General features: G+C 46.3%; 3 protein-coding genes and 2 non-coding genes across 7 annotated transcripts; 3 read left to right on the top strand and 2 right to left on the bottom strand.

The window, feature by feature from the left end:
• Positions 1-29229: 29229 nt before the first annotated feature.
• On the bottom strand, positions 29230-138462 carry LOC142579714 (putative peptidyl-tRNA hydrolase 2). 3 transcript variants are annotated; one of them, XM_075690205.1, is made up of 7 exons: positions 78313-78384; positions 77706-77859; positions 70854-70943; positions 63436-63638; positions 47879-47993; positions 43737-43837; positions 29230-36300 (listed from the first exon to the last, which is right to left on the bottom strand). In XM_075690205.1, the coding sequence occupies exons 2-6, from the start codon at positions 77835-77837 to the stop codon at positions 43766-43768; spliced, it is 612 nt and encodes a 203-aa protein (XP_075546320.1). In that variant the 5' UTR covers positions 77838-77859; positions 78313-78384; the 3' UTR covers positions 29230-36300; positions 43737-43765. The 3 variants fall into 3 exon arrangements, with proteins under 3 accessions (XP_075546320.1, XP_075546319.1, XP_075546317.1); XM_075690204.1 differs by lacking the exons at positions 43737-43837; positions 78313-78384 and adding an exon at positions 138441-138462; XM_075690202.1 differs by lacking the exon at positions 43737-43837.
• On the top strand, positions 86968-107878 carry LOC142577928 (glutamate receptor ionotropic, kainate glr-3-like). Its single transcript, XM_075687365.1, has 8 exons — positions 86968-87111; positions 88231-88331; positions 88449-88539; positions 90739-90900; positions 93876-94017; positions 98588-98811; positions 100854-101137; positions 107274-107878. Exons 1-8 carry the CDS (start codon positions 87067-87069, stop codon positions 107563-107565), a joined length of 1341 nt encoding a protein of 446 aa, XP_075543480.1. The 5' UTR covers positions 86968-87066; the 3' UTR covers positions 107566-107878.
• LOC142579713 (sperm-specific sodium:proton exchanger-like) lies at positions 108622-115234 on the bottom strand. The gene is made up of 2 exons (XM_075690201.1): positions 111971-115234; positions 108622-110537 (listed from the first exon to the last, which is right to left on the bottom strand). Exons 1-2 carry the CDS (start codon positions 115091-115093, stop codon positions 110184-110186), a joined length of 3477 nt encoding a protein of 1158 aa, XP_075546316.1. The 5' UTR covers positions 115094-115234; the 3' UTR covers positions 108622-110183.
• TRNAL-UAG (transfer RNA leucine (anticodon UAG)) lies at positions 120441-120522 on the top strand. The gene has a single exon. It is a non-coding gene; the product is annotated as a tRNA-Leu (tRNA).
• TRNAL-AAG (transfer RNA leucine (anticodon AAG)) lies at positions 124458-124539 on the top strand. The gene has a single exon. It is a non-coding gene; the product is annotated as a tRNA-Leu (tRNA).
• Positions 138463-144179: the final 5717 nt, after the last annotated feature.

Here is a 144179-nt window from a genome sequence, read left to right as displayed (position 1 = left end):
GATTAAAGAAGCACACAGGACACGACGCCAGAGGAAGGATGCACCAAAAGGAAGTCATTTTAGAGGTACGGGTCCCTCAAGGACCACCTTCCAAGCCCAGACGACAGCGCGGGACATTTTCGCAGCCACCAGACCTTCATTTCTTTTCTTTTTCTTTCATTCTTTATTTCACCCTCATTTATTCCATACAATTGCGGCCTTCTCTCTCGCCTTATATCTTCAAAGGGAAGTGTTTTCCTATGGGACCGCCTTAAAGGCCAGCAAAAAGCATTGACCAGGTTCTAGTCTCTACACGAGGCCGCTTAACGTGTCGAATGGCACGCAAATTTTCGCGCCCATATAAATGCTGTTTCTCGCTTTTCATTTCCAGGCTAATAAACATTCCTTTTACATATCGATTACCAGGTTTAAGATAGCTTGTTGGCTTTGTGGGTGGCGGCGCGAAGAGGTAGCCGCCGTGGCCACGGTTTATTTAAGCCGGCCAGCCATGGTGCAACGGGATCTCAAGAGTAACCAACACCGCGGCCGCTCAGATCGAGCGCGCTAGCATGTTCTATTCTCGCGCTACCTACGCGTGAGCCCATCTTCTTCCTCGCCAGCCTTGGAGGCGATAGTCGCGCCGCTACAGGGCCCCCCTCCTAGTGCGAAGCGCGATTGAAATGAAGTCCAATGGTAAAGTCCAGGTAAAGTGTGCATATGGTGTCGTCGTAGGGTAGTGTCGTGTTCACGCAATCCGAGAGAGATGTACCAGGCAGCGTCGGCAGCGTAGGTTCTAAGCGAGGCGCAGCCACAGTGATGCCGTAGTGCGAAATCGTGACCTGCTGCAGGTTCTCGTAGACGCCCGGGCGTGTAGAAGTCGGACCTCCGAAAGTAGGCCGTCTGGCAACTCTGGACTTGCGGGGAGCGTTGGTCACTCACGATGTCGACGTAGAAGTGATGCTCGAGCTGAAAAAACCAGAGAGCAGAACGGCTCCTGTAAAACTTCGGTAGGCCATGCATCCGCGGAAGGTGTGAGCACAGAGCATCGGAAGGCTCGCCTACTGCTGCTTGCGGTGAAGTCTCGAACGCCGATAGCATCAGCGTTTCGGTCGTCACTGCAGTCATCGCGAAGGTTGTCCTTGTGGCGTCGTCATGCCTGCGAGTGTGAAATTTGCGCCTAGCGGAGTCGGTGGGACAGCCTCTGAGTCGGTGATGAATGAAGTGCCCCCGAACGGAAGGCGGACAGCTTGCGGGAACGTCCCAGAAAGGGGAGCGGCAGGTCATAGAGTAGCTGAATGCGCTCGCGTTTGGCTCAGTGAATTCCTTAGAAAGAGTCGTCGCGCAGCTGCAAGTTGAGCTGGGGAGGATGCTCACTAACCGAGTAGAGGTCTGATGCTGGGACCGGCCCGTGCTGACGATGTGCACGGGTGGACGCAGTCGATGTGGGACGACAAGACGCGGAATGACGCGATGGTTCAAATGGCGATAGCTCTTGTGACGGAGCGCCAGCAGGAGCAGATTGAGCGCTCGAGTTCACGTAGTGAGCAAGGATGGCTGCCCGCAAGTCCGCGTAGTACTCGCGACCGCGGAATGACAGCCAAAGCCTGGAAAGCAGCCGGAGTCAGGAACCTTGTTCAGAAGGAAGTTGCTGTCCAGCTGGATGAACCAGATGTCCGGCATGCAGATGTAGAATTCCCCGAACACTCTACAACCGTGGGACTTCTGCCGGACCCCGTGAGGCAGCGTCAATCTCCTTGGTAGAGTCGGTGCGCTTTCGCTGGCATGGCTGGGCTCGGTCGTCCGGATCACCAGTTTGTGGGAGGCGGCGCGGAGAGGTAGCCGCCGTGGCGACGGTTTATTTAGGCTGGTCAGCCATGGTGCAGCGGGATCTCGAAGGTAACCAACACCGCGGCCGCTCAGATCGAGCACGCTAGCGCGTTCTATTCTCGCGCTACCTGCACGTGAGCCCATCTTCTTCGATAGCTTTGGAGGCGATGGTCGCGCCACTACAGCTTCATCACAGTCGCCAAGCCCGGTGTGTCACCCGTTGCCCAAACGAATTCGTAGAAACTGGAGAAGATACATCATACTACGCCAAATATTTAAAATAAACGAAGGTGAATTAGAGAGAAAGTTAAAGCTACTATTTTTCTTTTAAGCTGGAGATGTCTGCCAGGCTGACGGCCTGGCATGCTACACCAAGTGAAGGGGTGAAAGTTGTGACATACACAAGGATCAGACCAACAGCCTAGCGGCACATATACCCACAGATGTACACACACACACACACACACACACACACACACACACACACACACACACACACACACACACACACACACACACACACACACACACACACACACACACACACACACACACACACACACACACACACACACACACACACACACACACTCGATCAACCTGACCATGGGCGCTATAACGTAAAACTATTCCGAACTTTTCTATTACAATTCTACAATCAGCACACCGAGATTGGTCAAAAACTTTTTTGAACCACCCCCCCTTTACCTGTCTGTCAGGCGACGTCACGAAAACAGCGATATGACGTGTACACACTGATTATGCATAATTTGACCGAACAAAACAAAAATAGTTATTTCTGATTCGACGCCTTTTCGCCATAAGCCCTCGACTATTGGTCAAAAGATTTCGGGCTGCACCCACTTCACCTGCCTCTCACGCGACGTCACAAAACCGTAAGAACTTACCGCGTCAAAGTGATGTGTACGCGTTAAAGATGCATTAATATGCCGAACAAAAGTGAATTTTGTTCTGAATAGCCGCAGGCTGCTCCGTTCCGAAAGGAATAAAAGACGGCTGCCGCAGATCGCTCCGGCACTGGCTACTCGCCCCTGCCGGAGAGCATGGGTTTATATGCGTGTAATAAAACTTTTTGCGTGGCCGTGTAACGTTTTCAAGAACTTTCGGCACGTTTACGACCTCGTTCTGCCAACTCTTCTCTGCTGAGGATCCGTTTTAGCGTCACTCTTAAGCTTCCGTTGCATGCCGCCGCGATTGTCGACAAGCCACCGCAAGCTAAGTAAGAGAAAGCGGACCAATCGCAGACGCCGGGACCACCCTCTTCATCCGGTTATCGATATTCAGTGCTCGGCCCCATCGAATCCCTCTCCACTTGAGCAAGCTCCTCGCCTCTTGTGAGCCAATTAGATAAGACAAGCCGCTCAGTGCTGGCAATGTTATTCGTTTTTCAAGATAACAAAAGTGACCTCCTATGAACGAGGGGAGCACTTGATTGGTTTGCTCAGACAACCATGCGGGTGATCGCCCGATGCTTGCGTCGGCGGTTACGCAAATTTGACGTCAGGAGATTGGAATAAAAACATATTGGAATAGTTTTACGTTATACGGCCCCATAATGCCTCATTAGGCTTATAGTTATCAAAAAGTATTAGAAGCGCCTTCGTTGCACGCAATGCGCAATCTGTGATTCTCTACGCTCCAAGAATGTCTCGCAGTTTTAGGCTGAGAGTCGCGGTATAATTGTAACGCAGCCTTCAGAGATTTTCCGTCCGATTAATATCGACTGTATAGTCAAATAAAACACTGCTTCAAGTCTTCAGGTACATAAACTAAGCACATCGGCGAAGCAAACCATGGATCAAATCTTGCGGGTTTCTAAACTCCTAGAGCACCAAAACGACGATAATACGGTTTCGGCATACTTTAGTTGTCATCGCTTGTTTTCAAAAAGGGTGGAACTCCGAGTGCACTATATACATGCTTAAATACACGAAAACAGTCAAGAACGTACGTTCCACTGCATTGAATCTGATGGTAGCGTCAAAAGCACGAATAGTCAAGAGCGATTTCCGAAACACCCGTTGAAGGATGTGTGACGTCGGGCGCTGGAAACTATCGGCAACAACATTTTGTGGTGTGTTTTATTTCCCACAAATTTAGATTTTCAGTGTAGCTCCCATATTTCGGCCACTGACCAAATGCCTATTAACTTTTTCGTCCAGTACCGGGGGCTCGGGTCTGGGCAGAGTACGTCGATACATCGACCGTGCGACGAATATGTCCGTCTGACGTGTGTTAAATCATCCCGTCGGCCAGATGCGTCAACTTCCCCTGTGCCAATTCTCAAGCGCGCGAAATAACGTTCCCGTCGGTTCCAACCCCTCATTATAGCATTTGTTTATCTCAAATGCTTTAGAGTCTCGCATTTAGTAAGGGGCATTGCACTAACGCGAAGACATTTATACGGAAGAATATAGTCACTTTGCCGCGAGTAGCTCCTGCAGTTGAAACCAGGTGGCGTCATTAGTCTGCTTCGTTAGAGTTACTGTATATGCTACCACAGGTAAGCATATACAGTAACTCTAGCTTGCGCTAGCTTGCGCCTGCGTCCATTGGTGGTCTTGTGAGGGGCCGAAATGCGGCGCGAGCAGTGGTCGCACACAATATTTACGTAGCTTTTATTATCACTTCTCACAACATTTACATCATGGCAAATCTAAAGAAAAACAAATGGCCGGCGATTACGATGCTCCCTGATGCGAAATGTGTGCGCAGCCGTGTACGCGTTTTCATTTATATATTGAGGCATAGAATTTGAGACCGAAATTACCGCACCGACTGGCAGTGGGTCAGTGCCGTGAGCGCCTTCGCAGATGGGTCGAGATGCAGCATGGGAATGCTGGCATGATGAGCGGCATCGGAGCCAGCTGTGGAAAAAGACGACGACGAACACGCCAGCAGTGGCAAGAGAATCGTATACCGCGTCGCTTTTTCGCAACTTTCGACGCATTTTCAGTATACTTACGGACACCTATTTTTAATACATTTATCGACGAAGGGAACAACAAATGCTTATTACTGCAGACATGGCCACGGAAATGACAACGCTACAGTGGAGATATCGCATCACAGGCGAGGCTGTACATTTCACCGAGCTCTTTAACCTACCTGCCTTTCCTTCTTCCCTTCTCTCTCTCTCTCTCTCTCTCTTCACCAAGCTCGCCATGAGTAGTGCAACCACGCATATGCCGAGGGACTGGTACAACTGCCTACACCAGTAATCACTAAAGTCACTGCAACTTCACGAGTGACTTGCAGTCCCTCGAGCACGTCACTTCATGCTCGCCAATTTAAACCTTTTTCTATAGCGCTTTAGTGGTCAACGACTCACGTCCTAATTACATCCTGACAGCCGCTGTGCGCAAGTTTTGTTAATATATGACGTAGTACGAAAGCGGCCCTGGGCGTGAAAGTGTAGGGCACCATGATGTTCCGCAGCTTTCTTGATTAACCACAACGTCGATGATCAGCGCATAAGGCGCACTATTACACGGGGCCAGGTCAAGCAGAGTTAGGCAGAGAATGTACGCCAGCGGCTCGAGAGACCAGTGAACAGGAAAGCACACAGAATGTGTTACTGTGTAAATGTGACGTCGTGGAGAGTAAAACCATAACACTAGGCTTCTGCAATTAAGTTTGCTGAAGAACAAACTATAACGCGCCAGTTGCATCAGTTACCGCGCCTCTATGGACTAAACTACTTCGACGGAAAGCTTATAAACACGTATATAGTCGCGGCGACATAACGCAAACACTATCAGATGATGCGTCAGCACTTGCGCCAAGCGCAAGTGCCTCATTGAACTAAGTGAATTTTTCGAAGTAAGTTGCGTCAGAAAATTCGATAAGTACGACTTGCCCACAAGCTGCAGACATGGTAGCTTCATGTTGTAATTCGAATATATGGGAAAAACATATTTCTGTTACGCGGAAACTCAAAAACACAGCCCTTTTCCAGCTGCCGTTTGATGACTGTATGAGTGGCCGCGGCCGCTAGGTGGCATACTGCTTTTGGGCGAACACAGCAGGAGCCCACGAAAAATCCTGACCAATTGGCTAACGGAATCGCTGTAAAACATTTTTTAAAGGTCAGCTCTCTGCTTGCGCGCGCAAATAGTGTTTTCTAATTTTTGCAACTGTTTCTAACCGCAAAGAGGAAACGGATCATTGGAAAACTACTACAATAAACGGAATAAAAATAATATCTAGCAAATGTAACACGGCACGGTGCATTAGACAGCTTAAGTTTAGTGTTTTCAATCAAACGTAAACGCATTACGTACGTAAAGAAATAGTGTTGTCATTACTGCACATGCTCTGTACGTTATTGGGTTTCTGCGGTTTACGTGCGCTATGATAACGCACGTTATTTGGCGAGTTTAACGTTCAAATGTTTACGTACGCTAAGAAATAGCGTCGTCGAACATGGCGGCACCCATGGCTCCCGCTTCAGAGTGAATTCTCGTGATGGCTCCGCTCTGGCTCGCGCTGATCGCCAGTAACTATTGAAATGAGCTTTCGCTTTCTCTGATACACCTGAAACGTTAGTTATGAGCTCATAGCGAGTTAAATTTCTGAGATCGTTCGGCGATTCCGGCGCCCGTAGGCCTAACGAGACGCGTCGGCACAGCAACAACAGGATGGTTGGTAATTGATTGTCTTCGCTTGGATACGTTTGGCACGAGGCAACAGACGGCGCCCTGTTTTAGGTCTTCCTTACGTTTGCGTTCCCGTATGGTAAACTAAAGGTCTTGAAAGTCTTGGACGCTAACCGTAACGTCCCGCAAAGATGATTACGTTAACTGTACGTAAGGCGACAAACGATATTCCAAAACTATCCATTATTTGAGAAATTGGTGTCATGTTAACCACGTGACCATGTCAGCTGATTGACCGTTGTGCGCACTGTCAGACAAATATGTGATGACCGTGGTCGCCATAGCGTTCTTTAGAAGCATATACCATCCAATTACGATGACAAAAAATTACAGGTTCTCTTAAGGTCTCTCTTAAAAGGCGAACTTCGAAAGCCTACTCCTCCTCCTCTTATCATTCGCCGCTTTCCCCTTGCCTCTTCCCTTTCTCTTCTTTCTTTTAGTCATTAGTGCTCACTAATAAGCATTTTTATTTATTTGTAATCAACTGTGGTCATTACAAGCCGTCGTTAGACATGTTGGTCATATCATAGTCATTAGCAGTCATTACAAATAATTTGAATCATTATTAGTTATTACAGGTCATATCTAAGCATAGCTAGACATTTCTAATGAATTGTAGTCGGTACAAGTTGTCGTTAGGCACATTGGTGATTTTGTAGTCATTACTAGTCATTACAAGTCATTTCAGTGATTATTAGTCATTACTGCTCATTACAAGCATTTTAGTCATTTGTAGTTAATTGTGGTTATTACAAGCCATCGTTAGACATGGTGGTCATATCATAGTCATCAGTAGTCATTACAAGTCATTATTAGTCATTACTGGTCATTACTAAGCATTTTAGTCATTTCTAATCAATTGTAGTCGCTAAAATTCGTCGTTAGACATATTGGTCATTTCGTAGTCATTAGTAGTGGTTACGAGTCATTTCAGTCATTATTAGTAATTACTGCTCACTAACAAGGATTTTTAATCATTTGTAATAAATTGTGGTCATTACAAGCTGTCGTTACACATATTGGTCACGTCGTAGTCATTACAAGTCATTAGTAGTCATTTTAGTGATTGCTACTCATTACTAGACATTTCTAGTCATTTCTAATGAATTGTGGTCATCACACGCCGTCGTTAGACATATTGGTCATTTCGGAGTCATTAGTAGTTATTACAAGTCATTAGTATTCATTATTAGTCCTTACTAGACATTATTAACATCTAGCAATCTCTATTATAACGTTGTCATTCACTGTCACTATCAATAATTTTTCATTCTTTAATCTGTCTTCATATAGCGTGATGACGCTTCGGCGGACAGTCCGGAGGTCAGGTCTGCTGACACAAACTTCACCATGAGCCTAGAAAGGCTTTCGCTTTAAGAGGAAGCTTTAGCTCGGGTGCTCCTATCTAAATACATGTAAAAGGAGAAGAGGAAGCTTTAGCTCGGGCCCAACTCCGACGCGACCTATTCAAATACATGTAGAACGCAAAAACATTTTTCTGAGATAACCCCTGGACAGATTTCCATGAAATTTGTTGCATTTGAGAGAGAAAGTTAAATTCTAGTGACTGTTGGAAGCGAAATTTCGATTTAGGGCTTGAATTTTGTTAAAAATATTTTCAAATATTCGACAGTTTGAAAAAAATAGAAGCACCAAGTTTACAAATTAATATCTCTGCATCAAGAACAGATATCGTGGTTCTGTAAACGGCATCCATTACATCATTCAAAGCGGACAATTTCGATATGTCATTTTACATCTTAAGTGAATTTGCTACGTTGTTTACAAGGGTTCTGCAAAAGCTCTATTTACCCATTACCAAATTTCTTGATATTCATGTATATCAAGTTTGTCCGCTTTAGATGCACTATTAGATGCGATTAACAGAATTGTATTATCATTTTTACTTGTTGAGTTACAGAGTTGTAAACATTATAGATTCGTCTTTTGCAAATTTCCCATTTTTGACAATTTTTAATAAAAAATTCACGACCTAACTCAAAAATACGAAACTAAAAGTCACTAGATTTAAGTTTTTCTTTTAAATGCAATAAACCTCGTCAAATTTGATGCAGTGGTTGCCGAGAAAAACGAATTCTCCTTTTGCGTGTATTTAGATAGAAGCTCAATCTTAACATATATTAGCGAATGTGAAGCACTCAATAAACTCGAAACGCAGGGAATTTCCCACGCGAGCTTGGCTGGAGGAGTTCTCACCACATATAAAGCTGAGCAACTGCCACACGTTGTTGCAAACCCGAAATTATTTTTGACTACTTGGGTTTTTGAACTGCACACAGAAGCCCCAGCACAAGAGCTTTGTCGCACTCCGCCCTAATAACAGCACACATGGCAGGGAGTTGAATCCGCGTCCTTGTACTGGTCAGCAGAATTTCATAGGCATAGCAACCTTATAGCGTGTTACACAGTAATGGCATGGAAACAGGGAAAGAATTTTGATCGACGTACCGCGCGCCTATCCGGCAGCACTAAAAAGACACGGAAGATGCAGGACGACGTCAATATGTTAAATATATCCCGATGTCATTGACCCTAATTATAGCTACTCATCACTCAATGAGAATATATATATATATATATATATAGAGAGAGAGAGAGAGAGAGAGAAATGTTTAAATCACGCTCGCTATATATTGTACCTGTTTCCTTGGCTGCGCAGCGCGCTTTGGTGAATCACATCACCCCTTCTTTTTATTTCCATTCCGCTGCTGAAAACCACGACGAACCTTTCATTTCCCATAAACTCTCGGATTCCACTTTTCAATCACATACTTTTTATCTGCCCTACTTCTCACTATCCTTTTGTTTCCTTTTTTGCAATCGACGTATGCCACGGGACGGGTTGGCTTCACTCTTGACCCCGATATATCATCTGTCCCTTGAGGGTCCCTTAGCAAGACTAGGAACTGTAAATGTACAAGCGCGGTGAGCAGACCCCGCGCTAACGAACGTACCTAAATAGTATATTACACCAATTTACGCAGCGAAACCAGCTGAAAAAATTTAAACAAAGGCCACTGCGCGTTTCTTCTGGGAGGAGCCACTTCCAGTGTGTAAACCGAAATTCTAGAGAGGCATGGTGAGGGGCTCTTTAACTCATTATCTGCAAACAACAGTCACGAGTTCCCGTTTTGCCTATACCTTTAACGCGATCTTCCGAAGAATTGCGATCTTCAGAATGGCGATGATCACGCGCACCATGCCGACTCCTTGCCCAAGGGGGTTTTCTCGGGAGGCGCAAGTCTCGATATTCAGGACCCAAGGCGGGAACACGATTCCACTTCAAAAAAGACGCGAAGTCACCGTCAAAGGTGGTGACTTCACCATATCGATAACGAAGAGGAATAAGAACTACAGCCGGACGAGGCTTCGTCGCCATAGGCAGGAAGTGCCGACACATGTGCCCGTCCGATGGTCAGGCGTCCACTGTAGCACTGCCCCAGCCTCGCGACATTAAGGACCAAGAAGAAGGGACGATGCATTACCTCACTGGAGAGCGCTGCAATATGATAGCGCATGAGCGTAGTCACGTGTTTGTATTTCATATTTCGCGGGCTTTCTTTAAACACCGGAAAATATCGCCACGAAGCATGTACGCTGCCGCAAAGACTTGCATCGGTCGTTTCTGAACCGACTCTACACTGTAACGGAACGCACTTGGCCCTAAAGCGAATATTAAAAAATTATGAATAATTGATCTCAGTTAACTTATTAAGTGGAATATAAAAAAAATACATTTTGAGGAGCGCCACATGACGTGAAACCATACGTCATTGGTTTCACTTAGCTGCGGTTAACCACTTCTTTAAAATCCTTGGTTGAAGTTACGTGAAACACCCTGGGTATGCTCGCTTCGCGCTCACCAGACCGGTAAACTATTGTTCCAACTCGGAAAATTGAGTGTGAGGGCAGACCACACATTCTTGCTAGCTAAGGGTGAGTAAGGGTGGTAAGAAAAGTCACGCATTGAGGGTGAGGGAGGCTGTATAAAACCTATAAAGTGAGGATGAGGGCGAGGACGAAGCGCGTGTTGAGGGCGAGGAAGGAAGACAAAGAATGAGGGCGTTTGCCGACCTCTGGACAAGCGTAAGCTTATTCCCGTTCATCATCAGTTACTAAACAAACAAAAGAAATAAATGCATGTGTTTGATCGTTTCACGATCATCACCATCAACCCCCTCCCTTAATTTGGCTACTGAGTCATCCTTGTAATTAAAGCTTATTCTCTCTCTCACCTCCGACGTTTGGCGTCACCCAACGCAATTATTATCTGCTCGCCTGCGCAAAGCGGACGTGATGTCGTGGTTGAATGCTCGGCTTGAAATAGCGTGATCGATGACTCGATTCCGGGTATACGTGTCCGGATAACTTTCTTTCTTTTTTTTATTTCACGCTCCGCGCGCGAACCAAAGCGTAGCGAACGAACGAGCTCGGATCGGCCCATTTTCAATTGCTGTTCGCAGCAAAACAGAGTCGCCTCATGCGGTCTCCTTAATCTGGTATCGTCGTCAGTCAGGGTCTCCAGTATTCAATCACGCGACGAAAAAGTATCCGCTAATTTCGACCTCAGTCTACCACTGTTTTCTTTCGCTTGGTTGCGTCGATATGCTCTGTATTGTTTGGGATCGCACCGCTGGTACGATCTGTTGGGAACTCGGCGCTGACGCCCGTGGTTGTACCTGGGTCGCAAGCCCCAAGGGTAGCGTTGGCCTGGCGGCCTGGGGTACAACTGGAAGCATCCGAAGGTCCCGGCAAAGCATGAGTCGACTGGTAACAACGAAACAACTTGTTTATTTTAACATCGCAAAGAGTTGGTGGTCAGGTTTGACCGAAGTAGTGAGACGGGAGAGCACTTCACTCAACAGAAGAAATCGGAGCCCTCCTTTTGGCGTCCGGGGGCAGCTGTTTTTATACTCTCGCAGTTGAGGGCAAGAAGGAACCCCTCAAAAGACGAGCACGTGAATGTACAATGGGCTAATGGTGACGCACACTGTCGTAGCGCTGCCGTAGCACCATGTCGAGCACGATCTCGTAGCACCCTGTCGTAGCGACGCCGTAGCACCATGTCGAGCACGATCTCGTAGCACCCTGTTGTAGCGCTGCCGGTCGGGCACAATGACTGTAATGAGAGGATGATCCCTGCTTTGGCATCGCCTGTTTCGGGCACAATGACTGGAATGAGAGGATGATCCCTGCTTTGGCATCGCCTGTTTCGGGCACAATGACTGGAATGAGAGGGTGATCCTTTGCGGTCGCATCGCCGCAGTCGCGCCTGGAAACACCTGCCGATGAGTGTTGCGGCGACGACGATCGGGCCAAAATGTCTGCCGCCCCGCCGCAGTCGCGCCGGCAAAACCACGTGTCGCAGGCGAAACGCAACAGACCGCCCCGCCGGGGGAAGGAGACCCCGATGGACAGGGGACTGCATCCGCTGGCCGGAGGGATGTCGCTCGATGATGCTCATAACCGAAGTCGGGCGTCCCTCGACGTTTCTTGAGCGCAGCGCACAGAGAAGGCCTCGTTCTCTCGTTCAGGTTCGCACGGGACACTGCAAAGTGACTTCGGGAGAGTTCACATTTTTGTTCTCGTTCCCGGCAAGCGTTAGAACTACGCTGAAACTCAACCGCTCAGTCAGCAAGCACGGCACAACCCTCACTAAGCCCTGCCAGGCTCTTTCCCCTTTTTATACCACTGCCTAGTTCCTTACAGTAGTCTAGCATCACTCAGAACGCGTCCACAAATTGAAAAATTGCACTACAAAGCATATCATCACTTTGAAACACTAAACAAAAGCAATATGTTAAAAAAAATCCTGCCTCAGGAAGAAAAACATCAGTAACAAACAATTTTGAGGCTGATTCCTACGTTAGGGGCTTCGACTTAAGCCATCGGCGTTACCGTTGAGACTCCCCTTTTTGTAACGCACCTCAAAGGAATATTGTTGTAAAGCGAGGCTCCAGCGCAGGAGGCGGCCATTTTTGGGAGAGATGGTCTGCAGCCATTGGAGAGGGCAGTGATCCGTCTCAATGATAAACCTCGAGCCGGCTAGATAGCATGACAATTTCTGAACGGCCCACACGAGACACGCACACTCTTTCTCGGTGGCGCTATACGCCTGCTCACGACTGGTCAGCTTACGACTAGCATACAGGACGGGGTGTTCTACTTCTCCATTTTCCCGTTGGCACAGTACAACGCCCATGCCTCGCTCACTAGCATCGCACTGAACAATGAACCCTTTTGTATAGTCTGGCGATCGTAGCACAGGCTGGCTTGTTAGGGTACTCTTTAGGGCGCTAAAAGCTCTTTCCTTTGTCTCGTCCCAGACGACTGTTTGAGGCTCTGACTTTCTTAGAGCATCCGTCAGGGGAGCCGCGATATCAGAGTACCTGGGGATGTACCTCTGATAGTAGCCGGCGACACCCAAGAACGACCGAATATCGGTCTTGGTGCGCGGTTGCGGAAAGTCTCGCACAGCGGCCACTTTTATTTCAGAGGGGCGGCGACGACCCTGACCAATCACGTGACCGAGGTAGACAACCTCGGCCTGTGCTAACTGGCACTTAGGAGCCTTGACTGTCAAGCCCGCTTCGCGCAGGCGGGTTAGCACTGCCCGCAAGTGTGCCATATGCTCAGACCAGGATGCGGAGAATATCGCGACGTCGTCTAGATACGGTAAAGCGAATTCTTGCTGTCCCCGCAACACTTTATCCATGAGACTTGAAAAACAGTATGGCGCGTTCTTCAAACCAAAACTCAACACTTTAGGACGGAATGTTCCCATTGGTGAAATGAACGCCGCATACCTACTAGCCTCTTCTGTAAGTGGAACCTGCCAATAACCCCTGACAAGATCTAGGGTGGAAATAAACTGAGCGCTACTAACTTTCTCAAGGCGCTCCTCGATGTTAGGGATCGGATAAATTTGATCCTTAGTGATGGAATTAAGCCTGCGGTAGTCGACGCAAGGACGAGGTTCCTTGCCCGGTACCTCAACTAAAATCAAAGGGGAGGTATAATCACTCTCACCTGCCTCAATAACACCGAGCTGTAGCATTTTCTTTACCTCAGCCTCCATAATATCGCTCTGGCGGGGTGACACCCGATACGCCTTGGATCGTACTGGCTCTGTGGAGGTAAGTTCTATATCATGAGTAAGTACAGAAGTCCTACCAGGCCTCTCAGAGAACAGACCTTGAAACTCTTGTAATAGCTGGTGTAGTTCGGTTTTCTGCTCAGGCGACAGCGGTGCTTTACTGATAAGGTCACTAATGACTTGACCGGTGTCTTCCCTGTTCGTCACTGAGCCTAGTCCCGGAAGCTCGACCGGAAGCTCTTCAGGAACGTTTACCATCATGCACACCACTGCTTCCCTTTGTCTATAAGGTTTGAGCAGATTACAGTGGTAAACTTGCTGTGCTTTCCGCTTTCCTGGCAGACTTACCACGTAGTTAACGTCCGACAGTTTCTGAACAATTCGCGCTGGGCCCTCCCACTGCACGTCAAGTTTGTTGTTTAGCGATGTGCGCAATATCATGACCTCATCGCCCACCTCAAAACGACGGGCCCTGGCTGTCCGATCATAATAAACCTTGGCCCTCTGCTGGGCCTTTGTCATTGCTTCACCTGACAACTCCTGTGCCCTTCTTAAGCGTTCGAGGAGCTTAAGTACGTACTCCACCACGACTGGGTCGTCGCCCCTACCTTCCCACGATTCTCGAAGCATGCGAAGCGGAGATCGAAGCGAGCGACCGTACACCAGTTCAGCTGGCGAAAACCCCGTAGCTGCATGCGGCGCGGTCCGTAAAGCAAACATCACCCCAGGCAGACACAGCTCCCAGTCAGTTCGATGTTCAAAACACAACGCTCTCAACACGCGCTTCATGACGGAGTGGAGCTTCTCAACGGAATTCGACTGTGGGTGGTACACTGAGCTGTGTAACAGCTTTACCCCACACCTTTCGAGAAAAGTTGTCGTCAAAGCGCTAGTAAACACTGTGCCCTGATCTGATTGGATTTCCGCAGGAAAACCAACTCGCGCAAATATGGACAGTAGTGCATTAACTATCTCAACTGAGCTGAGTTCTTTAAGCGGCACTGCTTCAGGGAACTTTGTCGCTGGGCAGATCACAGTCAAAATGTGTCTGTACCCCGTGGCTGTTACCGGCAGAGGTCCCACAGTATCAATAACGAGCCGTCTAAAAGGCTCCGTAATGATAGGTACCAATTTCAACGGCGCCCTCGATTTGTCCCCTGGTTTGCCCACCCGCTGACAAGTGTCACATGTCCTCACGAAATGGTCTGCGTCCCGAAAACACCCTGGCCAATAGTACTCTTGCAAGAGACGGTCCTTAGTTTTCTTAACTCCTAGGTGTCCGGACCACGAACCCCCGTGTGACAAGCGCAACAGATCCTGACGATAGCATTGAGGCACGACCAGCTGATCGAACTCCACTCCTCTGCGGTCTAGATACTTCCGGTACAGGACTCCACCTCTTTCCACAAAACGCGCAGTTTTCCTGGCGATACCTTCTTTGACATTGCAGCGCACGTTTTCCAGGCTGCCATCCTTTTTTTTGCTCGGCTATCAAAGCCGACCGGCTGACTTTTAGCAACCTATCAAGTCCGTCTGACGTAGGCGCGATGAGCAAATCAGTAGATAGCTCTTCTAACTTTCCCGCGTCGGGCGTTTCCTCTCCAGTATCTGGCGCCTTTAACGTTACAGACTCAAGTTTATTCAGTTCGGGCGTGCTCGGAATATCAGCTTGCTGCGCCTCTGACCCTTTTTCGTTGTTTGATAACGTCGGCCCCGCAACTACCGCCTTTGCAGCGAGCTCCCGAACCTTCGATCTGGTTAAGGCCTGAACACTAGCTTCACCAAACAAAAGCCCCTTCTCGCGCAGGAGGTGATCGGACCTGTTTGAAAATAGGTACGGGTACTGGGGGGGCAGCATAGATGACACTGCCGCCTCCGTCTCAAGCGCTCCGAAAGGTCCTTCAATAAGCACTTTTGCTACCGGCAGACACACGCTATGAGCTTCCACGGCTTGCTTGATCCATGCGCACTCGCCCGTGAACATATAGGGTTCTACATAAGACGGGTGAACTACATCCATCGTAGCTGCGGAATCGCGAAGCACTCGGCACTCTTTCCCGTTCACGAGGAGGTCTCGCATGTAAGGCTCGAGAAGCTTCATGTTCTCGTCAGTGCTGCCTATTGAAAAAAACACAACTTTTGGTGTTGTTTCCGGACACTGCGCCGAAAAGTGACCCGGCTTCTGGCACGTATAACAAACGCGCGCTTGCCTCATCTCGAACCGCTTTCTGCGTTCGGCTTCGGCTGCCGCCGTCTCCTTAGGTTCGGTCGCACTGCTTCCACTCGCATCCGCACTACGCGTGTTCCCCTTTGCTCTCATGGGTGTGAACTTCGGCCTCTCAAACTTCGAGCCAAATTCACCCTTTTGACCGTCCTTAGCTCCGCGAGCCCGACGCGTCACAAACTCCTCGGCTAGCTCAGCGGCTTTAGCCACCGTACAAACGTCTGGCCTATCCAAGACCCAGTACCGCACGTTCTCCGGTAACCGACTATAAAACTGTTCTAGCCCGAAACACTGCAGAACTTTATCGTGGTCACCAAACGCTTTCTCTTCTTTGAGCCACTCCTGCATGTTCGACATAAGCCTATACGCAAACTCTGTATATGACTCACTTCTGCCTTTCTCATTTTCCCGAAACTTCCGACGGAACGCCTCCGCAGACAGCCGGTACTTTTTTAGCAGACTCGATTTTACTTTGTCGAAATCCTCTGCCTCCTCTCTATCCAAGCGAGCGACTACGTCGGCCGCCTCGCCGGGTAACAAAGTGAGCAAGCGCTGTGGCCACGTTTCCCGAGAGAACCCCTGCTTCTCGCACGTTCGCTCAAAGTTAACCAGGAACAAACCAATGTCCTCTCCAAGCTTAAACGGCCGCATCAGGTCAGTCATTTTGAACAATACGCGTTCTCCTGCACCGTGTGCCTGACTTCCATTACGAGCGCGTTCCATCTCTACCTCAAGACGCTTCATTTCCAAAGCGTGTTGACGGTCACGCTCTTCTTTTTCTTTCTGCTCTTTAAGTTCGCGCTCCTGTTTCTCTTTTTGCTCTTTAAGTTCGCGCTCCTGTTTCTCTTTTTGCTCTTTAAGTTCGCGCTCCTGTCTTTTTGACCTCTCCTCAATAGTCTCAAGGCATTCCGACAGCTCGTCATCCTCAGCCTCTAACTCAAGAATAGCCTTTAGCAGTTCTGGTTTTCTGAGTTTGTCCGAGACATCCAGACCCAACTCTCTTGCAAGCTCTAACAATTTCGGTTTGCGCAACGACTTCAAATCCATGGCTGCTCTGAATGCTGCTTTCTCTACTGCTTACTATTGTCTTGCCGCAAACTAACCCGGCAGCAACGACAACCACAATTACCAGCTCTGTTTCTAACACTAACAAAAGCCTGGCAAAGCTCAGAAGAAGAAAGTCCCGCACTCACCAAACCTCGCAGTCAAGAGTTCCGCGCAGTCGTTCCGCTGCAGGCAACCAGTCGTCACACAGGGCTCGTTGCACTGCTCCCGGATCGTCGTTGAGCTGCTCAGCATACAGTCAACTGCATCTCTTCGCTGCTGGCCTCCGTTGTCGCGATCTCACCGCTGGCAGACAGTTGTTTGAAGTCGTAGGCGATCCCACCGCTGCCACCAGATGTTTGGGATCGCACCGCTGGTACGATCTGTTGGGAACTCGGCGCTGACGCCCGTGGTTGTACCTGGGTCGCAAGCCCCAAGGGTAGCGTTGGCCTGGCGGCCTGGGGTACAACTGGAAGCATCCGAAGGTCCCGGCAAAGCATGAGTCGACTGGTAACAACGAAACAACTTGTTTATTTTAACATCGCAAAGAGTTGGTGGTCAGGTTTGACCGAAGTAGTGAGACGGGAGAGCACTTCACTCAACAGAAGAAATCGGAGCCCTCCTTTTGGCGTCCGGGGGCAGCTGTTTTTATACTCTCGCAGTTGAGGGCAAGAAGGAACCCCTCAAAAGACGAGCACGTGAATGTACAATGGGCTAATGGTGACGCACACTGTCGTAGCGCTGCCGTAGCACCATGTCGAGCACGATCTCGTAGCACCCTGTCGTAGCGACGCCGTAGCACCATGTCGAGCACGATCTCGTAGCACCCTGTTGTAGCGCTGCCGGTCGGGCACAATGACTGTAATGAGAGGATGATCCCTGCTTTGGCATCGCCTGTTTCGGGCACAATGACTGGAATGAGAGGATGATCCCTGCTTTGGCATCGCCTGTTTCGGGCACAATGACTGGAATGAGAGGGTGATCCTTTGCGGTCGCATCGCCGCAGTCGCGCCTGGAAACACCTGCCGATGAGTGTTGCGGCGACGACGATCGGGCCAAAATGTCTGCCGCCCCGCCGCAGTCGCGCCGGCAAAACCACGTGTCGCAGGCGAAACGCAACAGTATACTCCCCAGATATTGCTACAAAAGGACACATACTGCACAGCTGTATTTCTTTTATTGCTCGTAATTAAACCATACACTTTAATTTTTTGCCCGCATGCGGCGTATACCACGGCCCACAAATTTCTGCAAATTTAAACTCGACGCCACGTTTCCGTCTTCCATAACACCATAGGAAGCACATGCATAATGCTCGTATAAGAATTTCGAACAGTGCAATAAGTGGCTTACTGCAAAGGCCGCCGTCACTGACAATCGCATATTACATTTTGCGTGCACATCAGCCACAACGTGGCCTACTTTCCACCAAATATCCAACCCGTGCTACCAACCACCCTGCGCACACACAAGTCAACATTGGGCTTCCGCCACCGTCATGAAGAACAGACGTGCGTGCGTCACAGTGACGTCATAGATATAGAGATTTCTTCAAATTTTCAGTGATTCAGTGATAATTCTCCAAAATGTACTGATTGTCGACCCGTTTCAGAGAGGTGAGACAGAAGCTGTGCTACTTTTTAAACATACGTCTTCGTTTGGTCATATTGATAAATAGGCAATATCAGCAGGCAACGACCCTCCTAAAGGGTCCCTAAACCCCTCTGAGCTCGAAGGCGAGCGAACGCTTTCTTTTTCGCCTTCGCTAACCTACCCCCGGGCTCGACACGTGGGCACAACGTCAGTGCCAAACGTCACGTTCGCGTTCTTGTTTGAAAGCATGTCATCAACTCTAGCTTATCGGGACTCCGCGCATTTAGCCTACACACTGTTGCCACCGTACGCTCTGTGCAAAACACACTGCGGCAAGTGAAACCAGTTGATGGCGCTCTACAGTAAAGCGAGACGACAAGAAAGAGCGGCCGCGCAGCTGGACTCAGCGCGGCAAAGGCGTGCCAGCAAATTGAACGCAACGGATGTCCCTTGTGGGCCAATTTTACTCTGGTGACGTCATGTGCATGACACCGTTGGCATCACTGTGTGCGAAGAAGGCACTAGAGAAGCCAGAATAGGAGCACACGATTTTTTCGTTTGCTTGTTTTCTTTTTTGTGTGTGTGTGAATTACCAGAAGGAGTTTGTGGGTAGCAGACGGCGCACACCGCTGCCGCGGCACTGGCTGTAGCGAACATGTGACGTTAAAATACGCCCTTGCGCATAAATGTCAGACCTTCGAGATCCTCACAATGCAATAAACGCCATGCCGGCATTTAGGTAACAATTTCTTGGCGTTTTTAGGTTACGAAGTCTGAGCACGCTTTATTTTGTTTCAGCATGTCATCATGTTTCGTAGCATAAGCTGTTCTGCAGCACTATAGACGCAGATTTTCAGCCATACAGGGCAACTTCGTCAGCTTTGTATTGTGCCCTGTAAACCCCTTCACACCCTTATGGATGAAATGCTGTGCAAACTGGCCTTGAGACCTCATTTTTTACCCCTTTCTTTTTTAAAAAGGGCGTAACACTGATGAAAACACCCGCGCTACACGCGGGTGTTTAGCAAGCTTTAGCAAGCGACCAACTCCCGACTTTCCAATTCATGTAAAACACAGAACTGATCTTATTAGACAATCGCCGAACAAATCTGAATGAATCTTGTTGTATTTAAGAGCGAAGCTGAATTCTACTAACTGTAGAAAGCAGAGCTTCAGTTTAGGGTCTAAAAGTTCTTTTGCAGAGCTTGTATAAAATAGGTAAGCTAAAAAAAATGAAGCAACAGGTTTATAAATCTATCTCTGCACCAAGAACTGATAGTGCAGTTAAACGGACACTTTTGTTACCTTTACGAAAGTTTAGCAAAGTATTTCTCACGAACTAACGGTACATATCAGAGCGGTATATATTACGCGAATCTTGACCGATTTACATGTCCAAATAGTTGCAGTTTACAGAATTGTGACATGGTTTTTTCATTGGTGAGTTCCGAAGTTGTAAACTTGATGCTTGAACCTCTTTTTTTAATATTGCGATTTTCAAGCATTTTTTCTAAAAATTATACTTTTTTTAAATCTGCCATTTGCAGTCGTTAAATTCTATTTAAAGTTTTGCTCTAAAGTTCTGCAAGCCTAATCAAAATCAGCCCAGTGAATGCCAGGAAAAAAATTTCACCGTTTCCGTGTACTTAGGAACTCTTGAAGCAATCTTCCTCTTAAGGCCTATCGGGTTAAAGCACTCGGCCTCCCACTGCCTTCTTCTTCTCTTTCTCAGTCGTCCTTTTGGTTTATTGATTGCGCTAAAACTTATGTGTATATACCGGGAGGGCGGGGGGGAGGGGAAAGGGGGCACTTGCCCCCCCCGCTCTCAGGACTAGGGGGGGGGAGCAAAGTAGGTCATTTGCCTGCCCCCCACTTTTGACACCCGGGAATATATGCGCCTGGAGTCCCAACCAAAGTCACTCGGGTGTATACAGAAAGCGGCTTGAAGCACTGATAATGGAGGTCTGGCCTCTCCACCAGCTGCACCTGGAGTCTCGGCCAGATTGGCTCATTAGCGCACTCATCACTGGTATTTATACAGCCCACATAGTATACTCGGTAACAGTTCGTAAATTTCCCCACCTCTGCAAGTCAGCAGTAGTCTTTCAAGTTTTGATCTAGGCATTGATTCGGGCGCTACTTGGTTTGTCAATAGCGCAATTGAATCTCAATAACGCAGTTGGGGTTCACGCAACCTTGAAGACTGCTTTCATTCATTTGGTCGTGAAAGGTATTTCTCGCGGTGAAACTGAGGCAGCACGAAGCGTTTGCTTCTCGCTTCCGGCGGCCTTCATCACGTCAGCGTCGCGACAGTGAGTGCTCGTGGTGATCGAGTGAGATGTGTTTATAATTGCCTGTACGTGCGTGACACCATGCTTGTCATAGGTGTACATACCGGTTCGGGGGTGTGTGTGCCCCTCCCCCCACGGTCAGAATTGAAAAGGAAAAGTAGGCAATTCATCCGCCGTCTACGCACACACACTTGCGAAAGTGGGCACTGTCGGCTGCACACTGCACAAATACAACAAAACAACAGCTGAGGCCAAGTTTTCTCTCGAAATTGGGCTCACATAGGTGCGATTTATTTATTACGTATCCCCTGCTTTCGTGCCTCGCATCCACGTGCTGTAGCAGATGCCTCCGCACTTTGAGGTGCGAGACGCCTGCGGGACGTGCCTTGCAAGCCTGCATTGCTGAGAAAGCCATCACTAGGCTATCCAAAACAAGTTTAACCTACCATCACTTGCATCATCTCGTGTTAGTTGGGGTCGTCTAACCTAACCATCTTTAAAAACACAGAACCAAATTTGCTTTTATAGTTTACCGGTATTTTTTCAGTGTTGCTATTTTAGCTAGGTTGCCCATTTTGGACACTAGATTCTGTTACTTTCTTGTCTGCTTACGGCAAAGTTTGGTATTTAGCAATCAGTGACTTTTTTAGAGACTTGAATGAAAAGTTGGCGATGTTTTAACGACTCATAAGTTAAAGAAATTGCTTGGGAAATGGCCTTCAAGAACGCGCTTTGATGTTCAAAAGCCACATACAAGTGGCCGAAACTTGCTGTACGACGCATAGGCTCCGCGACTATGAGGAATCAACGGTTGCCTTCACATTGGTAGCCTTCGCATGGTGATAGTGCTTCACAGCACAGTGGTCACCTTAGCCTTGACAGTGTGGTCACAAAATCGAAGTTTATTTTTATTGCGATAGCAAGTATATGGCCATTCCAAGCTCATTTCTGCCGTCGGCGTCGCCGTGAGGTTCCCTGTGAGAGAAAGCGTGTGAAGGTTAGCCGGAGAACGCGGATCAATCTCGCGTGCGCGAGCGAGGAACGCGGCCAGGAAGCGTGCCCTCTCCTTTGGCGCACGAGGCAAGGAGGTGAGGCGAGGGAGGAGGGGCGTTCTTCTCTGGAGGCTGCTACGGCGCCTCGTTGTCCTCCTCGCCGGCCACTCTGTACAGAGTGGACAAAACCGCGGCGTCTACTACGGCGTTGGCCACTCGAAAAGCGGACGCCGTAGTAGACGCATTGGCGGGCGCCGTAGGGACGCGTTGCCGGCGCTCGTGTGTCTTGAAAGAGATCCATGGGGATCTGCGACGTGGTTAAAGTGCGCGCCAGCGTGGGCCTAATCTTCAAAGCGATCTGCAATGTTTGCGGAGCGCGCGTAGTGCCGGTAGCTTCGTATGCGCTGTGCTTTCGACGTTTCGTTCGCGCTGAAGCGAGACACGCATGAAGGTCAATCCGCTTGCTGCTGCCGCGATTCCTCACTCCAGAATTTTCACAGCGAGTTTCCGCGCTCATAGAGAGAGATGTGTTCATGTTTACCTGTGCGCGTGACACTGTGCTGGTTAATTTAGTTAAAACGCGTTGACGCGATAGTTGGTTTGAATCCATGATAGAATATGCGAGCGCAACTGAACAAGGATGTAGCAAGAAGTAGGCACACAAAGACAGCGCTGTCTCTGTCTGTTTCTTTACGTCCTCGTTGAGTCACGCTTACATATTCTGTCATTGTTAATTTAGTTAGTAAGCGAATGTTTACAAGTTTATACGGCCGATAAAGCTACTATCTTTACTTCGTACAGCTATCTACTAATTTGCTATCGCTATCGGTGCTTCGCCTTTCGGGCGGGACTGCGAATTTTTTATTTACAAGACCTATTGATTGTGGATATAACTGAATGTTACAAAACCTATGTGAACCCGCAACGTTTAAACATTGCGGGTTCAGCGGTGTCACTAAATCCATTCGATTGGTAGACGCTTGACAACCGTGTCAGAGGACGAATTTACCAAAACCAAGTGGAATAAGTTTTCTGTTGAGATTTAGAACACAGCAGATGAATAAGACATATCGACTGCGTAAAAGCGTAAATATCGGAACGGCTTAGCTCGTTCACGCGCCACTGAACAAATCGCTTCCGTTTCTCACGCATTTCGGACCAACCAGTACTGCACGGCAGCTTTCAGCTAGATCAATGGCAAAAATATGGTATTTAACCTGTACAAAGCTCAGGTAATTGTCATTGCTATGTTAACAACATGAAGCCAAGCGCGTTCCACAGAATCTAGTTCTGCTACCAAGAATGTCGGCAAGCACAAAAAAATTTAGGGATAATATGCAGACTAAATGCATTTTCATGCTGAAAAATCTACGTTGCTTGTGTTCTTTTGAATTGTGCTGTATTTGTAACCTTCCAGTTTAAAGATAATGAAAAATATAAGCTGTCATAATCTAATGTAAATATTAGAGGTAGACGATCGAATATCGACGTTTTCAAATACGAATCGAATACGAATAGTAAGTATCGAATATCGAATAGACAAACGCAGACGCACACATTTACAGCAGGAATATTTGTTTCAGTATAATTAGGAACACGCTTGCATTGAATAGACAGTCAACTATCACGCACAATTAAGATCGTTTTAAAGACAACATCGCAACAGTCATGAAAAGAACTACACGAATAGCCGGTTGATACCTTTAAGACTGGTGGCAAACAATCTTTCCAAGAATGACAGGCGTTTGAAACTCACCAACCTTTTAAAAACGTATAATAAATAGTTGAAAAAAAATACCAGAAGTTATGGAAAAGGAAAGTAAAACGCTAACCGGGTATTTGTGTGCCTTGGAAAGACTACAGAGCCTTTTACAAGAAAAAAAAAAACATCACTGGTTGTAACGTAAGAGATAAAACCCTTACGTGTCTAGGCTGCAAGAAAGACTAATGGGTAGGCCAATACCCCTGATTGTCAAGTATTGGACGAAAAGAAGCGGAACCCAGGGGCCCGGTTTTGTAAGAACGCTCGCACGTATTTGTTAGTCAGAACCATATGGACACAACAGATGAAGAAACGGAAAGCATAGGATAAATTATTTGTAGCTTCTAAATGAAGTGCAAAAATGAGAAGCTAATGAGAAATGGAGGAAAAAAACTTGCTGACGGTGAGAGCCGAATCCACTATAACGGCATTACGTGCGCGTTGTAGTACAAATTGTGCTACGGCGACGACGGCAGTCTCCACGTCCAAGCAGTTTCGGGTATTTATGTATGCATACAAGATCTAAACCATGGAATGTTAACCAACGCAAAACCGAAAAGAAAAAAAATTAAATTATGGGGTTTTACGTGCCAAAACCACGATTTGATTATAAGGCACGCCGTAGTGTCCGGGGACTCTGGAAATTTGGACCACCTCGAGTTCTTTAACGTGCACCTTAATCTAAGTACACGGGTGTTTTCGCCCCCATCGAAATGCGGCCGTCGTGGCCGGGATTCGATCCCGCGACCGCGTGCTTAGCAGCCCAACACCATAGCCGCTAAGCAACTACGGCGGGTCTGTCAAAACCGAAAACAATGCTTGTATTACCCATTTGGTTTCTGCATTGCGTCAAAAACCTCGTCGCTGTTTTACTTCTGATAATTATAATTTGCGATAATTTGTTCAGCAGGTGGAGAACAGTAACCCGACTTGAACAGTCGGCTGTTGCCGAACATTTGGTTAGTTTTGATATTCGAAAATACCGAACAGTTCATTTTCGAATACGAATAAAATATTACACACCAACCGTTCATATTCGAAACTTAGATATTCGCCTATCCTATAGTAAATACATCACTAAGCCCTAAGTCTGTTGGTAAATTCACTGTTTTCCTTCAGCTGCACGAATATTAGACCAACATGACACGTCTAGGTAAATTATTTACTTCACGTTGGATTATATTAGAGTGTTACAAAATACATACATTCTTAAAATCCACTTCACAGTTATAGCTGGAGTTTTAGTGACTTTTTTATCTCATTTCAGTGACACGCTTCCTAAAACGTTGGCAACACCAGACTGCAATGGTTCATAATGTACGATTGAAAACTTGATCTGTCGATGACAAAGATAAATTTCACTGACGCATTTTTTTATTGCAATCGCAATCGGGTAATCAGCAAGGGAGGCGAACTTTACTGTATACGTGTCACCTGGGCCCGGTCTGAATATGCATTCTCCGCCCAGTCGCGAACGTGAACTTTTGTATAACCTCCAATGAATATTTCCAACTAATCGACATGTCATTAACACATCGAATAAAAGAACGTGTCGTCCTTTATTGGTCTGTAGTCGCTAAAGTGGAATCTACCTAACCTCCCTCCCAACCGCCTCCTTCCGGGTGGGAGGGAGGTTAGGTAGATGCCGCTAACCTAACCTCCGCTCTCCTTGGAAGGACCCCTTCGTGTCGGGCTTTGTGGTAAAGCATACGAAAAACGGCATGTACTGCAGAAGTCAAAGGGGAAATTGTGTGCAGGGTAGTGCAAATAGTTGGTACGCCACTGCGCTAAAATGCTTTGTGCCGATTATATATATTAACAAACTCGATTACCAGCAAGTTTATCTTAAAGTGTGTACGAAGGTCACTATTGGCAAGTAACGCTTTTAAATGTGTAAGGGTGTGCAGGCGCGTTTTATTTTGCCAATTCAGGAAATCGGTGATGACATTATAAAATTATTTTTGCAGATCTCTTGTCCACGTACCGTTCAATGAACAACTATGTGTTGCTCTCTAACACATACACACATGCGCAATATACAGTCTTCCGTATTTGGCCGGTGGACTTTAAAAAACTGCTGTCCCCAAACTACTCGTCTAATCGAGAGCAAACATCGCTAACAGGGTAGCATATTGTAGTCTAAGTTGTTTGAGATGTATTTAAACATCGGTACTTGCCTGCCTTTTGTAGAATGAAGCAGAAACTGCTTTCGGCTACGAGCACCGATTTTGCAGACGGGAGCCAAGCTGCTGATGCGACAGTTTGCGCCATCTGCTTTCATTTCGACGGGCCACGCGACTGGCAGACGAACTGCATCTTCGAAGCGAGCGCGCTTCTCTCCTATGCCCCGAGCCGAGAAGTTGTTTCCCTTGCCGTCCGCAAGATGGCGCAACCTGTTGGATCAGCAGCTTGGCTCCCGTCTGCAAAATCTGTGCTCGTAGACGAAAGCAGTTTCTTCTTCATTCTACAAAAGGCAGGCAAGTACCGATGTTTAAGTACATCTCAAACAACTTAGACTACAATATGCTACCATGTGAGCGATGTTTGCTCTCGATTAGACGAGTAGTTCGTGGACGGGAATTTCTTAAAGTCCACCGGACAAATACGGAAGACCCTTTATATATAGGCTCGTCAAGTGTCCGCAAATGGCTGTGCATTTATGCGAATCTTGGGGTTTTACGTGCCAAAAGCACGATATGATTATGAGGCATGCCGTAGTGGGGGACTCCCGATTAGTTATGGCCACCTGGGATTTTTTAAAGTTTGCGCCCAATACACGGTACACCGGCGTTTCAACGTGGGCGATACACGACACGCAGAGACAGGCATGACATGGAAAAGAAGCCCGCAGCAAGCAGCGAAGTCGCATACATCCGACCGCCACTGCAGCATAGCGCAAAGAACCACACGCGCGCAAGACAGAAACTGACGTGCGGACTGGCAAGTTCAGGAGGAATAAAACCCCTTGATAATTTGATTGTAGCGAGACTATCCTCCCCGCGGCGCTTTCCTCCTCGCCCACCGGCTGCGCACGGCACGCTTTTTCTCCTGGGCCCCCGACGACGGGCCTCAGCATTCTATGGAGGAGCGTTATTTTGGGCTAGTTGCGCGCCCCAGTGGTGCTGAAAATCTTTAGAAATGCTGATAACAGCATCGATAATGCTGAAGGCAACGTTTATGAGGAGGTTGTTATTTTTTTCTTAAAGCGGTATGAACGGGGTATACTGATGTAAAAGCAGCTTTGAGGCGAGTTCTATACTCCATAAATTTTTCTGCCATATCGTGAGATGCTTTACTTTGTGCGTCTGATGTAGTATTGCTTGTGGCACATCCCTCTGCATGTGGCTTATTAAGTGTAAGCCTTAGATCTGTTTCAAGGTGACGTTGTGAGGTATAGAATATAACGTGACCCAAGGAAGACTGGAAGCGAACCAAAGCATACCCAGCCGTGTACAAGAGGTGATTACTGATTAGCAATGTTTTTAATTATTCATTAGTGATTGTATTACGGTGTTCTAAGGAGGATTACGGTCGATGAAGGTAGATCAAGGTGTATTAAGGAGGGTTAAGGTCGATGGAGGAGGATGAAGGTGGATTAGGGTGAAATACATTGCAGTTATTGCCTGCAGAATATTCTCTACATTACTACATCATGACCACAATCATGATTGATTGCTCAACCTCCGCAATCAAAGCGCATTGATGCAATGATTTCGGCTCGTGTTAAATCAATGGAAAAAGTTTCCCCACAGAATAAAACCGCAGAAAGGTGGTTTTAAAACATTCGCTAAAGCGAGGATTTCCGACCCCGGCCTAAATGTCGATATCAACAGCAAGCTTGCGCGATCCTGTGAACAACCCCTGCACACTGCCTGTGTTCATGAGAAAACTAAATAGTAATCGTCACCCACTCATGCGTGTGTGGAAGTGCAGTTCAAAGCAAATTCCAAAAATTCAAGGCGTCCTTATCGCCTAAGAGACGCGAATGCGAAAGCCATGTAAATCCTACTGTAATTCACCTTAGTCCACCTCCATCAAACCTAATCCACTGTAATCGCTCTTAATCCTCCTTTAACCCTAATTCACCTTAATACACCCTATTTCAATTTTAAGTAAAACGGGCATGCCCGTGCGATCGAGAGGTTTTACCTTCCTACATAAATGTTCACAGCGTAAAGCAGAATTTATAGTGCTGCATTTCCGACTGAACAACAGTTGGCGACGTGCGGAGTCCCAGCAGAATATTAAGCATACTGAGGACAACCCCACTTTTATGCAACGTACAAATTGCCGCAGTAAAAACGGTGGTGAGCAGGCCCGAAGAAAGAAAAAAATGCAGCATTAGGGGATGCTTTCATACGAGCAATAAGACGCCTCACCTCGCAAACACTGTTCTTTGTCGGAACAAAGTTCTTTCGGCCAATGTTATGCAGCCACTGCTCCCTGCGCAAGCCGTCACGCTTTCCTTGCGGTGTCATAAAAACAACCAAACCATCTTCAGGCTTCTTGCTGCAGTTATATGCGCAACAGCACGGCATTGCGCTAGCATAGAGAGCAGCAAACAGCGTACAACGATCGCTACATCGAGCTAAAGCGCAAAGCCAGCAGAGCTTAGGAGAAAAATGGCGCGGACGAAAAGAAAAACACAAGCAAAACGCAAGATCCGCGCGTTTCCAAGGGCAACGGCAGGGAGGCCAATTGTCGTGCAGAAAAACGGGCGCAAGACCGTTTACCGCGAGGGGAGGGGGAAGCGAAAGGGGCGAGGAGGTAGCGCGGCAGCGGCAGAGTGCAAAGGGTGGCGGTTCTTTCAAATTATCAAAGGACTTTAGGCCAAACTTCATTGCAGATAGCTAGGCCTATAGGCCTAGCTCGCTGGCCGCCGCATCCGGAGCCGACAGCCTTTGAATTTCGGTCCGAGACCGAGCAAAGCACCCTCCCCCACCCCCTCTCGCAAACTTTCTTGGATTGTCTTTTACATTAAGGGGAGGGGGGATGCGTGCTCGGAATTTTACGGTAATGTTGCTAACATGCAGACAGCACATTGTTAAGTGTAATTTATTAATGCCGTTGCTGAAAACATTTTTGTAAAACGAACATTGATAAACTTGGGAAGGTACAGAATCTAGGTGTGCGGTACGTGTCAGGTCGATACAAAGCTAATTTCAGCGTTAAGAGTGCTAAGGAAGAGTTTAAATGGGATACCTTGGAGGTACGACGCAGAAGGCTGCCACTGAAGCCTCTCCATTCCATATACTACGGTACAATAGGTATAGAAAGGGACAAATATATAATGCCGCCTCATTACCGATCACAATGCATGGACCATGCGCTAAAGGTACAAGAAGTTCCGTGCAAGACAGAACTGCACAAGAATTAATTTTTTTTCCAAACGCTATACAAGAATGGAATAGGCTACTTGCTGGTGTTGTCGACGTCTTGTTAAATGATGTATTTTATTGTTCTGTTGAAGTGACTCAACTACCCTGTTTCTTTTGCCTTTGGTTGAATTGCCCTATATAGCTTACTGTTTTGAAACTTCTGTAACTTTTGTTGAACTTTTGTTGTTCTTTTTTCCTCACACACCTGGTAAAAAATCTTTTGTGAATGTTTCTGTTTTGTAAAACGTTCCCCCCCCCCCCCCCCCGCCACTGTTATGCCTTTCGGAACATGTGGGTACTGAATAAATGAATGAATGAATAAATAAATAAATAGTATGACGAATGCAATTCCAGAGCATTTATTTTTTCTCATGGCAATACAGCAGGAAATTGCACTATACAGAGTGAAAAAGGTTAGTGAAAAAAGTTATGGCTGTGCAAGTAACCACCAGACAAAATAAAAAGTGGCAAGGTGTTTCAACATTCAGCGTCAAAAGCAACGAATTCGTGGCCTAAATATTATGTTAAATACACTGTGCAAACATGTTATTAGAACACTGCATTTTGATGTTCCGCACACCACCACACTTCATAAAAAAAATCAAAGAATTCTGAAGTGCAGCCTGATATGCATAATGTACTGATCATGGCGAGAGGTCCTTGACATGGATAGCTGTGCAGTGTCTACAAAACTGGGGACATGGGAAGAGGCCAGAACAGGTCATTTCAAATGTATATCACTTTTGTGAGAACAACATTTCTTTGGTGGCCCCACAATAAACTGGAATGGAGAACACTAAACAAAATAGCGATAACCATCTAAGTGCAACGCTGATAACCTGACAAGGTCAAGAAATCGTGTAGTTATGTAGTGCAGCTCAAGGTTATACTGTTATGTTACTGTTATATGTTATACTGTTATATGTTATACTGTGATGGTGGACATGTATTGCTGTCCATAGAAGTTTTTTTAACAGGAAAACCCTAACAATAAATGAAACTTTCTTTGGTGTCTAAAGGCTAGACAATGAACTCAGATTCCCTGACACAGTGTACAAGAGCAGCACAGAATGCACTGTTACTATTAAATTTCCAGATACAAGCTTAGCAAGAAAGAAAAATCCAACTTTTTCTGTTGCTTCCCAGCTGCAAAACATTCCCATGAGCAGCTGTAGAGCCCAGTCCAGGGCATCTCAACTGAGACACAAGCTGTCCCAAGAAACTCGACAATTCATAAGTATTCTTTATTGCAATAGCAATTATATTGACATTCCAGGTGCACTTTTGCCGTCGTAGTCTCTGTGATGCTCCATATAAAGTCCAAGAGTGATAACACCGTCCCCGCGCACCGTATGCTGTATGTGCGAGAGAAAGCGTGCTAGGGTGAATCAACGATGGCGGCTCAATCGCGGCGCGCGAAGGAGGAAAGCAGGGAGGAAGCACGCCATGTTCTGTCGCACACAAGGCAACGGGGCGAGGGGAGGGGTTTCTACTCTGGCGGCTGCTACGTATGGTGCGGCTGCACGCGCCCTATCTTGAAAGCGATCTGCGATGCGGACAGGGTCTAGGCATACTGCGGGCCGATAGCTTCATTTCCGCTGTGTTTTCCCCATTTAGTTCGCGTTGAAGCAGGAGGCAGCATGAAGGTCAATTCACTTGCTCCTGCTGCCACACTTCCTCACTCCAACGTTTTGACAGTGAGTTTCCGCGGTCATCGAGTGAGATGTATTCATGTTTGCTTGTGCGTATGTGACACCATGCTCGTTAATTTAGTTAGTAAGCAAATGTTTACAAGTTTATACGGCCGATAAAGCTACTGTCCTTACTTTGTATAGCTGTCTGCTAATTTGCTATCGCAATCAATGTTTCGCCTACCAGGCAAAACTGAGACCTTTTTGTGAAATCAAAACAACTTAGAACAACAAAGATAGTTTTGTCATGAAGAGTGGAAAGGACAGACAGTTACACACCTGACAGAAGCACAATGATGCAGGTACTTTCATTTCTAAATTATATGTAAAAAGAACGTGACCAAATAATTGCCAGTGCTTTTTAAAAATGGCCAAAATACAGCAACACACAGCAAGACACCACGCAATTACAGAAGCTGTGAGCACAGAGATCACACTTTCAAGCAGCGTGATATGTGGTGGAAGTGCAGCATGTACATGCATGTCAGCACTATGATGTGATTACTGCAGGAAAAAAACAAAGATAACCAGCATATGATGGTCGATAACTAAGACGTGTGGTGATGAAAAATGAAATTATAGCCCTGAAAAAAAGTAACACATAATTATTTGCATGAACTTGCTAAAAGAAAATATCTCCCTTAATAAATATGGTGCAAGGACTGTGTGGAATCCTAGACATTTATAAAAATGCAATACATTTGATTAATGCAACTAGCACTTCTATATCTTTCAAGGCAACCTATGAAAGAGCTTGTGATGTTTAAAAAATAGTTGCTAATTATCGAAACACTCTTACTAACAGAAGCCCTTTCTTGCAAGAACCAACCAAACGACGACAGAAACATCAATAACAAGAATGCAGCCTTGTGCTCCTGTTTCCCATAATAACAAGGCTGCGTAAGCTACTATATTTACAGCGCTCTTGCATATATGCAAACAAGATTAGCTCCCCTGAATCACAAGCAAAAGGGTGTGCTAGGCCATCACCCAACAGTTTCACATATAAAAGAGCAAGCATTTTGCTCCCAGCGCATAATCCCATTGCAACGTGCTGTGCTTCAAAAGTTGGTTGGGCTATAGTAACTGATACAGCACAATACATAACCGTGCTTTGAAGAAAAAAAAAAAAGCCTTCTAATGCCCTGAAGTTTGTGGCAAAATTTAGCTAGTGCACACATCATCATTTGAACGTCGTACTAGCATATGAATCCTGAAAAATCAACAATTAATAAATAGATGACGGCACCGTCATCAGCTCCTAGGACTGAGCTTCTGATATAAATATTCATTGAAAAATTGCATCCTTAGTCTATGAAAATATTCTCTCACAGTGGCACTAAGTGCATTTTACCTGCAAACTTTCTATGAACCAGATTAAATGTGCAGCTAAACAAAATAGTCTTGTTCAGACTGCTACCACACTGATGATGTTAAAGTCAAAATGTACACACAAGCTAATGTGTGCTAACATTTCTTCTCTTGTAGAAGAGTAGTAGTGCTAGAAAGCCACAAACTTTGTGTCGCATCTTCTCTGAAAGTTGTGGCATGAAGAAGGCTAAAAGTGCTGCTCTGGTGTTAGCTACAGCCAATTGCTCAAACTGCAAATATATTTTTAACAATGGGCAACCCCAAGGATATGCTTCTCTATCACAACCTGGCAGAAATGACTCTATAAATTTTTGCAATTCTCAAAAGCTGTTTTTCTTTGCCACTGTAAATGCAGTTTCGATGAGTGCAGCTGAAGGACCAAACTATTCACTTGCAGAACTTGCACCGTAAATGTTCTCAGCTCAGAGAACCCCTGTGGCATCACACAAATACCTAAGTAGCACTAAACACAATTTTTTTGTCAGCTTCAGCTGCTCACAAAAAGCACCTATCAAAATACCAGCTTTTTGCAAGAATTTTTGTGCTGGCTCATGCATTACACATTTACAGCACTGATGCAAGGCAGAAAGTATTCTATAAACAGTTGTAAGCAGTACAATCTACTTTTGCGTTTTCTTTTTTCCAGAAAGCTGTTTGGCAAAGCTAGCAAAAGGGAGTCCGTTTTAGTAAAAGGAAAATGCAGGTAATGCGTGGCAGTCCCCTCTTGCTCGTACACATGCTATGACAGTTAGCTGTTAACAGGTTTCATCTTTTTTAAAGGAGTACTGACATGGCGTTTTCGACTTGTATGCCCCCCCCCCCCCCCCTCACATGGGCACCCGCAAACTCCTCAGTCAGCTCAAATGCATGGAGTATAGGTTGACCCAGCCCGACTCGTTTGGTGCGTGCATGTAAACGTGGACATGTCCAGCCCACCAGCGCCAACACTTGTGCAGGCACACTGGGACGTTGCAATTTATGCGCTGGCAGAGGGGATAGTATCAGGACAAGACCAATACAAGGCATTGTGCAGTGCAACCTCATCGTAGCGAAAAGACCCACTAAACAGAGCTGCTGCAGACAGCAGCGGGAACCGGAAGCCCAGTTCAAACCCTTTGATGTTTTGGCTCGATGCTATGTGCTGTCGTAGTTCAGACTCGTCAAAAGGGAGTTCGTGTAAACGTGCTCACGTCGAGCTCAGTGAGCACAATTTCTGACTTGACCCGCTCACGTTGGTTTCATGTAAACATGGCCTTTGTTATGCTAGTCGTGCAGTGGTCGGTGTGGTCACTTATCACTTACACCGGCGCAGTAAACAATATTAAAGGAAAGCTCAGAAGATCACTATGCACGAAATGTTGCATTTTAGTACAGCTTGCAGCTGTTCAGTGAGCAGAACGCAGAACCAATTCGTCATGCTGCAAAGGAAAATACAGGTAAGTACAGGGTGGCTAGCGTTGCTGTCAGCACTGCTATGTTTAGCGAGCGCACTTTGATTTTTAACGCCGTGTATGTTTTTCGTGTCAAGTACATTGAATAATATTTTTTATAAAAGGAGCATTAATTATAATAGCTATGAACGTAATTGGAAGTTACATTCTTGTAGTTGTACAAAAACCAAACACCGCTGAATGCGCCTCTGGCGGCTACATTTAAAAACTCCTTATTGGTTACCTGACACGACCACAACTTCCTTGAGGTCGAACTCTCTTAGAAGCCTTGCGCTCCCTTATCCTAAAGGAGTTCGCGGGTGCCTGTGTGACACGGGTATGACATTTTTTTTTTTGCAATAACTTATGATCTAAACCCTCCAACCTAACAAAATATACATAAAAGAATCAGAGTGCTCTAAACAACTTAATGAAGTACCTATTTCTACACTAAATAAATAAAATAAAGCATGTTTGGTTTCGGTAACCATGATGTGGATGCATCATGGCGTCATGATACACTGATTTGCTCTTTTCCTGCGCTCACTGCGGTTTCCACATGTGAGCTCAGCGAGAAGAAAAGCACACAGCATGTTTATTTTTTATAAGCAACATCATCATACCTAACCAGATTGTTACTCAGTATCACCTAATTTTTCTCGATGGCACAATAATGTCGAAGTCATGTCTAGCATGTGGAGGCCAATTTTAATATTAACGATGATTTTCCCCCCCAAACTTCAAACTTGCCAAGTGTCATCCTTTCACATGCATGAACCATCTAGAATTTCAAAATTGTGTGTCCATAGCCAAAGCGGGCACACAGTTTTCAAAACAACATTTAAACAAAACATGTCGCACACAGCGTAAATGGAATAGCATGTTGTCTTAGCAAAAAGAAAAAGGGTGTAGACTAGTCAGCATGATAAAAAAAGCTGAACATGTAAGAACCATGGTGTGCAAGCAACACCCATGCAAGTAACAGGGCGTTGTTGATTGCTACACTATCGTCTCAAGCTTTAAATTAGCTCAAAAGTAAGCCTACAGGAAGCCATTCCATAGCCAATCAATGACAAGTTTTCATTGACTATTATATGTAGAGCGTTGATTCTGCAACATCAAGCCATGGTAGGCACTGTGCATTTCAGCATATGAATGTCAGCCTTGCCAGCATCCTCTTTGGTCCGATTTGTTAAAGATAAATAAGGCCAACTAGATGAAACAATTAAGAAAAGTTATTGTAAGCCAAGCTTTTCTTCAATACAGTTTTAACAAATGTGAATCTTAGAGGGTGAAAGAGTACCATTCTATATTTTTTTAGCTTTCCCTGAGTACACACTTTCTATGGGAAATTGACTTTGTTAACAATGATTTAGCGTTACCCATTGCACACAACCAACAACAATTTGGAATGGCAAAGACTGCCAAGTCACACGTTGTTTTCAGATCACAGTGACCTTTTCTAGCAACTTTCCTTGTTTCACAAAACTTGTCTGAATAAGCTTGATCAAAGCAAATATCCCTCATCACCATCAAACAACATATCAAGGGTATGGTGGGATACATTTTTTCTGTGAACTGAAGTTTTCGTAATGCATGACAAAACATTTGTAAAATCGTAGGAAAAGCCCAACTTCGTAAACTCTACGTTAAATTCAGGAGAGTTTGCGGACACGCGTTAGGATGTTGCAAAGCTGTACGCCTACGAGACAAACTAAAATAAGAGCTTTGGCAACTACCACAGACAAATGCTTTTCTCCACCTTCAGTCATAAGAATGCATTCGTAAGAAAATACAGATGTCTTGCAGGTAATCTCTTTAATAAACCATGAAATGTTTAACTAGCACCAAACTACTAAGAGGAATACAAATGATTGCACCATGAATGCTCATGTCCTCCTGCTCATGTTGACAACAAATTAAAGACAATAAATACACTATAGTACTCTTTAGTGCATGTTATAAAACCACGCAGATTAGCACAATGTGTAATTAAACTTAGTTGTTCGCTTTTAAATGCTACGTAAAGCACTTTATCACAAGATTATTACAGATCATTCAGAAAAATTATTTACCTGCTGACAACATATTGTGCTCGTTATCCGCACTAATTAATTAAAGCACAATGTTCCCACCATGAAGTTTCCTCACAACGTTTAACGTGAAAAATTGCGTCAAATAATTATATACGAATTTGTGATAACTCACATCACTATAAAGCCCAAGTGACTGAAAAAATAAAAAACAAAGGAAGTGCCCCATTAAGCTTCTGCACTAAATGCCAGGATTACAAGTTCTAATGTCCTCGGCAATGCCAACCAAACCATGGGCAACATAACCAAATGTGACATTCACAATTCACTCAATTGGTAAGAAGCAGGGCAAGCATCCTTGAGCAATCACTTTCGCGAGATTTCACGCTGCTAAGCACCGGATGTGCGAAGTACACGACCCACAGTGTTCCTCGCACGGCGCGAAGACAGCGACCTTGACACAGTGCCTAATCGCTGTTGACCGGACACTTAACACGTCTGCTGCCGAATCACACAAATGTTTCTGAAAGTGATTGCCCCCCTAAAGCAATCGCTCAAAAGTACCACTTAACGGCTGCAAATTGTTGCCTAGATTGAAGCATATAAAAGGACTGCTCCCGCCAGCCACAAAGTGTCCCGAGAAAACTCGCATATAGATACAAACAAGAGGTGGGTGGGGAGTGTTTCAGTGGCTTCTTTGGCTTCAATGGAGGCGATTAGCAGGATGGAATGGGGACATTTGCTTATCACAAGGCTGCTGCTTAGCTTTGCATGCACTGTATAATCGCAACAGCGCAGCTTTTCACAGTAGCCGCAGACCTCCAGTGACCTGGTCGACGAGGTCATTCCGTCCCATTATCCCTACAACCGTTGTTGATCCTGCAGGAATCTGAAAAGAAGAATGATAAATGTTAACACACAGAAACCTCGTTCATAAAAAAAAAAAAAAATTTATGCGTATGGAATGTATCACTGAATGAATTAAACATGTAGCATATTCCTGCGACTATATTTCATATTCTTAAACACAGTGCATTTGATGAAGCAAGCTTTGCACAGAGTTTCAAGAAAAATTTCAAGGGTTTTCAATGCCCTGAAAAAGCATTCTAAATGATTAAAGCACCATGATGCCTCATGGCCTGAAAGCGAAAGCAAAACAGTATCTTAAAAAACGAGTAAACATTAATTTTATTGCAAAGAGATTCTCTCTAAGCCTTTTGAATATAAACCGTCACAACCCTTTGCAAACAAGATGGGTCCCTACCAAAAGAGATGCTAATCGGATTGGATGACTCTTAGCACCCATAAGCCTCAGTCAAATACACAAATAAAATTAACTAGGCCTAGCTGAAAGATAAACTAAAGAATTTTCAAGCACTTTGTGAAGCAGGCTTTCAAGGCTTTGGAAGTAGCAGTTTCACATTCAAGGAATTTTCAAGGGTTTCAAGGACCACTACAAACTCTGTTCATAGCAGTGGCAGACAATAAAAGTTGCACAATGACTGCTAATATTATTATATTAATATTATTATTAAAGATTATGCCTGTGTCGTGTGCCTCTTTCTGTGTCCCGTTATTTGCGCTGTTTGCAAAAGAATATGTTCGTACCACCAAGCCCGGCTAGCCACTACTCTGAAATTGCTAATATGATGACTAACAAACTTCCACAAAAGTAAGTTCCAGGTTACTGTTCGCCGCTGCAAGAAAACATTTGGCCGGGACTTTGTGCTCGTAGTTGTGTAGCATCCAATGTGCTAGCGAAGATGAAAAGAGGGAGAACTAAAGCCAGGTATCGGTGAGATAACTCCACTTACAGTAAACGATTTGAAGGAATGCGATTCGGGAGAGGATGTCCTTTAAGAGTGAGGCCTTTCTATAACTGGTTAGAAAAGTGTTTCAGGGCCCCTTTAACTAGGACAGCAATAACTGATTTTGAGTACTTATCTCTTGAAACTAGTGCAAGGCAAGAAGTTCTTTAGAACATACTATGCTTCGAGTACAAACCATTTTAATTCAGAAACTGCCGCATGTCTGTTAATGTAAATTTGTTAATTAGTGAAACTTGTTAATAATAACATTGGCAATCATCACACAAATCCTGATAGCCACAATTGCTACAAGTCTTGGAAAGTAATACTTGTGATTCTGTTATGAATCCCCCATTTTTTAACATTTCAAGACAGCCACTGCAGAGAGACAAGATACATAGAGATATACGTTGCAAGACAATCATTAGTTAAATAACAATTTGGTGTGCATCAGGTTATTTGACAGTGGATGCTATGCACTAAGCATAGCATGCATCACACATGCTATGCCTTGTGTTTTAGTGATAAGGAAAGTACACATAGTGTAAGGTTAGCTAAACTGTGACATTGCCAGGTCACCACATTGCCAACACAACCCGAAGGAATCCAATTAGAACTAGAACCCCCGATGCCCAGGCCACCATCAATGCCGAATCAGCTGAAACCTCATCTGTGAACAAATTACTTCATAAGAAAGGTAGACGCCCTTGAAATTCTTGCATAGCATTTGGTACAGTCACTGACTGATTTTTCGGACTCCAAAAATTCAGACATGCTCGATTATTCGGTCTGCTTTGCTGCACCGCCATTCTCCCCATAGACCATAATGTATAACAACTGCCGAAAGTTCGGACACCTTGCAACCTCTCGTCTGATTTTTCGGACACTCCTTGAGCCAACTCGATCAAAAGCACCATGCACCGACCCTGACCGGAGCATGGTTCGACTTGCTGAACGCCATTTTTGTTTTGAACAGAGCCTCCTTGCTGCCTCACGAAGTGGCGCTACTGCAAATCCCCGCTCATCATCACCGTTTCTGCCTGGTTCGATAGAGCGGCTCTAGAGCAGTTCCGGTTTCAGCTTAGTAAGCCATGTCAAGAAAGACAATCCAGCAGCTGATTTGTTTTTTGCGCACGACGCTGCGAGTAGGCCACGTTTTTCATTTGTGCGACTGGTGTCAGCATGGTGGTATTTGCTTTGTGTGCTGTGCCGAGGTTCTGGTGATCCAACGCGGCATACGGAAACATTGTGTCAAGTGTCTAATGGCGCTGACAGTGCCTGCGCAGACTGCGCTGGGGAATGCCGGCTAGCGGGTGCCGGGATTTGTCGCGTTCCGATGTGCTCCCTACTCACGTGGAAAATGTTCTGTCGAGACCTGCGCAGTGGCTGCATTGTGATTCTGGACACTGTCTCATTTGACAGTTTCACAAGTGCTGACACTGCTGTACTGACATGCGCAGAACTCGACGACGGCATGATCATTCGTCAGGTTTCTGCTGCACCACTGGACGATGACTCCGAGTGGGAAGGTGACGCACCATGTGCTACGCTGCCGTCGCATGTGGAGCATGCGCAATCAGTGACTGTGCTTTCAGCCGCTTATAGTGACCGTACGACCCTCTCCGAGATTCAGGCTTATCTGATTGCGCGTAAACGGAACAGCATGTAACGGCGCATTCACGGTTTCTTCCAGCCTACTGCCGAGCCCGAATAAGTGCGTGGAAATAAAGAATTCCATTTTTTTCTTCTTAATCTGCTTTTTCGAACACCTGTTTATTCGGACATTTCTGCAGTGCCCGTGAGGTTCGAATAAACGGTCGGCGACTGTAAATACTTCCTAGGCAACGGACCGTAAGCTGATTGGTCTATAATTTTTCAATTCTTTGGCGTCCCCTTTCTTATGGATTAGGATTATGTTAGCGTTCTTCCAAGATTCCGGTACGCTCGAAGTCATGAGGCATTGTGTATACAGGGTGGCCAGTTTTCTAGAACCATCTGCCCACCATCCTTCAACAAATCTGCTGTTACCTGATCCTCCCCAGCTGCCTTCCCCCTTTGCATAGCTCTGAAGGCTTTCTTTACTTCTTCCGGCGTTACTTGTGGGATTTCAAATTCCTCTAGACTATTCTCTCTTCCATTATCGTCGTGGGTGCCACTGGTACTGTATAAATCTCTATAGAACTCCTGAGCCACTTGAACGATCTCATCCATATTAGTAATGATATTGCCGACTTTGTCTCCTAACGTATACATCTGATTCTTGCCTATTCCTATAGCCGTGCGCTTTCTTTTCACCAGCAACGTCATGCATTGCCGATTATCAGTGGGCAAGTCAATCATCTTCCGTTTCGGCGGCGAGTCAAAAGAGGCTGAGAGACCACGTGGCCAGGAACGATTTCAACGAAACCAACAAAGACGAACATGGGCGATTACACTGTTTGCAGAACTGCGCTGAATGAGGAATTAGTGAGCAAGATGCGAGCAGCGCAGTTGGCACGGTCCATTTGTGTTTCGGAGGGTGACGCGGCATAGATATATAGACGCAGCCGATTCGTGTTCGGAGGGGTGGAAGCGTGATGGAAGAGAGGTGCGCGGAGAAGGCTGGAAAATGAGCGTGCGGCAGCCTTTTGAGCAGAGGGCCATTGTGCAGCGGCTTGAATTTCTCGTTTTCTTATTCTCTTTTCAAGGATTTCGCATTTCACTACCTTTCGGCTCAGATGCCGAGGAGCCAGACTTCAACATTATAACCGATAATGTGGCATCGGGGCATTGTAGTAAGTGGGTTACTTCACCATACAAAGCATACAAAAGTTGACGGTGCAGCAGCTTCTCATTGTTGTAATCGATATATTGTTAAAACCGGCATCATTATAAGTCAGTTCGACTGTATAAAAATTAGTTCATCATACCCACTCAAAAGAAGATTTTAGCTTAGTTAAATATGATTTTAAATGCATGGGCTTCTATAGAACTTCAAGGGGAATTAAAATTAATTCATCATATTAATTCGTCTTAATGAGGGTGTGGACTCGAGCCCAAACCAAGAACTGCATCCGAACCGGAATTATAGCTGTAACAGAACCTGAACCTGAACCCAACTCGAACAAAAAAAAAAAAAAAAAAAAAAAAAAAAAAAGAAAAGAAAAGAAAAGAAAAGAAAAAAAAAAAAGAAAAGAAAACTATAGTAACGGTCTGCACGAAACGGTTCAAGCATACAGAGTGCAAACGGGTGCTCAATACATAAGCATTCTTCAAAATGCTAACTTTTCAGTCGGCGCAAATCTCGAGAGCATTAGAGAGTTTTAGTTTAGGGGATGCAAGCGGCTTGCGTACGAAAGAACTAGGGGCGACGGTACTGCACATGCGCAGACCGCTACGACCACTTGCGCCCTTGGGGCGGCCGAAAACATTGTGCCCCTAATTGGTCATGTTACTGACATGACTCTTGCGGTGTACGAGAACTTACGAGTAGCTAGCGGGTAGATATTCTTACAAATATTTCGCCAAGTGTCAACAGAAATTGTTTTCATATATATTAGAGAGGCATAGCGTGTCCTGTATTCGGGTAAGCGCAGGCGGACGGGGTGTTGGGGCGGGGGAGTAAACAGGAGCAGCCTGCATGGTGCATCCACCTGGTGGCGCAAAGCTCACACGGACAAAAAGAGCTAATATTGGTGTAACCAAGTCTATTCTACTTCGCTGCTGGTGTAAATTTTCAGCACTGGAGTAACTGTGTTGCTGCCAAAAATTTACATCTGCAGCAAAGTAGACTAGACTTGGTTACAGCAATATTAGCTGTTTTTGTCTGCCGGCCTGTGTTTACCCAAATGCCGGACATGCTAAACCTCTCTATTAACTGCTTTTAATAAGAATAGTTTTATGTGCTTTACTTCATATGCATGATTTCATGTTTAAAAAAAAATGATAACGCAGCAAAGATCAGACGTTGATGGCGCTGCGAGCGCATCTGACCTCACTACGGCTTGTGTTTGGGGCCGCTAACATATAACGTGTTTGTGCTTGCGCACGCAAATGCAGATGCACCCAAGCGCTAGGGACCCAAACGCCTTGCGTCCCCTAAACTAAACTCTTTATTGTTTCGACTCATGAGACGAGTTTTGTGCGAGAATGGGGATAGATGATAAGCACAGGCTGAACTACACAGACACTTCAGCAGAGATGCTTCCACTTATTGACCGTGCCAGTTGTGTTCCGCCCCCGACACGTAGTTTCAGGGGTAACGCAGAGTCACTGTTTCTGCTGAAGCTCCCACTTTGGCCGTTTGGTCCAGGTCGCTACTCTTACTAGATAAACTGTAAAACGCATATGCCTGGACACATGGAGCGCAAAGAAGATGGTGTCCCTGAGAAGAAAAAATGGGAAGACCAACTAGTCCATCAGCACGGCTTCTTCTAACAACAATGCAGAATAAAACAGGGTCACTAATGAATGCTGTCACCTTCTCAATGTATGGTAACGACTGTTAACGGCACAGGAAATGTGCTTTCGTTGGATGCCATGGTTCAGTGTATGTCTGCCACCTCCAAGCAGAGTAAAACGCTCTTCAATTTCTGGAAATCATTTCCAGGGCACTGTAACCTTTATTTGGACTTTTTTATGAGCACTTAGTGAGCGCAACACTGCGCCCCACGCAGTTGTGTAATACGAGTGTCACGCAACACACTTTTGATGGCGGTCAAGCCTGATCCGGATTGAATTTCTCGGTCGTGATTGGCTTCCTTGCACAAAATGTGCGAGACAGCCAACTGCAGTCTAGAATTTCGATCCGAATCAATGGCGATTGCAATCAGAAGTGTATGTGTGACACCGGTATAAGAAATATTGTAGTAGTGCTTAGCACAAACTGTCTTTGTTTGTGGCTCAGAAGAATTAATGTCCTCAACTTCTCTTATTTAATAAAAGTTGTGGGGTCTCTCACACCCGTACTCTTGGGACAAAGGAACGACAACACAGTAGTGCAAACAATCACAAGGGCATTTATTGCACCTTTCATAGATCAGTGCCTGCTAGCCGAGTTGCTATCCACAAAACATGCCGATGGGCGCGCGACAAATCTAGAAGTCTGACTCACCGCGACTGGAAGCGAGCGAATATGTTCGCCCCATGCTGGATCCCAACGCCTGGTCCTTCGCGTGTATGGTCACGCGAATCGTGGCGCGTTCGAAGGCGGCCACGCGAGGCGGTCTCGCAGAAGCATCGGTCGCCGCGCGCGCGGAATGTCCGCCCGTTCGCCGACCCGCCGGGGAAGTGACAGCCCGTCCTCCCCTGCGCCCCCAAGTAACCCTGCCGTGAGGCGGCGTTAGCAACGCAACACTCGTGCCATCTCTCGCACTGCGGCCCAACCACATCGACCACCGTGGGCATCACGCAGGCCACGCAGCGAAGTCGAATTACAGGAGACGCGCCATGCGGGAAAAACATATCAGGGGACGCGCGAGAGTCGCGCATCCCCACAAAGTGCAGAAAACTGAACAAAATGTCACTTGCGAGCTTATTTCTTTGCTACAGACTGGAAGTTTCAAGCTGTGACTTATGTAATACAATGTGATTTTGTACTGTACCATATGCCACAGTTCGCTCACCACTAGTCTAGTAATTACTAGAAGCAGAAAAAAAAAAAGAATTAACTGTGATCCTGTCAAGACGTGCAAGTTAAGCTCATCCCATGCAGACGCAGGCGTTTTCACTAATGAACTCTGTCTTTGATACGTACATAAACATTTCAGCATATTTGCACAGTGCATTCATAAACTGCAAGTTGTTGAGAAAAATGTCGTTACTCCTCCTTATTAAGGTGCACTGCCTCTCTAGAGTGAGGGTGTTCCACTCTATATAAAGACACCCCCGCCAAGGGACTTCAGCCTTCAGCAGACTTGTGCAAGCTAGAGTGTGTGTGGCTCTCCGACAAGAAGCTTATAGAGCTGACCGCTCCGTAATGATGTAATTAAATGTTCGTTGTTATTCGTTACGTCGCCACTGTGTCTTTTGCCTGGCCCCCCTCAGGACTCGCGAGCTGCTGCAAAGTGGGGTCAGCAGCACGATCCTGAACAGCTGGGTGCACAGTTTGTAAATACAGGTGCCAGCGGTGCGATCCTACAACTACTGTTCCAAGCTCCAGATCACCAGGCCCACGCTACTTCCATGGTCCTGGGTACACGTCCTTAATACCTGATATGAAATGTAGAGCGGCACTGCGCACTAACGTTCCCGACAATCTTTTGAGCACTGAACTTTTTCTATTGTGTTCTGTTCTGACGCTTACGTCACATCAGTCAAATGTAATCTCAGTTGTGTCCATGGCACCGTATGTGCTGGGACATAGAAAAGCAAATTAATGCGTAGACTTGTATTAAAAACAAGCACGATATCGCACACACACCACACGAGCACCAGAGGAGTCACCACGACAGCTGTGCTTACAGAGCTTTTCTACGCGTACTGAGCACTTCAAACTGCGTTCTACCACAACCAGATTAGAGAAAATTGGCACACGCACACGCATAGTCTAGCATGCTGCGGCTCCTTTCAGCACATACTCCGTGCAATGGTGAGCGCATATTCCGCACAGGGGAACACACACTTCTTGATTTCTTGATGCTGCAGTAAACATTAAGAACGTAACTGCTGAAAAAGATGAAATAAATTGCAAGTACTCAACTCCAATTACCACTCTACAAGCACAATATTACTCGAGACAGTGTCTACTTTGCAGCAGTGTTGGTGGCACCACCGCGGAGACAGAGGTGCCAGTGAGTGAAAAACGAGCATGAAGGAGAGGGGGGGGGAGGGGCAGCGGAGTTGGCGCTGCTTTTAATCACTGAGGGGCTTTACATCCAGCAGCTGCTGCACTGCACGCGAAACGGTTCAATCGCATTGCGCTCTTCGCACTATGGATGCGGAAAATAGCAGCCCATGCTCTTTGTTGTGACAATTGATGCGAAGAAAAGTAAAGTTTTGCAATCATTGGCGGCTGTCTTTGAAGAGCCATCTGCTACGGCTTCGCTTTGTGGGTTAGGCCTAGTGGAACCTTCGACACTTTGGTGGCACTGAGCTGCTTGCATGGTTGACCAGAAAGACCTTTCGTCAGCCAGCAGGGCGTTGCACGTGCACACCGTTGCGGAAAGCCTGCCGCTAGTGCGTTCATTCTTTAAGAAAATGTGCATTTTCTCAGATTTAGATCGTGGCCAGAAATAGTGCATGCCGTACACTGCGGCATGCATGCGACGCTGCAGCAAAGTATGTTGTATTTACACAATCTAGGCAATTTGTCCATTGCAGTTGATACTCTGTTACAGCCAGGTCTGATAAAAATGAAATTTGTTGCATGAATGATACAGGCAGAAGATCTAAGTAAAAAGAATGGTCAGTTATATCCAAAAGTATGTTTTATGCAGATTCAATGGCACCGACAGTTTTAGGCATTTGAAAGTTGTATTGAATCATTTGAGTAAATGAATATCTAATTAAAGAGCTAATAGTATTTGCACACCCCTACTTTTTAATACGATCAGCATTCTTTGCCTACTTCAGGCACTATTGAGTCTATCTATCTAGCCTCTTATGCTGACCCAATAACCGAAGTTCTCTGCTAGCTTGATCTCCTAGGTATGTGTTTGTGGTCTTGGTGCCATCATGGTTTTTTCATCATTGTCATCAGACTCTCGTCATGCTATCAACACATTGTCATTGTTCCATTGTCATCATTTAAGAAATTGAGTTCAATTGTCGTGATGTGGTTGCCAAGCCTTTGGTGTTCCAACGACATCATTCCATCATAATCATGCCGCTGTTGTCATTGTGTTGTCGTCAACAGTTGTTGCCATGCATTCGTTGCCACACTGCCGTCAGGATGACCCCGCAGTTGTACCAACTTCATCATCCGATTCTTGTCAAACAGTTATTGTCATGCCGTCATTCTCATGTTGTCATTGTTATGCTGTCGTTATTATACCAACGACAACTGTTTCAGAAATGTCATACCATTGTCCTCATGTTGTCGTCATCATACCACCTTTGTCATTCCATTGACGACATTCCTGCTTTATCATTCTGTAGTTGTCCCTGCATTGTCTTCATACAGTCATTGCCATGCCATCATGGTAATTCCCAACTCTGGCAAGCGAATGGCATAGCAAAGTGGGTCAATCCAGGAGACAGTCCATGTCGCATGTAGCTTATTAGAGTTGTCGGACGATCTTGCTGCAGCCACCATTTGTAAGGGTTGAAGGTCGTAGAGAGGAACTTGGGAGGAACTAGGCGTACAGGGTTCATTTACAGTATCTACATTTTAAACAAGAGATACATCGACAGTCTAGCGTGGCTTCCAAATGGAGCACGCAAGACGAGAATACAGCACACAGCTTACGAGCACGATGACGAGCACATTGATGAGCACTAGCATTGACTAGCAGCCGACAACAGCTGCTTATAAACACTCCGTTCTCCCTAGATCCCTAGGTGAGGGAAGCGTTCGACCAGTCAGCGTAGAAGGTCCTCGTGGCCGGCCTGCCTTTGAGGGAAGGGGGTAGGGGGTCTACACACACACATTCCACACAGGCTTCACTGCCCCCTCCGAGGTGAGACGGGCTTCGCAGAACTCGGGGCTTATGTCTTAAATGGCGCGTTGGTTCCCCGAGCTGACCCCCACAGCGTGGCCGCCAGTTGTCCATTGTCTTGCGTCCTGCAGTCGCCACGAGTGTCAGCAGACTGTGAAGAATCCTGGGGCCCACATACCGCAAAGCACCCTTTTATTGATTGTTGTGTTCATATAGGAGGTTGTGGCCAAGTACTGCACCAGGGTGGCCAATCCTGCTCCGGTGAGGGAGTGCGTTACCGGTTCTGGTCACCGGGATCAGGCCACACTCCAGGCCTGTTTATGCAATTTTATCAACACGCAGATTTCTTTAAAATCTGGTGGAAAATTTCGCGGCACTGGGATTCGAACCACGGACCTCTGGCACGCGAGGCGGGTGTTCTACCTCTACACCACCGCTGTATATTATTTTATTATTATTATTTTATTAGGGAAGCCCTTCTCGCTGCAGGGAGACCATGTCGGCGGTGGCGGGTTCAGTAACAATAGTTGGTCCGCCGATCGCGTTTAGTCACAACGACACCGAGGGGGTGTTGAAGAGGCACCTCGAGGTCCCTACGAAATGAGTCACCACAGCAGCTGTGATAGGTGTCCATGGTTCTCTTCGGGGAAGCTCGCAATGCTTGCAGCTGCAGCTGGCTGAGAAAACTTGCATGTTGCCACCTCGGCAGGCCATTCCTAACAAGCTGTAGGAATGGAAATCTCAGAATGACCAGCACAAGTTCTAAATAAAGGTGTCTGCACCAATAAACTGAAATAAATATGGTGTGTATTGCCTTGTACAATGCTAGCTTGCTGTTCTTTATGTACACATTTTATATAAAAAAAAATCTTTGTAGTCATAATATTTTGTATTTTATATTGTTGTGAATTTGCGAGAATGCCTGGTGCATGAAAATGACAACTCCACACTGAAGAACTGCAGTATTTTTTCCTCCTAAATTATTCAGTTGCTAAAGAAACAAACTTTACTTTCGTGCTACGGAGTGATATACGCATTGAATATAAAATATTCAAAGGAAACTAAAGGATACATTTTCGAACCCATTCTGATCTCTCGTCGAATCACCCATTAATGATGTACAAACCAGAACTACTGTGCAAACACTCGCTCTCAAAACTTCACGCGAAAGTCGTAGCTGTTTCTTGTGCTCTCCCTCTCCATAGCTAAGCCGCGTGGGAGAACCGGCGCTACATGTGCTCAGCGAGACACAGAAAAAAAGCATTTGCATGGAAGCTAGATGAACACACTATGCCTGAGTGACTGCGATGCAATGCATTATCAAGATTGGCACAGCTATGCCTCTGCTTGCATTGCCCACAGGATTGTCTCGAATCACGAACCACATTAACACACTTGTGAGAACACACACTGTGCGCTTGTATAAGAATCAGCCCCCCAAGTCGTCACCTTTGATTGCAGATACAGGTTTCAATTACATTGTTTCCAGGATCAGTCCCTCTTACTCCACAACAAACCGATGAATTCCAAATGCGAGAGGGAAGAGGCAAAAAAATGTAGGTAGACGTCATGTGAATTAAATGTGAACGTGGGCCTTCGACTCTGACGCTGGAGGAGGCAGAAAAGGAATGTCACTAGCGGGCATTAGTCACGGAAACAAGAAAGAGCCTCTATGCAGGGTGCTTACCTTATCTACCTTACATCATGGCCTTCCAACATTTTGTTTGTTTCTATCTATTCTTTCTATCTCTAACAACAGAAACCTTTTTAAAAATTCCTGCAGTGAAAGGCTCCCAGGAAAAGCTAAAATTTTCATAGAAGGCCTGGTGGCATGCCTTTTAAGAGAAACTGCATGACTAAGACATGTCAATTTTTGTAAAATATTCCCTTCTCATCAGGGAGAAAAATCTGTTCTGTAAAGCTTCAGTCCAACATAGTAGTGGCACTTATGGCTCCTAGATGAACAATACGTGTGTCAAAAATTTTGCAGTAGCTCTGCACTCACACAACAAACATCTCTTTTGGAAGCCAAGCTCAATTTATGTGCGGCATCATGCATACACACCACAAGCAAAACCAATACCTGTGTCCTTCCGGCATCCTGGACAAGGTACGTGGGCAGGCCAAGCTCTGTCGCTTTTTTGTCCAAATCCAACAGATGCTGGGTAGAATTGGCACGCAGGGCTATTTTGGTCTCCCTGGAAATGAGAAAGATCACCAGGAGAGAGCTTATCAGAGGATGACACCAGAACTGCACTTCGACTTATTGTGACAGGACTACTGCAGTTGGATGAACAATATGCACAGCACTGTGTGCCTGCAAATGCAGAAATAACATTGAGGTGTTTGGTAGCTTTACTAGACATGTTGTTACAGGGCAGGAAATATATGTATTTACAGTATATACAGTTACGAGGTTGTAGCTGAGTAATCAGGGTAACACCATCTACCGATCGTCGAAACACTTCAACCTCCTCTTCACCTCAAAATGTCCCTTTGTCCACAGCGGCACAAACTCGTACGTGACATTAACCCCCAGCGGCAAAAGCATTGTCTTGATACTTCCTAGGGTGTCAAATCAGGGTGCGAGTTATAGGGCTTTAGTCACGAAACATGCACAATATCAGTTCTTGGTGGCGTAGAAGACATCGAAGTCACAGGTGATCTCTCATATGCGAGGCTCGTGACTTGGGGAAGAACTCGGTATGGCCCGACGTATCGCGGCAGCAGATTTTCGCAAAGGGCGACGCGACGGGAGGGTAACCAAAGCAGGACAAGTGACCTAGGGCTGAAATGAACGTCTCGACGATGACTGTCGTAACAGTGCTTTTGGCTAGTCTGAGACGCCAGAAGACGGTCACGGGCAATGCGATGTGCTGTGGCCGCGCGAACAATGATGTCGTGAGCATGGAATGTGGTAGTGTTGGCATCGGAAGGGAGCAGTGAGTCAAGAGGCAGGAGTGAGTCACGGCCATATAGTAGATAGAACGGAGAATAACCAGTAATATCGTGACGCGACGAATTGTACGCGAACGTCACGAAGGGTAAGGTGCAGTCCCAATCCTGGTGATCATCGGACACATACATGGAGGGCATGTCCGTGAATGTATGGTTGAGACGCTCATAAGTCCATTTGTCTGTGGGTGGTAAGCCGTCGTGAACTTGTAGGACATGGAGCAAGAGCGAAGAAGGTCGTCGACAACCTTGGAAAGAAAACAGTGGCCTCTATCAGTGAGTAGCTGACATGGGGCACCATGATGTAGGATCACTTCATGAAGGAGAAAATCAGTCACATCAGTTGCGCAGCTCGTAGTGAGGTCCCATGTTATGGTATAACGCATGGTACAGTCCGTCGCAACGGCCACCCACTTGCTGCTCGAGGATCCACCAAAATGTTACGGGGAAGAAAATATATGTATTTACAATATATACAGTTACAAGGTTGTAGCTCAGTAGTCAGAGTAACACCATCTACCGATCATCGAGACACTTCGACCACCTCTTCACCTCACAACGCCCTTTTGTCCATAGCGGCACAAACTCGTAAGACAATATGTAAAAGCGCAGGTAAGACCAACAATGAGGAAAAAGAGCCAGACAGTAGCTCATACATGTTATGCTGTTCAGCTAATTTAACTTGGACCAATAAATCCATAAATGCACATAATTTATTATATTGTAATGATGTTAATAAAACAACTATATTTATTAAGGGCGAACTTGTGCCCACAACTAAAGGTCACTGCGGTCGTGAAGAAATCCCCAGCAGTCGCGTTTTCAACATTGGCCTCAAACCGTCTTCCTCTTTCTTGTCACGTGACACCTCATGCGCGTGGGCATGCGAGCTGGGTCCAACCGGCTGCCCGTGCCACGAAGATTGCTGCCTGTTGTTGCTGAACAGCGCGGTACGACGCGCAGTGTCCAATACAAAGGGCGCGCAACTTGAATGTGACCAAGTTTGTCGCAGCAATATAAACGAGTCAAGTCATTTCGTGTAGCATGTAGTCAGCACAGAATGGCTTGACCAGAGTCCATGAACCCTATTACAACGGGGGCAACACAAATGCAACCAAGACAATTCATACGATGAATCCCAGTCTCAAATAGATCTACCTGACTTGTTTCATACACATGGATATTGCCCAAGTGCCCAGAAGTGTCTACTTTAGGGCTGCTTATTTGATTCTACCATTAACTGCATCACTGGCTTACACCCATATTACCACTACAGTGGATTTTCATTAATTCGACTCCTGTTGATTCGATTTTTCGGTTAATTTGATCCTAACCAAAAGTCCCAGCCAATGCCCATACATTTCTGTGGGCCAGAACTCACTATTTTGATCCTGGAACTTGCCCTCGTCAGATAACTTGAACTCAACTGGTCAGCATGCCTACGCCTGACCCCCAATGGTGTACCCAATCGCCACTTCAATGACTGCAGCGTCTGTCTTGGTGGTGCTAGAGAGCAGTGAATGTGCGGCCAAGACTTGTTATCCCCAGTTGAAAACGTGGATTTTCAGACTGCCTTCAGCAGATTTTGAAACAAGAACGGCAGCTCAGAAGAGTTATTACATATTACTAATTTTCTCAATTGTTTTTTTAAAAGAAAATTGGTCTGGAAATTGCCTGCGTTTACAAGTCAATATGAAACCTAAACCACCCCCTATGCATTTTCTATAGCCTACAGCTAAAGTTGCATCATGACAACTGTTTTCACAAGATGTCAGCAGAAGTGTAGGATGGAAATGACATGGCACTTAAAAGACAACTGCTACCAACGACTGGTAAATTTAGCTTCAGCAAAACAATTAAATTATGAAAGCTCATTCAAAAGACAAGTTATACCATGCGCTAAGTTAGTGGCGACAGTGTCTCATGTCACCCGTTTCTGGCACTAGAAATGGTTCAAGAAATGGTTCGAGAAATGCACAATACCAAGCACGATAGACTAGAAGGAGAGCAGCATGTTGCGGTCTGTCCATAGACAGCGATAAATAGCTGTCTGAGATAGCTGATGATGAAAGTGTAAATAAATTTCCATTCTGTGAAGATAAACTCTACAAGTTTCATCTTTCTTATTGCCAAAATCAAAGACCAGTTTTTTCTTTCTTGTTATCGTAACATTGTATCTTACCACGCACCTCTAAAAAATTGGGCATGCATTAGATTTAGGGAGCCTGCTCATATTAGGTAAATACTACTGCCAAATGAAGGGGCAGTATGTTTAGATGTTTTTTTCTGCCTCTTTTCTTATTCGACTTGCCAGATCAATTGATCAATTTCATCATTCCTGCCACCGTGAAACTAAGAGTCAACTGTTCTTATCAGTGTGCCCAATCTCATTCTTCCATGAACTGTAATAAGTAAAGAATGCGGGCAAAGCTCCTCCCACATGTATGCTACACGTCTCCATTTCTCCATACTCAGAAGAAAAAAAAAGGAACTAACAAATGAAAGAGGTTCCTTTGTGTCTTGCTAGGCATAAAACCTTTCTCCTCGTGAGAGATAATTACATACCCCCATGACGGCAACTGCCTTGCAGACAACCTCGTCGCGGCAATGGCATAACTTCTATGCCAGCCATTTGATGCAAGCCTACGACAGGACGATTGTTGCACTCTACATAGGTAGCGAATGAGAGTAAGCAAGAGCAACACGGATTGTGATATCATGAGCGACTACATGCTATACAATCGTACATACATATGGCTATTTTATGCGGTGTATGTTAAAACAACAATGGCATTTGTATTTAGATGAAGAGACATTAAAACTTCATTAATCTGGGCGACCATGAGGTCTGTACAAAGTTGTACAGTTTCTATGTAGCATAAGCTGCTACGAGAAAAGTACTGGGCAAAGTGGGCCGGTACCGGAGGTAGTGCAGTCTAACATGGTGCCTCAAATTGTGAGCTGTCACAAGGAAAGATGACAAAGTGGCATGGGGTGTACGCTCCTGAGTGTTTCAAAAACCTGGCTGCCTTTGGAATGAAGGAAGCATGTGCGGAATTGTGGCCTAATGGTTAGAGCACCTGGATGCTATGCTTGATGGCAGAGGTTCGATTCCAACATCGGTCACACATTATTTTGTTTTTCTTAAAGTGAGGTGAAACAGGAACTTACCTACCTGCCGCAAAGTGCAAGAATGAGGCATAAAATGTCTCACATTAAAACTGTGAACAACTGGTATAACATAGACACATGTAGAGAGCTTGCAGCAAGGAAAGCATCACCGGTTGTAGCACAATAGATAAAAATGTTACATGACTAGACTGCCAAAAACGCTAAATGTCAGACTGCAAGCAAAGATCACAGGTTGTCATATAGGGCTTTGCCGCGAAACTAAAAATACAGCTTGCATTACCCATGTTCTTTCTGCATTGCTTAAAAGCTTTTGTTGTTGTTGCACTTCTGATGATTTGCGACGCTTTGTCTAGCAGACAGAGAACAGTAACCAGACTGACATCTGGTTGTTGCAAAATATTTGGTTAGTTTCGAATACTATTCAAAAATATAGAATAGAGTTAAACCTCGATATAACCAACTTCAATATAACGAAATTCTCGATATGGTGAAGTATTTAACTTTTCATGACCTCTTGTCCATAGAACACCATGTAATTAGAACCTAAATATAAGGAAGTGCGTATGCAATTTCAACATAACGAAATCTCACTGCCGCTGCAAAGGAATGCCGAGACAATAAATGGAAACTTCCGCAGACGCAGATGGTGAAATGACTGAATTACAAGAGGCTGTTTGTAAACGCACCTCTCAAGTCACACCCGTCTTAGCTGCGACAAGTGACCGCCAAAGTGGAGCCGCATCACGTTCTGTACAAAGTCCAAGTGCGATAAGGTCCTACCGCGCCCCGCGCACTGTGTGCTTTAGGTACGAGTGAAAGTGTGCGAGGGTGAGGGAAGAAAGATGGTGGCTTCACGCCTTCCACCATGAGCAAAAGGAAGGAGGGGGAGGGGAGCGAGCTCTCAGTAATGCGATCAAGTGCGCGCGAGGGGGCGGGGGTGTGGCTTGGAAGAGGTATGCTGGTGCGCGTCTCGGCCGTGGCTGCGTTTGGCTGAACGCATGCGAAGCCGCGCACCCTGCTTTAGAGCTAATCTGCAGCGTATGCAAAGAGTGGGCGTGCCGAGATGGCGTGGCACCATGTAAGCAGTCCTACCATGCATGTAGTATTGGAGGTTGCGTAATCTCGAGTTTCGGTCACCCGTTGGAGCGATAGGCAAAACAAGCATTCGCTCCCCGCTGCTGGCGCTTTTCCTAATAGCATCGTCTCAGTGCGAGCGATGATATTAGCTTCAGGGGCGGAGTGGACGTGAAAGCGTGGCTGGCTTCGCTTAATTCACGCCACCAAGAAGATGTTGTCGAGGTACGTGGCATGAAACCGTATCGTTTGCTGCCAACTCCCATATTTATAAAAATAATTGTTTTCTCATTCAGATTTGCTTTTTTAGATTGCCCGATAATTAGAAAAATTCTGCGGCTCCATTAGTAGCAAGAAAATCGATCGACGGCTGTACTTATCCATATAAAAGGTCGAATTTCAATAGAACGAAATTTCGACATAACAAAGCAAACTGCTGATTTTACAGATTTCGTTATATCGAGTTTTAACTGTAGTTACTTTTTGTGTATGAATACGAATAGAAGTTTGCACCATTTGAATCGTTAGTGTTTATTATTCGATATGGAGCAGCATCCTTGCTGGCAGCAACAATTTAGCTGGTCAGTGCACCCAAGATGTGCTGCCAGACCTCAGAGGCTATAAGCTGGTGAATAAGGTGTCAAGTACAGGCACTTGGGGTGCACAAATATAGGTGCATCATATTGTTACGGAAGCATAAAAGAAGAGAGAGGAGGACGAAGATTGCAAGACGCTGGTTGCTGCATGTTGCTACTAGTCAGCCATCTTAGCCCCATTGAATCTGCTTGTATATACATTGTAAATAGTTTTATACTCCCAACATCCTCGTAACATATTAGTGGAGGTGCAGGGTACCACGGCTGGAAATGGAGCTCCGCAGTGGACGTCGCATCACCGTCCTCCCCATGAATGACAGTGAGCGCTTGGGATCAATGCCATTGCCGCCTCCAACGTCACCATCGCCCGCTATGTCGCTGTCCCCTTCGGTTGTGGTTGTGCAATCTAAGGATCTAGGAACTTTCTGCGGGAACGATGGCGCTGATGTTGAAGAGTGGGTGGCTATGTACGAATGTGTGAGCGGGATCAACAGACGGGACCCTATGCTTATGCTAGCAAACCTGTTCTACCTAAGAGGCACGGCAAAGGTGTGGTTCAAGAACCATGAAGAGGAGCTGACCAGCTAAAACCAATGCAAAGAGAAGTTAACAGAGTTGTTTGGCAAACCAGCCGGCCGTAAAATTGCCGCAAAGCAGGAACTGGCCTCGAGCCTAATTCCCCACGGAGTCCTATGTTTCGTACATCCAGGACGTGCTGGTGCTTTGTCGTAAAGCCGATCACGACATGACAGAAGCTGAGAAGGTAGGGCATGTGCTCAAGGGAATCACTGACGACGCCTTTAATCTGCTCATGTGCAAAAGCTGCTCTACAGATGATGCTATCATCAAAGAGTGCTGACAATTCGAGCAGGCCAAAAGCCAATGCGTCCTGCAACCATTCACTAGACTTCCCAATACTGCCGCAGTGTCGACGTGTGAAGATCAGCCCGCACAGCAGCATGCGTCGCCATCATAGGACGTGGTGCAAATTGTTCGACGTGAACTGGGTGCGATGGCGCCCGCAGCTTTCTGTTCGCGTACCCCTGATGCTACCCCTTTTTCAGTTCCCCTTGTGCAAGCCATCGTTCAACAGGAACTTGAAAACAATGGTCTACATTCTGTCTGTGCTGTCGCCAACCCTAGAGCCAATGAACGCTCTTCTACTATTTTCGCTCCACCCTAACGCTTCTCTCCACGTTATCGCAACCCGACTGAGCGGAGAACTGCAGACAACCAGCCGATATGTTTCACCTGTCACCACATTGGTCATGTCGCCAGATACTGTCACAACTCGTGGCCCTCAAGACCTCGCACGCCGACCAACCTGAGCCGTTTTAATGGAAATGCCCGCAACATTCTTACTTTCGCCGTTTCATAAAAAATTTGGCCGATGTTGCTCGGCCTTTGACAGATCCTCTTAAGAACACGCCATTCTCATGGGGCCCTGAGCAACCTCACGCGTTAGCCGCTCTCATCGGGTTTCTGACCACCCCTCCCATACTTGCCCACTTTGATCCATCTGCACCGGCCAAAGTCCACACTGATGCAAGCCGCCATGGCATAGGCACTGTTCTTGCCCAACAGCAGAATGGTACCGAGTGCGTGATAGCTTACACTAGCTGCCTGCTGTCACCTGCTGAAAAAAATCACTCCATCACCAAGCGGGAGTGCTTGGCTTCCGCTCTTGTTCCACTGAGCAGAAGCTGTCCACCGCCTAACACCCGCAAACGAATGGTCTTACGGAACATCTCAACCGAACACTCACAGAATACTGTCAATGTACATTTCCAACGATCATCGCAACTGGGACGCCACGCTGGCCTACGTGATATTCGCGTATAGCTCGTCCCGACATGACAATGCAGGATATTCACCATTTTATCTTTCGTATGGTCGCGACCCCACTTTGCCCTTTGACACCATCCTACCTTCTGTGCCCTACATTGCCACTGAGTACGCCCGTGAAGTCATCGATCGCGCTCACATGGCACGTCAAGTCGCCCGATCTCGTTTATTAGCCTCACAGCATCAGCAAAAAGAGTGTTACGACCGGTGCCATCGCGATGTTCAGTTCGCCCCAGGTGCTTGGGTGCTGCTTTGGTCACCGTGCTGTCGAGTCGGCCACTCCCAGAAGCTTCTCTCTCACTACACAGAGCCTTATCAAGTCCTACGTCAAGTTAACGACGTCAATTACGAGATCGCGCCGTCTCAGTTTCATCCATCCTCAAGTCTGCCGCCTGTTGACGTCATGCACATTTCTATGCTGAAGCCATACTTCGCTTGCAGTTCTTCGCCTATCATGCACCGAGACGGTGCTTCAGCACCAGGGGGTGCTGTTATGGAAGCATAAAAGAAGAGAGGAAGAAGATCGCGAGATGCTGGCTGTTGTGTGTTGTTACTAGTCAGCCACCTTAACCCCATTGACTCTGCTTGTATATACATTGTAAATACAGTCTTATACTCCCAACATCCCCAACACATATTGTCAACTACACAACACAGTAGGCATAGTTGCGTATTCTGAATGCCTTGTGACAACGTCCGATTACCATATTTATATGTATATAAGGCAATGTTATCCCTCCCCTAATCCATAGCCTCGAAGTCATCGCCCGCTTATATGTGAGTCTGAAAGATTCAGTTAGCTTAAATATGGTGGCAGCAGCGCCATATTTCTGGCGATCCAAATTTTAGATGGCAGCACAAACTATAGTAACTAATAAAGTTTGGCAGGCGAGGCAGTATTTGCCAGTGCACCAACACAAAGCGAATGCTGCTGATCGTCATAATCACCAACGAGCCACCGAGAGAACAAAGTGCCGCCATGAAATCTGGTTCATAGCACTTGTGGAACATGCCAGGAAGTGAAATTTACTAGGATGTTTATTTTTATGCAGTTTTTTTTCAATGTTAGAGTAGGAATGAACGCAACTTTCTGAGTCAGTTGCAGTCACCGAGTGCTTTTTCAGACATTGCGGTGCCGCCGCTGCTAGCTTCCGTTGTCCCCCATATACCGTCGCTGATACAGCCCCGTTACTTACAATTTCCCGGCGCCAATGTTTGCAATTGAGAACGTAAAAATATCACCCAATACAGTTATGCTTCTTTTTTATCGGTTAATAAGTTCCCAGTAAAAACAATTTTTTGTCACAAATGTTCAGTACAATACTAAACTGCAATCGTATAACACATGTACCAGGCACTAGACCCCATGTAACAAGAAAAGGCGCGAGGCATGCCCAATCAAGAGCAGTATGCACCTGCCACAGCAGCTTTCCTGCAATACTTGTGAAATGTCGGCACACACTCAGTTTCCCCTGTCACGGTACCAGCAAACCACCTCGTGGTTACATCGCATGTCACATTCACTGATAATCGCCATTAGCCATATTGCTATAATCATCTATCCTGCACCTATCCATTTCACAATGCATGTGGCATAGTGCCGGTAGGAAGCGTACTGGCCGCTTTTGATAAGGGACTGCAGCAGGCGGCTTGAAATGAGCGCCACTTTTCACTCTGGTAGCATCATATTCTGGTGTCGCCTACCAGCTCAATTTCATTTCGGTTTCCCGTTGCCATCCACCTCTCAACCCACCCAACCCACTTCCCAACCCACCTCTCAGCAGTTCAGCTTTACCTGCTCCGTGGGCGTTGGCGTCTCATGCTGCAACAATGGATACAGCAGCACATGCTATATCCACGGAATGTTTTTTACCCTAGTTCATGGGTAGTTCGGGGTCCCTTTAATTTTTTACGGGACGTTCTCGTAAAACAGACTAGGTGGACAACTGTACTTTGCTTAAACATACTGCAGCAAAATTTGCAAAATTTTGATATAATGAAGTAAATTGCAGATCTTATTGACTTTGTTAAGAGCATCAAAATTTAGCTGTAGGTTATGTTAACCCTTTCACGTTCGAGTTTTTCGCCATATGCGACTGGCCAGCATCAATTTCTTGTTATTGCAGATTTAAATTCTTCAGAGAGACCTATTTCGAAAAAAAAAAAAATTACCGTAATTTTTCTAGGGTGACCTTAAAGTGAGAAAATATTGGCATTGGTATATATGTACTGTTTATTCATGAATACCAACAATAAAAAAGAAATAAACTTATAAGAATTAAAAATCTGATGCATTGTTATACACATAGTTCAAGGCTTAGAAAATGTGCACATGAGAATATTTCGCAAGTCTCAAATGTTCTTGCTCTTACATTAATATTTACGTCCATAGCGTAATCGAACTGCGTAGGTGAGTACACCAGGAAAACTGTGTGGTTGTGTGCCCGTCAAAAAAGCGAAACGCGTGACAAACTTCCACTAATCCTTCATCGTATTGCCAACCAGAGGCAATTAGTTTTCCTGAGTCCCCCCCCAAAGAAAAAAGGGGGAAACACATGCGCGGCTGTATCTTTCATATGCGCACTCCTGTGAGCAATAAACGAGCGACTAACAGGCGGTCGCCCTTTGAGCAATTAGTAATGAGACAGCCATCAGTTCTACGAGTGCAGGAAGCCGAAGCCACTCGCGGAACGAAACCCAGACTAACTGCTGCCCGCCCGCGCGTGTGCCAATGCGCGAGTGGTAGTATATTGACGAACCACAGCAAACAAGCCATGCAACGAAAACCGAGAGAAGGAGGCACGAGAAAAAAATTCCCTGTATTCCTGCATAGTGGCAGCACATGCCAGGAAAGAAAAAAGTTAGGAAATTGGCGTGCTTTTTAAACGTACAGATGGCGCCGTAAATATACGGCAACGACAATTTCGGACTCGTTCGTGGCACTGTATATTCACGTCATTGATACTGAAAGGGTTAAACAATTATGACCTATGCAAGATTCAAAAGGTGTTGTGTGGACTGCAGCTGCTTGATATGCATGAAACAAGCCAGAACTGCTTCATATTTATGCAAGTCCGGTGCTGAAAGGGAGTTTATTTTTGGCAGTGTTGGCGGCAATCAAGGCTTTCGTGCTCTCGTCATGCAAGATGGCAAAAGTGAGAGTTGTCTCGCTGCTTTTCTGGTTTATTGTGTTTGCGCCTTGTGGGCCTTCTCCCGCAGTGTTGCCGTGATGAAATGGCAGAATGCGCCTTTCGTCGTGAAGCTCAAAATCATAAATCGGGTGGAACGCGGTGATAAGTCAGATGTCCCCGCAGCGTGCACGATTCCAAGGAACACTCTCAGCACGGTCTTGAAGAATAAGGGGGAGATTAAGGCTAAAGCAGCCAAACTTGCGACCCGGTGACCGTGGCACCCGACGCGTACGCACGGCTGTGTACAAGTGGTTCATCTGAATTGGCTTCAGACGTGCCGGCTTCTGCGTGCTTGGTGATGACTGTAAATTCTGATGAATGCGACGAAGCCGTTGCCGTTATTATAGAAGTTTGGAGCAAGCTGTCAGAATTTCCGGAAGCCGTTGACGAGTCAATGGTCGACAAGTTTGTGAGTGCAGATGATGGTGTCGCGATAACGGGAGAGCCCGAAAACGAAGACTACATTGCCGACATCGTACCGAGCGCACGTGAATGTGGGCACAATGAGGAAAGCAACGACGGTCTTTTGCCCACATCTTCCGAAGTGATCGGTGCGCTCGCACTAGTCCGGTGCTTCTGTGCGAACGTGGAAGGTTGCAGCCTCAGCTGCTCTGACTCCTTAGACAATGTGGAGAAGTGCATGCATCACTGGCAGCGAAATTACCCAAGCAGAAGGAAATGCAGGACTATTTCATGCGAAACTAAGCTAGTTTCATCAATAAAGTGAGGTTATAAATGGTATGTGCTTTTATGGCATCCATTTATTTAGCAGGTTTATATAGAATTATGCTCTATATCGAACTGATAGACGTTTTTTTGTGAGTTTGATATAGCCGGGTTTGACTGCACTACCGTTTAGTACGTACTTTTTCCAAGCTCCGGCCAACTATGGTTTAACGAGGTTTCACTGCATCGATTATAACAATGGGAAGCTGCTGCACTGTCAACTTTTGTATGTTTTCTATGGTGAAACAACCCCCTCACTACAATGCCCCTATGCCGCATTATCAATAATAACAGTGAAGTCTGGCTACTGGGTGTCCGTGCCAAAAGGTAATGAAATGTGAAATCCTTGAAAAGAAAAAAGGAAAAGAAATTTGAGCTGCTGCGTGATGGCCTACAGCCCCAACAGCTGCCGCGTACTCATTTTGCAGCCTTCTCCGCATCGCAAGCCTCACGTATCTCTCTCCCGCCAACCTTCCACCCCTCCGAATATGAATGGGCTGCGCCCATAGTTCTATGCTGCGCCACCCTCCAAACACGAATGGACTGCGCCAACTGCACTGCTCCCAGATTGCTCGCTGGCCCCTCATTCTGCACAGTTTTGCCAACGGATTGAGCTGCTTGCGCTCGTCTTTGTTGGTTGCGTCGAAGTTGCCCCTGGCCATGTGGTTTCTCTTCCTTGTTTGACTCAATGCTTAAACAGAAGACGGCTGATCTGCCTGGTGATCATCGACAATGCACGACGTTGCCGGTGAAAAGAAAGTGCGCTGCTATAGATCTGGGATGTCGGCTAGCTTTGCGTAAAATAAGCAAGGCCAATGGACATGGTGTTTTCCCGTGCAAGCCAGTGAGAAGTATGCACGTGGTGAGATGCTTGTGGCGATCTCGCCCCAGTGTTCCTTCTGGATTTCTCAAGCTGACAGGCTGCCATAGCAATCTTCTTGCATTCTTTAAAAGGTCCCTTTTGGGGCCACCAAAGCGGTTCCTTGTCAGAGCTTGCATATCGCTTGTTGCCCATGGCTCCTCTTTGCCGCTGTTATAGCAATGTCATTCTCGAACGCTGACAGCTGCGGCTTGTTACGTGCAATTGGTGTTATGAACTCCTTGCGGGCAAGTGAGTGCATGGAGACGCTTGGCCAATGCCTCCTAGATAGCACAAAACCAGTGCATTTCGATCCATTACGTCATGCTGCCTTGCCCAACTGCCATTGAATTGAATGGGGATGCTCCCGAGTAAGCCATGGTGATTTTGGAAAGTGGTGACGTCAAAATCACATTAAACAAAATAATTATGCTAGTTTATCTGTGTGTTTTATGATAAACCATGTATTAAATTGCACACATAAAAAGAAAATGTTTGTCACTTTACTGTCACCTAAAAGAAAAACATGTGCTTGTTTTTTCTCGAAATAAGGCGCTTTGAGGAATTGAAATGTGCAATAAAAAAATGTGACAATGTTGGTTAAGGTTGCGGTGATGCAACGCGGCATACAGAAACATCGCGTCAAGTGTCTAATGGCACCAACAGTGCCCGCGCGGACTGCGCTGGGGAACGCCGGCAAGTGGGTGCCGGGAGGCCTAGGATTTGTCGCCTTCCGATGTGCTCCCTACTGATGCCGAAAGTGTTCTGCCGAGACCTGTGCAGTGGTTCCAGACACAGTCTCATTTGACAGTTTCACAGGTGCTCACACTGCTGTACTGACATGTGCAGAACTCCATGATGGCACAATCATTCGTCAGGTTTCTGCTGCACCGCCGAACGATGACTCCGAGTCGAAAGATGATGCATCATATGCTACGCTGCCAACGCATGCGGAGCGTGCACAAGCAGTGACTGTGCTTTCAGCCACCTATAGTGACCGTACGACCCTCTCCGAGATTCAGGCTTATCTCATTGCGCGTAAACGAAACAGCGTGCAACGGCGCATTCACGATTTCTTCAAGCCTACTGCCGAGCCCAAATAAGTGCGTGGAAATAAAGGATTTCTTTTTTTTTCTTAATCTGCTTTTTCGGACACCTGCTTATTCGAACATTTCCGCAGTCCCCGTGAGGTCCGACTAAACGGTCGGTGACTGTATATTGAAGAAGTGTTAAAGCTGTGCAAGGCGGTCAGTGCTCGCATGTCGGAAGAAGATAAAGTTGGACATTTGCTGAAAGGAGTGGCTGAGGATGTGTATAATTTTCAAATTGGAAAGGAAAGCCTCAGTTCTGTGTCCGACGTCATTCGGCATTGCAGAGCTTTTGAAACGCTCAAGATGCACCGGATTGCACCAAAGTTTGGTCGTTTGGCAAACGTTACGACGGTTGCCAGTGTGGACACAAGCCCTCGCCTCGACCTTCCTTCGACCATCCAACAGATTGTCCGCGAGGAATTTTCTCGCCGCGAAGAGATGTTGCATTTAACTGCTGACCACCATGGCGTGTACATGTCACGTGAGGCTATGACTGCGCCACATTCGGCCCCTTGGCAACCGATGGTTAGCGCAGCGACCGTGGAGTACAGCGCAGCCCCACAGTCGAGGATGACAACACACGCTCCGACTCCACGTTATGACCAACGTGCTCAGCGCATGCCTTCTCAACGCCCGATGTATCGTCGTGACACTTGCCACGAACCAACCCACTACACAAGGACAAACTATAATATCTGGTTCATCGACGAACACCCAAGGTTTCGACCGCTCCCGGTGTGTTACTCCTGCGGTGTCCCGGGTCATATATCGCGGTTTTGCAACCAGCGTATGACCATGCGGTATGGCCAGCCCTCAGAGTTTTCACGACCCTCCGAACGGCCCCACGGTGCCCCGTGGCCAGCTGGTTGATGAACTCAGCGTCGCCCTCTTCCTCTTTTCCCACTTGGGACCGCAAGCACGTTCAATGGTCTTCGTTTTCCTCACGCGTAACAATATGTACGCTGGAAGTTGTTACGTGTCCTGTAGGGAGTGTTCTACTGCAAGAACTTTTCAAAATGGTTCATTAATAGCCAAGATATAAATATTTCAGTGCTGCAAACCCATGATTTCAGGAGGCGAGCGTTACCAACAACATAATGGTCTCTCCACTTGCCCCATCTTGCCTTCGCAAGTGAAATTCCTTCCTTGCATTTTCCTATACCAGAGCCAGAGGATCGTGTGATGCATACATCACGGGCCCCGTGTCTTTCCTTTTTTTTCTTGCTTTTTTTGCACAGCACACTTCCGCTGGCGCTCTCTCGCGCGAGCTGCTGCGTTTGTCTCCATTCATGCAGTGCATGATTTTTGCACACTGTGCACCAAGAACACTCAAACAGCGGTATAAGTGAGTGCTACATGAACACTGAGCGAATCAAAAGCGTGATCGCGCTGGAACACGGTAGAAAATTACATAGTTTTGCTCTCTGCACATGGAGCTGCATGACATGGGAACAAGCAGACGAAACAAAAGTACATCTCTCTTGCTACAACACAAAGTAAAACAAGGACACGCAGAGATTCAGTTTATAGGTTTGGCTATTTCTATAAATTTTAATTGGACTGCTGAAGCAACAGCTCAAACAAATAATAACTGCTGTTGGCTTGAATAATACTCGAAGTCACGTGCCACTATGAGTGACGTCACAGCACGGCCATGTATGTGGGCGCACTGCGCGCTATAACACATCCACTCTCTGGCTTGGAGCGTGGCGCCCGCAATGAGGAGTGCTAACGATGTTTGGTTTGAAATTAAGCTCTTTCAGCAGCACGCAGGAATTCAACACTTAGGAGACACAATCATCAGCGCGCATTGTATGCACTGTGCTTCTCAGCTCAATATGGTCAGACCTGGTGAGAGGCCCTTTAGAAACGAGACAGAAATCAGTTTTCCCAATGCTCAATTGGAAATGGCACATGCGAAAATGCTGACTGTAAGGTGTGCAAGTGCGGGCATGAGCACGCAGCAACAAACTACACAAAGCGATAATACATCCAAACTATTATGGTAAAATCTATTTCTGCAGAAACTGAGGGGCGGCAGCATAATATAATTTTTTTATAGAATACGCAGACGGTCGCAACGCCTCTAGGGCAACATTAGGCGGCGTTTCGTTCGGTCGCTGCTGTACACGTACGGCAGTGGCACGACTATGCGCTCAAGTATCGCTTACCCGTATTCCTCCCACAGCAAGAGCATGTTGCCATACTTCGTTTCGTCTTGCAGAAGCAGCCTGTACAAGCCAAGGACTGCATGTCCCACCTGGGCGGCAATTTTTCCTGTGCCCATCTCAAGCTCAGTGTTGACAGCAAACACCATCTTGTACGTTTCGGGAGCATCCTCGTCTTCTGTGTCGCTTTCATCTGAGGCCTCGAGCTGAAAGGAAAGGCACATAAAATGAGCTGCTTTGTATAACAAAGGGGAGGTCAGCTTGTAACCTATTTTCAACGAGACCGTAGAAGGCAGCGCCATATTCACTTGATTTTAATGCTGCATAACAGGGTTGAAGGCAAATATCAAATCAACATGGACTGTTAAAACACAATTCCAGAAACCTCGCAGTGGTTGCTTTGTGTCGAGAAAGAGACTTTATCTAAGAAAAAAAAAAATTGTCTGAAGAGTCCACATACCTCTAGCGTAATTCAAATAGCCTACCCTTGTGCGGGGAGTCGTGACATGGCTACACGATAATGAAAATACTGAAATTTGAAAGCACAGGGAGCACAGAGGCAAGTGAAAACTTAACCTTTTGACTGCCCGCGTCATCGTCAAGGGCATCGTCAATGGGTTCTTTTTACGAAAAGAATAGAAATGGAAAAGCAGCATTTTTTTCTACCTTATAATGCAATGCAATGATTTTTGTATTACAAGTGGTTGAGTACTAGTGACAGAATTGTAATGAGGAGTCACTACATCATCCGGCTAGTACTTGCAATCGTGGAGTCTCGAACAGTATCCTGTATTAATCACGATTTCTCAATTACTAAAGCTCTGTACTGTATAATATTGATGCATTGAACATTCTCAACCATTAATCTAGTACTTAAGCTTGACTTAATATTTGCCTTTAGTGTCCCTTTACAGAATATGAAAAGACCCCTGATCGTAATGCATACCCTGATTTTGATATCTTGGAAAAATGCTAAATACAATACTTTTGATTGTTTCCTCACTAGAGTTTCTTGGTAAGAGAGAAATAGTGATTTGATGTCACTTGGAAAAAAACAAATAATTTATTACATCTGAGATGCAGTGGACTGGGTATCACTTCTTGAACAACAACTAAAGGTGGTGTTTAAGTACTATATCAACCTTCCAGCAGTACAGCAAAGCACAGCATTTGAATTTGGAAGGTGAGAGTCGAAATGGAGGGATGGGATTTGGACACCACCAATTGCAGTTTGGTTTTGCACTCGATTCTAAACTGTGTTTCACATTTTAGTAAATTCTAAAAAAAAAAAAAAGTACTGGAGTCGAGTAAATATCGTAATTCTCAGGTGCAAATTTGTTGTGTTAGCACAGTAGGTCTTTTATGTGCACCAACCTGTCGCATACCCTGCTGTAATCGTGTGACAGCTTTAGTTCGGCAGGTAAATTACACTAAAGGTCTTGCCTACTATATTCCACGATTGTAACGCTGCCTCGAATCTAACGCACGCCCAATTTTTGCAGTCTTAAAGCAAGAAAATAAAAGTGCTCCCGTATGTAAAACGCACCCGACTTATAAAAGAAAAATATAACATGCCCCCACATTGATGATCCAAAAAAAAAAACTAGACATGTAGAATTTACCTTCACAGAAGGAAAACTTTAGTTTTTTTAATGAGCTTTCATAATGAAAGCAGTGAATCGTCATTGCCATTTGCGCTTCAATGGCCACACATACCAAGTACACAAACTGGCAGTATCATTACTATCACTTTCAGATTTCATGTGCCTCTGCAATTAAGACTTGGAGACCCTTCTTGGTGTTCTGCACAGTTAGCTCGGCACAACACGAGAAACACTGGCCATATGCCTACACATCCGGTGCCAAGTTGCACGAAATCTCACGAAAGCAATATCTCTGAAAGTGATCACAGTCGAGCACAATATGAAACCACAGCAACCTTCAAGAAAAATGTTCTCTGCTGCCATCTTGTGACGGTGATGATGCTGCGTCTGATGGCCCTGAAGGTAGGCTGTTGCCATCATTGCAAATGCAGTTTCGACTTCATATCTGATTGTAGAGTGCAAGTGATCTTCAGAGCTATTTTTGAAGAAAAAAGCTGTGCGTTAAGAGTCGTGTTTCTTTTTTTAAAGCAGATCATGATTCTGCAGTTTTGAAGCGTTTTCCAAGAAGGCAAGAGGACAAAGTTATATGCAATGGCCTTTCTGCAATGTGTTGCATCAATGTATGACTGAAGGTACAAGTGAATGAATTCAAATGTGGATAATGCTTTCAAGAATAAGAACAGCATCAAAGTATACAGCACGATCAGGGTGCTTGACCAAGTGACATGGCAAAATAGAGGAAACTACCTGGGAAAGTGTGTTGCATTGGTCCTTCACTTCACTCAGCTATGCACCATAGCCATGCTGTGCACTTTCATGTTTTCCACTTGTACGCACTCTGCGCAAGACACTTCAGGCAACTTGATGCACAACTGCACCTAAGGCATTCAAATTTCATTCACCCACCTATGCAGAGTCACACAATGGTGCAGTGCCCCGAGGGTGCTACTGCTTCCATAAATCTGCTTGGCTGTATGGGCATTTTGGAAACGTCTACAAGCAGTGACTATCAACACCTACAACCTGCTTCCAGTTTTTTGTGAAGGGCCCCTCTCACATAGTTTGTGCATTGCAAACAGACAAGTGTGGTGCATAGATCATGTGATTGCATAAAGCGACTGCACACCCTTCCTCTCGAGGAAACCCCCCTGCCAGCTAGACAGACAAGATCATGAGCACAAATGCCTCTACGTACAAAAACGCACTGTCTGCAGCACCGCCGAATATGGCACAGGACCTTGGTAAATCATCTAATGGCAAGTGTGCAGCGCAGCATGAAAAGGAAAGAAAAAGAAAGGCAGGTAGGTGTTGCAACATAAACGCGACATGGTCCCTCAGCTTCCGCACGAAAGAAAGCAGGGAAGTTACTTGTGGATGACAGTCGAGGCAGAGGAGGAGAGTGTCTACGTTGGCAGTGAAGCTTGCCTGCCAGCAGCCTGTCAATGTGACATTTCGATTTCTTTTATTTCGTCCACTAATGAACCCATTTGAAAGATTCTTGCAGTGAAACGCTCCTAGGACAGCGCTCTGCAAGTTCCAATGTATACAGTAGACTTTTGTTAATTCGACTTCGGTTAGTTTGATTTCTCAGTTAATTTAATCCCGACCAGAAGTCCTGGTCGGCGCCCGTGCATTTCCATGGGCACAAGCTTTCATTATTTCAATCCAAAAATTCATGTACGCCGGATCATTCGAACTTGCCCAGTCAGGCATGGGCATGCTGACTGGCCACTATAGGGGCCAATCGGCATGGTGGCCAATCAGCATGCCCATGCCCGACCCCTGTGGTGACCTCGATAGCGACCCCTTTAGTAGCAGCTTGTCTGGGAAAAGTCAAGGGGACAGTGAACAAACGTCGAAAAAATCTACCAACAAAAATGCCTATTTTGGCTGTGCCATAGGAAAATTTTCAAGCTATAACGGTAGCTCCCAATGTACAACTATGGTATTTACCCGATTCTAATACACATCTTTTTTTCACAGTATGTCTGGCCGATAATTGCCTGTGTGGATTGCAAATGAAATCAAACCGCATTTGCAATGCTTAACACTGCTGTTTTGCGGTAAAGCTAATGTTAGGAAACCAGCTGCTATTGTGCGACACATGTTAGACACTTGTCCATTTGTCTTGCTCTAAAAAATTGGGTGCGCAATAAATTTATACTTTGTTTAGGAGCTTTCATGTTGTTTCTATGTTAGTTTCTACTTTGGACGTGGGAAAGTGGGAGCGCATGGAGTTTGGGGACATGTCGAAATCGGACAAACAAGACCAAATGAATCAGCGATGTGTTTCTATGCTTTTTCTGCATTCTGTTTAATTCAACCCACTGGATAATTCAGTCGATTTCACCAGGCCGGTCAGACTTCATTTAATGGAAGTCAACTGTATATCCCAAATTAGCAATGAGGCCTGGTAAGGGGCCTTTTAACGAGGCATTGAAACACCCTTCGGGCCTGGTAAAATAACATAAGCTGTGGGTAGCATACGCTGCTGTGAACATCTCACCCAAGTTTTGCTTTCGTGCGCAGTGCGTGGAGCTCGAAAGCAGAGCGCGAGTTAACTTTTCTTTTTTCAACAGAAGCTTACTCTTTATTCTTTTCTGGACGCTTTATTACGTAATAAAGCGGATTCCCATACACGGCTGCTATTGGTACCTGTGGTCTACTACGTAGCGTAGATACTACGGCCACTGCGGGGTGCCACCACAAGTCCACAAGCTAAGTGCACTGTGGCTCGCTGAGGACAACCATGTTTGGCTTACGTTTAACGCGTCATAAGCACCAAAATCTGAAGTCGTGGTGTCTACATTAACATCCAAAATGTAATTTGAACTGCACATCACAGTGATATTCAGAAAGTGGAGCACGTTGGTGGGCACGCCCCACTATTCTGTAGCCTTTGCAGTGCAAGGCATTGAAGAAGTAAAGGGAGCACAGCGGAGGCCGTACTTGATTGCCAATAACTCTGCTTCTGCTGAACACATTGAAGTACTTTTTATGGCAAAGTATTTCTGAAATAGCCTATTTTCACTTCGAATGCTGTTCTCCTCTTCGATAAAAAATGGCTCAGAGCCCTTTTAAAGAGAAGGCTGGCACATGAGTGGAACAAGATATGCTGCAAGTAGCAAGATACTTCCCAGATGTTAAGAGCAATGAGCAACATGTGACATAGGTCAAGTGGATGATTGACGATACATCAAGCAGACCTATGTGTCATCTACTGAGTTATCAACAGTGGCTGAACAATGGGTCCTGCTGAGGTGAACGTTTCAACAAGGTTACTGAAGGTCCTGGCTGGATAGACAGACAGACAGACAACGAACTTTATTTAATCTTGAGGAGCTACTGTCAGGACCTCCTAACGGGAGGCCATTGTAGCCGCTGGCCGCGCACACGTAAAGGACAGAATGCCGTGACGCTCCACTCTTTCCTGGGCCCTCTGGATAGCCTGGGCTTGCTTTCGGAGTACCGTGCTTCTGATGGCCTCCTCCCATTCGGCTTCGCTGGAGAGGAAGTCGTTAGGCAACGCGGGACATCGCTCCAGAGCATGTGTGCCATTGAGCAAAAGGTTTCAGTGCAGTCGGGACAACTAGGGTCTACATCCAAGTACATCCTACTGAGGAATCCCCGCGATGGGAAAGATCCGGTCTGCAGCATTCTAAGTGTAGCTGACTGACCTCTACTGAGCTTCGGGTGAGGCAGAGGATAAATTCTCCGACCAAGTTGATAATGTTTAGTAATTTCATTAAATGTGAGGAGTGGATCGTTCTGCTGAGTCCCTTCCTGCCCCTCCGGAGCCTCCAGACCGTCGTGGCGCGTGAGTTCTCGCGCATGGTCATGGGCAAGCTCGTTGAGGTTTGGGAAGCCCTCGAGAACGTTCGTCCCCATGTGTGCGGGGAACCACGTGATATAATGGAACTTAATAGATTTCTATGGACCAAAATTTGGTATTTCGATCCTAAAATTGGCCTGCAACTGATAATTTCAACTTGATTGCTTGGCAAGAATGCCTCTGATGCCAATCATGATCCAAATGCGTGTAGTGTCTGTCTTGGCGGCGATGGAGGACATAATGCATTGAACAACCACCTTCCGCCATAACCCCTATTTTCAGTCTGCCCTAGGCAGATATTCAAGTGGTAACGATAGCTCACGACGAGAGATTAAATGTTAAACTAATTCTAATGTATAACCCTTTTTTTTTAATTTGGTACGAAAAGGGACTGCACAATGCAATCAGATACAAAACCAAAGCCACAGTTGCAAGTTTACTGTCACAGCCAACCTAGACAGCATCGTCGCCGATGCTGTTATAAGATGGCGACAGAAGATGCTCTCGCGTAACATGATGATGATGTGCTGATTTCAGTCTTTGATTCTGAAAGGCCATTAAAAAAAGTTATTTACATGCCAAGCTAGTGGCAACAAAGTCATGTCACATGTTTTTGGCGGTCTGGAAACTGCAAGTGTAACAGCACAAGCCAGTGAAGTGGTTAGTCCAGTTGCGGGCCACCATACCGTTTGCAATTGTAGTGGAATTGTTTGATGATGGCAGAATTTCAAACACACAATGGGCGGTATGGAGGATGACATGTTGTGATTCCTACGAAGTGATGGAAGTGTCTGAGGTGAAAGACAAGGGACATTACGAGTAAGTTTCCACTCTGCAAAGGTAAACGTTTAGCTGGTTTTATAGTTTTTTTATTGGAGCCATCCTACATTTTTTTTGCTAAAAAATTGGATGAGCATTAGCTTCTTACTTTGTCTAGGATAACGTCATTTCTACATCAGTTTTCTGCCTCATAAGCACATATGTATGCATGCTCAACTTGGAAGCCTGTTAGAATAGGGCAAATATAGTGCCATATGAAGCTGCGGTGTGTTTTTGTGTTTTTTCTGCCTCTTGTTTAGCTCGACCCGCTGGATAATTTCATTATTTTTGTCCATCCTGTCAGGGTCAAATATAAGGTAACTTTTCAAGGTGACTTTTCTTTTTTTTTAATATTGAGGGTCTGGAATTAAAAGGGCTCACTTCCATTGTGTTCCCTTTTGACGACACCAGAGCTGGTTAGTTTTTGAAAAGGAACTGATGAACGACGATGGTGACAAGGCCTTGTGTTTAAATGGCGAGCAGATGAGCACTTTTTAGACACAACTGTTAAATTTTCCATTACGAATTTTATAAGCTCCCCTCTGACCTCCCCACTTCAAAGAGCACGAGTTAGAGGGAATCACTGTTCTTGTTTTCTTCCTTTCTTTTTTTTTTCTCTTTTCTTTACCGCACAGTTAGCCAGACGGCGTATTACGGTTATATGCTGTGGTTATAATATACATTATAAATTTTGTGGAGAAACTTTGCACCTTAATAAATATAACTAATCTGAGCCACCTGAATGTGAAGAAGTTCTAAAACATTGTGTCCACAACGAGCAATTGCATAATTGCACAAACCAGTCACCAAAAGCAATAGTTGAAACCTGTCACCCTGTTTGAAGGCTGTGTGCTTATGGGAACATGCAGAATGACCATAATCAACCAGGGACAGCACCATTGAGAACACGAAGCAACATTTCCCTTCAAGCACCTGAAATTAGGCCATCATAACTCTTGGTATCAGTACGCTACCACAAGCTCTCTCAGAGAGACAGCTGAGAAGAGCATTTGTTGACAAAATATGCCTTAGGTGCCTTTTTGAGGAAAAAAAAAAAGAAGCATTTAGCAGTAAGCATGTGTAAAACTGAACTCAAGAGACATGTTTGCACAATAAAGTACAGTTGTGAAATGCATGCTTCCATAGAAACCATGTGTTTCACTCACGTCGAGAGGAGCATCAATGTCCTCGTCATTGTTCTCGAAAATCCACTGAGCAGCAAAGTCAGGGCCTTGGTTTCCGGTGTAGTAGAGTGCCTGCAAACAGAACATAAGCATATGAACAAGGAATAGTGGTCTAAAAGCATGAAAATGTTGCATCATCTTTGTTTCACATATCACAAGTCATCTTGCAAAAAATGATGCACTTCACAGGCGTACCGGTACCGTGACAGCCTGTACCGTTAAAGGTGCGGTTTACTCCTTCCTGCATGCAATCTGGTTTTGTCAGTTATGGCCAGTACTGGCAAAGAAACGGCAACAGGCATTCAGCTTCAGGAGAATTGAACCCCTCGCATACTCAATCTGTATTAATTTCTCTTCCCCATGCTGCATATTGCTACAAACAATGACTTTGCTAAAGCCACTACCATGCTTGATTGGACGTTCAATGTGCCGTGCTCTGGCAGTAATGGCGAAATAATAACTTTTTCCTTTCTTTTAATGCCTTTGTCCGTACACTTCAAGATGGTGTTTCAATTCTTTTTATACAAACAACAAAACACAACTGAATGCACAATAAATAGCGATTGAATCAATCTGTGATTATGATGACTCATTACAAAATGCACAAAGCAACATACTAGTACTTTACCTTCCTTGTATTGGAGTGTTGAGTGCCTAGGAATAAAGTTGTGTAAATTTGACACATTTATTGACCGTCCACCATAATGAGAGAATTGGTGTTTTGGCGATAACTGTTTGCCACTTGTGAGAACACAGGATTTGGGACAAAAACATACTAATGCCGAGGTTCACCGCAGTGGTAGACAGGAGACTGCACCGTAATCAGCAAAAAAAGAAACACTCATTCATTCACACGTGTTGCGATCACAGAATTGAAGCCTGCTGTAGAAACACTGAGGCTACATTCTATCTCCCCAACTCCGTGCACTACTGAAAATGCTACAGGCTGCGTCAGCCAACTAGTATAGAGAACTAGAAAAAGGGCTCCTCCACTGGCCGTCCTTGATCACCCTCCATGCGATACTGACTGAACAGATGCTTTTCAGAAGAATCATCAGTGCACAATGTATGCTCTCTCCTCCTTTCTCGAAACATGCAGTGGCCTCTAGACACTAGCTGGCTGATGCAATGCTTACTGCACAGCACAGAATTGGTGAGGTGTGGTATAGCCCATGTTTTCAGATATATCACACCCCTGACTTCAGACAAAAGGCACTGGCATTCCACTTCATAGTTTTGCATAGCCTTCCTTGCACACTGCATGGCAAAATGTTGTTTTGTTCTGTAGTGCATGACGATAACTCCACAATAAAAACTGTACTCTGTTTCATCATTAGCAGGCGAGACTCTCGAAGTTACCCCAGCAGAGCGGTCATACAGGTCTTACTCCACGCATTTCGCAGGGCAGTTGCTTTTGGGCTTCGACACTTTCTAAGGAATTGCCATTTCATACATTACAGCTATAACTCACATCAAATTATGTATTATTTGTGCACCATTGTGCTTTCCAGTACACGACGTAACCATGTTTTGGTTGGGAGTGCAAGCAGTGGCTGTGGCCAATAGATTAAAAAACATCTCGCTCTGCTCATTTTGCAGTTGAAAAGTTGAGACCTGTGATGCCTTCCATGTAATTAAGATGTAATATTTTGCTGATACATTTATATGAGACTTATGGCAAATTCGACGGGTTCCTACTATGCTCGAACTTGGTTTGCGGCGATGTGGGGCCCTCTCAAGATTGGAGCCAGAGGAAGCCTGCACCAGCAGAATGTGCAAACTGTTCCCAGAGCAATTGGAGTAGCCACATAATTGAGTTTCTGCTAGGTCTCCGTCACACTCCTGGATTGAAAGTGGGAGGGCCTCAGAGTGCTGTGAGCTGGAGCACGGCGCTCCGTATGAACCAGACGAATGTGTCTCGAGCGCTTGACTTCAACCAGGCAAATGTAAACTGCACAGCAAGAGCACTCTAGAGTGTTCGCAAGTGACCAATCGAATGTGCATTTACTATTACATTAATTATATGACAAATATTTATATATTTCTTTCAGTGAGAAAAATCTTCTACAGTTATGGTATTTTTTCATTTCTACAGTACACGGAAGCGAGCACACCAACTTGTTGCATACAGGGAAATTAAACGTATTGGGTAAGCAAAGTATGCACGCCTTTTTGAATAAAAAACACCACGATAATAATAATAATAATAATAATAATAATAATAATAATAATAATAATAATAATAATAATAATAAGAAGAAGAAGAAGAAGAAGAAGAAGAAGAAGAACAACAACAACAACAACAACAGCATACTGACTTGCATTCCCAGCCCTGCAAAAGTGGATGTCAAGCAAAGCTGTTGAAAACCACCACTACAACTTCTGAGGGAAGTATACAATGCTTTATTGCTTTAGAGTAATGGTAGCAACAAAAGTAATGACAGCATGCAGCGCTGCAACAACATTGCAATCAGTTGCTAGGCTGGTTCTTTTATAAACGAAAGGCTAGGGAGGTCATACATCACGTCGCAAACTGCCGTCGCCGCGGCAGCTCGCGCAACAGTAATATGTATTTACCGGGAAACGTATGCGGGGAGCGCTGCATGATTCGCACTGTTATCAAGAGCGCCCTATTATCAATTAAGTGGTTCGGATGGTTGTTTTGTGCTTGTTACTTACTGAAACGCATGCTGTTCTTTACGTTGCACGCGTGGTTCCAAAGAATGTGTGCACTGATCGCTTCACTTTGCCGACCGCTTGAAGTCTCTAATATACGGGGGTATGTGCCACTTCTCCTGACCCTGCACAGTTGCCGGGATTGGCCCGCATTTTTGCTGACGGACGTGGACACGAAAAATATCGACCAACCAGGGGCATAGCCAGGGGTGGGGGGGCTTATGGGGCTTCACCCCCCTCCCTCTCCCCCGAAATTTTTTCGTGCCGTCATGCGCCACCGACCAAAAGAACCCCTGGCACCGAAAATCATGCTCGATTTTGTCTAGAATGTCCTTTTCACGCTCGAAAATACATTTTAGCGTGAATATTGGAAAATCATGCTGGATTTTGCGGCAATGCCATGCACAGAGAGTCACATATCTTAACACAAGGAGTTCCATCCGAGCACAAAGTCTCAAAGGCGTTTTGATGGCGAGCGTGCTGGTCGCGGCATCTCGTGGAGGCCGTGGAATCTAGGGAGCACTTGGATTTCAATTCTGAAACTATGTGTATAAAGTTCTCGCAAGCTTTTGATGCGAAAGGTGCACTGACATTCCCAAAGTCGTGCTTTAGATTTTAAATTCCGGAACTTTGCGGGTTTAATGTTGTTATAAACATTTCACACCAAAGGTGCATTGAGTTTTCTAAATTCCTACATCGGACCATACAACGAGACAAGCCAAATCAACACACTATCAGACAAGTTGACAAAGCATGCAGCGTGGTCCAATGAGATGAAGCGTTGTGGTGGTTCATTTGTGCCGTCATTTTCTTTTCACCTTCGCCAATGCAACCATGTCAAGACACTGATGACCCCCCCCCCCCCCCCCCCAGCAAAGGCAACTACATTCTTCTTTATTTTTTACTTTGACTTTTATACGCGAGCACACATTGAGCTTCTTCAATTTTCTTGTACTCCTACCTGCGGGCTGCCAGAGCCAGCCAGAGCACGTGTGTTTTTCTCGTGTTGCCCCGACCAATGCGCAGCGCAATTCGGTGAGCGTTTGTTTTTCTCTGGCCGAGTGGATTTTCACCTGGCAGAGTTTTGGACGCTTCCTGGCTAACAGAGCAGAAAAAGAAACAATGGTCGCTCGCTGTCACCACTGTGGAGACTCGACGGATTGCAACGCGTTCGCTTGAGCGCAACCTCTCCGGGAAGCCTTGTCTCGCCGGTGTAGGATACCGAGGAGCATGAGTATGGTTCTCTGTGGACCAAGCGTCTCACGTTTGCTTCGATATTCCTTCGGTAGACCCACTATGTGCCCAAAGTAGGTATTCGATTGCAGCCAACATGCTTTCCTTTCCGTTATTTTATTTTGGTGCCCCCTCTCAGCACAAAAAAAAAAAAAAGACATTGTTGCGGTGCAGCGAATTGTCGCACGGTGAAAGTTCGATTTTGTTACTTTTTTGCGTAAAGTAATGGGCCACGGGACGCTTGAGCTGCCAGATATTCTTATTATATTATTGCGACAGCAATTATACGAACACTCCAGGCGCATTCCTGCCATCACCGTAGCCCTCATGTTTCGTATAAAGTCCAAGGGTGGTAAAATCACGACCGCGCGCAGCATGCTGTATGTGCAAGTGAAAGCGTAGGGAGGGGAATGGGGGGGGGGGGGGGGCTGGAATGAGTGAAACGATGATGGTGGCTCAGTCTTTTGTGCGCAAGAAAGAAAAGCGGAGAGGAAGCACACCGCCTTCCGTCGCACACAGTACATCGGATGGAGTGGAGGGAGATGGGGCTGTGATCTGTTAATCTGTGGTTGCGCAACATGTTTATTTGCATTGTTTGACGCATCACATATAGTGACTTTTTCTTAGATACGTAGATTTATTGGAGACTTATATGTATATTTAAATATCTTGTTGTGAGGTTTTGTGTTTATGTGCAATGAACTTTGTTTCCAGAGACACTTTTTTGCCCTTTATCAAGCTATATATTCGCATTTCCAATGCACGAGGGCGAGTCAAATGAAAGTGAGCTAACCCACCCCGCGCAATAATGGTTTGGTTTATTATCTGCGAGGCATGTGCCTAGCACACAGGCATCCCTCATTTACAAAAGTGACAGGCACGTGTGAGGATAAATGATCTTTAATGCTCTCATACACCCGACTGAACATGGTTGCGCAACATAATGCACGCTCCATAAGTTGAACAGGATGGTGTCGCGAGATCTTTGACAGCTGAAGGTGTTTCCTAAAAAGAATTTAGTCGCTGTATGGCTGCCGTATACGTTGAACATTGGATTTCATTGGACACTGGGAGCGTTGGAGCAAACGGTTCAAAGAAGGACATGAAAGTTGCAAAGACGGTTCAAGACTGGGCCAAAGCCACTGTGCAATCATCCTCAACACAATTGCAAAGGCTGATTAGACAAGGACGGAGGATAAGCATAGATGAATTGGCAGGGCGTGAACATCAGTCACGGTTCGGGTCACCATAATTCATGAACATCTCAGTTATCGGCTCTTGTGTGCGCAATGGATGCCCAAGATTTTTAACCACTGCCAGAAGACGGAGACGTACGGCGCTGCCTTGACTCATCTGTCTGGTATCATGATGAGGGTGACGACTTTTTGTCTGCAATTTGTGACCGGGGAGTAATCATGGTGCCACTACTACAAGCCTGAAACACAATGCAAAGCTTACAGTGCAAATATTTCAATTCAACACCCCCAAGGAAAGCAAAGGCCGTCATTTCTTCCAAAAAGGTGTCGACTTTATTTTTTGATTGTCAGGGGCCATTATTGACCAAATTTGCTAAACCTGGAAAAACTATCAATTGTTTCTGATATTGTGAAACGTCGGACCGGCTGCGTGTCGCAATCAAGAAAAAAACGACGTGGAAAATTGAGGCACGGAGTCAACTTGCTCCACGACGATGCCCGTCCCCACGTCGCTGATATGATTAATACAAAACTGGCAAAGTTCAAGTGGGCAACACTGCAATGTCCGCCATACAGCCCAGATCTGTCACCTTGTGACTTCCACATTTTGGAGCATTTGAAGAAACAGCTCAAGGGAACCAGGTTCGTGTCAGACTTTTTGAAGCAGCAACCCAAGGAGTTTTGTGAGACGGGAATCATGCGACTCATTAGTCAGCGGGACAAATGCCTAATTGCTCATGGAGACTACTTTTAAATAAAGTACTATATTATAATAATTTTATTATAAAGTGCATATATTCGCATTGGCTCACTTTCATTTGACTCGCCCTCGTATATATTGCAGAACTCCGGCTTTTTATATGTTGCTCTCTCTAGAGACTTTTCGGAATTTCGGAGCAATTACTCAAAATGCATGACCGATGAGAGCTGCTCCTATGCAATACATTCTAACAAAGGACAGCATCATTGTGATATTTCCCTGGTCGCTGCATATGTACAAAAATGTAAACAAGGTTCCTGAATGACAGAGAGATGCGAATGAGAGCAAGGCAGGGAGACTAACAAAGTTTTATTAGAATATTTCTCCTCAACTTATTCATTTCGTGGCCTTTACATTTTTCATATCAGCGGCATGCACTGCTTTGCTGGTTTCAAACTGATATAGTTCTAAAGCTCGTGTGATATTTGCTTTGCTTAATAAATATGCAGAAAACATGGAAGCATTGATTTCATTTATTTCAGGTACAATGTTTGAGACATACAAGCATATTGTTTTATGAAAATTACATATTTTATTTACCTTGACAGTGCGTAGCGTGCAAGAATTCGTTCGCAGCATCTCTGGCAATGGCAACGCAGTTATTATTAATGTTTAATGTATTTGATCCCTCGACAATTTCTATAAGGAGGAGGCCGAGCTGCAAAGTGAGCCACCCTGAACAAAATTTCTGGCTACGCCACTGCGACCAACTAGGAGCAAACAGCTTCGCTGTAATAATAATTCGTATAACAGCGGGTGCTCTCCTAACGGGTGTGAAATGTCGAGCGCATGGGCTAGTACCCTCCCGTCTCTCTGTCATTTCTGAACACTTAACGACACATGTGTGGCTTCTATGCTAAATTAATTTGGGCGGTTTCACATTGCTAAAGGGGCGGAGCCTAATTTAATAAAGCACCTCATTGGAAGAATATATGTCTGTTGCACAGATTGAGTCTCGCATCAGCTCACCTTTATGGCAGCGTTGCGGTTAATTCCCATCCCGAGGAGGATTTTCAAATGGTGCTGGTTGGGCGTCCACTTCGTAGGCTTGGGAGACATGGGGTTTTCTTCCCCGTCACCGGCTTGCCTCTCATCCTCCATTGTGCGCGCTAGTTATCTAGAACTACAAATAAACAGATACGCACGCGCTCCAGTTAAACAAGATAAAAATGTGTCACCAAGATGGAAAACGTGCACCGATGCTTTCATGAATTCAAGAAGTGATTATTTATTAATTAACCAAGCCATTCTCGTTGAACGTTGAACAGCATTTAAAGTAAAACGCGCCCCAGTTTCTCGGCTGAAATTTTAGCATTACAGCGCATAATTTTGGAGAGCAAAGCGAGAAATAACGCATCTCTGGTTCGACGTGCGCCGACCGGTTCATCCAAGTTCAACTACCCGTCATCGCACTGCACGCCTCAACTCGCGCACGACTGACATCCGTGAAGGAGCGAGAAAGTACGACTGCCAGCCACACTTACGGGGGAAACCTGAGTCAAATGCACTAAGAAAATTTACTATAAATTTATGAAATACTAGACGCAGCTGCAGAACAACCACACCGATTACATACCTAGCCGTCCTAGCGCAACGGTTCCCGCCCGAAGCGCACAAGTCCGCTGCGACAGCGCATTTCCAGTGTTAGCAGATTAGTGAAGTGTTCTCTTGGTGCATCCGCCAAACTAAGCTAAATGCAGTCACAAATTTAGGTTTGCAAGGATGTTATTTTCCACAAAATTGAAAGATAATCTTATAAAACTAAAATTGCACTTTGTTTTAATTATTATGTAGTTAAAACAAGCGGAAGTTCATTTGAGAGCAAAATAAGAAACTGCGGTGTCGCGTTTAAATCTCTGCGTAATGTCTGCGTATTATGCAAAGCAGACGACAACCTGACCACGCCTGTCTGTGGTCTGCTTCGGTAACATTGGTGCAGTGCAATTTCGCCAATTTAATGCACGTAGTAGCTTTTATTACAGCGAAGCTGTTAGAGCGACTAGAACCACTCGAGAAACGTTATACGCATGCATTACCGGTGTCCAGACTCAAGCGTGATCTACCGTGATGCACCCAGTTTGAATGGGGAGGAGGGGGCAATTTTGTTATGCACGATGTACGATTATTGCTTAAATTGTGTAAGTGACTGGCAGTCTTTATAAAAAAAAAATGTTTTGCAAGCGTTTGAGATGGTTACAAGAATATATGCAAAATTGCCGCGCGACTGTACGCTCGATGCACTTTGTGCGTATTTGCTGGTTTCTTTCACGCTCGGAAAAACACTTTTGTGTAGCACGTATCGAGCAACAGAAAGCTGTATCGGGAGTTTTTCATGTTGCTCTACAATTTTCTCATTGGCACTTTTCATCTAATCATACTTAAGATATTGATTAATTAATTATGACGAATGATTAAGACTAATGACTGACAATTAGGCCGAATGAAAAAGAAACATAATCTGAGTATCTCCAAGCAACGACAAGCAACATGACCTTAGTTCTGTCCAGATACGTGGCATTTGCATATTTTTAATGTTTGGCTCAAGTTACGTGGGACACCCTGTATATGCTTTTGAAGTTCGGAAAGCTGAGTTCTAACGATCTTTTTGTAATCTTAGTGTGTCCGTAAATAATGGTTGTGCATACTCCCCGGTGCAGCTGAGCAAAACGTCTGTGCCTCGAGCTCCACCACTGGAAAAGCTGGCGCCACCGTCGGTGTGACGTGCTATTAGGGATCATGTGGACATAGCGTCCGCGTCGGCTGCTTCGGGAGCGCAGAAGCGAGCTGAAAACGAGAGTTTAAATTCCCTCGTACGCTGCGGTCCTCATTTAGTGGCGAGATTCTCCCGCTTCGAGTGTCTCCTTTACAACGCTTGAAAGCACCACAACAGGTAGTGGCTGCCTTTGAAGGCGCGAAACATGGTTGGCTACTGCTCGGTGCCGCAGTGCCGGACGTACGCAACGGAGCCCGGTGTCAGCCTTATTCACACGTAGCCGCAGGACAAGAAGCTGCGTGAAGCTTGGCTTGCGAAACATAAAACCGGCAAAAAGCCATCGGCTACAACTCGGGTATGCAGCAAGCACATACGCGAGGAAGATTTCTGCTACGGCGCCGGGTCTGTGATGTTCGGAAAACGCGCACTGAGACGCTCGCCCGAGTCCGCTGCCCGACTAATGTCATGACGGTTTGGTCTATGAATTTGTCGATGCTGTAGATACTGGCAAGTTCACTGGAGTGGAAAGGGAGCGGTAAGAAGCACATTAAAAACAAATCATGGCATATATGGTCATGTTTGTGTTATGAATTAATGCACTGGATTGCAAAAAAGAAGCAGCGGGAAATCGCATGCTGAGAACACCGATAAACATACAGTGCGACGCAACTCGAGAACTAATATTGAAACGTCCAAGAATTTAGAAGAGGGGAAAAAAAAAAGATTGAATCGTCGCGACGGCGCATCACAATCCCCGTCGAAGTCTCTACAATGAAATTATTTTTGAACAACTCTGATAGCGCCCACGCAACAATGGTTGCTTGTATACTGTCAAATGCTCATATTCTGCGGCCTAAAGCTCATGGCACGGTGCGAAAGCGCGCACGCGGTGAAAGCGAAACAGTGTGCGGACAAGCATGCAGACGCGCAGTCGGTCGCTGCGAATCTGTGCGATCGCTGCATTGAGCCTTCATTCCATTACGCTCCATTCAGTTATACAAACACTATAAGAACATATTTCACATAGTTTGCTCTCAGCGTTTACCTACCTTTCACGCAAGAAGCCGGTTCGGGAGACTCCATGGCGGCGACCGCGCGCAGTGGCCTTCACTGTACGTATTCGGTAAAGAGATAGCGTCTGTAAACGATTCTGTGCTTTCAGTTTGCCCATGATTATTATTTAGACAGTAACAAACTTCTCTCGTTTCGAAAGTACTTACAGAAATGTCCGGGAGAGCTCGTGCATGGTGTTTTCAGTTAGCGCTGACAGCAAAACCTATGAGGAGCGCGCCACGTGATCCCTCATACTACGCCAGCCAGGCGCTTCCGATAGATGGCGACTCCGTAACTCCTCGCCGCCAATAGGTGGACGACGCGGAGCTTTGGCCAGATCTTCAGAGAACATGTAAACGTTTTCGGAGCGCATTACGGCTGGTCCAAAGGGTGCGAGCAATGTGTAAAAAGGTGTTTGCACAACAATTGGGGCCAGAAATGCATTCCAAGCTCGCCAAACTTTCTGATTCTGAATTAAATCAGGATCAATGTCTTTTGCTATTCGTTCGTTACTTGCCAATCATTCTGAAGCAGCATCTTCTCATGTTTTTGACTCAGTAAGCGCTCTGCGGTGCGGCCACTATCTGATCGTTTATTTTCTGTCTGTAATCGCTCGCGGGTGTGCTCAATTGCGGTAGATTTGTTCTTGCTGCGCACAAGGCTTGGAACGTTCGCAGATGTTCTGCACTTTGTAGTAGCCTGAAGCAAATTAAGACGTACTATATCGCTAGTCACTCACTTACTCTGTGAACCGTCACGAAACGTACAGCTTCGAATTAGTCGTGTAATGTCGGTGTTACCCATGTTTGTGCACATTGATTCAAGAATGCGCCCATTCACTTATTCTTGAGACGTGGGCTATAGAGTGGGCTTAAATTTGAGTGTGAGTTGGGGTGGATGTGTGTACATAACGTGCGAGAAATTTAAGCGGTGCTACTCCCGTTGTCACTGTCTAGCGAGTGGAACTCTCACTCTTGATGACGTTACGGAGTTGAAGTACGTACGTCCCTTCTTTGGAGCTTAGCGATACAAAGCTGGTGGATGAGTGATTTTTTTTTTTATCCCAGAGGAAAGCCATGCATCGCGACTGGCCGACAACACAGTCTGCCCTTGTTTAACTGCGGTCCGTGAGCTTGGTCACACGTATTCCATTCCGTTACTTAATATTTCAGTCCCTATTTTTACAGCCAACTATCGCACACGACTTCCCTCTAACGTTCCACATTTTGCAGCATGAATGAATCAGTGCGTTAGCAATCACCCAGTTGTATTTCCAACAGCTGATCGCACAGTAGCAGTGTAAAAGCACTGATGGGTTGGAATTCGCGTGCTTTTTCGCTTGCGGCACGCCGTCGAAGGCACCGTCATAACCGACCGTCTCGTTTCTCTGGACTCAAGAGCAAACTAACTACATCTGATGACGCAGTCTAACTAGAGAGCACCAAACGTAATACAACAGTCGCTTACATATACTACTTAACTGCTGGTGTCAATAATGTGATTTTCCTTCGACGATAACACTGACGCAACAAAAAAAATTTCGAACGTATGGTAGCTTGACAAAACGGCCCAAGTTGTCGCTAATAGCGTTGCTACTGCTGCCCACGGCTCCGATAAAACGGTAATCCGCAGACGGTAAAAATGTTTACAGACAAACTAAAACTCTTTAGTAAAACTGGCAGAAAAAGCGATAAGCAGGTATCCAGATTGGCAGTAACAATAAACTCCTCATCAACAATCAAAGTGCAGGCGAGGGAGGAGTGAAATAAAAATAGTCGTAGTTTGGCCCGAAAAAAGCCCCTCCATACACGTTTTCGCCGACCAGGTTGAAACATCGACTGCAATAGCAAATTAGCGAACAGCTATAGGGAGTAAGGATAGTGGTTTTATCGGCCGTACGATGTTGTCAATATAGGCACACTAACTAAGTTAACAAGCATGGTGTCACGCGCGCACAAGCAAACGCGAACACATCTGACTTGATGACCGCGGAAAGTCGCTGTCAAAACGTTGGCGTGACGAAACGCGGCAGCAGCAGCGAGCGAAATGTCATTCGTGCTGTCCATCGCTTCAGTGCAAAGTGAGAGCCGAGAACGCACAGCACGCACAAAAGCTACGAGCCGCCGACGCAGCTAGACTCTGCCCCCAATGCAGATCGCTCTAAAGATTCGACCGCGCTACCGCGCGCAGCCGCCACATGCGGACTTTTTAAGCCGGAGTAGAATGCCGGCCACCCACTCCCTTCCCCCCGTTGCCTGGCAACACTGGGTGACGGTATACTGCGCACTTCGTCCCCGCTTTCATCGCTATCGCGCGGGCGAGATTGTGCAACGATTGAGCCGCGATTGTCGGCTACCCTCGCACGCCTTCACTCGTGTAGGCCCCGCAGCGGTGTTATCGCCCTTGGACTTTAACGGAACCTCACGGCTGCGCCGACGGCGGAAATGTCCATATAATTGCTACCGCAATAAATGTGCTAAGGGTCGGAATGTGCAACGGATAATTAACAACGTCGCTTACATGTAAGCGGCATGACGTTCATCTCCCGACGTCAAGGCAAATGCGCTTCTGAAACTTGCTCTAAAAACATATTGTAATAAATTATTTGGAGCCCTCTGTTGCCTGTCAGCAGGCACGGCGCCACGATGTATCTATTAGGAGTGTTGAACATGATTCTCCATTTTCATTGGAGGTGCAGGAGGGCCAACATGGTGGTAGGAGGGGGTGACGGAGAGGGGGGAGGCAGAAGAAAATATTGGGAAATCGGCCACCCTTTAGGGCCTATCTTGCTTGTGAGCCAGTTTTTCTACGTTTTAAAGGTTTGAATCTGACGGTAAAGGTTTTAATCTGTCGAATGTCATGTCGTTACTTCCATTCCCATATATATATATATATATATATATATATATATATATATATATATATATATATATATATATATATATATATATATATATATATATATATATATATATATATATATATAGTATTAATTTACATAATTTACAGTCACTCCCCCATACCCTCCCCACGTCCAGAGTAGCAAACTGGACAGTCTCGTTAACCTTCCTGCCACCTAAAGTATTTGTTCTTGAGCTTAGCTATAACGAAAGTGTTACATATGCAGGGCACGCTTACTCTTCAAGCGAACATCATCCTCAAATATTAACAGGTCTCAGGACTCTCACTTCTCAATTAATAATTCATCTAAGGGAAAACAGCTGTTCTCTTTCATAAAGGACCATTCTGTACTGTACGTATTCTTTAAAGGAACACTAAAGTGAAACAATAAGTCAGTTTAGACTAATGAAGCATTATTTCAGAACCCTGCAGGCAGTCATTTAAGAAAAAAAGTTTGATTATTAGATGAGAAAATGAAGGTCCAAGTATCAGTATTTGAATTTCGCGCCTAAACCTCAGCGCTGGTACGTCAGCGTGACGTCAGGGATTCGAAAGTATGTTTTTGCATTTGGGCCGCGTTGGCTGAGTAAAGGTTCCCGAAACTTGCCATGTTTAATATTTGGTTCCTTTAAAACACAATGTAGTCAATCTGTACCGCTATGTAAATTAGTAGGCCCTAGAAGATGCCATAAAAATCCATGATGTCACAGCCACCAGGTGCAGAAACTTAAGTAGGCACCGCCACCCGTATTTCGTTCTTGCGCTTTTTCTGGCTTACCAAACGTCTTATCGTTGTAAGAGTGGAGTTTTTGGTGTTGTAGAAAGGTAATTTATTGGTGCAGAAGAAATCATTTTTCACTTTAGTGTCCATTTAAGCATCCTTGTTGGCGCTGTTGCCAAAAATGCAACTGAAGCACAATTGCATTTACGAGACGTAACTCATAAAACAAATCGGGGCAATATGCACGCGACACTGCAGCGCCGTCCGTACTTACTCATATCAGACCTTAGAACTAATTCAACGCACCTTTTATCGTGTGCGTACATGGTGGAATGACAGGCTGCTTCGACCTTCAACAACTATTTTCATGCTCGCCGTGCTATGGGAAGTTCCACGTGTTTTTGGGCTTCCCCTGGGGATATTAATTAGCCTTCAAAAGAGTGCTATGTCTCGGCTCAGTGCGTGGCGCGCGATTTTGCATGTCGCGGCTGACATAAATCTGGTGGTGTGATGGCTACGACGTCGGGCAGGTGCATGAGCGTTTCTTCACTGCCGCCCGAAATTCGTTTTGTTCTTATAGGGCTCGATGCCGTGTCCAACGGTTTGAACACGAATGCTTGGATTTAAACTCATCTCATCGGTCCTTGGCATGTTCATCGAATCCAATGGTAGTAACAATACGACGCTCAACAAGCTCACAGCCAAGACTGAGAACATTATCAGACTCATCAATAGAGTCTCGAATAGGCGTGGAGGCTTAAAGGAAGACAACCTCCTCAGGTTGTTCCACGCCTTCCTGACGAGTCATATAGTTTATGCGGCAGCCATGCACAACTGGTATAACTCCGAGAAGGAACGATTAAACACGCTTATCAGAAAAAGTATCGGAAAAGTACTAGGCATTCCGTTACGGGTGAGCACGGACCTCCTTATGTATCTAGGAGTGCACAACACATTGGACGAGATAATCGAGGCCCAGGAGTCAGCCCAACTATGCCGTTTATCCTGTACCCCGGCTGGAAAGAAGATCCTGGCGGTTCTTGGGATCAACCCTATCCTCACGGAAGAGCAGAAATATGAAATTTCAGAAGATCAAACAACATACGAGTTGCACCGTTTCCCCGTAATGTTCATCTTCAACACAACGTAGGCAGACGCAGGGCAGGAGCCCTTGCCCTCCTCAAGCCTACCAAGGGCGATCCCTATACTCGGCATGTTTTGTCGACGCAGCCCAATTGGACAGTCGTCTAACCTCGCCATTGCCCTCGTTGATCACAACGGACAGATAGTGAATGCAGCTTCCTTGAAGTGCTCAACACCAACCAGAACGGAGCAGGTCGCAGTTGCTATAGCACCCCTAGACAACAGCAGATCACAAATCTTCACTGATTCGAAATCCGCGATCAAGGCTTTCGCTTCAGTATCTATCGCTGAGGAGGCTCACAAGATTCTCAAGAACAAGATCATCTCTCCGCACACCATCACGTGGTTTCCGACTCCCCTCGACCTCCACCTTGACTCCTTTCCCAATCTCAATGACATCGCCCACTCCCAAGCGCGCGCACTAACCCACCGCGCGGGAGCAGGATCGAGCTCAGAGTCCGAGGTTCTCGAGTTTCGGGACACTCTCACTACTTTCAGCGAAATCACTACGCACTATCACCTGGGCAGGAGGACTTATCCTCCCCCTCACAGCAAACTGGCTAAACCTCTGGCGTCCACTTTATGCATGCTTCAGACTAAGTGTTATCTAAACCTGGCCCTTTTCCATACGATCACTCCAGAGGCTTTTAGCTCTACTTGCCCCGACTGTGGGGCTGTTAGCAATCTCGCACATATGCTCTGGCGATGCCCCTCGTTACAGGGACCCAATCGCATCACGGAAGAAGAACGGAGATCTGCCATCCAGAGCTCAGAACTTTCACGTCAAACTTGAGCTGTCGAGAGAGCCCACGATGCGGCGGTTAGGCTAGGTCTACCAGTCCCCACGTGGGAGCGGCCCGCAGCTCTGCCCTAGGGCAAAGCTTCTCAGGTCTTTGTAATTAAAGTTCTTTGTCTGTCTGTCATCGTGTGCAGGCTCTTTCTTTTTTATCATTTCTGTTTGTTGTTACGTATAGCTGCACGTCATGGCGGCACGTTGAAGTACCCTTGTAACAATTAAACGGTCTCTGATTGTTGCCATGACGAATAAAAGAGGACGCTGAAAAAAATAGGCACATATTTCATTGATATGACACTGCATTTACTTGGCCGTAAATAAGTATGCGTGCGCGTGCCTCACTATACTGTGGCAGGTTCTGTTTGTTTCTCACTGCAATGACAGCAGCAACATTAAAATAACTCGATGGTATGCTTTCGCTCGTGCTTATATATAGTCTCGCCGAATAGACGCGGCATAAAGTTCGCTATTCGTTTGAAAGCCGTGGTCACGTTGATAGCGCTCTAGCGTATTGTTTGATCAAGGAGCAATGAAGAGACGTCGGCATAAGGCGAAATCGAAATGGACTCCAGCCAGTCTGTCCAATTAACCTCGGGAAGCGAGCAGCACTATGAATTTGTTTGCGCTGCAAGCCCATTGATTTCTGCTAACTCTGTCTCACTGCGCAATTTTCATATCTGTTGACATGGTATACAGGCGAGGCCTCCTGTCGACAGGACGTGGTGAACTTTTTCCTGCGTTCAAGGACAGATTACTGCCCAACTTATCCTGCCTATAATGTTCAGCCCCTCCCTGCATACGCGCTTGCGAATGCTTGCGAGCATCAGATCATCGGGAGTATCGTCGTGTAGGTCGTTAGGAAATTTCGAGCAGTGAAACAGCGGTCATTCCGCTAATTAAATCAATACTTACTTTCCGGGAATGCGGCTCCCTGAAAGAAATACGCATGCGCGAGTGAACTGCAGTGTAGACCGATTCAAACGCTGAGCACGGACGTCTCAAGATGGAGGCTCTACGTGAGAGGCATTGGAAGATTGCGTACTTGTCGGTAGGCAGAATTATACTTCCCGTAAATTGTACTAGAAGGGCAGAGACATCACTGAATTTGCGAAATTTCACATTTATTTATTTATTTAGTTATTGATTCATTCTCGGGGCCAAACGGCATTGCAAAGCTAGAAAAGCTGTTGGTTGATACACGGAAAGAAGGTATTTAGCGCTTCACACTGATAGGTGGTACGGAAAAATGCGTGAAAACAACCAACTAGCCGCCAGAAAAAGTGAAGTTACACGAAGCGATATAGGCATCTTCAACCAGGAAACTTCGGGTTATCGAACATTCCGAAAACTTCTCCGAAATTTTATATTTACGATCGAGGCTTCTCGGCATATCGGTATATACGAGGCGCAGTCAGTACCAAATGCTTTATAGGCATGCGGCAGCCATCAAAGTGAGCAATTTTGTTGCAATATACGAGCGCATATCCGCTAAGCTGAACCTGAGACGCACAGTACGTATGCTTAGTCTTCCTATGCTATCATGTCGCACCTATCGCTGTAAAGCTCCGGGCTTTCACGCGAATTCAGCTTTCTCGCGGCACCCATGGTCCACAAACTGTCGTGCCCGACTTCGCGCATTAAGTTAAACTTTGCTATTGGTTCTCAACGTAATGATGTCGCTTGACGATTAACGGCATTTGCCGACTGACGCTTTAAAATTTTCGGAAACATATGCGCAACATACTCTTTACATCACGAGGGAATTTCGAGTTCCCTTTTGTCGTTATTTTAAATGAAAGAGCGAGGGACAGAGAGAGATAGAGAGGCGACGTAGGAGGCTATATGCGAGGCTGGTCCAACTATTCTGAGGGAAAAAAAGAATTTACAGTCATCCCAGCGAAACGTGTCTACATACCCACAAAGCAAACCTAAGCGCGCATATCGAGAAAATAAGATCTCCGTGTCCCTGATTGTGAAATGAAATTCAGGTGTAGCGTCGTTTTTTTTTTTTTCAGTAGCTTGCGCCCTGTTTTAAACGGAAGCATGTTGCAACACTAATCGGCTTTCTGTGAAGTCTCCATCGACTGAATTTTCTTCCTTTTAACTGTCTCGCTGCTCTGCGTCAAACGACGAAAATTCACTTGGAGGTGTTGTTGTCAAATTTCAGTACCTTCCCTACATCGACGCTAAGGTGGAGAACGGACACGTTAGGCTGCTGGGATTCATCGGGAAGATTGCTCATGCCACAATAGACTCGCTGAGACTTAAGTGAGTAGCAGGGACATCCGCGTTGTTATTAGTTGTTATTCACAGAGCGTAATATCGTTAAATCGCTAGTCACCCCTACCCTCCCCCCCTCCCCCTTTTTTTTTCTTTTTTTCAAAGCTGTACATTCGTGAAGCCTAGATACGGTACGTTCGGCGGGGAGTCTGTGAACAACACCTGGCCCGGAATCGTTGGAATGCTGGTCAAAAACGTAAGTTTCATGCCACCTAGTTATTAGCTTTAGTCACTAGAAAGTTACGCAATAGTATTTTGTCTAACAGAGCTTATTATGCGCGAAATGCGAGACGTACGACTGGGGATACAGAAGTAGCTTTCGTATACTTTAAGTAAAGGAACGAAGTGTTTTTCAAAGAGTCCAGTTATTGAAATGGGGACATTTCACTATCAACTCTACGACCATTATCCAGAGAGGCAAGAAGTGTTGCCGCTCCCGAGTGGTTATCAACCGTCTGAATGATACGCAAGCAAAGGAAGCTCCACGGAAAGGATATCACATACTGCAATAGCCGTAACAATGATAAACATTAAACTTCGAGCGCTCACAAGAACAAGCAAGACGTTGACAGAAAATGCTGACTCCCTCTTTGGTGTGAAGACCTAATTGAAACCAAATCAGATCAAATTTATTTATTTTTCTTTATTGAAAATGCGAGAAGAGGGTAGTTGCAAAAGGCTGCATCAAGCAGCAGTTTTACAAGGCCATTGGCCCTATACATGGTGATGAGTTCTAAGTTTACCGATATTTTTCTTAAATCGTCTGTCGCATATAACAGTTCTAGTACTTCAGCAGGATTATTCGTATAGGCTAACATTGCTTGTACGAGAAATTGAAACACATATTCAACTAATTTAAAAAAAAGTACTAATAAAGTTCTTCATTAATTACTTTCCGGCACATATAGCAATTTACGAGTTGTAGGCGGTGAGCTCGCAATGCATTTTCACTTCGCTTGCAAAGAATTTACAGAACGACGCCAGCAGACTGGAGACATGCGCCATAAAACTCGCCGTAAAAGTGCACTGTTGTTCTACTTACTTTTTTTTTAACAAGACGCACTTTTGTGCACTGAAGCGCAAAAGTAACTGAAACGCCCATATATTTCGTCCCACACTTTTGGAGATATTATCTCGAAATTGCTGTCACGCTGGAGATCAATTTCCAGTGGATACTTCTTGTACATTCACCAGCTACATTTCGTAAATTGCAATACGTGACGTAAAGAAATTAGGTAATAAAAGTAACTAATAAATGTTTCGATTTCTCGTGGTAGTGATGTCCTCGTCATGAAATAGTCCGCGTAAAGGACATTAACTATGCTATCTCCCATAGGTGATCTTTAAAAATTGCAGAAAACGTTAAAAAACATGATCACCCCACATAATAGGCTGTAGCACAAGAAAGCAGCCAGTGGGCAAGAAAAATGGTATAAACAGATGACAGAAAAAAAATATTTGCATAAACTCATAACGCAACGTACACATCGTAATATATCACGCAGGAAAATAGCTAGCTTTCCTCTATTTATTTAATTTTATTCACAATTTCTCACAGAGTCAACAAGCCATTGTTGCAGGGGGGTGGGGGGAGGAGGGGCATTGTGCATAATATAATTGACGAAGAAAAAAAAACACAAATCAAAGGAAAGCAAACGAACTAACTAAAGCACAAGAAAAATTAGGGAACAATAAAGTTGTACTTGGGAAACAATGCACGCTACATGGCTTCGGAATCCCAATCAGTAACCGTTTTAGGCAGGCTGTTCCATGTACAAATCCTTCATAGGCATATCCAGGTTCATAAATTTAAAAAAAATATACTTCTACAAATTTCGGCACTAATTTGAAGGCGAAAATTCATGTGATTGCTTTCTGTGTTTTCTTTTTTTTATTGCGATAAAGACTTGCCCTTAAAGCATAATTCTTGGTGCGTATATGTGTATTATATGTGTGCTGCGAGGCCTGTGTTGTGTGTGAATTGAAGCAGTGTATTGTGGAATCTGTTGTCATGTATCCAGCGGTCATAGCTGGTTGTCACACTGTAGCGGAGGCCGGCTTGCAGTATAGGAGACGCGAGCGTTCCCATTTTAAACCAGTACATGCCCATATTAGGTGGTATGCATCTGCTTCCATCACAGGAACGGAGCAGTATGGACACGTAGCACCCAGTGGTAAATGCGACCAGTTCCATCTTGAGATAACAGCCGGTGTAACGGCCACCCCGGCCCGAAGCCTCACAACGTCCTCCGCCCTAGTTTTCCGCGTAGATGAGTTCTACTCCTTGCTCGGATCTTTCCCCGACTTTCTATTCCCCCTGTCTTTAAACATAGTCGCACATATTTGCGATATTACGGTTCTCTTTGCCAAACGTCTCATTTTTTTTTGCCTACAGGAGGCGGACGTTGCTCCAGGTCCTCTGGTGGTGACTTCCCAACGAGTGTCTGTGGCCGACCCAACGGTGCCGTACTCGTACGAGGACATGGTCATCCTCGGAGGGAGGCCCAAGCAGTTCAGCAGCAATCTCTTCAGCATCGCACTAACCTTTTCGCCCATGGTGACCATGTCATTATACTGCACTTATGGTTAGGGCAAAAAAGAAAAGTAATAAGACCGTCAGTGACACTTGGGTTTCCTTAGATCACCGCAAACAGCGGCTTAAAACTAGCCGGCACGTTAAAACGCTGCAACACCACAGGCGCGGGAAACTCCTGAAATCTTCAAGAAAGTCCTCTGGACCCGGACACACACGTTCAGTCTATTGCCTAACTCATAACCACCGCTAGGATAGGGATAAACTTAATAAAGTGCCGGCAAACGACGGTTTAACCCGTCGTGACGCTGGCCAAGCGTCGAGCCGGGGTTATACGCTTCTCTGCACTACCCCAGTTGGGCCCGTTTGTAGTGGGTCATGAGGCTTGTGCTTTTCGAGCGCACCCCGGGCCTGCTGGACGGCCCATAGTTGTGAGTCCTTGTCTGCAGACTGCAGTGCAGCTTGAAGTTCGGGCGGGTAAGTCCTTGAGGTAGCTGCCGTCAGGAACCTGGCGCAGTCCCACATGATGTGCCATTGGTCCTCCGGACCCGTTGCACAAGCAACGCACAGCCCACTCGGATAGAGCTCTGGGTGAAGCACGTGCAGCATTGCGGGGGCGAGGAGTGACGCGGTCTGTATTTTCCTTAGGAATACGGCCTCGTCCCGACGGAGTGCCGGGTGGGGAGGCGGCGTTGTCCGTCGAGCTAAGCGGTAACACTTGGTTACTTCGGCATAACTCGTCAATCTGTCATTGGTTTCGAACCACCACATGGAACGGTCACTCTCGGGGGCGCGGAAGGTAAGCGCTCGCGCCGCCGAATGGGCCGTCTCGTTGTGGTTCGGTGAGGATGCACACTCGCCGGCGTGCGCCGGGAACCACTTGATACGGACGGTTCTGCCGCGGTCTTGAAGTTGGAGCTTGCCGATGATGGCGGCCGCCCGCGCACATATTCGCCCCTTGGCAAAGTTGCGCACGGCATTCCTCGAGTCGCTGAGCACGGTGCGACAATCGGCCTCGGTGATCGCCGGAGCGATGGCAACCTCCTCAGCGTCTGTGGCGTTCGTGCACCGCAAGCTCGCTGCCGTTGTCTTGGTGCCGGTAGCCGCTGCAACGACCACTGCCGCAAAGCCTTCCCGCTTGTATTCCGCTGCGTCCACGTACCGGGCGTGCGGGTCTTGGGCGTGTTGTTCGATGAGAGCCTTGGCCCACGCCTGCCGCCGTTCTTGGTTATACTTTGGGTGCATGTTCTTCTGGATGGGGTCCACGTAAATGTGGGCCCGCGCCTCATCTGTGATCACGCACGGTTGCCGGCTGGGAGCTTGGGGGTTGTAACCCAGGGACGTTAGTATACTGCGGCCCGTCTTGGTGGTAGAGAGGCGCTCGAATTGCGCGGCGAGCTGCGCCTCGGCTATTTCTTCTAGGGTGTTATGGACGCCGAGCTGCAGGAGCCGAGCCGCACTCGTGGTCTCCATTAAACCCAGTGCCGTCTTGTAAGCCCGTCTGATCAGCGTGTTGATCTTGGTCCTGTCAGTGACGCGCAGTTGAGGTAGGCCGCAACGTAGGCGGTGTGACTGATCACGAACGACTGGACAAGGCGCACGAGACTGTCTTCACGCATGCCCACCCGTCGTGTAGAGACTCGGTGTATGAGCCGGATGGCGTCCATTGCCTCAATTGGTGGTAAGCTTGTTGATGGTCTCGTCGTTGCGGCCGCTCTTGTTGAGCAGCAGGCCCAGGACCCTGAGCTTGGGAACTTCGGGGATGCGTTGCCCCGATGCAGTCACAATCTTGATGTGGTCACACTCCCGAAGGGGAGCGCGCTTCCTTCCCGGTCGAAGCGGTGTGAGGACGAACAGCTCGGATTTGGCGGGCGCGCACATTAGGCCTGTGCCGTCAAGGTGCTGCTCGATGGCGGTAACCGCCACTTGCAGCTGTTGCTCGATGCTGGCGTCGGATAACCACTGCTAATTTTCGAGAATGGGGAAATCGAACGTAAATGTATGATCAGAGATGATGGCGACATAGAAATTGGATACTGAAGTACTGAAATAACCACCGCTAATTTTCGAGCATGGGGAAATTGAACGTAAATGTGTGATCAGAGATGATGGCGACATAGAAGTTGGATGCTGAAGTACGAAGGTAAGTTCAGTATGTTCTGCTCATTCAAAGGTTGACCAAAATGTCTTCCAATAACCTCACCCCAGAGGCCACATGGTTCTATACATCTTGACTGTTGACTCGAGACTCATTTGCCTTATAAGAGCTGTTCACCCCAAGTTTCTGCTAGACGCTCAACAAACAAGAGTAGAATGTGGGCTGTTATAGTGCCTTCTATAGAGGCTGCATTCAATTAGGTTTAAGTGATATTGGACCACGCTTCCCAATTTCCGAAGCACTACAGACTGATCGACGACCGTGACGAGCTGAATACGTGCACCGCTTCAGTAGGCGGCACAACTGTCACAGTCGGGTCACGGTGTCTACCTTCAAAAGCAGTAATTTTTACCGTTACCTCTATCGCGTCGCGTAGGATGTTGCTCAAGATCTGAGCCTTGCACTATACTTGACGTAAATCAGTCACGACAAACTGTGATAACAGCATAAGGTGATGAGTTACTGAGCGATCAGCTGACATACAGCCATATGTTAACAATGACATTAGGGATCTAGGTTCTCGGTAGTGACCTTAAAATGTTTACCAGCCAATTCCGGTAGAAGTTGAAGCCGCTAAATAAAAAGTTCTGCATCGATGTTGCTGATCTCTACAACGCAAGGATGAACGTTTCGGCTAGTCGTTAGTAATCCATGCGGTTGATTTTAACCACAGGGCAACCAGACACCAAGAGAAGACACGCGCATACATGCCATTCGCGCAATCCGTACGTGTTTTCGTCTCCGCATGGCCTGAGTTCGCGCTATGATTTACGGCAGCTTTGAATTGCCAACGGGAATGCACAACGGGGTATGCGGTGATTCTTATGGTTGTACTTTTCAGGTATGGATGTTGATCTTCTGCAGCCTTCTGGCGTGCGGTTTAGCGCACTACGTCATCGAAAGAACCTTGAGAACAGGCTCAAAGCAATCTCGTGGTCCGGGCTACTTCATCTGGCATTTCGTCACCAGCGTTCTTTCAGAGAGTGAGTTGCGCAAGCGCACCATTTTGTTCCACAATATATTGTGCCAGGCACATGGTGTTCAATGCTAGTATGAGGCAAGGCTCATTGGCAAACAATCCGTGCATCTACTGGCACTACTACAGATGCGGGCGCCGACTAGGGGGGGCCTAGCTCCTTCGACGTTTTCCGGGGACTGAAGATCCTCCCGCCCCAGTCCCCTCCTTTTCCTGCTCCCCAATTTGTCATTGCCAGGCCTCTATGGTCCATATCTGAGGTTTTTATACTTTTTAGTTGTTCCTATCTTTTTACTTATCTTTCTTTTTTCAGTTGACTGAAAGCTTCTTTTAATACAGTTCGTGTAGGCGTGCTCCGCTTTTTATTAAATAACATTTTCGCTTAATTTCGGCGTATGCTCACTCATAATCGAGGTAAAAGAACATTAAATAGGAATTTAGCAAACTAATCTTCCTTTCTGATGGTGTACGGGAGGCTTCCATCTAGAGAATAAATATTTTGTTGAATGTTCACACTGATTCCAACGTTGCTGTGCAGGTTCTTACAGCGAACGAAATAGTGTGACTACAAGCGCTCGAAAACGTTATACGCTTGTTCTAATGGTGTCCTGGGAGAACTAGATCATTTACGGAGTTTATGTTTAGAGCTTAAAACGGCCTGATACGCTAGTTGGTTATTCATGAGTTAGTTGTAGGAGCGCACTTGAAAATACATGGACACAATAAATGGGAACACTCAATAAGCGCTGAATTTTCGCAGCACTTCATTTCTTAACGTCCGTGGTTTTCCGAGCGTGCTTCCTGTATAAATAGAAGTTATGTACAGGGTGTTCCAACCGTCATGCACCAAGATATAAAAATATATGCAAATGCCACGTAGCTGCACAGAACCAAGGTAATGTTTGCCGTCGCTTGGAGATACTTAGATTTTTTTTTGCATTCTGCCTAATTACATAATTTTCTTGACTTATTATCCAGCTTCTCAAATATTATCATTAGATGAAAAGCGTCAATGAGAGAATTGTAGAGCAACATGAAAGAACTCCGGATACAGCTTTCTGTTGCGCAATATACGTGCTACATAAAAGTGTTTTTGCGAGGGTGAAAGTAGCCCGCGAATACATGCAAAATTGCCCCACGACTGCACCCGCTCGAGACACTTTGCGTGAATTCACGGGCTTCTTTCACGCTCGGAAAAACACGTTTATGCAGCACGTATATTGAGCAACACAAATCAGTATCGGGAGCTTTTTCATGTCGCTCTACAATTTTCTCATTGACACTGTTCATCAAATTATAATGCGCGCATTTAAGAAGCTGATTAATTAGGTAAGACTAATTATGTAATTAGGCGGAATGCAAAAAATAATCTGTGTATCTCCAAGCGACGGCAAACAACTTTAACTTGGTTTTGCCCTGCTCCGTGACATTTGCATTGTTTATATCTTGGTGCATTATTGTTGGGACACCCTGCAGTATAGAGGGAATGTGGGGAGTGTCAGGGGTAATACGCAGAAAAATTTTTCAAGTGTGTTGGTTAAATAGTGGCTTAGGACAATTACTAAACCGTTGTTTTTTGGCTATTAGAGGTGTTAATAAAATGCTCTCATTTTTCCCGCCGCCTTGACAGAAGCAAAGGTGGTAGGAGTTCTATATTTGCACAGGATGGGTGCCATGTTATGGATGGCGGATACCGAAAGCATACAAGCATTATGAACCACGCTGGAAGTTTGCCCACTGTCCTGAGGAAGCTAAACGTACTGCAAAGTTGACACTCTGAAGGAATAGGGGGCACATTAAGCGCGATGCATGGACACATTTTGGAAGAGTGTAAGGTAATTAGAGCCTTTGCGAATAATTTCTTAAGCAAGTTCTCGAGAGCGTTATGTGGTCATTACCAACTACGTTTTCCAGTGTCACGAGAGAATCTTACGTCATACCGAGTTTACATTTGATGAAAACCGAGAGTCATGTACAGCGAAATGTGGGATGAAACTTCAGCGTTTCTGGCGGGATTATATGTGTTGCAAATGAATACTTAACACGTTCCTTTTCTTTATTTTAACGCGTTATGCGAAGCTCGTAGTCGGTTTCTGAAGTGTCATTGGTGAACTACTTGAGCTACTTTGTTCATTCGCTCTGAAAATAAGGGGAATGTTATGGTACTGCATAGGCGAAGTACAAAATTGAAAAAGGCCAAGCGCATCATCAAGATACTGCGTTCCGAGAATTTCATTACTTCATCAAAAATTTCTTAATCAACTGCTCGAATGCGTTGTACGGCTGTCATTCGCTGTATTTCCCAATGTTCCGAAAGGACTCTGTGCCACAACGCGCTTACATATGGCGAAAATTGGGGCGTGTTATGTGCAACGTGTGGTCAAATGTTTACGTTTCGAAATGAATAAGGTGCTTTGCAAATAATTACTGAACCGTCGTTCTCTCCCAGTTTTCATGCGTTATGCAAGACGCCGGTGGTGTTCCCGAGTGAGTGAGTGAGTGAATGAAAACTTTACTGAGCTCAACTAATTGCGTTTTTCTGCGGCTTGGGCGGATTCTTCAGGGTAGTGTTCCTCCTTGTGTCTTCTCCGGAGGTCTTCACCCGCTGCTTCGTCCGTCCTTTATCACAATGGCCGGCTGCCCTCAGTCGAGGATAGCTCGAGAGTACAATAATTACCGAGCGTCCAACGTCGACAGCCTCGAGGAACTCACGCCTGTACTCCGAGAGTGCTCGGCCATTTTAGACAGTTACAGAGGCAGCAGGAAGTGGTACCCCCCGCCGCACAAGTCCCTTAGCAGGGAAGACGCTGTCGCATAGACACAACTACAAACAGGGCCGTATTCTAACCTCAACGTGCTAAGTAAAATGCTCCCCCACATTATATAAGGGCAAATGTCCGTGGTGCAATGAAAAACCCACGTTATATCACATAACATGGGCATGTCAACAAACTGACGTAGTCCCAATCATGACACGCCCAAGTGCGAAGGAATGGGAAGAACTGCTGTCCAGCGACAGCTGCGAAGACCAGCTAGGTCTAGTGCGGCGTACATGACGGACAGAAGAGACCAGCAGAGCTCTGGACTGAGGTGTTCTCGATGAATAAACAGGTTAGCTTGTTTATATACCGGTGATAAGAGGGCAAGGTTATGGGTAATGTGTAGGCAAAGCTCAAAGTGTATCGTTGAATTACAGCGTAGAATTTAGTCCGTAGAATTTAGATAGTAACGCCAGGACCAGGGAGAACAGTGATTACAAAGTCCATCCCACTCCCGACTCGCACGCTCGCCCCACCAATTCACTACTGCTGTGTCGATGACAGACAGGGTTTAACGATATCTGCATGTTAGTTCGAAAGTGTTAAAGAACGATGATAGGCAGGTAGGGCGTGAAACGTAAGCCGGCTTCACCAACTTAACAACAACAACAACAACAACAACAACAACAACAACAACAACAACAACAACAACAACAACAACAACAACAACAACAACAACAACAACAACAACAACAACAACAACAACAACAACAAAGATCTAGTGAAGCTCGCGGAGTCACAAGAGGGACATGATGAACCTGCGCTTCAACTAGCTGACGGATTGCGCTTCCCGGACAGCAAATAGGGTTCATCAATGCAGACCCCAATTTCCTATTTTTTTTTTGTCTGAGTAAATGGTACTTTCGCTTTCCTTACGCTTATAACGTAATGTTTATTTTTGATCCGAAAGCATCAATTGGCCCGTTGAGCGAAAAAGCCGGCGTCTGTAGCAGCGAAATGGTGCCTAAATTCCCATTGGCGTGTGTGTGAGAGAGAGATGGAAAGGAGAGAGGAGAATGAGAAAATGACCCCCCCCCCTAACCCCGGGAAAAATGAAAACTGACTACAGAATAGCGAAGGTCCGCGTATATTATACAAGACCACCACAGGTTAATGCCGTGCGTCGGTTCACGTCTGGTCACCGCGGCAGCGAAGAGAGAGAGAGAAAGAAAGAGATAAAGTTTAGTGTCATTTAAAGAAGATAACCCAGCGACAGGCTTGGCGTGCTAATCCAGATGAGAGGATAAAGGATGAAGAGAAAGGAAATGGGAGAGAGAGAAAAATAAAACACAATACATAAACGCGCGAAATGCACTACCACAAAGTTATTCAAGCAGCCTCATCGAGCCCTGTATCCCGTAGGAATGCTATTAGAGCTTTAGTACGACGCAGTTTTGATCCAAGACATTGCGATGGTCCACGAACGTGCCACAGCCGAAGTCGCGTGTCGGAATCTAAGCACTGTGCTTTGTCGTTGCTTGGGAGCGAGAACACCTACAAGCTCCGAGTACAGAGTGCGTGACCTTTTGCGGAGCGATATAGTTCAGGTGTTCACCTTTAATTGCTGCCTCCATAGCACATGTGTGCTTCATCAACCCTTCGCAGACATCATTTACATTTTCTTTATCAAGTACACATCTGCAGTGTCCAACATGAACGTGCTCCAAGTGATTCAGCGCGTTCAAGGTCACTGACAAGTGAGCAAGCCTGCGATGCTATAGCAAGCGTTGATCCTCTCGCCTTGCTCTTTCGTTGCAGCCGTGCCTCGTTGGAGCAAGCCGAACCCTGTCAGCCAGCGTCTGGTGACGTGTTTCTGGCTGATGGGAGTCATTCTGATGACCACTTTCTTCACGGCATTCATGAAGGCCAGCTTGCTGGTGAAGCAGGACGTCGAGAAGCTCTGGGACATCGAGGATCTGGCACGAGAGGAAAAGATACGACCGGTGTTGCTCCGCGGGTCCGGATTCTACCAGGCTATGAAGGTACAAGGCTGCGGTCACGTCATTGCGTCTAACCATGACAAATGCGAACAAATACAATGCTTTAGTAAATCATCTCCGGGCTCTAACACTGCAAGAAGGACGAGCAAAATTGTCTAGGGCTTTTTCTACTCATGAGGACACCGGTACACGAGACCCGATAACACGGCCTGCGCTTGTGCAAGCTTCTTAAGCCCTAGCGCGGAGAAGTTCAAAAAGTAGAATGTTGTGCTGTTTGCACCCCGTTGACTGTTAAGTGTGAGTTGGTTTCTCAATATATACGGTGTCAGCAAGAACGCGCACTTCTCTCGGGCTGGTGGTCGCAGGTAAAATAGGAGTGGGCATTGTTATGACAGGCACGCAGAGCGACGACATAGAAGGAGTGCAGAGATAACACGCAGACTTTAGGGAGGTTTGGTGGCGGGTAAGCATTTTCCCTTTTCAAAGCGGCTCGTACTGAGCGTCGACGTCGTCAAAAGGATCACGGGTCGACTTTCCTCGTAGCTAGTTTGCCTTTCAGCTCAAAAACTAGGTAAGTAAACAAAGGGAGGAAATAATGACGCAAATGAAAGGGCACCATGTCCCACTTGTCGTTACGGCGGTCCACGGAAGAAGAAAGGTGACAAAAGGAAAGGGAAAAGGACGACACTAAATGGCGTTGAAAGCCAAGCGCAGATTCAATGGAACGTACACAAGAGTTGAAAAGTGATTATTAAAACGAACACAAAGCATATATAGAAAATAAAAACTACACAGAATAATAAACGCGAGAAAAACACAAAATGCGCAACATGCGCCAAGTTGACGTCGACGAAAGGTGGGGCTAAAGTCTAATCAGAAAAGTCTTTTAGAGCGCAGCTCTTTGGCGTCCGTTCCTGGGTTTCGCGTCGGCGTCGTCGTCGGCCTCGTAACCAGCTCCGCCCCCCTTTCATCCCCCCAGCGCTAGCAGCGACCGACTGATACCGCTGGATGCCGCTGACGCCGCTAGAGAGTCAAGATAACGTGACTGCATAGAACACCGTCGCCGCCATGCAGAAAGAGGAGGAAAGGGTCCCCCCCCCCTGTTCTTGTGTGGCGGATAGGGTGCTCTTCAGTTGCCGACGCGCCGGTTATTCGTTGTCCCTGAAACCAACTCCGCAGCTGGGGTTGACTCACTATCGGCGTCAGCGGCATCAGTCAGTCGCTGCTATCTCTTCCCTCCTCCCTTTATCGTGTTGTCCGCTTGCTGCGCGCGCTTCTGCCCCCATCGTTTGCCGCTGGGTGTACACGCCGCCCCCCTCCCCCCTCTTCCTGCGAGTCTCCGGTTGTCAAAGCGCCGGCTCGAACTTAATTCCTTTCTTCGCTCCTCCTCCAATGCAACCCCTGTGCGGTGGCAATCAGAGAGCCAGATCGGTGGCGGCGGATCTGTATATGTGCACCGCCCGAGCCGAAATTGCGCTGCCGTTCGCCCTGTGCGGTGGCAATCAGAGAGCCAGATCGGTGGCGGCTTGACATAAAGACAAACAGCAATTTCCTAACACTTATGCGGGAGAACATCCCGTTCCTCTCGCTCGTAACGCGTCCCACGGCTGTGACAACCTCGCGAGGCACTTGTATAGATCTCGTCTTTGAGAATCAAGCATTGGTGTACCAAGTCGAACATATATCAGTCTATTTCTCCGACCACAAAGCTTCCTTCATGACTGTCAAGAACTGTTAGTGGAGTCTTTGTTAAAGGAATACGTGTGAAAAATAAAAAAAAGATTCTGTGATAGCGCATACATGTGTTGCTCGATTTCTTTGCCTCAATCTATCGAAAAGGTGAAACAGCTTATTTGCTGCGCTCAAATTTCGCATTAGGAAGTAACGTAATCGTCGGCAATTTTTTTTCACAAGACATTGCCATCCCGTAATGTCGCGGGCGTCTGAAACCAACCACGGCCTGGTCGCACTCATAGTGCACGTAGGCTGTATAGAACGGGCTTACGCCCACATGGTTCCTTCCGTGGCGTTTTTGCCTGCATCTCTGAGTGACCGCTTGAGAACTCTACGCCGCGCGTGCGCAGTACACTCGCGTGGAGTCCTTCCAGAAGGTCTACCGGCGCCTGGTGGAGCAGGGCGGCGCGCTGCCAGCCGCGGAGCTGTTCAGCCTGCGGACGCTGCGAGACATCCAGGACGAGCGTGCGGCCATGCTGTTCACGCGCGTGGCTATCAACCGGCGGCTGCACCGCTACTGTCCGATGCTGCAGGGCGAGTTCTACTACGCCCGGCAGCCGGTCACCCAGGTGCCCATGGCCATGTTCGTGCGCAAGGGAATGCCCCGGATGGTGCGGCGCACGCTGGACGACAAGTAAGAGGAAGCTTTAGCTCAGGTGCTCATATCTAAGTACATGTAGAAGAATAATTCGTTTTTCTCGGCAACCAATGCACCAAATTTGACGAGGTTTGTTGCATTTAAAAGAACAACTTAAATTCTGGTGACCGTTGGTTTAGAATTTTTCATTTAGGTTGGCAATCCTTTATTAAAAATTGACCAACATCGCAAATTTTCAGAAAACGAAACTAACTATCAAGTTCAAAACTCTGTAACTCAGCAAAAGAAATGATATCAAAATTCTGTGAATTGCACCTAATAGTACATCTACAACGGACATAATTGCTATGTTACACATGAATCTCAAGAAATTTAGCATTATGTAAATACGGCTTTCGCAGAATACTCGTACAAATCGTAACCAATTCACGTAAGTTACGAATTGACATACCAAATTTGTCCGCTTTGACTGTTATAATAGATGCCGTGTACTGAACAGCGACATATGTGCTTGATGCAGAGCTATTAGTTTGTAAACGTCATGCTTCTATTTTTTAACTTTCAAGTTTTTTAAGATATTTTAAACAATGTTCATGTCCTAAATCGAAATTCCGCTTCCAACGGACACTAGAATTTAGCTTTCGCTCTCAAATGCAACAAATTTCATTAAAAGCGATACGGAAGTTATCCCAGAAAAGCGTTTCTGCGTTTTACATGTATTTGAATAGGCCGCGTCGGAGTTGGGCGCGAGCTAAAGCTTCCTCTTAAACAATTTGTATAGGGATCAAATACATGAATAAGAACTGCATTGCCATTGCTAAAGATGCTGCAAACGAATTATTGAACACTACGCACTGTCAAAACAAGAAAAATATGTTTTTTTCATAAGAGAATATATTTGTATGTGCCAAAAATTGTGCCAAAAATAACTGATATCTATGATTCCATGTTTTTTCGCTATTTAGTAAGTAAAGAAAATATCACACGAACTTTAGAACTATATCAGTTCGAAACCAGCAAAGCAGTGCATGCCGCTGATGTGAAAAATGTAAAGACCATGAAATTAACAAGCTGAGGACAAATATTGTAATGAAACTGCTGTTCAAGAACCTTGTTTAGATTCTTGTACATATACAACGGCCAGTGAAAAATCTCAATGACGCTGTCATTTCTTCCAATATATTACGCAGGAACAGCTGTCACCGGTCGTGTATCGTGAGTAATTGCACCGAAATTAGAGCTGCAACAGAGAGCACATATAAAAAGCCGGAGTTCTGCAAAATATACGAGGGCGAGTAAAACGAAAGTCAGCCAATGCGAATATATGACAAACGCGGTACTTTATTTAAAAGTAGTCTCCATTATCATTTAGACATTTGTCCCGTTGTCTAACGAGTAGCGTGATTCCCGTCTCATTAAACTCCTCGGGTTACTGCTTCAAAAAGTCTGCAACTGACTCTTTCACGTCATCGTCCGACACGAATCTGGTTCCCTTGAGCTGTCTTCTTCGGTTGCCCCAAAATGTGGATGTCGCAAGGTGACAGGTCTGGGCTGTGTGGCGGATGTTGCAGCGTTTCCCACTTGAACGTTGCCAGCGTTGTAATTACATACATCAGTGACGTGGGGACGGCATTGTCGTGGAACAACATGACACCATTCGTCAATTTTCCACGTAGTTTGTTCTTGATTGTGACACGCAGCCAATCGGGCGTTTCACAATAACGAAAAAAATTGTTAGCCTCTTAAGATATAGCAAATCCTATCAGTAATGGCCCCTGACGATCGAAAACAAAAGTCAACAACACCTTTCCGGCGGAAATGACGGCCTTTCCTTTCTTGGGGGTGGTGAATTCGAATGTTCCCGCTGTAAGCTTTGCCGTCGTGTTTTAGGCTCGTAGAAGTGGCACCATGGTTCGTCTCCGATCACAATTGGATACAGGAAGTCGTCACCTTTATTATGATACCGGATCAGATGAGTCAAGACAGCGCTGGACTTCTCCGTCTTCTGGTGGTAGTTCAAAATCTTGGGCAACCATTGCGCACACAAGAGCCGGTAACCGAGATGTTCATGAATTATGGCGTGAACCAAACCGTGACTGATGTTCACACACTCTGCCAGTTCATCGATGCTTATCCTCCGTTTTTGTCTCATCAGCTCAACAACGTTTGCAGTTTTGTTAGGGGTGATTGCACGATGGCTTTGACCCGGCCTTGGATCGTCTTTGCAACTTTCACGTCCTTCTTTGAACCGTTTGCTCGAACGCTTCACAGTGGCCAATGAAATGCAATGTTCAAGGTACACGACAGCCATACGGTGACTAATTTCTTTTTGGGAAATACCTTCAGCTGTCAAAAACGTCAGGGCACCACGCTGCTCAACTTCTGGAGCGTCCATTACGTCACGCAACCATGTTCAACTGAGTGTATGAGAGCATTAAAAAATTTATCCTCACACCTGCGTGTCACTTAGGTAAGTGAGAGATGCCTGTGTGCTACGCACATGCCTCGCAGATAATGAACCGAACCATTATTGCGCGGGGCTGGTTGGATCACTTTCATCTGACTGGCCCTCGTACGTTAGAAATGCGAAAATGCAATGGAATATACAAATGTGAAGATACAGCTTGATAAAAGGTAAAAAAGTGGCACTGGAAACAAAGTTCACTGCACGTATACACAAACCTCGCAACAAGATATTTAAATATATGTATAAGTCTCCAATAAATCTAAGAATCTAAAAGAAAGTCACTGCATATAATGCGTCAAACAAAGCAAATAAATATGTTGCTCAATCAGAGATTCACAGAATCCTAGATCTCGCCCCCATTCCATCCTTCCATCCACTCCCCCCGATGTATCGCGCGCGACGGGAGGCGGCGCGCTTGCCCCCCTCTTGTCTCTTTTGCGCGCCCAAGACTGATCCACCATCGTCGTCTCACCCATTCCAGCCCCCCCCCCCTCTTCCCTACGCTTTCACTCGCACATACAGCATTCGGCGCGCGGTCATTGTGTTATCGCCCTTGGACTTTATACGAAACATGAGGGCAATTGCGACGGCAGGAATGGGCCTGGAGTGTCCATATAATTGCTATCGCAGTACTATATAATGAGAGTATCCGGCAGTTGAAGCGTCCCGTGGCCCATTACTGGCTGCAAAAGAAGAAATAGCAAAATCGAACTTTCACAATGCGACAATTCGCTGCGCCACAACAGTCTTCTTTTTTCTTTTGCGGGGCCGGGGCACCGAAATGAAAAAGCGCAAAGTATGTTGGCTAGTAGAACTTGTTGCTGGGCGAGTTGGTTGGGATCTGAAGAATACATTGTTGAGCCAAAAAAGGAAAATAAAGACTTGAGAAGGAAGAGTACGAAAAGACAGATTGAGCGCTGATTGAAATGGTTGATGTAACTTGAAGTAGACATGGTAGAAAAGGGGCCCACTGTACTAGAAATGTAGTCGAGTAGAACTTGTTGCTGGGCGAGTTGGTTGGGATCTGAAGAATACATTGTTGCGCCAAAAAAGGAAAATAAAGACTTGAGAAGGAAGAGCACGAAAAGACAGATTGAGCGCTGATTGAAATGGTTGATGTAACTTGAAGTAGACATGGTAGAAAAGGGGCCCACTGAACTAGAAATGTAGTCGAGTAGAACTTGTTGCTGGGCGAGTTGGTTGGGATCTGAAGAATACATTGTTGCGCCAAAAAAGGAAAATAAAGAATTGAGAAGGAAGAGTACGAAAAGACAGATTGAGCGCTGATTGAAATGGTTGATGTAACTTGAAGTAGACATGGTAGAAAAGGGGCCCACTGTACTAGAAATGTAGTCGAGTAGAACTTGTTGCTGGGCGAGTTGGTTGGGATCTGAAGAATACATTGTTGCGCCAAAAAAGGAAAATAAAGACTTGAGAAGGAAGAGTACGAAAAGACAGATTGAGCGCTTTTTTGGCGCAACAATGTATTCTTCAGATCCCAACCAACTCGCCCAGCAACAAGTTCTACTCGACTACATTTCTAGTTCAGTGGGCCCATTTTCTACCATGTCTACTTCAAGTTACATCAACCATTTCAATCAGCGCTCAATCTGTCTTTTCGTACTCTTCCTTCTCAAGTCTTTATTTTCCTTTTTTGGCGCAACAATGTGTTCTTCATATGTTGGCTACAATCGAACGCCCACTTTGGGCACTTAGTGTGGCTACCGAAGGAATATCGAAGAAAACGTGAGACGCTTGGTCCACCGAGGACCATATGCATATTGCTCGGTATCCTACACTGGCGAGACAAGACCTTCCCGAGAGGTTGCGCTCAAGCAAACGCGGCGCCATTCGTCGAGCCCACACAGTGATGGCGGCGAGCGACGATAGTTTCTTTTTTCTCTTCTGCTAGCCAGAAAGCGCCCAAAACTCTACCAGGCGAAAATCCACTCGGCCAGAGAGAAGCGAACGCGCACCGAAGTGCGCCGCGCGGTGGTAGCGGCAACACGAGAAAAGCGCATGCGCTCTGGATGCCGCTGGCAGCCCGCGGGTAGAGTAGCGAGTACAAAAAAAAAAAAAAAAGAAAGAAATGAGGAGGCTCAATGTTTCCTCACGAATAAAAGTCGAAGTAGAAAAATAAATAAGAACGTAGTTACCTTGGCTGGCTTTAGTGTCTTGACATGGACGCTTTGGCGTAGGTGAAAAAAAAATTAATATTCTTTTCTGTGACATGACGGCTCAAATGAACCACCACAACACTTCGTCTCATCGCACCTGGCTGCGTGCTTTGTCAACTTGTCTGATAGTGCCTTTGTTTGGCGTGTCTGGTTGTATACGGTCCGAGTACGACTTTAGAAAAGTAATGGACCTTTGGCGTCAAATGTTTACAACATCATGAAACCGACAAAGTTCCACAAGTGAAAATGTAAAGAACAACTTTGGAAATGTCAATGCACCTTTTAATCAAAAGTTTATGAAAACTTTATACCCGTAAATTTCGGAATTAACATCCATGCACTCTGTAGATTCCGCGGCCTCCGCGAGATGCCTCGGCGAGCCCGTTCGCCATCAAAACGCCTTTGAAACTTTGTGCTCGGATGGGGCTGATTGCGTTACGTGACTCCCGGTGCATGGGCGTTGTCACGAAATCCAGCCCGAGTTCGCAATATTCGCGGTGAAATGTCTTTTCGGGCGTGAAAAAGACCCATTCTAGACAAAATTCAGAATGATTTCCGGCACCTGGGATTGCTTTGGTGGGCGGTGCATGGATAGCACGAAAAAATTTCGGGGGGGGGGGGAGGGGGGCTGAAGCACACAATTCCCCACCGGTGCCTCACCGGTGCCTTTGTTTACATCGGCACGGCACAGCGACCACTCGTTGTTCGCTTGAAATATAATACAAGCCGCGCATCAGTGATACCAAACAATGTCAGAACAACACAGAACGCTTAGATTCTGTGCAGATAAGCACTGTCGCATCACTCGGAGTTGAGCTGATATGAGCGCGCAGGGGGGGGGGGGGGGGGAGTTGGAGGCGGTGACATTGACGACACCGACGCCATTTTTCCAGCCAGTTTCGGTTTCAAGGAGCCTGCCAAGGGGAACTAATTGTTCACGTAGCTCCCACATGAAATCCGCTATTCAAAATTTAATCGTTTGGATAGGTAGCGTCCAGGACGGGCACCAAAGTACTCATTTGCTGTAGCCACCTATTGTTGTTAATTATAAAATTATTTGCCATAACTTTGCTAATTACGCACGTAATTGCGGAAGTTGCTCTGTATCTAGAGGCTGGCAATCCGCATACTCGAATGGTAAACATAACGTTACCGTGATTAATATTTTTTCTAATTTTAACAATTTGGTGCAATGAAAAAAGAAGCACCCTCTATCTAGGGGCCTCCGATTGTTCCCCATTTGGGATAAGAGGCAAACAGTGCGCCTCGGAATATAAATAATGAGTCAGCCTAACAATATCTAAAAAATGCACCCATGTGCGTATCATAAGAAGCCAGCAATCGGATATTACTGGCGAAAATCTGATACGTTTTAGATGTCTTCTTGGTCGTTCTTGATAGCCTCTGACTGAGTACATCCTATATTACATAAACCTTGATCTTTCGCGTCATGTGGGCCCTCTTTGAGTCCTGTTTGTTCACAACGGCAAAATTCCGACGGCTCCTTTCCCTCACTTCGCTGCCGCAGGCTGGGCCAGATGCGACAGAGTGGCCTGCTGGACAAGTGGTTGGCCGAGATCTCCGCTCCAGGCTGCGAGTCCGTGGCGTGGCAGGCGTCGTCATCGGAGACGGAGGCAGAGGAAGGAGGCGATTCCGCCAGCCTCGGACACTCTCTCGCCACCTTTCTGCTGCTCGGCCTCGGCCTGGGTAGCGCAGTCATAGTGATGCTCCTCGAGAACCTCGCGCACTTCCACACTACGAGACAGAGGCACGCGGAAGCAGTGCGCCGAGGCTGGAGAATGGCTGCGCCGCGCCCCTAGAGGCGTTCCACGTAGCGAGGGAACGACGTCGTAGTGACTTCGAAGCTAGTTATATGGAGAGAGAAAGAAGAAGAACGGGAAAGATAACCAGAGGCAAAATTATTTAGCCGCAGAAATGGCGCACATGTACGCATGAGAAAACGAACGAATGACAGTAGGGCCGACAGCGCGCCAGATGCGGTGCCACCGCCTCGGCCGTTCGCAAGGTTATTAAAAACACCGTCAAACCACCTCCGAGGGGCCTGCCCCTAGCTGAAATAGCACGCGCCGGCGTCATTAGGGTGCGGTGCGCCAGTGGTGTAGCCAGCGAGGGGGGGGGTTACACCGGGCACGTGATCATTGCCCCCTCCTCCTAATATTTCCATGTTAACATGCGGTCTGCCCGTCCCCTCCTCCCCTCCCCCCTCAATCCCCGGTCAAATTCGTGCCTTCTATCACTGAAAACAAAAAACAAAATTGCTGCGCTGCGCTCTTCGAAGGAGTGAATCATTCCTTCATCTGCGAGGCCGCGGGTCACCGTGGTCCTTCGTCCTGGAAACAAGCGTTCACCGAAAGATGTAGAGTACCATCCCTATTGATCCTCACCAAAGCAGGTCCATGTGTCTACCCTTGAAATAAATAAGCTCATTCATTCAATGGCTTTTAGTGAGGGCCCGGTTCTACGAATTTATCCGTGCACAAGGAGGAGAAACGATGAGCCGTCATATGCAAATAAATGCGCATAGTTAGGCTCTCTCTCTTTTTCAGGACGCAGTTGCTAAAATATTTCAGCAGCGCCTAGCAGTGTCGTATGATCTGCATGGGCGCATTTATGCGGGTGCTGATTAACACAGTGCTTAGGACACTTTTGGGCTTGCCACTTCTTTGTATACGAGCCCAAACATGTTATTACTGTAGCACTTTTTATGTGTAGAAAGAGGTAGAGCAATGCAAGCCAGAGGTCACATCATCTCATTAATTCCATATGAGAGAACATCGAAGTATAAATCCTGGCGCATGGCCTCATGCTGATGCTCGGGGCAAGAAACAACGCACTAGGATCTTTTATTTTTTTTTCATTTTTGCAAGCTTGAGTAACGCAAGTCACGCATGCGACGCGTGAGGCTAAGGTACCGTAACGCTAAATGTCGAAAAAGTTCAGTGGTTAAATATAGGCGTGCAATTGCTTTGGAAATTCAGTCGGTCGGCTGTTCATGCATGATTAAGCAAACCTGAAACCTTCCCATTGCGTAGAGGTACAACAGTTGTCTTTGCTCACATAATCCTATGGCACCGAAAATTTCGCTGATGGTCACTGGATTGGTTGCGGTTTTAACTGATACGTTCAAGTTCTACAAGACTTCACCTCCCGTCTTTCGCCAACTTTGATAGAGTAGAGTCAGTATATTTTGGCGACTGCACTGTCTTTAACAAGTACATCCGTTATCTTGATGGAGTAAGGCAATTTCACTGCATATCGACGACAACTATACATGTTGTTCTGTAATGAGGGCTGTCAGAATGGGATTTTCCGCGTTAATGCTAATTTCCTGCGAATACATGAACATCGAGCGGTGTGTTTGAGATGCTGCACCAGTGGTTTCACGCGCGTCACAATGCAGCAAATGGAAGTTAGCGCCATGTCTGTGTGTTAATGTGTTTTGCTCCTGTCCCCGCTCTGCGTTTGCCGTTAGTTTTCAGAGTTAGCGCGTGGGCTGCACTGAAAGATCCCCTGCACAGCGGTTACAATTCGAGAGGCGTGTATTCAGGCTCGCACGAGGTGAGGAGGGCGTGCTAAAACGCACACACGAGTCGCAGATGCGCGAAGATATAATCATCACGAACACACGACGTTTCATTGCGATGCCTTGCGTAGTACGCACATGTTCGCCGTGTGTTACTATGAATCACGGGCTTCAGATTTTTTCCACTAAAACATTCCGAGAACTTTATTTCAACCATTCGGTCATACGGGCGCGTCGGTGCGTATTCTGCGGCCTGCTTCGAGACAGCCCCACCACGAAGCACAGCTGGTCTACGCCCAGCTTCCGACACGAGTTGGGCGCTGCTCGCGTGTTCATCGAGTCCTCTCACACCAAGGTTCACGGCACAATATGCGGTGCGCCCTCTCACCGGCCGATGCAAGTGGAATCCTCGAAGAACGGCGTGAAAATACGCGCAGCGCGGACTAACTATAGGTCTGCGTGGGAAACGATGCGCCGCGCTTCGAACGCAATGTCCTCGCAACCGCGCCGTCAAGTCAGTAATTAGGTGTCCGGGGGTACACCTAAAGCACGTTGTGGAGTCCATTCATGGCTGGTCGCGTCTACAACAAGCCTTACAATGACGAGTGTGCTTCGATGGGACATTCTGTACAAGGTGACGGATGATCGCGCAAATTACTACAAAACAATTATGGCAAAACGCTACGAATGCAACAGGTCAAACGACGCTCGATTGTCAATAAAGCGATAATGCACAAAGAACCAAACACTGAAATTAAACTGTACAGTTCGAAGCAGCCTGTGCGACCGTTGTCAAAGGCACTTCCACCACCGACAGACGGCGGTGTCGGCGGCGGGATGGCGAAAGGTCCGACCACCGCCGGTGGCGCGTCTTCTCGGCCGTGCGACGAACGGCTAGCTGGTTCTGACGACGGCCATGGAGACGGCGCGCTGCTTCTTGTAGTCGTAGTGCGTGAGCGGCTGGTGGAACCAGTCGAGGTCGCTCGGCAGGTGGTAGCGCATCATCGTGGTGATCAGCATTATGGGTCGCGCCCGATCGGCGGGGATCCCCGGCAGGGTCATCTCGCGCACCGCGTTGGGGATGTACGAGGGGCCGGTGTAGAGCTCCTGCGTCTTGGAGCACTGGACCACGCCCTGGACCAGTATCACGTCCAGCACGGCCTCGTCGAGCGAGAAGTCGATGGCGTAATACAAGTTGGGCATAATGCCGTTCTCCAGGAAGCGCTTCAGCTTGTCGTGCGTCCACTCCTGCGAGTGGTGAAAGCGTGAACGCGTGTGCCGCGGGATTTCCTCGTTAGAGTGTTTTTGCCATCGCTTAAATTTATTTGAACATGGTTGTCAGGCATAGAAGGCGTCCGTTTCTATTTTTGTGCGAAGCTGTCTACGGCTACCCTCCGGAAAAATCGCGGCGGCGAACGGAAAACGCCTTGAGGGAAAGCCAACGTTCTCGTGAATGTTCTGTAGCTCTCAACCTAATGCGGGTATCTTGGAAAAAATATAGTGAGATTGGCCGCTAAGACGATTCTATCATTACGCCGAGTTTCATTACTTGACGTAATTAGCTAGTTCACAGTGAAGTCATAAACGTTACGTATCTATGGAGGGAATATGGTTACACAAAACGGCTTTAACTCTTGTTTCATCGAAACTATCCCGAAACATATTAAATGACAATTAGCCGCTAAGACGAGTCTAACATTACGCCGAGTTTCATTTACTTTTCATAATTACGTAGTTCACAGCGAAGTTGTAAATATTATGGAATTCCCGTCTGCTGTCAACGCATGGGCTTCTACGGGAGCGAGACAGTGCTTACAAGTTTCATTCAGATAATGAACTAGCAAGTATGCTCAATCGGAAATTGCACACAAGCGTGTTTTGTTCCGAACCCTCTTTAGAAATGCGCCCCGGTCAACGCATATCGTCGCTCGCTGCGAGGCTCCTGTGTCTAAACGGCGCTTCGTCACAGCTGCGTCGACAACACTTGCGTCTTTAGAGGGGCCTCGTAAAGCCCTTCGGTGGCAGCTTTGTGTATGTATGACCTAGTGCGTAACGTAGTGCGCGCCTGATATTTCTTTGTATTTGGCATTTATAAATGACATACACATAATTATATATACAGTTACGTACCAACAAAACTCTATACCAACAATTTATACCACTACAGCAGCTACGCTGGTCAACCACTTTCGCAGGGTAGAAGAGATCCTCATATTTTTATAAAGTTTCTTTACTGAAATATTTCGCTTGGTGTCAAAAGAAACCCGTGAAAGATAGAGTGAAACAATTTAACAGAAAGACAGTCAGAAGATGCGGAAAAGGCAATAATTTGTTTTGCCCCTTCTTCCCTGCTTGCTTTATGGAATTTCAAAACTGCACAAGATAATTAAACTTTGGTAAAACATGTAAACAACATGATGCGTATCCGGACATACTTTCGATGTGTCGGCGCCGCCTTTACCTGTTTTGGCCCGCAAAGTCCAAGCTGTAGTATGCGCTGCACTGGGTTCCACATATGCAGGTTTTTACAGCATCGGCTACTACACTACAATGTCAACCTTCTGTAGCGTGAAACAGTTCCGCCGACGGCCCGTGGCAAAAATACGTCCGAAGAACGTCCTGTGTTGCCCCATGAATAGACACGACATCAAAATTGAAATCGACCGCCGCTACACGCTCACCTGGTACCGCTTCTGGTTGACGAGCACGGCGAGACCGATGCGGATGGCGACACTGAACCACATGCGGTACACCAGGTTCGGCGCCTCCGGGTGCTGCTCGACCAGCGACGTCATCTCCTCCATGGGGATGCAGCACATCTCGACGTCCGTCTCGCACACGCACTGGCACACCGACGGCCTGGACGTCAAGAAGCCCAGCAGCCCGAGCGCGTCGGGTGCTACGAGGTAGTCCTGGAAGGAGCCCTCGCAGAAGTAGAAATGCGTAGAGTCCGAGTTGGCGAGCTGAACGGGGTTCGCCCAAGGCTCCTCATTGCAGCCGCTCACCCGGACGATCCCCGAGCAGATGATGAACACGCAGTCGTGCATGTTGTTCTTTTCGACAAGCAGCTCGCCTTCTTTCAGGTACTGGTAGAAGGAATTGAGCAGCCGCGGCACGACATCGCGCGTGAGCCACGGCACGCTCAGCATCGTGTTGAACGCCGCGTTGCCCACGGCCACGTTGGTGGGCATGCCGTCGGCGCGCTGGATCATCCAGGAGAGGTTGGAGAAGAGCAGGCCGAACTGCTTGTCGTCCAACAGGCCCCCTTCGTGCAGCTCTCTGAGGCCATCGAGCGCCTTGTTGAGGATTCTGCGCGCCGCCTGGCGCGTCTTGGTCGCCACTTCGATGTTGGGGTAGCGCTGCTGAATGTCCACGACGTTCTTGAGCGTCTCCAGCTTGTTGTAGCCGCTGTTCTCGCGTATGGCGGCTGCCAACTGCGGCGTGGTGACGAAACGGGACACCTTGTTCATGGCCTCGTCCTCTGCCGTGATGTAGGCCCAGCTCAGGTCGTACGCGTAGAACAGCTTGCGGTTCAGCAGCCCATCCAGCAGGTCCCATATCCACAGGAAGAGCACGACGCGCTTCTGCAGCGTTTTCACGATCCGGCATGAGATAAGGGTGATGAAGCTTATCTGCAGGAAGCTGGTGTAAGCGGTGTCAGGCTTGCCGCCGCTGGTCACGGATGCCATACTGATGAGCACGAACTCCGTGACTACCAGAAAATACATGATAACGTCAAGCTGCTTCCATATATCCTTGCCCACGTGCAGCATGCCAACGGTGTACACTAGAAGCACCATCTCAATCGAGTAGAGCAGCACGTAGGCGCCCTGCACAGAGGTGATGATCGACAGGAGCAGCTCGTGTTGTGATGGGTCCGCACGCTTTTTGAGCAGGAACAGAGCCAGGCCACTGAGGAGCAAGACGAAACCCAGAGCAACGAACCCAATTATGGCGTGGTACCAGCCTTCTTTGAGCATGGCAGAGAGCAAGCTGACCTGCTCCTTTTCCTCATCGTCGTCGTCTGTGCGCGAGCGGCTGGAACGTATCGATCGATATTGGCGCTTCTCGATGGCCTCGTTACCGGCGAATCGCTGCACCAAGTCCTTGAGCCCGTAGATCCAGTCGGGGACGGTCACGAATGGCTTCATCATGCTGTAATCCAGGTAGATTTCCTTTTCCATGGGATACTGCAGGGCGGCCAGTATTTTGCCCCTCGTTTTGCTGTGAATCATGCCGTCTTCATATTGTTTGTTGCAGCAGACTTTCTGGAGCCTTAGGATGGAGCAGCTGGCCTTTCTTGCAGCAGCATTCCTGTAAACGCGAGCGGGCATGTAAGTCTCTGTCTGTTCGGCATGTTCTTCTTCATCGGCTCCGATGTACGGGTTGTCGATGCACGTGTGCATCTGAACCCACTTCCAGTCGGCACCAGAGAACTTTTTGTCGCGCCGCTGAAAGCTAGTCGACGAATTTGCAGTGTTGCGAAGCGCAACTATAACCATGTTCATATTGGCCCTTTCCACGTCCGATAGCGCCAGGAGCCCCAGCATCGACATGAGTTTAGGAAGCGTAGTGGTGTTGAGGACTTGCACAAGAAATAGCGTGCCCAGGCGAATGAACTGTTCCTTAAGAGCGTACTCGAGGTTGACGGTCGGGAAAGCCCTTGTCAAGTCCATGCCGATCATTATGGCACCCTTGAAGTTCGCCCAGGCCACAATCAAGCATTGCTGCCAACTGAGGCTATAACCCACGGATACCAGCAGCGGATACAGCACGATGATGGTCACGAATCGGACGCCGATCTTCGCAACGTACGCGTTGACCGGGCTCATTATCTCGTGCCAGCTAAGGTACTCCCGCGTGTCTCGGCCGATCCGATAAGCCGACAGGAAAATGACGACGACGTTGTAGCCGTACCTCATGAGCATCCAGAACTTCTTGAGCGCGACAGGGTTGTACACAGTGGCCGCCGAGTGAGAGCTGGTGGCGATCCCCATCGAGAGGATTGTGCTGATACCAGCGCCGTGCATGAACTGCTCGGCGAAGGCCCACGTCGCGATCACGCTGATTGCGCTCACCACGAATGAGACGGGCAGGTCCTGCGCCAGCGATACCATGGCCATCGCGAGCGCATGACCGATTAACTTGCCAACCAGTGGCCCGACGAACAGCGTGCACGCGACCGTTTTCAGGAAGGCATAAATAGTCAGCTTCTCGGGCAGCGTGCTGAACCGGTAGGCCATCCAGAGCACGGTGGCTCCGACCAGCGGCTCGCCCATGATGATGGTCTCGAGGATGTGCGAGCGGGCCGACGAGAGCGCGTTCATGTCCGACACGAACATGAGCTCGGGGCAGCACGTGAGCAGGCTGATGAGCACCGTCTCGGCCAGGTGCTGCTTCTCGGCGTCCCGCGTGCCCGACATGTACAGCATGAAGAGCAGGGTGCTGAACAGCAGGCCCCCGAAGCCGAGCAGCACGCACTGCCAGAAGCACTGCCTGAACAGGTGGCCGCGCAGGTTGATGGAGCCGGTGAACGCGAGCACGGGAAGGTAGAGGAACAGCAGCTCCCGGATGTGCAGGTCGGTGACCGGAAGCACTTTCTCCTTGAGGTTGTAGCCGCCGACGAGGCGGCCCGCGCCGAAGCCTAGCGCCACGACCACGGCGACGACGGGGATGTTGACGAAGCGTCGCAGCGCGCGGCACACGCCGGCCACTACGGCCACCAGGAGGACGATGATCATGCTGACCTGCCTGTCGTGCAGGTTGAACTCGACGTCGCCTTCCTGGCCGATCAGGGAATTCATCTCCGCGGTTGCGTTCGTCGCTCGGATGAAGTGCACTGAGGCCACCGGCTCGGTTGCGAAGAACGCCCTCACGCGATGTTCGCGTGGCCCGTGAGCCCCGTGACACTACTTCGTTCTCTACCGATTGTGCCACGCGCATCCTGTGAGGTGGCTGTTGGTCGAACTAAAAGGGCCACCTTTAGGTGCACTATGGTGTCGCGTCGACGGGAGAGAACATTTTGGAGCACTTAACGATTACTAGGTTCGTCAAATTAAAATAATAATTTCGTTATAATTATGGACGCAAGATGACGCTTAGTAGCCAGAAAAGCTAGAAAAAATGGGATTTTATCCAAAAGTTTGTTTGTGTATTCGCAGTTGAAGAAAAAAATTTGAAGGACGGCATATAATTTATAAATAGACACGAAAAATATGGAGCTACTGCTATGCCTTTAAGAATACGAAAGTAAAGGCTAACATCGGTGCGAGGAGGCATATTTTTCCTTCACGCACTCATCGAGAACAAGTGGGAGATTCGAGAAGCGAGCGCGATTCACTACAAATACGGGGTGTCGAACAGAGTGGCGGCCAGTTCATGCCATTTCCACACCATTCCGGAGAGTGGAGTTCCCTTATAATTCCACTCCTTTTATATCCTCGGAATGGTGAGAGTTGGACTGTTCTCGCATTGACGAAATGCCGTTTCAGGGGCCCAACCGAATGACGAAGTAAATTTGGCGGCGCGCCGGCATTAAAGCGCTAGGCCAACGCCGCACACAGCAAGGAGATAACGTAAGCTGCTCGAGGGGCCGCACCGGCGGTGACCTCGGAGTCGTGACGAAAGGCGGGAAAGGGGAGGGAGGGGGCGGCGACATCGACGACCCCGACGCTCTTTTTCCAGCCAGTTTCGGTTTCAAGGAGCCTGCCAAGGGGAACTAATCGTTCGCGTAGCTCCCACATGATATCTGCGATTCAAAATTTAATCGTTCGGATAGGTAGTGTCCAGGACGGGCCCCAAAGTACTCACTTGCTGTAGCCACCTACTGTTGGTAATTAGAAAGTTGATTACCGTAACTTCGCTAATTACGCACGTAATTGCAGTAATTGCTCTTTATCTAGAGAGTGCCAATCCGTACACTCGAATGGTAAACGTAACGTTACCGTGATTCGTACTTTTCTAATTTAAAAAAAGTTGGTGCAGATGAAAAAAAAAACATCGTGTCTAAAGAGGCTCAATGGCATATAACTGATGGAACATTCTAAAAGTAGCTCGATAACAATCCGACTGACAATTTTAAATGAATTGTCTCTACGACCTTCAGTGATCTTATAAGAGAGGGTAAACTCGCCTTCAAAGCAATGCACTCGTAATCCTCCTCAGTCCGGTCCCAGAAAAGTTTTTTTTACTACCCAAAATACACAAGACTAATGAACCCGGTCGCCCTATTGTGTTAGGCGTTGGAACTGTCACCGAGCCACCTTCAAGCTATGTCGACAGCCTGATTAATGGGGTCCCTTCTACTTTCTTTTTTTTATCTAAAAGACACCTCCCCCCTCTTAGCCGATATCATTAATCTTAACATACCCGACGACTCGTTGATGGTCACACTGTTGCATTCTTTGTACTAAAATTCTCCACGACAGCGGCACCCAGTCAGTCATTAACGCTTACAATGACTCACCTTTTGAGAAATCTGTTGATAGCTTTACTTTAGCCCCCCCCCCCCCCCCCCCCCATCTTGCTAAAACTCACATTGCAAAAACTCAACTTGCATCTTAACACTCTTGAATTTGACGCCGTACACTTTTTACAAGTGAGCGGCACTTCAGTGAAGACCAGAATAGGTGCCAATTATGCTAATATATGTATGGGACAGCTAGAAAATGAATTTCTTTCAACACGTGAACTAAAACCGTACACCTATAAACGCTATACTGATGACATCTGTCTCATCTGGCACCACGGGAAGGTGGAACTTCTGGTTTTTATTGCGGACTTTTATAAGGTTCATACATCCATTTTGCTTTTGCGATCATACTCACTCTTATCTGCTTTTTTTTTCTGGACGTCACAGTATCCCTGTGCCAAAACAAACTAACTACCTAACTTTATAAGAAACCTATATACTGACGTTCACCGGTACCTTCATTTTCAATGCAGCCGTGTTAAATACTGCAATACCAACATACCCTATAGTCAGGCACTTCGTTTCAAGAGGCTGTGTTCTCAACACTCCGACTTATTAACAACTGTGACAGGCTCCGCGATGCTCTGATGATGAAGAAGCATCCGCTTCTAATTGCGAATGACGCGATTAGGCGAGCCGATGCAGGAGACCACAGTGCACTTCTTAGACTGGATAAGCGGGTTGAGCATACTAAGGCATACTAATTTAGTTTTAACCCACTCTGCATCGATTCCAAACGTTAATGTCATCCTTGAAAAATAACATCATAACATACCGATGCAGAGTAATCATTTCAGAGACGTGTTTCCGGAGCCGCCACGCGCAGTTTACCGACGATCAAAAAATTTACACGACATACTAACGTCTTATAGAATAACAAGGCCTATTTACATACATGCTGTCATGCTTGCAACAAGTCACAGTAAGGTTTGCGCTCACACGGCGACTTTGCGGAGTGTTATGAGCACCACGTCAAGGGGTAACTTGGACTGCGACACGATCACCACCACCACCACCACCACCACCACCACCACCACCACCACCACCACAATCATCATCATAATCATAATCATAATCATCATAATCATCATCATCATCATCATTTATGTCCACTGCAGGACGAAGGCCTCTCTCTGCGATCTCCAATTAGCCCTGCCCTGCGCCAGCCTATTTCAACTAGCGCCCGCGAATTTCCTCATTTCACCACCCCACCTAGTCTTCTGGTGTCCTCGACTGCGCTTCCCTTCTCTTGGTACCCATTCTGTAACCCTAGTGGTCAAACGGTTCTCTAACCTGCACATTACATGACCTGCCCAGCTCCATTTCTTTCTGTTAATGTCAATTAGAATAGCGGCTAAACACGTTTGTTCTCTGATCCAAACCGCTCTCTTTCTGTCTCTTAACGTTATGCCTAGCATCATTTGTTTCATCGCTCCTTGCACGGTCCTTAACGTGTTCTCAAGCTTATTTATCAGCCTCCAATTCTCACACGACCAATGTTATCTATATGCTAGAATGATCAACGTGAAAGTTACAGTACATTGAACAAACGAAAACCGCCTTTAGATTGCGTTTTATCAATCATAGATCACGTGCCGTGAGCCTTCCTTATCTTCCGATAACCAAACATGTCACTATCCCGGGCCACGATTTTGACAAGCTAACCACCACCATGCGTGAATCTGGTTTCAAATCACACCTCGAAAGGGAGGTTCGCGGATCATTTCAAATCAACAAATCTGGTACCGTGGCGTCTGGGATTAAGAAAAACCCCGGTACATTAACCTCTTTGTACGCGGAATAGAGAACCGTATTCTCATTGTCCTCAGACTAACCAGCTCGTTTATCATCGCATCGTTTATGCTACGTCTCCAGAATAACTGTTCGCAATCTCGACACACCATGCGCACGCTTCTCCGCAAACGATTTTCTGGTTGCTGATGTGTCATTCTATTCTATAACCTGGGACGAGTGATGTCCACGAATTATGGTTGTCCCATTTTTGTTGAAACTTGCGTACGCACCTTTTTTTGCTAAACTGCTTTGTAAACCCTGCCTTTATTACATCTGTCGCTCCACGAACCTGTTGTTGCAAGCGTCCCGTGGCGCCCTTTTGCCACGTTTGACATGTGTACTGATGACTCTTCACGGGTCTAAGCACCTTACAGCAACAATCTGTCCCATGTCACAGTTGTTTCTCTATATTTTTCTTTTTTATTTGTTTCTTCTTGCTCTTTTTTATTTCCTTTTATTTTTTTTAGCCACGTGTCAACTTTTTTGTAGACCCTGTTTCAGTTGTATGTATTGCTTTGTTAGATTTGTTGCTCTAGGAACTTGTTCAAACGACCACCCTTTGGCGCATTTTCCTTTCTTTCTTTCTTTCTTTCTTTCTTTCTTTCTTTCTTTCTTTCTTTCTTTCTTTCTTTCTTTCTTTCTTTCTTTCTTTCTTTCTTTCTTTCTTTCTTACCACCTTTAAGACGTGTACTGCTAATTCGTCACCGGATTAAACACTTTACAGCAACAATGTGTCTTCACAACGGATAAGCGCATATGGGGATCCCTTATGCCATGTACGTATTTAAGCACAACGCCTTACCGTTTCATGTATTCCCCGAAGAAGACCGGACCCCAGGCGAAACGTATAGGAAATAAAGAATCGTTTTATTCGTACGCGCGTCCCCAACCTACATGTTCCTGTTCAAGTACCGCATCATGCCAGACTCTCACTATATATATATATATATATATATATATATATATATATATATATATATATATATAATGCTGCGCCAGTACTCCGATGAAGAAGAGAACAACGCGAGTAAGCATGAGCGTTTTTGTCAAGGTACAGTGAAGAAGTCGCAGTTGCGCTCGGTATTAAAAAGGCGACCCGCCGCTGTGCCTCCTTATAGCGCTCTACGACTCCTGTTTCTGACGTTGCGACACTGGTGGAGGTCATGCTTCGGGATTCGCGACAGGTTCCGCTGGAAACCGGTTGCGATACGAAGGTGAGCGGAATGTCGCCAAGCGGGGCGGAAAACACGGCGGCGAGCCTGAAGTAGGCGATGTGACGACTTTATGCAAATACCGCGTTACAATTACAGTGTCATTCACGGGCAGCTGTCTTCGGCAAGTGCAAGGACGACTCCTTTACCGTCGTTCACGTTGGCGGAACAAGAAACTAATTTTTTACTGGTCACTTTCTGCACGCTCGACATGCAGTGCGCTCCATACCGAACGAGGTGCTTCTCCGTACGTATCCACCAATCTCCAAGCAGTCGCATTGTTAGCACGGGGTTATCATTTTGTCGGGGCAGGAAGCGTTCTTGAAGAAAGACAGTTTGTTCTCATCGTCTGCACCCTTTCTTTTTTTGTTGTTATTTATTTGCCCCGAACATACTCCCACATACCCTGGATAACGTCAACAGGAACGTTCAAACATGGCGTCTTTTCATTCCCGGTAAGTTTAGGCCACAACTGCAAGAGTACAGGAAACGAGGAATTCGGATAGATAGGAGATGATGACATCGTGGGGCACTCGGGCGCCTTTATTTGCCTGCAATGAGCATCTAATCAGGACCAAACCCCGCGCCTATTTACTTCAGGAGAGTTTACCCCCCACCCCTTTCCGCGAAGCGCCGTCCGAGGCATACCGCAAAATTGTGCGTCTTTCCGACGTCGGTAGCGTGGCCGAGCGGTCTAAGGCGCTGGTTTTAGGCACCAGTCTCTTCGGGGGCGTGGGTTCGAATCCCACCGCTGCCATAAACTTTTTGAAGTCGTTCAAATCGTGTTTTATTGTGGCTTGCGGCGCCGCGCGTGACACTGATACGGCTTCGGAATTATTTATGGAATAACCAGCTGGTTCACCCTTCTGGAGCTCATTCTTTAGGTTTTGTTTTAAGGTATAAAGATTCTGCGCAAACGCACAGGGCAACCCACAAAGAAGAGATGAGACAAACACTGGCGCTGACTGATTGCTTTATTCTTCTTACAACGTATATATGCATTGTTAACCACGCGTGCCCACGCAACACAAGCCATATAAATAAGCATGCCACAGCAGAGCCAGTTACCGAAGACGTGCGCACAAAAAACTTTATTCGGCTGACTACAAAGGGAAGGACGTATCACTGATACAGTCGTCTGCTTTTTTTCTTTATGTGGAAAGCCTCCAAGACCAGTCGCGCGTGTTCATTCATGCTTCTGCGAAGAATAGACGTCTCATCAGATCGCATTTTACAAATGCGGTAAGAATTAAGATGGGCAACAAGATATGTCCCTTTGTGTCCATTATTATTCCCATTTTGCTCATGTCCCCTAACTCGCTCGTTGACACATTGCCCTGCCTGCCCAATGTGAGTCTTCCCACATGAGAAAGGGAAAGCATACGCCACAGCGGTGGTACGTGGGATGTGGGCGATTCCATGCCTGATTTGGCATTTTCACTTGCTATCACCGCAAGTTCGGGAGCACCGCTTAGCAATCTTGTCCGGCGCAGAAAACGCACTCTTGCGCTTGAAACTATAAAACGACGTTTTGTTAAGAAAGTAACCGGAACTCCAATGCATAACCCAATGCATGGACTCCAATGCATAAAACGATGTTTTGTTAAGAAAGTAACCGGAACTCCGATGCATTTCTCCGCAATGTTCGGGAATTAATATCTCGAAACTGATGTCATCTTGAGAAGGTGTCACCCTTGCGGACTCCACGGTTAGACTTTGTGAATTGCAATATGGGCCATGAGGTAATTAGCTAAAAATTATTCAGCAGTCTTTGTTAATTAGTCGATTATGCATTTCATTTTTTTGTGCAAGTAATGCCCGCGTCTTCGAGTAGAACAGCTCATGAAACAGAATTGTGCTATTTGCCACAGGAAAGCTTTAAAAAATTTTTAATGTGTTCGCTGACACACCTGGTATGTGCATGTACCAAATAATATAAGCCAGCCTTTCTTATAAAATAAATTCCCCAAAGGTTTCCATTTATATTTGCTTAGAAATGAAAAAAATATTCGGTATGCGATTCCTTATTGAAAGTTCATTTTTTCGTCGTCTTTTCAGCCTAATAGTCTTATGTAATTTGTTTCGAATTCTTTTTTTATTTGAACATGCCTTAAGAATTGTCATTTACCCGAAAAAGGAAGGACTATATACAAAGCACACCCGTAAGGATACATCAGAAAGGAAGCTTCATTGCTGAAGAAGAAAAAAAAAATATTGAGTCAGCTCTGCATCCTCACGTGATTTGAAAGCGAGAACATTATGACTTCTCGAATTACTTGGTTACGTACGTGATACGTAATGCCATACATTTTCACGTGTCCTTCACAACTCTACCTTAACTCACCTTGCTGTAATTTGTACGAACCATTATCCACTTAAATCTACCTTGTACTGATTTGAGCCCTGCTTAATCCACCCTAGTGCATTTGATTATACCTTATTACACTTTATTCCGTTTAAACCTACCTTCATTCACTTTACTCCACCTTAAGTCACCTTAGTCTAACTTGTTCTAATTTTAATCTAATTTACATCACCCTAATTCCCCTTAATTCACTAATTCACCTTAATATATATAAATTGCCCATAACTACTACTTATTAGCGTTGTGATACCATTTACTATCTTCTGTATTACTACTGACGTCATACAAGACGCTGACGACGTCACACTGATTTTTGGCACCATCCGTTGTGGACAACAACGCCGGCTTTTCTTGCCTCTTGGGGCATACAGGTATAATGCTTTAATATAATGCCATAATTCAACAGAAGAAAGGCTTCCTCGCGTAAGAAAAATGTCCGGCCGACCAGGACAGGCTTTTCTTCAATGACGAAACATTGTTTCCGCGGTAACTGCACGGGTTTGCTTTGTGGTTCAGTGCTATAGTTACGGGCAGACGACTGCATTCTGTTTCTTGTTTCGAAATTACTGTCACGTTGTAGTGGCGGTGAAATTACCGTGACGGCGAGCCCGTATAGGCAGGCAACACTCAAACAATGTGCTCAAACCACAATGATAGTGGCGAGGGTGTGTCCGCGTTTTATAAGTGCTTCATCGTAGCATCCCGAATAATCACTGAATGCAAAAATATATTCGCGACTTGCGCTCAATCTGACCAGACTGAATCTTACCACTGAATCGGCTACAACGTACGAAAAATTTCAGATAATCTAGGCACGTGTTGCACTGAGCGAAAACTTGATGGGAACGATATTCCGGTGAAATTGGTCACCGGCAAAAAAAAAAAAAAAATCAAGTAGAACATCCACGCGCGACAATGTGTTAAAGCATCAAGCTCAAAATGAAGCTTTTTTTTCTTATTCTGTAAGTTCTGGCAACCTTAAGGTGGGTGGAAGCACCTATCTGACCCACAGAACTCTTCCATGCTCACTATACAGGGCATGTCATACGTATCTTATCTGACAGAGGTCAACAGGAGATAACAAAGTGTCGCTCGCCAGCGGTCTGCCGCAGCCGGCCAGATAACAAGCGCGTTTTCAGTGTGTTCACTCGTCCGAGAGATTTTGACGGGGACCGACACTTGGACGAGGTGCCACAAGGTGGCGCGCTCTGCCAGGTATTTTATATGCACTTTCGTTTAATATTAAATTCAATAGTTAGTGATTGTCACTGTCGTTCTTTCGAGCAGTTGATCAGTGTAAATGCATGAATGATCGAATTCTGGGGTTTTGCGTTCCAAAACCACGATTTGACTATGAGGCACGACTTAGTGTGGGAATGGGGATTAATTTGGACCACCTGGGGATCTTTAACGTGCCCCCAATGCACGGGAGACGGGCGTTCTTGCATTTCGCCCCCATCGAAATGTGGCCCCCGTGGGTGGGAATTGATACCGCGGCCTGAGGCTTAGTAACGCAACGCCATAGGCGCTAAGCCACCACTGAGAATGACGAGAGTAACCCAGCGCATGCTGTTATTCTTGTGAAAATGTGATAATATTTATCCTGTTTCAAGATTACGGTCCACACACTGGATCAAATGGAACTGAATGCCGCTACTGCTATTACTGCTCCTACTAACTAGTACTATTTATAGTAGTGTTAACAACAATAATAAATTACTGATCGTGATTACGGGAACAAACGCAAGTTTTGCCATCACCTTCGTGATCATTATCACATTCTTCTTCGTGTCTCATATTGCGCTGATGCGACACAAATAGCAGAGAATGAAAAAAAAAAGGAATAACGACAAAAAGGGGGAAGTGGGAAACCAAAGAAGAAATGTAAATGAAAAAGGCAGAAGGACAAATATGAGCTAAGGAAAAATGAAGGAACCGAAAAAAAAACAGAAAAATGATAAAAAACAAGAAAACAGGAAGAAAGAAGGACGAAAGCAAAACGAGAAAGGAGAGAGAAAGGAAACGCTACAACATGCCCATTGGCAGCGACTATTTTAAGAGCGAAAATCAATCTATTATTCGAACATACAATGCCAGTGTTCTTCGCGAATGTGGCTGCCATTTCGGTGCGCATTGTGCAAATGGTCGTTGACAAAGTAATACGTGTCGTGTTTTGTGTGACGGCGACACCTGTTTATGCGTTTTTTGTGCTTACTGCTTAGACGCAATAAAGAGGAGGCAGGGCATGCAGCTGCCAAGAAAGTAGGTCGCATATCGAGCCCGCATTAGCGAAGGCCGGTGTAATTCGCAGCGCGGCAGTAGTCGTCGGTAGCGTGGCCGAGCGGTCTAAGGCGCTGGTTTAAGGCACCAGTCTCTTCGGGGGCGTGGGTTCGAATCCCACCGCTGCCAGTAATTTTTGACCTCGCTTTTAGTCATGTAAACGTTCGGTAGCTTACTTTTTGCTTTATCTCCCATACGGTTGTTTTAAGACACTAAGGCTAGCACGCATTACTGTTTACTTGATTCACATTTTAGTTTATTACTCCATGTTAACTTACTACTACAGCTATCTGCTGTTGTTCTCAGTGAGAATGCGGTCTGGAGAGGAGCCAATTTTAGTTAGTTAAAATGGCCACTGAGTTTTCTCTACCCTCGTGAAACAAAACTATAACATATAATACACCCTATTTGTGACTTGGAAATATATAGTATAATGCTAAGAGAAACGAGGCGCTCGCAAGGACTGCATCGTAATGATAATGATCATCACCCCCACCAACACCCCCTACTTTTATGCCAGCCTATCGGACAGCCTTCTCCCGTGTTACTTTCAATTACCACTCACACATCCTATGCCGGCTTCAACTTTCCTAATCTCATCGCACCAGCAGACATGATAGGATTTCACATTACAATTTGCGCACGTGCGACATTTAGCGAGTTGAGACCGATCTTCATGCACGCACTCACACATCCACTCAGTACTCTATAACAGCCTCTTATTGTCCCGATGATTATGTCTTATTGACTTGCTGCACACATTTGTCAACAAAGTATACCGGTTCGAATAGATATTCTTTATTTACGCAAACGCAGATGAAAGCAGTAGGATAATACGCAGTGTTGTGCAACCTAGTGGGCCAATGCGAATGCAAAGGCTCCCGCTTAACGAATCAACATTCAGTGAGCAGAAAGCCTAATCGTTAAACGGTTCACTAAAAGGAAAAAAAAAGTAGGTTTCACCGTATTAACAAATTACGCTTCTGCGATGCTAACAACGTTTCGGGAACACATACTGCGCCACAACAACCAGAACAAGGCGACATACTTGGAAATGCGTGACGTCATGCTGACGTATACGGGCGTACGAAGGGGTTCCGGCGCGAAACTGATGAAGAAAAAAGAAAAAGAGAAAGAAAAAAACTGCAAATTTTGATTTATCTATAGGGCTAACAATCAGCCTATTGAAGCAAAATTAACAAACCTGAAGTTTTGAAATACTATTCAGAAGTGTAGAAAATTTTGTGACAGAATGTGGTGCACATTTGAGTGCGGTGAAGCGCGATAGACAGGACAAAGTAAGGCGAGATATGCTGCGAACGATAATGGACAATTTCGTTGCAACAGAACAATGTGCGAAATGAAGTTTTAAAATATTGTTTTGTCAGTCAAAGCTGTTTTTCTTTTGTTTACCTTGGTTGCCCCGCATGACGTACTGTTGGAATGAAATTATACAGGGCTTTTTCTTAGCTGTATGAAATTTTTAAAGATTGCCTATGGCAGATAGCAAGATTCTAACCCTTGATCTAAATTCCTACATGAGGCAGCCTTTACTTCTACGAGAAATCAAAATGTTCAATTTAATTATTACACGTAATTACGCTAATTCACTCTTTAAATAATTACATTAAGCCACATATTTCCATCTACGAACTATAGCCGCTGAATTTGGACCGGCGTATTTACTTGGAATGAATTCTCTGGACAGCACCATTTGCGAGACATTCATTTTCAATGTGTTCGTCGAAATGAAATGGTGTTCCCGTTACTTTTGCTCTTCAATGCATAAAACAGCGGTTTCTTAAAGGAGAAAATACACTTTATTAAAAAGAATGGTCCGGCAGTTTTGGTTGTGATGGCCTCAGGCGGCGGCTCGAAATCCTTGGACTCGGGCGGCATCTTCAGCTTGCCGGACGTCCCAGAGCTGGTCTCCCGGCTCCGAACTTTTAAGAGCCGGTTCGCAGCGGTGTTGACGCCGACGGAGAAGGTCCCCGGCGGCCATCGCAGCAGGGGCGGCGTCGGGAAGGAGCGAGCTCGAGGCTTCCTTTGCGCTGGTAACGCCGCGGTTATGCACTCGTCGTGAACGGCGGTGGTTTCAGTACCGTTGTTGCCGGCACATTCTCAGAGCATGTGTAGCAGCGTCTCTCTCTGTCCACAAGCTTTACACGCATCAGTTAGGCATAATTCTGGGTAAAAGTGGTGTAAGACGGCCAGGCTAGGGCAGGTGTGTGTTTGCAGTAAGCGTAAGTTTACGGCCTCGTTCCTGTTTAATTTATCGTGTGGTGGCGGGAATGTGCGTCTTTCGAGTCCGTATTGTGTTGGAGGAGGTCTCTGAACGTGGTCAGACGATCGCCCCACGCCTATTGAGATTCCCGTTGCTGCTGCGTTTCTGTTGTAGCTTCCCGATACGGCAGATCCGACACCCAGCTCTCGGGGCGGAGGCGGTGTCCACATAATGTGCCACGGCTCGGCGTATGAGACTTCCAGCCGTACTCGTGACGTACTCGTGACGCCTGCGACAGAAAGGATGTTCCACATCCACCGCCAATGTTTGTGAGTGGTGGCGCTACCTACCACTCCCAACCTTAGTTCTAGCAGTAAAAACGTACATACCCAAGAAAGCGGATGGGGAAACGGCGCCGCGTAGCTCAATTGGTCTGTCATCGCACTCGTAATGAGAAGACGTGGAATCGTTCCCCACCTGCGGCAAGTTCCTTTTTCATAATTGCATTAATTTATAATTTCCTTATTTCAATTGGTAAGTACAAGTAATTTTCTTTATGTTGGTGTCTTTGTTTGTTGACTTCTTATATCTTCAAATGTTGGCGTATTACGGAGCTGCCCGTAGCCAACATACATTTCAGCGTACGGTAATTACTGCTGCACCCAAACGCAATAACAGTAATTTCCTGACGTCATTGTTAGAACCGACATGACATGAAGTAATTCGCACAACGAGATAAAACATAGTTTCGCAACGCATGATTGCAACGCATTCAAGCACTGGTGTGCCGGCTTGCTCCAACCAGGAGATGAAAGCCTCGACGATGCGGACGCTTGCAGCCTTTCCTCCTCGCGCGACGAGAGCCCCAAGTTAAGAAATTTCTACGCGTCGTATTTGACTGCTTCACATAGGTTCGAACAAGTACGTTGGATCTGCAAGGTCGATATAAGGGCGCTTGCACTGTTTACGTGGACGGTGTTATGCGGCAAATTGCGGACGTGCTAAATCACACGACCTCCGCAGAAGCTCCGGTGTTACAAAGTAAATGTGTGCCAATATTTCAAAGGCCTAAAAGCATGGACATACAGTGATCCGATGTCGTGTACTGAAAACAATCGCAGCTTTGTTTCTTTATTCGGCAAATCGATACCGCTCAAAATCTCAAAAGCCATAAAGCTGCGCGTCAGGATCCTTGCAACACCTCAAGATAGCGCTCGCATCCGCCGCAACGCGGCGCGACGCAACATGCCGCGTTTCAACTATATAGCTCGCCTTGCTGCATAGCGCTAGCCGCCAGCGTTTCCCGGTAAACATTAATGTTCCATAAGTTGCAGTTGTCAGGAAGCGTGAGAAGCAGTTAGCGATCTTTGAATGCCATCGCATGCCATTGTTAGATGCGAAGCTTAAGCGTCCTCCAAATTTTATTGCGATAGCAACTGAGACACTTCAGGTGCATTTCTGCCGTCGCCGTTGGCGGTGCCGTGATGTTCCGTATGAGTGAAAGCGTGTGAGGGTGAGCTAATGAACGCGGTTAAATCTCGTGTGCGCGAGCGAAGACGACTGCCCGGATGCGTGCCCTTTCTGGTCGCGCGCAAAGGGGTCCGGCGAGAGAGGAGGGTCGTTCTTCTCTGGCGGCTGCCAGGGTGTCTCGATGTCCTCCTCGCCTGCCGCTCCACACAGAGTGGAGACAACCACGGCGTCTACTACGGCGTTGGCCATGAAATCGTGGACGCCGTAGTAGACGCCTTTGGAAGACGCCGTAGGGACACGTTGCCGGCGCTCGTGTGTCTTGAAAGCAATCTGCGACGTGGCCAAAGTGCCCACCCGCGCGGGCCTCACCTCCGAAGCAATCTGCGATGTTTGCAGAGAGCGCGTAGTGCCAGTAGCTTCGCATGCGCTGTGCTTTCTACGTTTCGTAAGCATAGAAGCGAGACATCTCGTTCGCGCGAAGGTCAGTTCCCTTGCTTCTGCCGCGATTCCACATTCCATAATTTTGAGGGCGAGTTTCCACGCTCATCGAGCGAGATGTGTTTATGTCTGTGCGCACCTGACACCATGCTGATTAATTTAGTTAAACTTGTTGGCGGGCTAGTTGGTTTGAATTGATGACAGAATGTGTGAGCGTGACTCATTGAAAACGTAGAAAGAAACAGACACACAAATTCTTCGCTGTCTCTATGTGTCTGTTTCTTTCTACGTCCTAGTTGAGTCACGTTTACATATTCTATCATTGTTAATTTAGTTAGTAAACGAATGTTTACGAGTTTATACGGCCGATAAGACTACCATCCTTACTACGTACAGCTATATTCTAATTTGCTATCGCAATGGGTGCTTCGTATTTCGGGCGGGACTGCGAATTTATTTGTTCTCTTTTATCTTTTGCTACGTGTAACCTCGCGAAATGGGTATGTTAAAGCGCCACAAAAGAAACGTCGTCTGATGTCAGTATGAGAATATTGCCTTTCTGCGCAATGTAAAAGCGCACGGTAGAAGCAAGTGCGAGCAGCAGATTTTTCCATTTATTGATTTGGAAAGAAAAAAAAGATATCCGATATGTCGCGTCTACAGGGGAGGGTAGGTAAGGTGAGTATTTGTGTTAGCTCTATGAAGATGGAAGGCTTGTGACAGAATCGATGTTTAAGTATAAATGTGAATGAATGAATTAATGTGTGGTTTTTATTGGCGCAAGGGCCAGGTATGGCCAAAGAGCGCCATGCCAGTTTTAGTGACTTCGTAGTGAAGTGATCGATTCTATGAAGTTGAAGTGACGTGGCTGTAAAGGGGCCTGAAAAATAGTCGCTGCAAATTGCACAAACTCTACGTGTTATAAGATTATGGCGATGACTAATGAAGTGTACTATGAGCCTTAAAGTACATTGCGAAAAATGATATGCTATACAAAACATGTCAGATGCTAAGATTGGCCTCAGTACTGTGGCCTCACCAGAAACCTTGAGACAGAAGGGCCTGGAGACATGTGCTATACAATACTACTATCGCAGCAGCATCCTCTGAAGAGAGGAAGCCCTACGAATGTATGGGACTAATAACATGTAGGACAACATCATTGAAGAAACCGAGGACTGCTTTGGCGGTAAAAAGCGGTTCTTTTCCAAGAAACAAAGCCGGGTGAAGTGGGGTACAGTAGCGGTATGCCAGAGGAAAATGTTTCATTCTATCCGCTTCGGCTTCCCGACACTCCAGTAGGACGTGGAGCACGGTCAGCCTCTCCCCGCATCTACCACAGGTTGGAGGTTCATGTCCGGAAAGTAGAAAATAATGGGTCCAAAATGTGTCCTATTCTGAGTCGACAGAATGAGATATCTGTTCGCCGTGATTTTGTTACGTAGGGCCAAAAACCTAACTGTGGCTTTATAACGTGCAGGTTATTATTTGTTTCCGCATCCCAGAAGCGCTGCCAGTGGTTCCGCAGTTTCCTTCGTAAGAGAGGCTTCAGGTCAGTAGCAGGGACCGCAGCGGTAAGAGTAGCTTGCGATGTAATTGATCTGGCCATTTGGCCTGCTAGAACATTTCCCTCAGTGCCTCTATGGCCAGGTACCCAGCATATAATGATAATGCTGGTTAGATATGTATGCTCTACACAGAACGCAGTAGAGCTCAATAAGTACAGGGTTTTTGTGTTTACAGAGTGACTTCAGGGCTTTTACGACGATTAGAGAGTCAGTAAATATCACTGTTTTTCGAAGTTTTGATTTCATTATGTGCTTCACTGGCGACAGTAGTGCATCGGCTTCTGCCGTAATTATACTAGTTTCTGGGTGCAGTGCGCCGGATTCTGAAAAAGATGGGCCCATGGCTGCGTAAGAAACCCCTGCATCTGACTTGGAAGAGTCCGTGTAAATCTGAGTGCAAGATTCCTTATACTAGAGTTCTAAAAAATTCATTTTAATATGTGCCTCTGGTGCATGTTGCGTGACATCTACAACCGACATATCACAGTCTATGAGCTGCCACTGTCATGGCGGTAACAGTTTCGCTTGAGTCATAGGACAATGTTCAAGAAGTGGAATACCCATTTCCTCAATGCGGTTCCTCACACGCAAAGCAAACGGCTTCGCCACTGCAGGTCTGCTATGGAAGAGCGTAGCAGCGGTGATATCGTTTATGATAGAACAACAAGGATGTTCAGTGTTCGCTTGTACTCTCAGAAAATATGCAAAACTGCTATATGACCACTGCAGATGAAGTGACCACTGATTTGGCTCTACATAGAGACTCTGGATTGGAATTATCCTGAAAGCACCGGTCGCGAGACGGATACCCAGATGGTGGACGGGGTCTAGGGTTTTTAATGCCCGTGGTGTTGCAGAATTATAAATTATCGCTCCGTAATCAAGGCGGGAGTGGACAAGACTGTTATATAAGTTCAGAAGGCACTTTCGATCACTACCCCATGTAGTGTGTGACAGAAGCTTTAGAAGGTTCATTGTTTCCGTACATGTTATTTTTAGATTTTGAATATGGGGAATAAACGTGACCTTTGAGTCTAAAGTAATTCCCAGGAGTTTATATTGGCTGCTCACAGAGAGTTGATCGTAATACTAGGCAGTGGTGCTACCCCTCTCTTGTTTGAGAAGAGTACGCAGGTACTTTTTTGGGTGTTTATTTTGAAGCCGTTCTCATCCGCACATTTAGATAATTTGTTTATCCCAAGCTGCACTTGTCGTTCACACATAGCAGTATTGCATGATTTGAAACTTACTTGTACATCAACAACATAAACGGAATAAAACATTGCCCGTGGAACGACTGTATGCAGGCTGTTCATTTTAGCAATAAATAGTGTGCAACTAAGTACGCCCCCTTGCTGAACACCAGTTTCTTGAGTGAATGATATAGATAAAGCATTACCAACATTTACGCGAAAAGTGCGGTTACACAGATAGCTTTCAGTTGTGTTTAACATGTTCCCACTGACGCCCATCGCGGAAAGATCGCGGAGGATCACGAATCGCCATGTCCTGTCGTACACTTTTTCTAGGTCTAGGAATACTGAAAGTAAAAGCTGCTTATAAATGAATGCATCTCTAATTGTTGCCTGAATGCGGACAAGGCGGTCTATTGTCGACCTTCCCTCTCGGAAACCACATTGAAGGGGGTATAGTTTGTTGCTACTCTCTAGAAAGCTGATTAGGCGCCGGTTTAACATTTTTTCAAAAAAACATTGCACAGACGCTATTGGCCTGTAGCTGCTGGCTAAGGCCGGGTATTTCCCTTTTTTAAGTACAGGGATGACTGTAGTTTCTTTCCAGGACGCTAGAATATACCCCTCCGCCCACATGGTATTGAAAAGAGACTATGAGTGCTTCCAGTGTTCCAGGGTGTAGGTGCCTAATCATTTCGTATATGATACGATGGCCACCTGGCGCTGAGGTGTTGCAAGAAGCGAGAGACGCCTTAAGCTCCACCAAAGTAAACGGGCAATTGTAAGCATCGCTCGATGACCCTTTTCGGTTTAGGGGATGCCGCTCTTCGCGTTCTTTGAGTCTTAGAAATGTTTCTGTATAGTGCGATGTACTTGAGATGTATTGAAAGTGTTCGCCTAGAGAATCGTCCTGATTTTCCAGGCTATCACCTTGGCTACGTACTAACGGAAGGGAATGTGACTCTCGACCTATTAACTTATTTACCCTATTCCATGCTCTTGTTTCATCAGTGTACGAATTTATGCTAGAGATGTAAGTACCTATCCCGACTTTCTCTCTTTGCACGTCGACGTGTTCTCCGGCCTTGTGACTTGACTTGTTTGAAATTAATAAGGTTTTCGGTGGTTGGACAATTTCGAAGCAATCTCCATGCTTTATTTTGATTTTGTCGTGCTTTCCGAAATTTGTCGTTCCACCATGGGATGCGACGTTTATTTGCCAGTCCGTTAGTTTGCTTGATACATTTAGTTGCAGCGTCAATATTAAAACCTGTTAGATATGCCACAGCGTCGTCTACATTAAAACCAGCAATGTTATCTCCGCCTAAATACGTCAGCTCTCTGAACAGTTCCCAGTTGGCTGAGTTAATGTTGCATCGCGGAAAATGTGGCGAGCATCCATCCTGTTTCGTTAGGTTTAAAATAATTGGAAAGAGGTCGCTCCCAAAGGAGTTCTTCGGAACAATCCAATAAAGATACGGTATTAGTGTACTCGATACTATACTTAAGTCTATGGATGAGTACGTGTTATGTGCCACACTGTAGTGCGTTGACTCTTTCTTATTAATTAGACATGCTCCTGAGGAAGAGAGGAAGTGTTCAATTAGGCGACCTTTCGCATCGTATCCAGAGTCTTCCCACAATGTGTAATGTGCATTTAAGTCGCCGACAACTATGTAGGGCGCCGGAAGTTTATCTATATAGTTTTGAAACTGTTTTGTGAAGTTGGTAATTCGGAGAAATGTATATAGAGCTAATAGTGACTAGCATTCTAAACAAAACCCCTCGGACACCAACTGCCTCTAGGGGCGTACGGAGTTTTATTTTCCGGCAGGCAACACTTTGTCAACTATAATAGCTACACCCCCGGACGACACGACAGTGTCATCGCGGTCTTTACGAAAAATAGAGTACTGTCGGAGAAAATTGGTTTGTGTATGTTTGAGGTGTGTTTCTTGAACACACAGCACCTTTGGACTATATTCATGCAGGAGTTCTTTAATGTCGTTGAGGTCATGTAGAAGTCCTGGTACGTCATTGCAGTATTTGTGTCTCCATTATAAAAAATGGCTTGTGTGCTGTGTGTTTAAGAGACGAGGATTAGCTCATGGGCCCTTTGGAGGCGCCGTGTCGCGAGTTTTTTTTTTTTTTTTGAGCGGTCGAGAGAGGCTCGCTACTTCGTAGGCGCTGGTGGCGCCATCTGGCTGGTTGTTGTGTCCATCGCCTCTTGCGTGGCGCTGGACACGCGCTCTACCGAGCGCGGTGTTTGACGTGAATGCCTCGGCACGTTGGGCGATACCCTTGAGGCTACCAGCCCGAAGATCGATGGGCCATTCTGGGACGGCAGAGCAGCGCTGGCTGCAGCCACCAAGGGGACACATGGCGTCACTGCCGTCTCACTCAGTGTGGGCCGCAAAGGCGCCGGGGGCCGTTGTGGCGCGGCCTCCTGACGCGCCACTTCGGCAAAGCTGACTTTAGGAAGGTAGGACGCCCGCCTGCGTGCTTCCTTGAATGAGATGTTTTCTTTTACTTTTATTGTGGCAATTTATTTTCCTTTTTTCCATGATGGGCACGACCGCGAGTACGCGGCGTGCTCCCCATCACAGTTCACACAGTGGGGAGAGTTCTTACATGATTCAGCGGAGTGCTCATTAGCACTGCATGTTGCACAAGTTTGGCGGCCGCGGCAGTTCTGTGAGCTGTGGCCAAATGGATGGCATTTAAAACATCTCAGCGGGTTTGGGACATATGGTCTGACCTGGGCCTTCACATATCCTGTCTCAATACTCTCAGGGAGCACACTTAAACCAAAGATAAGAATTAGATGTTTTGTTTTAATCTCTTTTCCATCGCGCCTTAGCAGAATTCTCTTAACATTGATTACGTTTTGATCGCTCCAGCCTTCTAATAGTTCAACGTCCGTAAGGTCCATCAGATCATCATCAGAAACTAGACCACGGGTGGTGTTCATCGTGCGGTGCAGGTTCAATGTCACTGGGACATCTCCAAACAATACTAAGTTATGCTGTTTCTCGCGTTGCTTTTTGTTGCGGAATTCCACAGGAGATCGCCGCTAGCCATCTTTGATGCTTTATAGCCTGGTCCAAATGCCTGAGTTGGGGATTTCGAAACAACAAAAGGTGAGATCGTTCTTGCTTGTTTTTTTTTGTATTTCAGAGTGGATGACATGAAATCGAGGGAAGGTTTCTTTCTGGCGTCCAAAAAAGTCAAAGATTTCTTCGGTGCGCCCCCTCTTCAGGTAGCGATCAGGTAGTAGGGGGAAGGAACTAGCCATAAGTGAGAGTGTATTTTTCTGCAGTAGCACCAGCCACCCACCATGGAGCAGTACAGGGTGACGCTGCAGGGCCTGTAAAATCAGGGCCTGCAAACGCCAGCTGTACGCTACGACTATAACCGAATATGATATAACCTAGGTTGGCTGCTCACACAAGGCTAAGCCTTGCTGCCAGGACGAGTGGAAGTGCTAAAGAAATGAGTAGGAGATAAGAAAGATGCAAAGTCTAGAGAGAAAAAAAGGAGGAAAAAGCAACTGCCGATTTCCCCCGGCTGGGTCAGTCCGGGGGCGCCGTCTGCGTGAAGGCGATGACAAAGGGGTGTGTTGCCGCCGCCGAGGGGCCGTAAAAGTCCAAACACCCGGCATTGGCTCAACCTCCAGGATCGCCTTTTCCCCGGACAGGTCTAAGCCGCGCACGGTTAGATGGGCGAGGGTCCAACCCTCGTGTGCTAGGGTACGTGTTGTCGCAGCACACCAAACGCCCGCTGACGCAGGTGCCCCTGCGGTGAAATATAGATGTGAACCTTTTATGCCCGTTTTCTAGAAGTTCATAATTTGACCTACAAGGGCCGCCCCAAACCATGGAGGCCTACTAAAGAACTGGAAGGCGTACACTCTTATATAAAGTTACAAATGGCCCTGTTTGCTTGAAGTCTCTCGTCGCCCGACATACTGTTCCGAGCGTTGGAAGTGTGCGCTGCCTCGTCTGTTGAGCGTGGGTCGAGAAATTCAGAGCGATTTAAGTACACTCTAAGGTCCTTCGTTCCCTGAGCTGTTGGCAGGAGAACGCCTTTAACGCTATATGGAAATAAGGTCCTGTTTCCGCGTGAAGCCTACAACTTTGGTTTTTGATACATTTATCATGACGCAAAATTTGCAATTTCCTTCTTAAGAAAGGCGCAATCACTAAGATTTTTTACCGCTTTGAAAAGTTTCGCGTCATCAGCTCAGCATATAACAAAATTGAAGAGTTTTGAATGACTGCCGAAACGTCGTTAATAAACAGCGAGAAAAGAAGAGGGCCCAGGAACACACCCTTGAGGAACTCCACTTGTAACCACCCAAAGTTATCAGAACTCACCATTTACGCTAGCGTAGCAGTACCGGTTGCGTAGGTAGCTGCTTATCGGCGCTGTGACAGAGTGGTGCAGGTCAAGTTGCGTCAACTTTTGAAGGAGTATTTTGTGGCATACGACATCAAAGGCCTTACTGAGGTCAACGTAAACGTCATCCAGCTGTCCTTTCTTATACACTGCTTGAGAAGCATGCATCATGACGCTAAGGAAGTTGGTAGTTGTGGAGCATCCCGATATGAATTCATGCTGCTGAGGAATGATAGTATTTTCAATAGAGGAGGACATTATTGAGTGCCAAGTTGATCCTCGAATAATTTAGATGCTGCGTATAGGAGAGAAATAGGCCTGTAGTTACTCGCAGCAGTTTTTACCCATGACTTAAAGACGAGAACGACTGGCGCTGTTTTCCAAGCCTTTGGGAATGTGTTCGTCTTTAAAGCAAAATTAAACATACAAGTAAGCACTGGAACAAGCCGGAAACCGTACGTCTTAATCAAAGCAGGTGGAATGTCATCGGGACCACACAAAAAAGACCGTTTTAAGCGTTTGATGCTCTTAAAGACAAGTTCCTGTGAGACCGATAGACTTGAATCCAGGGAACGGTGATTGGAAAGCTCACTAACTCCGTCACGGTACCCTTCACCTTTACACAGACCCGGAGTGTAGGACGAAGGCACCCGCGACATCGGGAATAGGTTGGTTGTCGCCACTAAGTTGAGAGATATCTTGTTTCGTATTGTTGGATGACTGTTCACAAACGTGTCTCCAAAAAGACTTTAAATTTTTAGTAGTACTATATCTTTTACATGCGCTATATAGATGGAAGGATCACGTTTGTGAAAACGTTTACAGAGTGCCCTGTACAATTTATAATCTATTTGCCAGTGTTCCTGATTTCTACGATGTACCTTCCTGTTAGCATGGTCTTTTATCTTCAAAGTTATAAACAGAAAATCAGTGGGGAAATTTAGAGTGTTTAGTACCTTTTAGTAGTATAACGTTCTTCATTCCATCATGAATTATGTTCACGAATGGCGTGACTTGGTCATTAACGGATCTTAGTTCTACTACTGCGTACCAGCCCGCATAATAAAGTTAAGTGGTAATGACCCACGTATTTTCCGCTTGAGAAATTAAACGACCGAGGTACGTGCTGCTGTATCCTTTAATCTCCTGCTTCTAGGTATCACGAATTGTAATGAAATGTGAAGCCGGGGATGTTATTTATCCGGGGCTTAAGAAGAGGAAAGTCGCCACAGGTCACATTCACAGCTTCTGCGTTACTAATGCGTAGGTCTAGCGCATTGCTACAAGAGGTCAGAATATTGTTGAATTGGCGCAAATATGTAAAAGATATAAGATCGAGTAACGAGTTGCACTTGGCAGATAAATAAAAAGAATGGGCTGAAATTGCACCCGTTTGCCAGTAAATGTCAGGCATATTAAAATCACGAATTATGAATATTTTGTAGTTAGCATGGGCTGCTTTAACATTTTCAATAGTGGCTAGAATAGCCATGTACATCTCAATATTCATATCAGGCGCAACATAGAAATTCCCTACTAATAGTCTATTACTACCAGCGCCCAAAATATCCGTCCAGAGACATTGCGTTGCACATTCTAAACCAGGGTGTCGAACAGATCGGAATGATTCATTGATCACAATCAGGATCCCACCGCCCTTTGATTTTGGTGAAGAAGGATCGCGGTCTCATCGGAAAACTTGATAAGTGGGCGGTAAGTATGAGCTAGGTGGTATTTCAGGACACAACCAGGTCTCTGTTAAGGCAATGATGGAGAAACAAAATGAAATGACGTTGGAGAAAAATTTGTTCACCTTTGTGCGTAATCCAGTAACATTCGGATAGAGAAGTCTTACATCAATGATGCTTCTTTTCTTCTTGATGAACAGTTTTGAGTATCGTAGTATCGTAAAGTTCACCTACGAAGGGCTTGTAGAACCAAGGGCGCGGACACAGTGAAGGATCCCTTAGACGCTCATAGCCCTTATTAACAGACGCATGAAATGACGCGTAGGAATTGTACTTCGTTTTTTAGTCGAGTGCAAGACAGGGTACTTTGCACCAACTGCGCTGATAGATGGGCGGCAAGCTGTATGGGATGGATGCCAGGCACAAACTGTCACAAAAATAGCCCCAGGGCGCACAGAACGAGAAGCAGCAACAATCCCAGCAGTGTCACAGCAGCCAGCACTCAGTGTTGATTTTCGCTTCAACATTGACTGACTGGCAGGTGACAGCTCCTCTGAAGCAGGTAGGCACATAAGCTGGTCAACAGCGGGAGCGTTCGGTGCAGCAGGCCGATCCATTGCAATATGTAAGCGCGGCAGATGGCCAGCGCTCATCGGCGAAGCCGTCCGCACCTGCTGCATACGTCGTTGGCCTCGGACGGGTGTGCCGGCGCCGCAGTAGAAGTGGGCGATGACGGCTTGCGCTCTTTGGCAGGCTTGTTTCGTAGAACGCGCACCTCGGCTCTAAGAGCTCCCATAGCTTCGACTTGATGCGCGAATGCCTACGCGCTTTCCCTGGGCAACCGTGCGTTATCATTCCGCAGCTGCGCCGCTGCATCACTTAGATAGGATATTCCCTCAAGCGCCTGAAGGAGAAGGCCGCGAAGAGTGGTCAGGTCAACGACTGTCGGAAGACGAGGCCACCGACGGGGAGGCTAGCGTGTTGACGCCGCTAGGCCTAGCCCCAGAAATGTCGGCCTTCTGGCACAAGTTACAGGTGAATGCCTGCTCACCCAACTTCAGCAGCTCGAGGTCGTTGTCCGGCCACGCAATACACTGCGCGTGTGCATGTTTTTCGCAAGAAACACAGCGAAGGAATTGCTGTTTGCCGAAAAAAGGCCGAGAGCACAAAATACAGGTGTCATTACTCGGCTCCATGCTGAAAAAGAGATAATAATCACTCAATGAATCAATTACTTACCGTGCTCAGGAACAGCCAGGAGGTCTCAGTGCTCGCGCACGCATACATTAAAACCAGAAAGAAGGACAGGAGTGAAAAATAAGTAAAGAAAAAAATTACCGACGATTATGTTACTTCCTAATGCGAAGTTTGAGCGCAGCAAATAAGCTGTTTCACCTTTTCGATAGATTGAGGCAAAGAAATCGAGCAACACATGTATGCGCTATCACAGAATTTTTTTTTTCACACGTATTCCTTTAACAAAGACTCCACTAACAGTTCTTGACAGTCATGAAGGAAGCTTTGTGGTCGGAGAAATAGACTGATATATGTTCGACTTGGTACACCAATGCTTGATTCTCAAAGACGAGATGTATACAAGTGCCTCGCGAAGTTGTCACAGCCGTGGGACGCGTTACGAGCGAGAGGAACGGGATGTTCTCCCGCATAAGTGTTAGGAAATTGCTGTTTGTCTTTATGTCAAGCCGCCACCGATCTGGCTCTCTGATTGCCACCGCACAGGGCGAACGGCAGCGGCAATTTCGGCTCGGGCGGTGCACATATACAGATCCGCCGCCACCGATCTGGCTCTCTGATTGCCACCGCACAGGGGTTGCATTGGAGGAGGAGCGAAGAAAGGAATTAAGTTCGAGCCGGCGCTTTGACAACCGGAGACTCGCAGGAAGAGGGGGGAGGGGGGCGGCGTGTACACCCAGCGGCAAACGATGGGGGCAGAAGCGCGCGCAGCAAGCGGACAACACGATAAAGGGAGGAGGGAAGAGATAGCAGCGACTGACTGATGCCGCTGACGCCGATAGTGAGTCAACCCCAGCTGCGGAGTTGGTTTCAGGGACAACGAATAACCGGCGCGTCGGCAACTGAAGAGCACCCTATCCGCCACACAAGAACAGGGGGGGGGGACCCTTTCCTCCTCTTTCTGCATGGCGGCGACGGTGTTCTATGCAGTCACGTTATCTTGACTCTCTAGCGGCGTCAGCGGCATCCAGCGGTATCAGTCGGTCGCAGCTAGCGCTGGGGGGATGAAAGGGGGGCGGAGCTGGTTACGAGGCCGACGACGACGACGACGCGAAACCCAGGAACGGACGCCAAAGAGCTGCGCTCTAAAAACAACGAATAACAACAAAACCTTGAAAAAGAATTGGTAGTTATTTTTCTTCCGCATTTAGTAATCGCCAGTTTCGGGTTGTAAGTCTCGATTTTTCGCTATGCAATGAAAAAATGCCCGAAGTTGAGTTTGCTTTGGAAGGTGTACGCTAGCTATTAGGAAATGTTTCTTCCAGAAATGCGAATGGACCAGACGATATGGCAGCGTCAATGCTTAGTAGTTGTTGTGAATCGTTATGCCTGTATTTATGCCGTCTTTTCCAAAAATGTTTAGACATGGGTGCCATACTTACCAACTGGAAAGTGGAAAATGTTGTGCCTGTATACAAAAGTGGGCCTAAAAAACTGCATTGAGAACTACAGGCCAGTGTCTTTGACAAGTATCACATGTAAAATAATGGAACACGTTATATATAGTTTTATTATGTCACATCTCGTTAAATATAATCTATTAAATGCAAACCAACATGGATTTCGGCAAGGTTTTTCTTGTACTACGCAGCTTGTAGAATTCACTCACGATTTGGCCCAAGCAATAGACAAAAGGCAGATAATTGATTGCATCTTTCTAGATTTTCGTAAAGCATTTGACTTTGTGGCTCATGACCTACTTATTAGCAAATTACACGCCTACAAGTTGCACAAAAAGGTAATTGCATGGATATCCGAATACCTTTCATGTAGACAACAGTCTGTGGTTCTGAATGGCACCTCTGGAGTACCCCAAGGCTCTGTCTTGGGGCCCCTCTTATTTTTATTATATGTAAATGATCTCACTAGTGGTACTACGTCATCTTTCAGGATGTTTGAAGACGACTGCGTAGTATATAGGGTTATTGATAGTGATTGTGATTTTTATGCACTTCAGAGTAATTTAGATAAACTTTCAACTTGGTGTGCGAAATGGGAAATGTCACTTAACGTTTCAAAATGTTTAAACATCACCTTTACAAGGAAACATTCATACAAGACATACGAGTACAAATTAAATAGCGTTACTCTAAGCAGGCTTACGGAATGTAAATACTTGGGAATTTCGTTTACCTCGGACTTAAGGTGGAACAGGCATGTACAGGAGGTAAGAAGGAAGGCGGCGCGAAAGTTGGGCTTCCTCCGTCGAAATTTTGGCCAATTACCTAGTAAATTGAAATAACGGCTGTATTTTACTCACGCACGTTCGTTACTTGAGTACGCTTATATTTGTTGGGATACTTGTACGCGTCAGTTAGTCAATTTACTTGAAAAAATTCAGAATAGGGCGGTTCGATTCGTTCTTGGAAATTACGATAAAAACCTCAGTATTACTGAAGGCAAGCGTAGACTTCATTGGCAAGATCTAAAGGAGAGAAGAAAGGGCCTCAGACTCAAATTTTTTCACAGTGTTTACTAATCTAAAATAGGCATTGACAGGGACAAATATATTACAATACCATGGTATATTTCACGTAGAAGAGACCATGCCTTGAAACTCCATGAATTTCTTTTTAAAGGTGACACCTTGCGTTATGAATGTTTTTATGGGACCACGAGGGAGTGGAATGTTCTCCCGTCAAATATGGTTGGTATACAATCTAATGAAAAGTTTTACCGCGCTTTGTGTGTTGGAATGAGCGTCAATTGATGTAGATATGTATGTACCGCCCTGCTGTAATGCCTTCCAAGGCGATCCAGGTACTTAATAAATAAATAAATAAATAAATAAATAAATAAATAAATAAATAAATAAATAAATAAATAAATGTAATAGCTACTGACGCTTCTGTGTTCAATGAGAAGACAGGAGTGGCGATCTTCTCTGTATCTCTTCAACGGTCTTACTCTCTTGGCCTTCCCGGCTTCGCACCCATGTTTCAGACAGAATTATTAGCGATTATATTAGCATTACGAAAGCTTCCCTAAAACTACCCATTAGCTGTTATTGTGAGCGACTCGCTGTCTGTTTGCACAGCACTTACAGCAGCTTCAAATTCAAAAATTCAACGAACATTTTCATTAGATGGTGCCTTCGTACTTACAGAAAGTATGTTTTCTTTGGGTACCGGGACATCGTGGGCTGCACTTGAACGAAATGGCTGTTTCACTCGCACGAGCATCCCTCAATGGCCCTATCGTATCTGTTTTGCCGACATCGTTTCTTTGTATCGCAATATTCTGCGATATCGCTTCTAACACCGTCTTCTGAATTCCACCATCTTTTCCTCCCATGTCATAATAATTGGTGTCCTTCAAGGCAACTGGAAGTTTGCTTTACAAAATTGTGATGTCGTATACCGCTCTAAATATTTACTTACACAGGTCTGGTCTCGCTATGTCCCCTCTACATTCTTCTTGCAGTGCATCTGAATCTATCCAACACTACTTTCTCCCGTGCCGCCGATTTTCTCGAACAAAGGAAACTCTTAGGAAGCCCATTTAGCAATGTTGGGCTATCGCTAGCCTCGCCAACCATTCTTTCCTCCGGGGCGGCTTCACTGGGATCCAGCCACGGGAAGGCTTTTCTTGCCATCGACAGTTTTATTGCAGGGGACAAAAAGAGTACCTTGCTGAATTTGTAAAATAATCAATCATTTCTATTATTTCATTTCTTTATGTTAACTTATTTTATCATAACTCTTAACAATATCTTCATTAAACTTCTAAATTATATTTCCTTAGTCCCACGCTCTACTATTCAAATCTAGTTTTGCTTTATTTCTAAACATACGGGGAGGAGGAGGAGGAGGAGGAGGAGGAGGAGGAGAAAGTAAACTTTATCTCATCTTTACCCGATTACGCTGTCGAATACCAAAATTAAACTTCTATCGTCACAGGGCTGGTCTGGTGCCCTCCCCTCTGTGCCCAGTCTGTGGAGAAGATGAAACAATAGATCATTTTTTCATGTTCTGCCGCAGTTTCACTTCTTTAAGAAAAAAATCTAGAATCAAGATTTACACAGCGTGGTTTGAGCTTTTCAAGTATAAATATCCTTTCTCTAGGAGCCTCCTCTCTTGGACAGTGCCACAGGGATATTTGCTCAACCGTGGAGGATTTTATAATTGCTACAAAGAGATTGTCTTGAATTCTTAAACATTTTATTTTAGTTCATTTCCTCCAGTTAGCTCTACCATTATCAGTTTTTAATAAAGATAGCCTAATTTCATCCAAATCTTGGCCAATCCCCCTCAGTGGGTGTGCGCCATCGCATAAGGAATACCATAGCATACCATTACTCTAGAAAGGGTAATTCAGCGGTCGGGCCGGATGTCTTGATCTTCTTTTGGTTGATGACGATCTCCGGTCTGCATGGTTCGCGCCCCTATTCCAGGGCACCACTGAGCGTGGCTGCTCGTCGGGCATGATCCACCAGCTTCCGTTAGAGGCTATGGTCGCCGCTGGAGAGCATGCTCTTCCACTGCACCGCACTTGGATTTTCTATTTTGTGGAATTCCTTATTCGTATTGCACTCCCATGTGATGTGATACCGCCTGCTTCTTGGTCAATCCCCCATAGTGGGTATACGGCAGTGTTTGGGAGACAAGACAAGATGGATGACAAGCGAAGCTGTTCATCACACGTCACAGAGATGACACCGAATTTTGAACAAAGGTACGAACTCATTTATATATACAGTTTTAGTATAGCGTAAAGCAGCAAACGCAAAGAGTTAGCGTTAGCGTTAGCGTTGCGTGCACCACATTGCGCATGCGCTATACGTAAACGCTGCTGGAGCTCTTACGTACGTACGCTATTTTCAGCTCCCCTTGCTCCCCTTGCCGCACGCAAGGGGAGCCTTACGTACGGCAAGATGGCGGCGCCAGTCGAAGTGAGAGCAGCCCGCTTCGGATCTATCGAGTCGTCTGCCTGCACTGCTAGGCTCTATCCTTCCCCACTAATGCTCGTGTTTGCCTTAGATTTGTGTGATGATGCTTCGGCAGCGGCGCACAGGTGACAAATGGGCGTTGTTTGCGATATACGTCCTCGATTAGCCGGGCAGTAGGCTTAACTAGAGGGTTTGCTAATGTTTGCTCATGTTTGCTGTATCCGCCTCGAGATGGCGCCCAAGTGTATTTCGCTCGTTCGCTTGGTGTAAAGCCGCATGTGAAGCCGATGCATGTCATGTTTTCCGCGGAAAAACACAGTAGTGTGGTCGGTGCTGTGGTCACAATGCGTGTGCGCTTTACCAACGACGACGATATGAACCTCGTGAAGCAGGTTTTCGCCTTGAACCCATTCGGATGGACGTCAAGGTGGGCGTCCGTTGCAAAAAATTGGTAAGAAGTGGGAAATCCACTTTCTGGAAGCGAAATTGCCGGCGAAACGTCCCCTCCGGTATAGCTTCGACGTTGAGTGGATCTTGAGGACACGTATAACCTGCGCGGTCGCTCTCATTCCCGAAGCATGAGGGCGTCTATGTCATCCCAACTTAAAGAGGACACGTAATATGGGTCCCACAGAACACTCGATCGCG

This window comes from Dermacentor variabilis, chromosome 4 (assembly GCF_050947875.1).
Source record: "Dermacentor variabilis isolate Ectoservices chromosome 4, ASM5094787v1, whole genome shotgun sequence".
Lineage (NCBI taxonomy): Eukaryota > Metazoa > Arthropoda > Arachnida > Ixodida > Ixodidae > Dermacentor > Dermacentor variabilis.
This window is presented reverse-complemented; position numbering and strand designations above follow the sequence as displayed.

Bases quoted from the DNA above. Each gene is read 5' to 3' on its own strand.
- LOC142579714 (XM_075690204.1), bottom strand. From the start codon at position 77,837: ATGGAGGATGAGAGGCAAGCCGGTGACGGGGAAGAAAACCCCATGTCT. The intron at 47,994-63,435 runs GTAAGCGATACT...TCTCATTTCCAG, and splicing joins TTGCTGTGGGAGGAATACGG to GGAGACCAAAATAGCCCTGC. The intron at 36,301-47,878 runs GTATTGGTTTTG...TCTTCTTTTCAG, and splicing joins AGGATGCCGGAAGGACACAG to ATTCCTGCAGGATCAACAAC.
- LOC142577928 (XM_075687365.1), top strand. From the start codon at position 87,067: ATGGAGGCTCTACGTGAGAGGCATTGGAAGATTGCGTACTTGTCG. The intron at 88,332-88,448 runs GTGAGTAGCAGG...TTTTTTTCAAAG, and splicing joins ATAGACTCGCTGAGACTTAA to CTGTACATTCGTGAAGCCTA. The intron at 101,138-107,273 runs GTAAGAGGAAGC...TCGCTGCCGCAG, and splicing joins CGGCGCACGCTGGACGACAA to GCTGGGCCAGATGCGACAGA.
- LOC142579713 (XM_075690201.1), bottom strand. From the start codon at position 115,093: ATGAATTCCCTGATCGGCCAGGAAGGCGACGTCGAGTTCAACCTGCAC. The intron at 110,538-111,970 runs GTGAGCGTGTAG...CACCACTCGCAG, and splicing joins TCAACCAGAAGCGGTACCAG to GAGTGGACGCACGACAAGCT.